The 129,303-nt window shown below is 43.6% G+C and overlaps 5 protein-coding genes across 10 annotated transcripts; 3 read left to right on the top strand and 2 right to left on the bottom strand.

Annotated features, from left to right (window-relative positions):
* The first annotated feature begins 15,440 nt into the window (after nucleotides 1-15,440).
* Nucleotides 15,441-17,480, top strand: LOC139565064 (uncharacterized). 2 transcript variants are annotated; one of them, XM_071385091.1, is made up of 3 exons: nucleotides 15,441-15,843; nucleotides 16,175-16,288; nucleotides 16,805-17,480. In XM_071385091.1, the coding sequence occupies exons 2-3, from the start codon at nucleotides 16,185-16,187 to the stop codon at nucleotides 17,235-17,237; spliced, it is 537 nt and encodes a 178-aa protein (XP_071241192.1). In that variant the 5' UTR covers nucleotides 15,441-15,843; nucleotides 16,175-16,184; the 3' UTR covers nucleotides 17,238-17,480. The 2 variants fall into 2 exon arrangements, with proteins under 2 accessions (XP_071241192.1, XP_071241193.1); XM_071385092.1 differs by having other exon boundaries at nucleotides 15,723-15,843; nucleotides 16,150-16,288.
* Nucleotides 17,481-18,181: 701 nt separating this feature from the next.
* LOC139565028 (DELTA-stichotoxin-Hcr4a-like) lies at nucleotides 18,182-20,247 on the top strand. Its single transcript, XM_071385034.1, has 3 exons — nucleotides 18,182-18,304; nucleotides 19,133-19,269; nucleotides 19,362-20,247. The coding sequence occupies exons 2-3, from the start codon at nucleotides 19,166-19,168 to the stop codon at nucleotides 19,807-19,809; spliced, it is 552 nt and encodes a 183-aa protein (XP_071241135.1). The 5' UTR covers nucleotides 18,182-18,304; nucleotides 19,133-19,165; the 3' UTR covers nucleotides 19,810-20,247.
* Nucleotides 20,248-39,387: 19,140 nt separating this feature from the next.
* LOC139564932 (receptor activity-modifying protein 1-like) lies at nucleotides 39,388-45,717 on the bottom strand. 2 transcript variants are annotated; one of them, XM_071384860.1, is made up of 6 exons: nucleotides 45,570-45,717; nucleotides 44,674-44,736; nucleotides 44,266-44,316; nucleotides 42,105-42,143; nucleotides 41,673-41,844; nucleotides 39,388-41,410 (listed from the first exon to the last, which is right to left on the bottom strand). In XM_071384860.1, exons 1-6 carry the CDS (start codon nucleotides 45,634-45,636, stop codon nucleotides 41,161-41,163), a joined length of 642 nt encoding a protein of 213 aa, XP_071240961.1. In that variant the 5' UTR covers nucleotides 45,637-45,717; the 3' UTR covers nucleotides 39,388-41,160. The 2 variants fall into 2 exon arrangements, with proteins under 2 accessions (XP_071240961.1, XP_071240962.1); XM_071384861.1 differs by lacking the exons at nucleotides 44,266-44,316; nucleotides 44,674-44,736; nucleotides 45,570-45,717 and adding an exon at nucleotides 42,462-42,637.
* A 9,950-nt stretch (nucleotides 45,718-55,667) lies between these two features.
* Nucleotides 55,668-82,060, top strand: LOC139565092 (histone-lysine N-methyltransferase EZH1-like). 3 transcript variants are annotated; one of them, XM_071385157.1, is made up of 20 exons: nucleotides 55,668-55,910; nucleotides 56,962-57,151; nucleotides 57,243-57,368; nucleotides 58,681-58,803; nucleotides 60,901-61,018; nucleotides 61,279-61,497; nucleotides 62,146-62,248; nucleotides 62,989-63,152; nucleotides 65,097-65,188; nucleotides 65,340-65,499; nucleotides 72,867-73,048; nucleotides 74,088-74,179; nucleotides 74,390-74,418; nucleotides 74,541-74,666; nucleotides 75,948-76,126; nucleotides 76,354-76,449; nucleotides 76,616-76,697; nucleotides 76,811-76,891; nucleotides 76,988-77,072; nucleotides 77,229-82,060. In XM_071385157.1, the coding sequence occupies exons 2-20, from the start codon at nucleotides 56,966-56,968 to the stop codon at nucleotides 77,287-77,289; spliced, it is 2,304 nt and encodes a 767-aa protein (XP_071241258.1). In that variant the 5' UTR covers nucleotides 55,668-55,910; nucleotides 56,962-56,965; the 3' UTR covers nucleotides 77,290-82,060. The 3 variants fall into 3 exon arrangements, with proteins under 3 accessions (XP_071241258.1, XP_071241259.1, XP_071241257.1); XM_071385158.1 differs by having other exon boundaries at nucleotides 55,694-55,761; nucleotides 76,988-77,118; XM_071385156.1 differs by having other exon boundaries at nucleotides 55,694-55,761.
* Nucleotides 82,061-84,887: 2,827 nt separating this feature from the next.
* On the bottom strand, nucleotides 84,888-112,916 carry LOC139565090 (contactin-associated protein 1-like). Of its 2 annotated transcripts, none has more exons than XM_071385155.1 (24): nucleotides 112,230-112,916; nucleotides 104,125-104,226; nucleotides 103,628-103,821; nucleotides 102,912-103,065; nucleotides 102,404-102,607; nucleotides 101,569-101,753; nucleotides 101,104-101,253; nucleotides 100,686-100,944; nucleotides 100,326-100,475; nucleotides 99,622-99,796; nucleotides 95,205-95,311; nucleotides 94,897-95,019; nucleotides 94,480-94,683; nucleotides 94,179-94,335; nucleotides 93,951-94,078; nucleotides 93,681-93,854; nucleotides 93,097-93,315; nucleotides 92,634-92,873; nucleotides 92,211-92,450; nucleotides 91,242-91,369; nucleotides 90,923-91,016; nucleotides 90,302-90,532; nucleotides 90,121-90,165; nucleotides 84,888-89,159 (listed from the first exon to the last, which is right to left on the bottom strand). In XM_071385155.1, the coding sequence occupies exons 1-24, from the start codon at nucleotides 112,288-112,290 to the stop codon at nucleotides 88,957-88,959; spliced, it is 3,927 nt and encodes a 1,308-aa protein (XP_071241256.1). In that variant the 5' UTR covers nucleotides 112,291-112,916; the 3' UTR covers nucleotides 84,888-88,956. The 2 variants fall into 2 exon arrangements, with proteins under 2 accessions (XP_071241256.1, XP_071241255.1); XM_071385154.1 differs by having other exon boundaries at nucleotides 100,686-100,947.
* Nucleotides 112,917-129,303: the final 16,387 nt, after the last annotated feature.

Consider the following 129,303-nt stretch of genomic DNA (forward strand, 5'->3'; position numbering starts at 1 on the left):
CAAAATGGCTTAAGGACAGCAAAGTCAAGGTATTGGAGTGGCCATCACAAAGCCCTGACCTCAATCCTATAGAAAATTTGTGGGTAGAACTGAAAAAGCGTGTGCGAGCAAGGAGGCCTTCAAACCTGACTCAGTTACACCAGCTCTGTCGGGAGGAATGGGCCAAAATTCCCCCAACTTATTGTGGGAAGCTTGTGGAAGACTACCCGAAACGTTTGACCCAAGTTAAACAATTTAAAGGCAATGCTACCAAATACTAATTGAGTGTATGTAAACTTCTGACCCACTGGGAATGTGATGAAAGAAATAAAATCCGAAATAAATAATTCTCTCTACTATTATTCTGACATATCACATTCTTAAAATAAAGTTCCTAACTGACCTCAGACAGGGAATTGTTATTGGGATTAAATGTCAGGAATTGTGAAAAACGGAGTTTAAATGTAAGGTGTATGTAAACTTCCGACTTCAACTGTACATTAAGGTCACATTAAGTCTCTATTTACTGTGTGTCTATAAGGCAAAGTACCATTCATACTCGTGTTCAGACGTGTTTATAATCCTGTAGAGTTTCTCGGGATAGGTGTTTGTTCTCCTCTTGGTCCTTTGTTACTTTCCAGAGGCATCTCTATTGATCTCAGCCCCACAAGGGAAGGAGCATTGTGTTTTTACCCGGTGAGTCAGACACTTTCCCTGGGCAAGGAGGCTTTGAGTTACCCCTTCTATGAACCTAAGTCCCTTCTTCATCTACCATTCCTATCCATTCTATATTGTTTCTCTATATCTTCTGAGAGAACTCTAGTTTCACACTGTGCTATGGCTTCTGACACATTAGACTATGGCCGGCTCATAATAGAGGACCTCTGACAAGTTAAGTATATATGTACTAGAAGTCCTCACAACAATAGTAAACTAACTAAAATTCAGAGAAGTAAAGACATTTTGCTGGTCCTCACTTGTTAAAAGGCTATTTTAGGGTTTGGTTTAGGGTTAGGGTTAGGGTTAAGGGTTAGGGTTAAGGTTAGGGGTTAGGATTTTGAATGGGAATCAATTATTGGTCCCAAAAAGTCCTCACAAGTATATTAAGACATAGATGTGTGTGTGTGTGTGTGTGTGTGTGTGTGTGTGTGTGTGTGTGTGTGTGTGTGTGTGTGTGTGTGTGTGTGTGTGTGTGTGTGTGTGTGTGTGTGTGTGTGTGTGTGTGTGTGTGTGTGTGTGTGTGTGTGTGTGTGTGTGTGTGTGTGTGTGTGTGTGTGTGTGTGTGTGTGTGTGTGTGTGTGTGTGTGCTCTGTATATATGTGACACCACAGAGACCTGAGGAGTGACAGACTGCAGGGAGTACGTCACTCCTCAGGTGATGCCCATGCGGCCCAGAGACAGATCATGGCATTGTATGAATTATACACACTCTGGAAGCCGTCTCCACTCAGGGTCGTGTGAGAGAGGAGAGGAGAGCAGCAGCCAAGGGGGACTGAGAAGCAGCTCTGACTGCATTGATCCTGCCAGAGCAGCAGCATCGGGCTCCAGAGCGAGGCGGAGAAGAAGCACTTTTCCATTTAGCGCCTGACAATATCCAAGCTTTCTATTCATTTCCTGTCTTTCAGGCCAAAGGAAATGAATCAAAGGGCTGTCAAGGATAGGCTCAGGAGTGCTCCTGCAATATGAGGTGTTGAGGAAGAGAAAGTACCTTTGATATTTAAGGTTTATTAATTCTTTATGGACTCTAGGGCTATGATATGGGACCACGTTGCTACACTGTGGATACTAAAGCTAACAGAGCTGGAGGTGTAATTCCTTCTGCCCATCTCTTCCTTTCACTCTCTTCTCTCACTCTCTCCTCTCTTTCTCTCTCTCTCTCTCTCTCTCCCTTTGTGTCACTCCCATTTAATCACAAACGTCAGGCTATTGATTCTTGGTTCAGGCTTCTTCAGAAAATATCACTTGACTGACATGGCTCCAATGACCAAAACATAATTATCTCTGTGGATGTGCAAACACACACACACACACACACACACACACACACACACACACACACACACACACACACACACACACACACACACACACACACACACACACACACACACACACACACACACACACACACACACACACACACACACACACACACACACACACACACACACATACATGCTTAGTTATACCAAAACGATGTGGACATGTGCAACATACAGTATACAGGTATACAGTGTACATGCAAGTGCTGTCATGACATTGTATGTGTATGTTTACATAGGATGTATTTGGGTACGGTGCAATATGTACGCTTGTGAGGGATCTGTGTACAGATGGATTTATTAACCACAAAAACACATGTTTTTGTTTTAATTCTGGTGCCACTCTGCACACACAAGCTTGTAAGCTGGTCCAACATTTTGCCAATTCTCTGAAGTTCTAAGACATTCAATGTCCCCCTTTCATCGAAGCCGCTCCTCCTGTGGGCCTGATGCATGTCATAACAACAAGATGCCTACACCCTCTCTCGCTCTCTCCCCACCATCAAAATGTCAGTTGCACCTCGCGCCTTACACTGTCCATTTCATTAAAATGGCTTGCTCGCTCCATAGCAAGCTGCTGTATCTGCCCTGTTTGGTGATGTCGAGCTAATTGTAAAAATAAATACTAATCTGAGGTTTAAAAAGGAACAGAAAGGAACAATATAAACCGTTACTGTTTGGGGTTGGAACTTTATTTTGCTGGTTGGAACAAAAAAAAGAATGGTTCTGTTCAGAACGAAACGATTGGAAAATAATTTTGGTTCCAACCCCTGCTTGTTAGGGTATATAGAGGAAAGGAGACAACATTGTTCAGAGGGAGAAGGGGGTTACAAGACCGAGAGAGACCAAAAAAATAAAAACTCACACAATTGTGATTAATTAGCTGCCCATCACCAAGAGCTGGAGATAGTGGGGATGGATGGATTGCCTATTAGGCCTGAATAGAGGAGATGGGGTTGCAGCCAGGTAGCTCGTCTGGAGTTGACACCTGAAGACAATTCACAGAGAGTGCATCCTTCCCCAGTCAGCCACGGGAGAGCAGAGGAGAGGCCCCACTCCTATCTGTATCCTCCATCCGTCTTATCTTCGCAACTCTCACCTGGCAGCCCATTAATTGAAGGAGAGTGAATGGACTGGGCCATGCAGCTCTGACTCCCTATCTCCCAGTCAGACTCACTGGAAGACTTAAAGGGGCATTCTGCGATTTCTACATCCATTTTTTGACTTATAAATTAATGGTTAAACATTATACCCACTGATTCTTGAAAAAAATCTTTAAAATGCCTTATGAGCTTAGTTCAACTGTCGTACCCCATCAGAACCCAAAATATGAGCTTGTTTGTGAACAATGTAAATGTAAACACATAATGTATAGCCTCAAAACATGGTTCAAACTATAATGGTGATACCAATGATGGTCAGTCCTTGCATCCAGAGCTCTGTCTTTGAATTTGACAGTGGTTGCATTTCTTCAGCCCCATCCCTCAGCTGGTTTAAGAGCATGGGCTTTCTCTATACTGGTCATGGTGTTGGCAGTGATGATGATTGAATATTTGAGAAGTGCATTCTCATCTTTTATTGCTTTGGCATTGGGTCATTACTGCCTAAGGTGCAATTCACATTACTGGACTATTAATGACAAAGTCATGTTTTGTTTTGACTAGTTTGACTATTTTGTATGGAGACAATAACACAGTCAAAACCGAAGGTCTCCATCAATGTCAAGCTGTCAGAATCTAGGCGTTGTCGGGCCCTCTTCACGGCTGCGTTAGTGTGTGTGGACCATGATAGATCCTTAGTGATGTGGACACAGAGGAACCTGAATCTCTAGCATGTATATGAATGTTAGATTACATGAACACTCAATGTTGGTCAACATCGGTTTCCCTTCTTTATTGGCTTGATTGCCCAATAGCGGGGGGACAAAGCATCCATCAGACAACGACAGGACCAATCAGGAGCATTGATCCACTAAGGCTCCCAATCAGCAATAATCAGCCCGCTCTTTAGCCCAGAGGATACCAGACTATTGATCTTAACATAGTCTCTTAACTCGACAAGCATTCTTTTTCATTAGTACTGTGACCTAACAGCACACAGAAACAGTGAGAGAATTGCTCTGGAGAGGGAGCGAGAAAGAGTGAGAGAGAGAGAGAGAGAGAGAGAGAGAGAGAGAGAGAGAGAGAGAGAGAGAGAGAGAGAGAGAGAGAGAGAGAGAGAGAGAGAGAGAGAGAGAGAGAGAGCTGTATTATGGTCAAAACACGGTAGAGCAGAATTATTTTTCATTTATCGCTGTCTCCCTTTGTTGTATAAAACCCACCTTAATGAATCAGGTACTCAAGGGTCCTCTCCAAGTAGCTCGGTCGCCATGGATGGCAATCATGGCAGGCAGCTCTGTAAACGTTTTAGCACCCACACTACAATGTTCACAGGCTGCCTCAAAATGAGCTTGTTCCTGTTGGAGTGGGATCATACTCATCAAGTTTTCTTGAGTGGAGAGATTTTCTTTATCTTTAGAAACATGCACCTGGTGCACCTGGCATTGTTTTTGTTTTTTGGCGGCGAGCAGGCTTCATTGAAGCTGAGCAGCTGTGTCAATAGTGATGATGGATTTCTCAAGTTTAAGGGGTCGTTGGCGAGAAGGAGAAGGCAGGAACTTTGACCTTCAGCCTCTGTGGATGCCAGGTCATCAGCAATCAATAAACAATAGATGGTGTTAGTGGTTGTGGTAGAGAATGATTCAATGTCCCTGTCTTCAGATATACTCTGGTACATTTCTCTTACCGTCTCAATCGTGTCTACAATTTCACGCAACTGATACGTTTGCAATTACTATAAGTGATAAACAAGAATAGACATGCAGTGGCAACTACAGAGAGCAGTGTCTTGAAACAAATTTTAATTTCACTTGATAAATGATAATTAGGCAAGTGAATTAGTTATTATACTGTATTAGAAAAGTGGGATTATTTTCCCCTTACTGACGGGTAACCAAGAACTGAAGAAGACAAAAATCACATTGACGGAATGATCACCACTCGCCAGTCCCAATTACATGAAAATCACATTTATATCAAATGATAGCAGTTTGCATAGCCCATGAAGGTTACTGTGCTCTATTAAATTAGATTTGACAGATTTATTACTGAATGGGCCTAGAATTTCAACATGCCTTAAAGGTTTTCCATTTGAATGTGCATAGGCCCATACTGCATGTATCTTCTGTGCTCATATTCCAAAGTATGACATATAAATATCATTGAAATGTTTGTTAGAATAATTGTGCCATTAACCTCTCCTTCTGGTGATTCAAAAGCAGGTCTTGAGAGTTGAGGACCCTTTCTACATCAGTGTGAAGCAAAGTTTAAAGGAGAAGTTTACCCAAAATCAAGAAACTCCCAAGTGATTCCATAAATGGAAACTAGTTCAGGGGAGTTTGCCCTCTCCCCTTCTCGCTCTCTGGATTGCAGAACTGAGACAGCTGCAAAAACGGGTCATATGATACGTGACATTGTTGAATGCAGGCCTCGCTCTTCTCCGTTGTTAGTGAATGCATGATCCACAAATCGACAAACTTGACAAATTCATTATATTATTGAAAGCGGCCAAATTAGCTATTTTTGTCAAAAGTAAAATGTGTACTTCCCACCTAAAACATTTGTGATTGTTTTATATACTTATTTTATGTAGCAGATTGCCACAGCAGTGGAGATGGGTGACAACTGTGTGCGACCTATGCACAACTATGAGCGGCGTCCTGGGGGACACCCTGCTCACGATATGTCCTTATATGGAGCTTGATGTCACAATTTTACTTTTGGGAGAAGGAGCTGGTGTGAATGTTCATAGAGTTAGCCCTATGACAAGTAAAGTTAGTTATGCAAAGTGGGAAAAGAGGTGGTAGCAAGAGCAGGCTGGTGTTTGCTCCCTGGCTGCACTTTAAACAGGAAATAAAGGGAAGAAGACACAAAATGTCCTCAGTTTTCCGGTAAAAGATACATAGAGACGCAGAAGATGGTTAGCAGCAATTAGAAGTAGTAAATACGATGTACAAACTCCTGCAGCCAACTTTACATCGCTGTGTGTGTGTGTGTGTGTGTGTGTGTGTGTGTGTGTGTGTGTGTGTGTGTGTGTGTGTGTGTGTGTGTGTGTGTGTGTGTGTGTGTGTGTGTGTGTGTGTGTGTGTGTGTGTGTGTGTGTGTGTGTGTAGTAAAAGATACAGCTGTTTCTACTGTATTTCCATGGACTGGATCTGGCACAGGGTCAACATGCAAAGATGTATTTGAGAAGAGAAAGCAAGCGTTTGGGTGCATGTAGCCTGATCCTTGACGTTTGAGGTGTTCTTATTGTGTTATTACCATCACACCATATCATGTAGACGTACCATACCATGTTCAAAGGCACTTCAATCTCTTGTCTTGTGCATTCAACCACCAGACTGTGTTGATCCTGGGGAAGTGTTTCTAAAACGGTGGCTGCCATCTGAAGTTCAATTTGCCAATTTTTGGGGGGTCAGAATAGGCTACTCTGGCTCAACTAAATAAGGTTTGACAACGCCAACGTCCCTCTAGTAGGCTACTCTTCCTCCTCACGTCGTCAGACATGTTCTTGGTTGTTTTTCTTAAGAGAACTATAATGCCACTGTACTGTCTTCCAGGTGAAACAGAAAGCGTAGAAATAGTGCACGATCTACCGGTTCTTAGACTTGCTTTCAATGAGAATGACAGATCTATAACCCTCTTTTTTAAATCTTTTTTTTCGGGACACCCCAACATTTACATACTGCATCTTTCAATATCCTCACTAGTTCTACCCCCCCAAAAAACATGTGACACCAACCTCCATATAAGGGCAAGTAGCAGTGTGTCCCCCACGAGGGTGCTCATGTGCAGTTGTTACCCATCTCCACTGCTGTGGCAATTTGCTACATAAAATAATGATATAAAATAATCGCTAATATTTTAGGTGGAAACGTATACATTTCCTGACTCAATACTGATAGTACTTTTAACAAAAATAGCTGATTCAGCTGTACACTTTCAATAAAACAACGTAGGCTAATGTGATTAGCATGAGGTTGTAAGTAACACAACAAATTCCCAGGACATAGACATATCTGATATGGGCAGAAAGCATAAATTCTTGTTAATCTAACTGCACCATCCAATTTACAGTAGCTATTACAGTGAAATAATACCCTGCTATTGTTTGAGGAGACTGCACAGTTATTGTCACGCCCTGGCCTTAGTTATCTTTGTTTTCCTTATTATTTTAGTTAGGTCAGGGTGTGACATGGGGAATTTATGTGTTTTGGATTGTCTAGGGGTTTTGTATGTTTAATGGGTCAGTGTCTTGTCTAGGTGTTTGTATGTCTATGGCTGCCTAGATTGGTTCTCAATTAGAGGCAGCTGTGGTTCATTGTCTCTGATTAAGAGCCATATTTAAGGCAGCCATAGGCATTTGGGTTTTGTGGGTAATTGTCTATATCTATGTTGCATGTTTTGCACTTAGTCGTTTATAGCTTCACGTTCGTCTATTTGTTGTTTTGTTTCGTTTGTTCTTCTTCTAAATAAAGAGAAGATGTATTTTTCACACGCTGCGCCTTGGTCCTCTCTCTCACCGCAAGACGATCGTGACAGTTATACACTTGAAAATGTATTAATAAAAGCAATTAGGCACATTTGGGCAGTCTAGATACAACATTTTGAACTGAAATGCAATGGTTCATTGAATCAGTCTAACACTTTGCACAATCACTGCTGCCTTCTAGTGGCCAAAATCTAAATTGCGCCTGGGCTGGATTAATACATTATGGCCTTTCTCTTGCATTTCAATGATAGTCCAAAAAAAATTGTTCTTTGTATTATCTTTTACCAGATCTAATGTGTTATATTCTCCTACATTAATTTAACATTTCCACAAACGTCAAAGTGTTTCCTTTGAAATGGTATCAAGAATATGCATATCCTTGCTTCAAGTCCTGAGCTACAGGCAGTTAGATTTGGGTATGTCATTTTAGGCAAAAATGTAAAAAAAAGGGGAAGGATCCTTAAGATTAAGGGGACCTAAGGAGAGGGTTGAGACTGAGTGTGAGCAAACATGAATTATTAGATGATTAAAGTGTTTGTTAGTGTTTGGGTGACACAATTGGACTTGGGTTGGGTAGACTCTTTTCAGGGCCCACAGCCTTCATGCTGCCCTGCTCCATCTCATCCACTGGCATCCGTCCATCAGTACAGCTATCACACGCGCTCTATGACTGACACTATAAAGACAGAAGGAACCGTAACTAGGGGTAATTCAAGGAGGCGAGAGATACTCAACAACAAAAAACACACCCTTTTGAGAAAAAGTAACACATACTCTCTCCACCAAATACACGCACAGGTGCAAAAGACATAGCCCAGCTCATCCAGTGGGAAAAATAACCATGGAGACAGAAAAAAAAACATCCATTGCATTGTGCCCTTTTAAACTGTCAACTAATGATTTAGGATGAGTCTGAGGCACATGTCGCCCTTTCTTCAAGCCAGGTCCCATCACTTCAGAGAGCGGGAGTGAGGAAAGTGGAGCAGTGTGGGAACGCAGTGAAAAGAAATCCATATTTACGCCTGGAAACATCCGTCCGTTCCGTCGCTCCGAATTCATCTGCAGTCAAAAGCAAAATGTCACACCTTTCATCTACCCGCCCTCTACCGCCGCTTAATTGCACAGGAGGAACCTGGAGTGATCGAAGGGAATGTGGCGTAGGAACAGGGGTTACGGGTGTAGGAAGGGCAGCGGGGGTTGGCCAGGGATGGTGGCAGATAGCAACAAGACAGTAAAGCAATAAAACTGATAAATGATGCCAAACTTCTCAGATGCTAGATGTCCCCCCACCCACACTTCCACCCCCCTCCACTACCTCCATCAGAAACACAACTATCCACTACAGCAGTCGTTGCCTCCCTGGGGTGCTCAGCGCCTCCTATTGAGCACCAGTCTGTTTACAGAGCAACACTTCCCATCGGCTTTTGGGTCAATGGGATTATATTTCTTATAAAGCAGGATGGAGGACTCAGCGAAGTGGAGGAGGTGGGGCTGGAAGGAGGGGAGGGGACGGCTTGTGTTTGTAGAGGGGACTTGAGTGGCAGGGCATGGGTTGGGTTGGGTTGGGGGATTTAAGAGAAGGAAAAGCCAATGCACAGAACAAAGATGGGATGGGCAGTGGTTTGTATTGATCTCCTGTCTGTCTTGCTGTCAGAGGATCAGTCCCAGACAGAGAGCTGGCGTTCGTCATTTAGCCAACGTGAGGATGAGAGAGCACAGTCTGAGGATATGGAAATACACATCAACTATTCAATAGAACCTTTTCGCCTACATGCAGATTGTGTGTCAATGTTTAAAGGTAATTCAGTAAATGGCTTACGCAAGCCACTAATTACTACGTGTATAATGTTGTGTATTGGTCTTGCAACAAGGAAGAGGAGAGGAGAGGAGAGGAGAGGAGAGGAGAGGAGAGGAGAGGAGAGGAGAGGAGAGGAGAGGAGAGGAGAGGAGAGGAGAGGAGAGGAGAGGAGAGGAGAGGAGAGGAGAGGAGAGGAGAGGAGAGAGAAGAGAAGAGAGAAAGATAAGAGAGAGAGAGAGAGAGAGAGAGAGAGAGAGAGAGAGAGAGAGAGAGAGAGATATGTTGAGTCCTTTTACATGGACTATGGAAAAACAAAGACACTCCCAGCAGAGCCAGAGTGTACAATATATTTGAGAGAGAGAGAGAAAGAGAGTGTTTGTGTGTGTGTGTGCATTTTTGTTTTTGTTTTTTTGTTTTGGCATAGTTAATAATTAAGCAGAAAAGATCTGTGCCCATTTGAAAAAGATTAGCCATTACTCAAATGAGGTTGAAAACACATATGGGAGGAGGGTGAGAAAAAAGGGGATGCTTGCCAAACATTAGATGGAATATGCTTACTTCAACAATGCTTGTTGAATATATTTGCATATTTAGACAAATCAAATGCAGGAGCTTCAAAAGTTACTGATTACTAAACTGCCAATTTGAATTTTCTCTTACTGAGTTCTAACAGATTCAAATCACATTGGGAGGGATGTGTACGTGAAATAGAGCTGTTAGTATTCAATTGGGATTACGTTGTCTTGTTATGCCTGTCACTAAATGGACTGAAGACAGTTGGGCCTATGATTTTAAATACCATATTGAACTGGTTTTGCTCCCAATGCCTTCTTACTTGACCAGGCTTTCCTCCCTGGATCAACACTGATCGTTTGGAAGTTGTGGGTTTTAGTCATTTTGATGTGTTTTGTCTAAACGCATTTCCTGAGCAAGGTTTCCTCTCCTTGTCCCCTTGGCAGGCAGTGACACAAATTAATTCATACAGCACAGCGCTATTGATTTCTCTTTGGAGGGGGAATTATTCCATGCTGAGCACAAATAATCTTTAAACCAGGCGTTTATTCACACTCTCACTCCAAGTGCACCACCGTGGATGCTTTTAATCGCTCCGTAATTTGAGAAGGGCGATGCACTGGCATGCTCTGTCAAGTTAAAGCCTCCCTATCTTTAGTCCTCCTCTTCTCGCCCTCTTGAAAACACGCGCAGGTCTGCAAACACACACACACACACACACACACACACACACAGAATAAATTAGATTAACGTCAAGGACTTTTCCCCTCTGCTGAGAATTCTAACATTTGTTAGAGGAGAATTACAAACACACAGGCAGCCATGCACCTGGACTGTTCAGAGTTCTCCCCCAACCCCTTCTTCCCCCTCATCCTTTTATTATCCCTTTTTCAAAGTGGCACCAAGTGTAATCCCCCTTAATGGACGTTTAATATTTATACTTATAGCATAATCGCTTAAACATTAATTTACGGGGCCATATTTGGTTGTTCTCGGGCCCTGACAGCCTATTCATCAAAAAGGTAACGTGCAGAACCTTGCGCCCCCTGCGGCAATCAATCAGCACGCTCCTCTCTCTCCTCTCCCCGCTTTACCGCCATCCCCAGAGATAGGTCTCAGGCCAAAATGAATCACACGCTGAAGTTTACATAATCCCCCTCTCCTCCCGCCTCCTCCTCCACCCATTAGCCCATGTTTGAGAACCTTTACCTTTTACAGACTATTCCGATGGCTTGAAAGGATTCATCAAAATAGTTCATTCACAGAGACCTATGCATTTATACGACTTCTGCACAGCCATAATATGATATGTAAAATGGCGAATTTGCATACAATCATTGGATCACAATCCTTGTTGATTAGACAGTTTAGCATTTCTTCTATACTGGAATGAAGCATTCAATGTGTAACTGGCGGACCATTAAACACGTAGGCCCACTGACTGACTGGAAAGTTACATTAAAGGGTAGTATAGATAGATAGGGTTTAGACACAGGAAAGACTGAATGTTTCCTGAAAATTGAATGCTTAGTCATTGGTAAGTGCCAGGTAATGGCAGGTGACTGAAACTGTTCGCACTAAGTTGAAGTTCACAGACAAAACAATGTTGTTTTTAAACTCTTGTTTCACATGAACTACATGTTCACTCATTACATGGTTCATATAGATGAGCCGGTTAAGAAGCTAAGATTTAAAGTTGGCTTTTTCTATAGAAACAGATTGTGCCTTTCTCTAAGCAGTAGGAAGCAGATTATTCAGTCAACCTTTTTATCTGTTCTTGATTATGGTGATGTGTCACGCTCGTCTCTTTGTGGAAGAGAGGAGGACCAAGGCGCAGCGTGATATGAATACATCTTTTTAATAGAAGAAGAAACAAACACTAATACAAACTAGACAAAACAACAAACGTCCGTGAAGCTATCAAACGAAAGTGCAGACACACGCAACTAACGTCAAGACATAGACAATTACCCACAACCTACCTAATGACTATGGCTGCCTAAAATATGGCTCCCAATCAGAGACAACGATAGACAGCTGTCTCTAATTGAGAACCAATCCAGGCAACCATAGACTTACCTAAACACCTACACTGAACACAACCCCACGAACTCTAGAAAAAAAACCTAGACAATACAAACACCCTAGATGAGACAAACACACACAAACATCCCCCATGTCACACCCTGACCTAACTAAAATAATACAGAAAACAAAGATAACTAAGGCCAGGGCGTGACATGATGTTATTCTCACCACCAAAGTGCCCTTCGTTTTGTTACAGGTGACAGTTTTGATACTCATCACTGCATCCTGTATCAAAAGGTTGTCTGGACTTCGCTAAAGACCCATAGAACTCTACATTACTCCCTTTTTGTGGGCCCTACATCATAAACTTCCGTCTTATCTAACTTTGTTGTTGAAGTATAGACACTTGAGTTGCCTAATTCACAGGATTGGTTAACTCTTGAGGTTCCTATGGTATTTTAGTTTTAATGCACCGTATTATTGAACAAAATTACAAATACATTTAATCTTGATGTTCTGGTGCCTTTCGAGCAATTTAAAGAATTGACCGGAGACTTATTGGTCGAGGAATGTAACTGTTCTTCTGGGTGATGTTTTATTTGTGCTTCCCATGACTGTGTTTTTGTATTGTAATGTATGGATGCATATACAGTACCAGTCAAGAGTTTGGACACACCTACTCATTCAAGGGTTTTTCTTTATTTTTACTATTTTCTACATTGTAGACTTCAAAACTATGAAATAACAGATATGGAATCCTGTAGTAACCAAAAAAGTGTTAAACAAATCTAAATATATTTTATATTTGAGATACTTCATAGTAGCCACCCTTTGCCTTGATGACACCTTTGCACACTCTTGGCATTCTCTCAACCAGCTTCACCTGTAATGCGTTTCCAACAGTCTTGAAGGAGTTCCCACATATGCTGAGCACATGTTGGCTGCTTTCCTTCATTCTGCGGTCCAACTCATCCCAAACCATTTCAATTGGGTTGAGGTTGGGTGATTGTGGAGGCCAGGTCATCTGCAGCACTTTGTCACTCTCCTTCTTGGTCAGATAGCCCTTCCACAGCCGGGAGGTGTGTTGGATCATTGCCCTGTTGAAAAACAAATGATAGTCCCCACTAAGCGCAAACCAGGTGGGATGGCGTATCGCTGCAGAATGCTGTGGTAGCCATGCTGGTTAAGTGTGCCTTGAATTCTAAATAAATCACTGACAGTGTCACCAGCAAAGCACCCCCACACCATCACACATCCTCCTCCATGCTTCACGGTGGGAACCACACATGCGGAGATCATCCGTTCACCTACTCTGCGTCTCACAAAGACACAGTGGTTGGAACCAAAATTTTCACATTTGGACTCAGACAAATGGACAGATTATTGAAAAAGGAAATGCCTGACAAACTAGTCTGACATTGATGTGACTGCTAGTATCAGTCTTGGATATGGTGCATCAGGGATGGGGCAAGATACAAGTTTGGCATAGACAGCAAACGATGTCTGGAAGCCAGTAGACAGTGAGTCAGGAGTCTGAGTGCCTCAGTCACCCTCTTTGTCTCCCTCTCTCTCTGTCTGCCTCTTTCTCTCTCTTTGTTCTTTATTTCACTCTTATTATTATCTATCCTGATGCCTAGTTACTTTACCCTGCCTTCTAGGATATATCTACCTCAAATACCTCGTACCCGTGCATATTGATCGGGTGCTGGTACTCCCTGCATATAGCGCCATTCTTGTGTACTTTATTTAATTCCTTTTCTGTTACTATTTTCTTTTTCAACTCTGCATTGTTGGGAAAGGCTCATAAGCAAGCATTTATCAGTAAAGTCTACACCAGTTGTATTCAGCGCATGTGACAAATAAAATGTGAATTGATCTCTCTCTCCCTCTCTCTCTCCTTCTCTCTCATTACCTTTCTCTCTCTCTCAATCTCAATCTATATTTTATTCCCAACATGTGCACTGTGCATTGTGTAGAACATTCCATAGCAATTTGCCATCAACCAAGCAGAGCACGTGATTGTCTTTCATCAAAGATTGATATACAGTATGTGTGTTAGGTCAATAAGAAATGGTTCCGTATACAGAACAATGATATTTCAGAAACTTTTAGCTTCTATGCGTGAGTAATAATAGTGCAATATGCAGTTCTTCAGTCACGGATGAACTCCAGCGACAAAGATAAAAGACAATCTAGGCATAAACTATAACAGTTACTGTGACCGACTATTGGATTTTCACTGCATCTTGTCGAATGTTTATTGTGTGTTCAGCTCTTATCCGGTTGTGGTTTTTAGTTTTGGGTGTGTAAGTTTAAAGAGGACTTTGAATGTAAATAGTATGACTAATATGATTAGGTTGAGATTTTTGATTAACATATCCCACTTACACAAACACAATTACCAAGATGCATTTAACATTGTGACTCTAGTCCTTATGGCCGAAGGTTGCTGTGTGTCCTATGTTCACAGCAGTGGAGGCTGCTGAGGGGAGGATGGATAGTAATAATGGCTGGAATGGAGCAGATGGAATGGCATTAAACACATGGAAACCATGTGTTTGATGTATTTGATACCATTCCACCAATTCCGCTTCAGCCTTTACCACAAGCCCGTTCTACCCAATTAAGGTGCCACCAACCTCCTGTCATTCACAGTTATTGTTATTGACCATAACATGAAATTCAGAGGAAATTCACAGTACTGTATAAAATCTGTGCAAGAATAAATGTTCATTTCTGATATTGAAAGGTCAAAGGGGTAGGTGTGGTTTATTGTCAAATTACAACACAGAAGCAGCGGTGCATTTCTGAAAGCATTGCGACCTTGGTAAAGCAAGTTCTGTTTGTCCATAAGGCTGACCATTCAAACTGTAAGTGCATGTTTGGCGCCATCTGGTGAAGTCTGAAATCTGGCAGCACTATTACAGCAGTCAGCAGCGGTCCAATTACACCAGCACATCTCACAGCATTTAGTGTGTCCCAAACGGCACCTTATTCCATTTATAGTGCCCTACTTTTGACCAGGGCCCATAGGGATCTGTTCAAAAGTAGTTCACTATATAGGGAATAGGCTGCCAATTGGGATGCACCCTTAGATAATTACATGGGTTTCCAAAGCACACATTTGTAGCTCTTGTTCATTCAGTTGTCATTCCCAGCCACCAATAACCAGCAGACGTTTTGGACGTCCAGTATCCACTGAGTTTCTCAATTGAGTCTGAGTAATTATTGCCCCGCTCAGTTTTTACATTAAAAGAAGGGTGTGTTTCTTTTTCCATTGACAAATGTGAGTGAGGGAGAGGTTTGTGAAGCCGGGGTGTGTCAAAGGATGTGTCACGATGTATTGTTGTGATAGGGTGGTACCTGGCTGTGAGGAATTTGTTACGGGTCAGTACATGCACATGTACAGATGCAGAACCCACATCTTTCCCAGACCTGCAGTGATACCAGCAACAATGTTTTCAATTTGTTCTCCCTCATCATGTCAGAGCACAAAACACATTACTCCGGAATGTGCTATGAGTATTGTAGCGCTGGCTGTATGGATAGCATTTGTTACAACAGTCTCATTGGGACAAATCCCTTACACTTTATTTTGCATCTAAAATATCTCCCATAGTATTTGATGTAATAGAACCAGCAGTAGCCAGTAGAACACCAGCAAATACAGGAAAAGTGAACTATTACATTGGTATGCAGTATTCCCTGTTCTGCGTTCAAAAGAATGCCTCATTTTCTGTGTTCCGTGCCACACCTGTGTTTGTGCACGAACACGCAAAAGTGTAATTAGAGTAGGTGTGACTTCAGCCAATTCCTCCTCTCCTCCACCAGTCTGGGGAAACACGAATCTACTCTACTCTGCCTGACACAACTGGAGTTTTCTGAACTTAGAAGGTGAATATCTTTACATTGTCTTCATCATAATTCACATCTTCTGCCTGCTACAATATTTAGCAAGCGATGCATTGGGATCAGAACGGTTTGTTTGCTACCTTGCCTAGACTTTTAGAAACATGCATCTGTCTGCAAACCGTTCTGATGTTCGAGTTTGAAAGGGAAGATTAAAGAGATTTTTAATGAATGTTATTTTGATTGTGTTGGCAAAGCTACTCTCGTGAGAGAAATATTATGTATTCAGCTGTCATTATCTTTACACTCCAGACGTACTCTGTTTCCACACATCTAAATATCACTATACAGCTTTTTTCCTCTCTAACTCACTCAGACCAGCCAAGATGCCAGAGAACGCAGAGGCCGTTTCAGCCACTCTAACCACCAACAGGAACTGTACTATAGAGCTCACCAATGTCACCACCGGTTACTGTCTCATCAACCCCAAGTATGTTGGCATTCAATACTCTAATCTCCTTACATTACATACAGTATACCACTATGGAAATGAAATGAATTAGCCAAATAACAAACCAGCTGTCCATCCCCAGATTGTTATTTGTCTGTTACTTTTCGGTGGAATTTCTCAGAGTAAATATATTTTATGACAGGCTTCTCTTGGATGGGTGGTTTTCATGTGTAACGTGGCTTTGAGTACATCCACCTATCCATCATGAAGTGACACAATGTGGCTCATTGCACACTGCACGCTGGCTCACTCTGTGTTGCTTACGAATCCATAGCAGCTCTCACACTCCATCCATCAGCACAGAGTGGCTGGACAGAAAGAAAGGAACAGTGAAACGACTAAAAGTAGAGGGACAGTGATCGTAGAAGTAAAAAAGTGTATTTTCACACAACTTTAAGTCCAGTAGTAAGGTTTAGCATTTTATCAGCAACATGAATGTTCAGCTAATTCATTTGAACTTTAATGACACCTCATTCCCGTTACTAACCCCCCCAGGGTGTATATGTCCAGTGGTTACTGCTACCACCCACCCCAGCCCACCGTCCGCACCGCCAAGACAGAGGTGTGCTCCTTCACCAAGGATGACGACACAGCCACGGGCGCCGTGGGGGTCCTGACCTACGACCTTTTCCACATGCAGAGCCGCGTGTGCTCAGAACGCATGGCCATCATGTTCTCCGTGCCCTACGACTACAACTTCTACAAGAACTGGCTGGGGGTGGGCGTCTTCGACGTGGCACGCGCCTGCGACAAGCAACTGTACAACCACATGTACAATGAGAAGGACTTCAGCAAGTTTGTCCGATCAGAGGCCAATGGGTCAGGGGTGGTGTACAAGGCCCAACACGTAGACCTGAGGGCCACCATGTCCAATGTTGGGAAGTCATGTATTAAGGTGGAGCTCTATGATCAAATGGGGCACAAATAAGGGTAGACAAACTGGTAGCTGAGCCCTTTTACCAACTCACAGCAGGGAAAGAGTTTATATTTACACATAATCATGTACTAAATATAATAATGAACGAATCAACCAACTTAGCTGGTTAATGTTATCCAATTAATAAATCTTTATCAACTGGAAGATATTACTGTCTAATTGTTCACAATACTTGATTCTGTGTCTTTTTCTGCACCTGTACATGTTTGTTTCAATAAAACATTCAACAATGAATTGGTGTATGTTTTAGTGATAACCTTTAACATGTACTTACACACCTGATCTACTGAACGGTTTCATGTATCATTAATATTTGCCATTAAGAATAAATGATTGTACATTGAATTCAGTTTCCTAGAACTGTCAGTGTTTAATGAATCATAAAAGGACTTTATACTAGCCATAATACAATAATCCCATGTGATTCAGTGACTATTGGCTCAGAAATTATCATTATCCTGTCAGGATTTATATGGTTATTGGTCTCTTGCCTTGTCCATCGTCCTGTAGAACTGCACCATATAAGAGATGACCATAGCTTCAGGGGTGCATGTATTTACTTGTTCATCTTATTCAGTGCCTCTTTTGTACAATTCCATTGCAACAAATTACCCAATTCCTCCAAGTCAGTCAAGCATCCAGTCACACATGTTTGTACATGTTTGTACATCATGAGAAATGGAGTATACTGCTGAGTGACTGCTCCCTGCTTACATAATGGGCCTTTATCCACCAGGAACCGTCTATTGTTCTGGTCTGCCAGCTCCGACCCAGATTAGGGTGTGGTACTGACTCGCTCCCACAGAGCTAGACAACATAATGTTGGCTATAGACATTATACTGTACTTTAGTATGAGCCCCAAGATGTAATGGTGGCAGTGTGTGTGGGAGGAGGGTGTTTTTTTGTTGGGGGGGGGGGGGGGGGCTGGTTCTGAGGGTGTTTGACAGCGTAGTGAAACTGTTTCCTGGTTTGAAAAAAAAGGTCCCTCCTTTCAGGTGCATTTTTACTAAACTAAACTCTAGAGCTGAGAGAACACGCTGAGAGAAGTCTTTTACAGGTAAGATATTACTCCTATTACTTTTACAGGTAAGATATTACTCATTTTCATGACCCCTATGAGTATTACTGGAATGAGTAGAACTAGAGGTTGTATAGAAATTGTAAGGGTGACAGTATTCCACCTACATTTGATCACTTTACATGATCTATTTTTAACACAAATCTTATTTCCATTTGGTTCTCCCCCGGTAACCATTGGTATGATGACAATTTAGAGATTCATTACTGGGCATATGTGAATCTATTAGTGCAGTTTACATGTGGGACATCCGTTTGATTTGTAACCGTTCCCCTGCAAATGAAAGTGGAGATGATTTTCTCCAGGTTTCCCCTCTCTAAACTGGTTATTGCACGGTTACTTAGGAGTGTAATTAAAGAGCCAGGCTTCCTAATGAGCCGAGCAGAGTGAGCAGCCGTTCTGTTATTGTTGAGAACTGCCTTGAAATCTTCCTTATTACACACAGGCTCTCAGGCTTTTCTTACATCTCCCATTCTAAACTGGCTATTTAATACCTGTGCGTGTCGTGTGTCATCAGGCAAACGGCCAACAGAGGAGAAGAAATTGCTGTTGAAATTTGAAAAAAACTGTTCTCTACTGTATTTGATTCGGAGAAAAACCTCTTGACACTGAGCAGGGCATGTCGTAATAAGAGTGAAGCTTTTCAGAGGGACACTTACAGTAACTGTATTCTAGAGTACATTTTTGGACGGAATTGGATCAGATACGAATACAGATCCTCTTGGCATTCCAGGGGGTCAACCACACATGTATTTCTGCACAGCAGTCTAACTGAAAGGCTTAACCCTGCTAGTCTCTGTATTATAGAACTAAAGAGGTACATATCAGAACCACTCCAAAATGGCAGAGTCAGCCGAGGCCGTGGTAGCTAACCTGAGCAGCAGGAGGAATGTCACCATTGAGATCACCAATCTCACAAACAACTACTGTCTCATCAACCCAAAGTGAGTACACACCTCACCAAGCTACTGTTATTGTCACACTGTACATTCAAGGAAATGTTGAAAGCGTAACGTTGTGCGTGTGTCCTCACTAGGGTATTCCTGGAGAGTGGGGATACCTACCACCCTCCCCAGCCCACAGTGCGCCCCCTAAAGACCGAAGTCTGCACGTTCAGCAAATCAAGCGCCAAGGCAACGGGCAGCTATGGCGTTCTGACCTATGACCTCTTTGAGAAGTCCCGGAACGACTACATCGAGACGGTGGCCCTCATGTTCGGTGTGCCCTGGGACTACAACATCTACAAGAACTGGTTCGCCGTGGGCATCTCCAACAAGGGCCGAGCCTGTGATGCGTCACTGTATAAAGAGATGTACAACGAAAAGACCCAGAAAGGTTTCATAAGAGAAGAAGCCAATGGCTCAGGGATCACCTATGAAGGGAACTACCTGGACATCAAGGCCACCATGTCCCCCATGGGCAGGGCCATCATGAAGGTGGAGGTATGGGACAAGCTGTTCACTCCCAGCCAGCAGACCCACTAAGGGGAACCTCCAGCCTCCACCCTCTCCATCAGCACTACAGTATACCTCTGCTGTGTTGTACCTCTGTAACCAATCCATCCACCAATAGATATTACTATTCTGCCGTACGGCTACTGTTTGTATGTTTTGTTGCTGACATGTCTGAATTTCAAGACAACACCTTTCAGTAAATCTGCTTAAGATCACAGTTTAGTTTGCTTATGAATCCAGGCAGAAGCGATATCTGCTCTTTTCTGTAGAAGTCACTGTTCTGTTCATCTCTCGGTAGCATCCTCTTTCAACTGGCATCTTCTCTAGAAATGTAAATCAAACAATGACTCACCAGAGGACGAGGGTGCATAGCTTACTTAACAACACATGGCCAGGAGCTGTCTCTGTCTGTATCTTCTTATGGCATTACTAGTCTATGAAATAAATGTTGTTGTTTTGCTAAAGCTATTTGTGTATGATGAGTTTCTCTCTATTGATTGAGCCTGGAAATATTATGCAACAGTGCCCCTGAAGGAAAATTATACTGGCCTTTAATGGATAGTTAATACTGATATGAAGTCTTCAACCTCTGAATAACATTATTACATTTACATTTACGTCATTTAGCAGACGCTCTTATCCAGAGCGACTTACAGTAGAGTGCATACATTTTATTACATTTTTACATACTGAGACAAGGATATCCCTACCGGCCAAGAGCAGACGCTCTTATCCAGAGCGACTTACAGTAGAGTGCATACATTTTATTACATTTTTACATACTGAGACAAGGATATCCCTACCGGCCAAACCCTCCCTAACCCGGACGACGCTATGCCAATTGTGCATCGCCCCACGGATCTCCCGGTTGCGGCCGGCTGCGACAGAGCCTGGGCGCGAACCCAGCCCAGCCTGGGCGCGAACCCAGAGACTCTGGTGGCGCAGCTAGCACTGCGATGCAGTGCCCTAGACCACTGCGCCACCCGGGAGACCAACCCGGGTGGCATACCATGCAGGTTATGTGCAGTGGTGGAAAAAGTACTCAATTGTCATACTTGAGTAAAAGTAAAGATACCTTAATAGAAAATGACTCAAGTAAAAGTGAGTCAACCAGTAAAATACTACTTGAGTAAAAATCTAAAAGTAATTGGTTTTAAATATACTTAAGTATCAAAAGTAAATGGAATTGCTAAAATGTACTTAAGTATCGAAAGTAAAAGTATAAATCATTTCAAATTCCTTATTTTAAGCAAACCAGATGGGGCAATTTTCTTGTTTATTTATTGACGGACAGCCAGGGACACACTCCAACACTCAGACATAATTTACAAACAAAGCATTTGTGGTTAGTGAGTCCGCCAGATCAGAGGCAGTAGAGATGACCTGGGATGTTCTCTTGATAAGTGTGTGAATTGTACCATTTGTGACCCGATTCATGAGATTCAGGAAACTAGGCGAGTCACAAGTCACGACTTCACAGGAGAGCCGTTTGAACTTTAAAAAAATGTTTTACCAAAATGCGTTTTTTGGCAGAAATGCCTTCTCGAACATGTGAACTTTTATGTGCCTTAATAACAAACTTGTATGCCATCTGTAAATACGAATAAAAGAGTTAGGAACCTTGTTGGTTAAGCCACAGAAATGTTTCCCTGTCTAAATGTAACGAGTACTTTTTGGTGTCAGGTAAAATGTATGGAGTAAAAAGTACATTATTTTCTTTAGGAATGTAGTGAAGTAAAAGTAAAAGTTGCCAAAAAATATAAATAGTAAAGTAAAGTACAGATACCCCAAAAAACGACTTAAGTAGTGCTTTTAAGCATTTTTTACTTCACGCCACTGGTTATGTGCAGTATGTAAGACATGTAATTTCATGTCTTTAAAAAAAATGGTATCAAATAGGAAATTATCCTTGGTGTGACCTTCTTATAACAATTCCATATGCTGTAGCTTAGTAGAACACCCCCCGGCTTAGACAGGGCTTAGTCTGTAGAGTGTACCTGTAATCAGCTAAATTATAGTGTATCTGTAGCAAGATGAGTGACTCACAGAGTTGTAGTGAATGGCCATGCCTGGCACACCCGAATTCCACCACAATATCTTTTCCTAAAATGTTTCAAGGCGTAATGCACAGTTTGCAATATAGTAACCCTTGAGAAGCACAACCATGTCAATATTAAACCTCTATTGAAAACAAATGTAGCATTTGAAAGGCTCTTCAGAGGAACAGTAGGCCTGCCGACTGCTTCGAGGGCCTGACGGAGGAGATGACAGCCAGTGAATAGGAAGTCTCTTCAACCTAACAGCTATCATTCACTAAATACCAACACAGAGAAGAAACCATTATCACTTCTACTTACAGTCTAATTCTAATTCCCTAGCCCTATAGGCAGAGGCATGGGTATTTATTGAAAAGCTATCAGACCATCAACAATACTGCACCAGCCCCACAATGGGAGTGACTTACACACATAGAGTACACACTTATTATGCTAATAGTACTGCTACGATTGGAGGGATGCAATCATTAACCTTGTGAAAATGAGGGTACTGCTAGGAGAGAACGCTGCAGAAGCTCTTCAATCACATCCCAGCCAGATGTTATTGTGTTTCTAACAGCAAATCCACTTACAATTCCAACTCTGCATTTCTAACTCTGTTTCCCCCCGCGCGGTAGATTCATTCTGCTTTAGCTGCGTTAACTGGTTACCGCCACAAAGAGGCCCTGATCAAAGGTTCCTCTTCCCGCTGTAGCATTTACATAAGATAGAAGCATAAACTAGCTCTATTTAGGCTCAATCTCAGAAGCGTTGTGGAGTGGTGCATTGAAACAGCGACAGGCACTGCCGCCTATAACAGATGGGGCCACTCGGCAGCGCTAAGCAGGGCTTTTTGTCTGTTACATCTTTGAAAGAGGATAAACTCCCTCACTCCTTTCACATTCTCCCTCTTTCAATCTCCCACATGTATTCACTCATACACCTGCATATACTTAAGCATGCTTTCATGTATTGTGTTGTATGTGATTGTGTTTTGTGTGGGTGCGGGCGTGCGTGCGTGACTACATTCGTGAGTCTGTTCGTGTGTGTGTGTGTGTGTGTGTGTGTGTGTGTGTGTGTGTGTGTGTGTGTGTGTGTGTGTGTGTGTGTGTGTGTGTGTGTGTGTGTGTGTGTGTGTGTGTGTGTGTGTGTGTGTGTGTGTGTGTGTGTGTGTGCATGGACTCAGACAATAGTATGCTTGGCATTTAGTACATTTCCTTAAAAACAGCCAAAGCACATAAGCCAGTATCACAGCAGTCGTTTGGTAGTCAGCTTAAGTCCCTGCTGATTTCCTGTACTTTTACTCTTTGATTTGAGGAGAATCAGTTGATTAGAGCTGAACATTCTCCTGTCTCTGGTGTTACACATAACACTACTGGCAAGATAATAATGCACCTTCACCTGCTAAAACATTCCATGGTCTGAACTAATGTTACCAATTTATTGTGTTATCCCAGTGCTCTGTATTACTGTGAAGTGCTGAGAGCCATCTTTATCTGCTTTCAAAGACTGCCACCTAGAGGCTGTCCCAGGTAATGACTCACACTGCATTACAACAGAACATTAGGGAGCATTTATCTAACTAATACTGGGCACAATATATAGAGGTACATCTAACTTGATGGTTAGCTGCCATTGAACAAAAACGAGGAGAAAAGAGGAGGAGAAAGTTCTGAAAAATCCCAAATGTCAGCACAATGAACCAAAATCTCATGATAACAGATTTGAAAGGACACAATATCCTCAAGACAGCCTTCATCAGAGAGGAGGAGAACTGATGTCATACTGAGATTCAAGGGGTTAGAGTTGAGAGGTCAGCTCACCCAATGTCTCCTCCCTTCAGCAGCCTGCGGCCTTGATGTCCAGCCGGGCCTGGTACTCCTGGGAGCTGCGCTCTGTGTCTGCCCTGATCTGGGTCAGCTGTTTCTCCAGACCTGTCCACTGACGCCTGTAGGCTCATCCTCATAGCTCCGTAGCAAGCTTCCATCTCCGCAAGGTTCCCCTCCATAGAACCTTATACAAGGGCAGGGCCACAGACACACAGTGAGAACTGAGCTGAACTCTGATTCTTCATTCCTTTTTGGTTAGGTCTGACTTGGACACTTTTTTTCTGGAGGTCATTTTGCATTTTATTTTCCAAATAGATGTATTTTCAATCCCTACAGCAGACAAGTAAGGGGCAAGAGTTGTGATATCTTTAGCTGAAGTGATCCTTGGCACTGTAAAAATCATTTGTGGCTTGTTTTGAAACTCTTTAGGCCTCTTTGTTATGAGTAACATGATGCATGATGTAATAGCAAATCATACGGTCCAAACTGAGAGTCTTATAATGTCATAGGTAAATGAGAAACTAAAGTGCTTCTATCCAAGAAGTTCTAAGTCTTCCGTGCTGGGTGTGCCACCTTACCATGGAACTCTACATCGGTTGTGTTGGGAATGTGACTTTACCATGGAGTGTGGACACTGCAGCTCCAGTTCCAGGTCTCTGGCGGTGGACTGGCCGCTCTTCAGCTTTACACTGGTGGTCTGCAGGACCTCGGTACTGGAGCTCTTCAGCTCTACACTGGTAGTCTGCAGGACCTCGGTACTGGAGCTCTTCAGCTCTACACTGGTGGTCTGCAGGACCTCGGTACTGGAGCTCTTCAGCTCTACACTGGTGGTCTGCAGGACCTCGGTACTGGAGCTCTTCAGCTCTACACTGGTGGTCTGCAGGACCTCGGTACTGGAGCTCTTCAGCTCTACACTAGTGGTCTGCAGGACCTCGGTACTGGAGCTCTTCAGCTCTACACTGGTGGTCTGCAGGACCTCGGTACTGGAGCTCTTCAGCTCTACACTGGTGGTCTGCAGGACCTCGGTACTGGAGCTCTTCAGCTCTACACTGGTGGTCTGCAGGACCGCGGTACTGGAGCTCTTCAGCTCTACACTGGTGGTCTGCAGGACCTCGGTACTGGAGCTCTTCAGCTCTACACTGGTGGTCTGCAGGACCTCAGTACTGGAGCTCTTCAGCTCTACACTGGTGGTCTGCAGGACCTCAGTACTGGAGCTCACCTCCTGCTGCAACACTTCAGCCTGAGGGAACCAACACACACAGGTCAAAATCATTAACTCATGAATAAACGTATAAGACATATGTAAAATATATGATATGAAAACATAATAATAAAAAAGCATACTGTTATTTCTTGAATAGAAATAATAATCTTGAAATGTTATGTATTCAGATCCCTGTAGTCATACACTATGTATGCGTTCCAAATGCACACTATTCCCTACATAGTGCACTACTTTTTACCAGAGCTCTATGGGCCCTGGTCAAAAGTAGTGCACCCTACAGGAATAGCGTGCAATTTGGGACGTAATATATGTCTGTGTGTTTGTCCCCTTGCCTTGTTCTTGAACCAGGCCTCGGTGTCTCTGGTACTGCTCTCTGATCTCAGTGATGACAGTGTTCAAGCCCTGGGCCCGGGGCCACGTCCACCTCCACCTGCACCTGACCACTCATCGTGGCACAGAACGACATGGTCTTCTAGGAAACAACAACAACATCAACAACAACAACATTACAGTAGTATCAGCATAGGAATTGGCAAGACAGCACAGGCAGATCTGGGACCAGGCTACCCTACAGTACTAAGAGATCTACCTTCTTATGGTTCTTCTTGAGGTAAACCACCTCCTCCTTCAGGTCCTCCAGCTGCATCTCCAGGTCGCTCCTGGCCAGGGACATCTCCCCCAGCATCCTCTTCAGCCCCCGATGTCAGCCTCCACAGACTGGCGCAGGCCAAACTCACTCTCAAACCTTGTGGTTGACACTTAGTTTGGACTCCAGTTGATCAAATTATACTATAAATATATCTATGATATCTGACATTTCAGCAATTGTAATGCTATGGAATAATGTTGTTTTATTCATTCCTGAAATATTCATATCAACCTTGAGTAAAAAGGGTAACTAATTGCTAATAGCTTATATGTTAGACTCACTGGATTCTGAAGCCAGTTTGGTGTTATTCACCGGTAGGGCCAATTCAGCCACCACAGTGCTGGTTGCCAAGAACTTCACACAGAGAAAAGTATCAGGTTTCAGGTTAGATTATCTCCCGCCACTGGAGACACCTTTCAATTTCATCATGAAGTAGTTTGGCATGACGCCAATGTTATTTTGCGTGTCACAATATGGATTGAATGCATCAGCGCTCAGTAAATGCAGAAACGAATTGCAGATACTCTAGTTAATCTTGTGCATTGTAAAAGTCTTGGCTGGCGGCCAGGTTACAGGGAGTTTAATGAATAAAGGCAACCAGCACTCACAAATTATATTCATGTTACAGTGGGGAGAACAAGTATTTGATACACTGCCGATTTTGCAGGTTTTCCTACTTACAAAGCATGTAGAGGTCTGTAATTTTTATCATAGGTACACTTCAACTATGAGAGACGGAATCTAAAACAAAAATCCAGAAAATCACATTGTATGATTTTTAAGTAATTAATTTGCATTTTATTGCATGACATAAGTATTTGATACATCAGAAAAGCAGAACTTAATATTTGGTACAGAAACCTTTGTTTGCAATTACAGAGATCATACGTTTCCTGTAGTTCTTGACTAGGTTTGCACACACTGCAGCAGGGATTTTGGCCCACTCCTCCCTACAGATCTTCTCCAGATCCTTCAGGTTTCGGGGCTGTCGCTGGGCAATACGGACTTTCAGCTCCCTCCAAAGATTTTCTATTGGGTTCAGGTCTGGAGACTGGCTAGGCCACTCCAGGACCTTGAGATGCTTCTTACGGAGCCACTCCTTAGTTGCCATGGCTGTGTGCTTCGTGTCGTTGTCATGCTGGAAGACCCAGCCACGACCCATCTTCAATGCTCTTACTGAGGGAAGGAGGTTGTTGGCCAAGATCTCGCGCTACATGGCCCCATCCATCCTCCCCTCAATACGGTGCAGTCGTCCTGTCCCCTTTGCAGAAAAGCATCCCCAAAGAATGATGTTTCCACCTCCATGCTTCACGGTTGGGATGGTGTTCTTGGGGTTGTACTCATCCTTCTATTTCTCCAAACACGGCGAGTGGAGTTTAGAGCAAAAAGCTCTATTTTTGTCTCATCAGACCACATGACCTTCTCCCATTCCTCCTCTGGATCATCCAGATGGTCATTGGCAAACTTCAGACGGGCCTGGACATGCGCTGGCTTGAGCAGGGGGACCTTGCGTGCGCTGCAGGATTTTAATCCATGACGGCGTAGTGTGTTACTAATGGTTTTCTTTGAGACTGTGGTCCCAGCTCTCTTCAGGTCATTGACCAGGTCCTGCCGTGTAGTTCTGGGCTGATCCCTCACATTCCTCATGATCATTGATGCCCCACGAGGTGAGATCTTGCATGGAGCCCCAGACCGAGGGTGATTGACCGTCATCTTGAACTTCTTCCATTTTCTAATAATTGTGCCAACAGTTGTTGCCTTCTCACCAAGCTGCTTGCCTATTGTCCTGTAGCCCATCCCAGCCTTGTACAGGTCTACAATTTATCCCTGATGTCCTTACACAGCTCTCTGGTCTTGGCCATTGTGGAGAGGTTGGAGTCTGTTTGATTGAGTGTGTGGACAGGTGTCTTTTATACAGGTAACGAGTTCAAACAGGTGCAGTTAATACAGGTAATGAGTGGAGAACAGGAGGGCTTCTTAAAGAAAAACTAACAGGTCTGTGAGAGCCGGAATTCTTACTGGTTGGTAGGTGATCAAATACTTATGTCATGCAATAAAATGCAAATAATTTCCTTAAAAATCATACAATGTGATTTTCTGGATTTTTGTTTTAGATTCCGTCTCTCACAGTTGAAGTGTACCTATGATAAAAATTACAGACCTCTACATGCTTTGTAAGTAGGAAAACCTGCAAAATCGGCAGTGTATCAAATACTTGTTCTCCCCACTGTATGTACAGTAACACAACAAAATCTATCAGTATTTGTGAGGTTTCTCCATCTTAATTCATGCATGTTTTGACCATGATAGTAAACCTACAAGGAACATACCTTGTAGCGGAGCTCGTCGATGGGTGCTGATGTCCCAGGTGTCGACCTTGACGTGGCTGAGCCCCCGCTCCCTGAACTGCAGCTCCGGCTTGGTGTTGGCCTCGTCCAGGGTGGCAACCCTCTCCAGGTACGTACCCAGGCGCTCCTCTGCGTCCTCCAGCCCCACCATCCATGGAGAAGCCACAGAAGATCATCCCTCCACCACCTCAAGAGCCAAAGCCCCCACCCATGGAGCTGAATCGGCCCCCACCAGCAGCCCCCACCAGCAGAGGAGGAGGCTGTAGTGGAGGAGATGCCAATCCCCTTACCCCCAGTCCCTGTGTACACACTTCCAGACCTCCCGGAAATCATGGACATGCCCGTATCAGAGCATGAGGAGTTGAAGCTCCCCATGGAGGCTGCTGAGCATAGCCCGACTCCAATGCTAGAGAAGCTGCTGCCGCGATTGGAGAATGTGGCCATGATGACTTCAAAGAGCGCAAGAAGCATGGTCTCTGGTGCGAAATGCACTGCAGGCGGGGTGCAGTTGTGGTCTCTCTGTAAAACACTGTTATTAATGGGCATTTGGAATGTGCTGACTTGGGTCTGCCTTGAGCGATCTCTGTATTTTCATTTTCACGATCACAGGGTCTCTCTCTCTCTCTCTCTTTTTCTCTATCAGACATAGACTCTGACCCTGCTGGGAGTATCTTTGTTTTCCAGAGTCCATGTAAAAGGGCTATGAAATAAAACAAATCTGTTTCCCTTTGGTTGCTATGTGTTCTGCCAACTTGGGGGATGAGTAACATCTCTCTTTCTCTCTGCCTTTCCTCTGCCCTCCCTTATTGCAAGGCCAATACACTACATTTCACAATTACTAATTAGTGGCTTGTGTAGGCCATTTACTGAATTACATTTAAACATAGACACACAATCTGCATGTAACTAAGCAAAAAGGTTATATTTGTCACGTTCCTGACCTGTTTTCTGTTAGTTTTGTATGTGTTAGTTGGTCAGGACGTGAGTTTGGGTGGGCAGTCTATGTTTTCTGTTTCTATGTTGGTTTAAAGGGTGACCTGATATGGCTCTCAATTAGAGGCAGGTGGTTGTCATTTCCTCTGATTGAGAGTCATATTAAGGTAGGTGTTTTCACACTGTTTGTTGTGGGTGGTTGTCTCCTGTGTCTGTTTCTATGGTGCACCATATGGGACTGTTTTCGGTTTGTTTGTTCGTTTCGTTTTATGTAGTCATTTTTCCTGTTCGTGCGTTCTTCGAGTTACATGTAAGTTCTTACGTTCAGGTTTGTCTACATCGTTTTGTTATTTGTTAGTTTATTCAAGTATAGTTTGTTTTCGTCTTGTTTAAATAAATATCATGTCATATCACAACGCTGCGCCTTGGTCGAATCACTACTCCTCCTCTTCGTATGAAGAGGAGGAGGAACACGTTTCAATATTTCGCTATGTATTTCCATAGCTCTCTCATCTAAATGATGAACGCCAGCTCTCTGTCTGGGCCTGATCCTCTAACAGCAAGACAGACAGGAGATCAATACAAACCACTGCCCATCCCATCTCTGTTCTCTGCATTGGCTTTTTCTCCTCTTAATCCCCAACCTAACCCCCCCACTGCGCACACACTGGTTGAATCAATGTTGTTTCCAGGTCATTTCAATGAAATTACGTTGAACCAACATGGAATAGACGTTGAATTGATGTCTGTGCCCAGTGGACATGCTCTGCCACTCAGTCCTCTCTGTCAGCTCGTCAGCCCATCTGCAGGATGTCCTCTAGCTCTTTCACTCACAAACATGCCACTTCCTCCCCTCCTACCCCCTCCTCCAAATCGTGTATGTCCAGACGTGCAAACAAGAATGATAGGGTCATAGGTCTACACTGGAAGCTGCTTAGGGGAGGATGGCTTATAATAATGGCTGGAATGGAGTCAATGGAATGGTATCCACCACATGGAAACCACGTTGTTGATGTGTTTGGTACCATTCCATTGGCACCATTCCAGCCATTATTATGAGCCGTCCTCCCCTCAGCAGCCTCCACCGACACTACTGTACAACTGTAAACCGCAGTAACTGCACATTTGGGCAACATTTAGTTAAGACCGAAATCCGGTTTTGTAGTATCTGTTTTATCTTGTGCCCTGGTTCAATTATCTTCAGTTTCAGAGAAAATACTGTAGAGTGTCAAATTTCCAGTAACTATAAAACCCAAGGCAAACAGCAGTAACTTAAGTTACTAAGACAAGTTACTGCACTCTGGGTTTGTTCCACTGTGTTTTGACTGCAGTTACTGCAGTTTGCCCATTCTATCGAGCTCAGGCCATCCCGATCATGACCCACACACACCATGAGACAGCCGGTGATCCAGTTCTTACCAGAATAAACAGGGCACAATCCCACAGACCAATTATGGCTGAACTCGCATTGAAATGCAAATACCCAGATTATGTATACATCGTTTGTGATCTTGTACCTACCTATTTAGTCACAGATTTAGTTCCCTAATGCAATTGGTAACCTTAATGTCATCATTTGCATATTGCATCCAAACACATCGTTGGATCTGTTTGGATGTGTTTACAGACTAAGCTTCTTCTGCCTTTAGGTTATCCCACCAATGTGAAATGAAAGGACTTGAAAAGCATAAATGAATCCAAGTATATGTCAGATATGACTGGTGTTACGTAAGTGAACGGGTCCATAGAGGGGTGTGTACACCATATGGATGAGATGATTAATGAGCTGAGCCAGCTAGCTTGACAAAACATTCAGAAGCAACTTCATATTTTTCAGAAAGACGCCCTTTCGAACGGGCATGGTCTAATTGAATCAACAATCAAATATACATGTCTGAGTTGAGCTTTCTTAATGAAACGTCAAATCTATTGTTGTTTTGGGTTGTTTATCAAAGTCAGCGGGCTAACTTATTGATCCTGCTTTGTCGCATAACGCTCTGGTCCTTTCCCAGGGAGGGAAGCAGGGAGAAGAGAGGGGAACAGCCGCCAGCGACATGTCAGCCTATGTCAGCAGTAGATCTAGGAAACGATGAGGCCCTGGAGAAGTCTCTTCTATATCACTTGACTTGAATCCCTTCCCTTTAATCTGCACGTTGAGACATCTCACAGCATTATTTTAACAATGTCGTCGATCTTCAAAAGAGTGTACACAAGGCACGGAACTCAGGGGTGTTTTTGCATAACACTAAATGCATTTTCAAAATGTAGTTGCTTTCTCAGAACAGCAAATACATTCATCATAAATATAATGATAACACATTATCAAAAGAACACGACTGCCTGCACAAATAATAACACAACCATACCTCTTGAGTCAAGTTGAAAAAAAAGTCAAGTTAGTCTACATCCGATGTAATAAAATAGATCTTCATTGCGGACACCATCATGATGATCAAAATACATCATGATGATCAAAATACATCATGATGATCAAAATACATCATGATGATCAAAATAGGAAAAACAAATATTAAAAGCTGCAACTACTCTCCTTTGTGCATATGCAACATTCCGTTCTGCACACCTCTGTTCTGTTGTACTGCCCCGTTATTTGTCTGTTTGTGGCCTGTTAGCTTGCATGATTATTGCCTTTCTCCTTCAACCTCTCTCATCCACGAGTTGTTTTGAGCCACAGGACTGCCGCTGACTAGATGTTTTTTGTTTGTTGCACCATTCTCGGTAAACCCTTGACGCTGTCGTGCGTGGAAAGCCCAGGAGGGCGGCTGTTTCTGAGATACTGGATCCGGCGCGCATGACACTACCACGCTCAAAGTCGCTTAGGTCACTCGTTTTGCCCATTCCAATGTTCAATCAAACTGAATGCCTAGAAGCCTGTCTGCCTGCTTTATATAGCAAGCCATGGCCAATTGACTCACTGGCTGTAGGAGCGATCCATTTTCGTGAACTCAAAAAGCCAGCGAAAAGTTTGTTGAATTCCCTAATGTGTTATCACGAAGCATAACCAAATTCCAATAAAAAAACAATGTCTGGTTTTTGGTTTAGTTGTCAGCTGTAGTGTATATTTTCAGTTGATGACCTCGCAAATGCGATATAGGCCTAAATAGCATCATTGATGTTATGAGTGATAAAGTATGGTCAAATTTCATTTGCTATGTTAAACCTACCCTTTGGAATGACTTCAATAGTAACAGCGAATTGAGTGGACAATTGAGTGGAGAATTGAGTGGCATTAAGTGGAGATCTCTCAAGAATCATTCTCAAGATACCACAATGGTAATAGTCAGTGGCAACTATCAAAGCTTAGAAGGATTGGGCTTGGTTAAAAACCTGGATGGGAAACCAAAGGTATAGATGTATATCATGGCAGAGCAAACTGGGGACCGTGGGGCAGCCCGTAACAATGCTTTGTTTGGCCCATCAGGACCACTAGGGGCCCCCTACCAAAAAAAGTATATATATATACTTCAACCGTGGGTTGACCGGTCAAAGTACTGGTCAAAAGTTTGGACACACCTACTCATTCAAGGATTTTTCTTTATTTTTACCAGTTTCTACATTGTAGAATAATAGTGAAGACATCAAAACTATGAAATAACAGATATGAATAATGTAGTAACCAAAAAAGTAAATATATTTTATTTAGGTTCTTCAAAATAGCCACCTTTTGCTTTGATGACAGATTTGCACACTCTTGGCATTCTCTCAACCAGCTTCACCTGGAAGTATTTTCCAACGGTTTTGAAGGAGTTCCCACATATGCTTAGCACTTGTTGCCTGCTTTTCCTTCACTCTGTGGTCCAACTCATCACAAATCATTTCAATTGGGTTGAGGTCGGGTGATTGTGGAGGTCAGGTCATCTGATGCAGCACTCCATCACTCTCCTTCTTGGTCAAATAGCCCTTACACAGCCTGGAGGTGTGTTGGGTCATTGTCCTGTTGAAAAACAAATGATAGTCCCAAGTGTAAACCAGATGGGATGGCGTATCGCTGCACAATGCTGTGGTAACCATGCTGGTTAAGTGTGCCTTGAATTCTAAATAAATCACATACAGTGTCACCAGCAAACCACCCCCACACCATCACACCTCCTCCTCCATGCTTCACGGTGGGAACCACACATGCGGAGATCATCCGCTCACCTACTCTGCATCTCACAAAGACACGGCGGTTGGAACCAAATATCTCAAATTTGGAATCACCTGACCAATGGACAGATTTCCACCGGTCTAATGTCGATTGCTTGTGTTTCATGGCCCAAGCAAGTCTCTTCTTCTTATTGGTGTCCTTTAGTAGTGGTTTCTTTGCAGTAATTCGACCATGAAGGCCTGATTCACACAGTCTCCTTTGAACAGTTCATGTTGTGATGTGTCTGTTACTTGAACTCCATGAAGCATTTATTTGGGCTGCAATCAACTCTAATGAACGTATCCTCTACAGCAGTGGTAACTCTGGGTCTTCCTTTTCTGTGGCGGTCCTCATGAGAGCCAGTTTCATCATAACGCTCAATGGTTTTTGAGACTGCACTTGAAGAAACTTTCAAAGTTGTTGAAATTTTCCGGATTGACTGACCTTCATGTCTTAAAGTAATGATGGACTGTCGTTTCTCTATGTTTATTTGAGCTGTTCTTGCCATAATATGGACTTGGTGTTTAGCCAAATAGGGCTATCTTCTCTATATCACTCCTACCTTGTCACAACACAACTGATTGGCTCAAACGCATTAAGAAGGAAAGAAATTCCACATATTAACTTTTAACAAGGCACACCTGTTAATTGAAATGTATTCCAGGTAACTACTTCATGAAGCTTCCTATGGCTTACCTCAAAGTGGTAGGCCACATTGGGACAGCCAAGTGCTGCCTGTCCTCTGTTGCAACACTCACTACCGAGTTCCAAACTGCCTCTGGAAGCAACATCAGCACATAAAATGGGTTTCCATGGCCAAGCAGCCACACACAAGCCTAAGATCACCATTCGCAATGCAAAGCGTCGGCTGGAGTGGTGTAAACCACTGGAGCAGTGGAAACGAGTCCTCTGGAGTGATGAATGACGCTTCACCATCTGGCAGTCTGACGGACAAATCTGGGTTTCGCGGATATCAGGAGAACTCTACCTGCCTGAATGCATAGCATCAACTGTAAAGTTTGGTGGATGAGGAATAATGGTCTGGGGCTGTTTTTCATGGTTCGGGCTAGGCTTCTTAGTTCCTGTGAAGCATACAATGAAATTCTAGACGATTCTGTGCTTCCAACTTTGTGACAGTTTGGGGAAGGCCCTTTCCTTTTTCAGCATGACAATGTCTCCGTGCATAAAGCGAGGTCCAGAAATGGTTTGTAGAGATCGGTGTGGAAGAACTTGACTGGCCTGCACAGAGCCCTGACCTCAACCCCATCGAACACCTTTGGGATGAATTGGAACGCCGACTGCGAGCCAGGCCTAATCACCAAACATCAGTGCCCGACCTCACTAATGCTCTTGTGGCTGAATGGAAGCAAGTCCTCGCAGCAATGTTTCAACATCTAGTGGAAAGCCTTCCTCCCTTTGAGATGTTCGACATTTGGTCATGTAGTGTATGTAGACACTGGTTCAGTGCTGGAGATGATGAAAATGATGTTGAAAAGAGGAGGAATTGCCCTTTAACATCATGCTGTTATTGTTTATGCGTGTAGATTAATCTCATATCAAGTGTTTGTTTTTGCTGTTATATGATCAAAGAATACACAATAAGATCTCTGTATGAAGAGCACTGTGTTAAGGGTACAGTTGGTTTGATTATGTGGTTTTGAAGAACAAAGAAACAAAAAGGTTTTTAGAAAATGTTGTTCTCACTCCCTCTATCTAGCAGATGAGTTGCTCCTAGAGACACTAGAATCCACAAACGCAAGCTATGTTTCGATTTAAGGCATCTTCACTGGAGTGTTGACAACTCAGCTGTTTGGATTGGTTATTTTGGAGTGTTGTTATTGATTGATCTGTGACGCTATGATGGAGCAGGTAAAATGTATTTGGGTGCCTGGGCTGCTGGAAGTGCAACGATAGCGGCCATTCAGAAGATCTCACCTATGCTTGAGGCAGAATCCACATTAGGGGCTCTGATGGGGGCAGTTTGGGCAGCTGGGGTGTCTCGTGTTGCAGCAGGAATGGCAGGAAGAAGGTTTGGAGTAGGAGCAGCAGGAGCAACTGGGACAGCAGTATGTACTTTTCTGTCTGTTGGAGGACAGGTGAGAATGTACCAGGATGTTACTAAAGTTGGTCTGCCGCTGAGATTCCACTCATGACGGCCTATTATGTCCGAGTGAACTGAGTACTTTGTGAAAGACAGATGTGCTCAGAGAACTATCTCAAATTGCTTACATTATTGGCATTGAATTAGTTTGGGATTCAGATTAATCATGTATGTTTAATGACATAATAGTTAACAATAGTAACCAGGAATTTAGATATACCTGGTATATGTATCAAAATGTATCTAATATTTTGTAATAATCTTGAATCGAATGAATGAGGGACTGAACACAGACCCAAAGTGTCTTTGCGATTCAAAGGGTTTCAGTCTTTGTTAAATGCCTTTTTTTTTTTTTTTTGCAACTTTAAACTAAATCAGATTAATTTAAGTGTCAATAAGTCTCAATCATTTTGAACGTCTGGATGGAATAGCTTTGAAATGTTATTTGAGAGACTAACCTCTAGAGGGCAATGTCTTGCAAGAAGAAAGAAATCACTTTTTTTCAAGTAGTCTAGCCAAGCAAGCCTCTTAAATGACTCCTTACTTACTTTGCTTAAGGTAGTCCATCGCATTTGATGATGACATCCACTACTGCTTGTGGGTTTGCTGAAGACTGTATAATCTGATGTGGTATGCACTGTCTGCCACAGTCAGAGCACACAATGGCCTGTTCAGTCCTTTTTTCCTCAGCCAACTGCACACCTTGATGGAAGAACCTACGCCATGTGGAATGGTCTGTGGCAACAGTCTTTAGGAAGGCAGAGTTTACCCCACACTGCTTTAGTGAGTGTCTTCAAGGGATCCTTTAGAGTGCTTTTTCTGCCCAGTGCGACGGCCCAGTTGTAGCTGTCTGTACTGCATCTTTCCAGGAAGGCGGTCCTCTAGCATCCGGATGGCATGGCCGAGTTATCTAAGCTGCTGGTGTGTGATGGACGCCTCAATGCTCCTGCTTTTGTTTCCTTTGCAGGATCTCTAAGTGTGAAACACGGTCCTGCCAGGTCACTTTCAAAACGCGTTGGAGGCGTTTTATGTGAAAGGATTCCAGTTGTTTTAAGTGTCGACTGAAGACTGTCCGTGTTTCACATCCATAAAGGACTGTAGATACACACACTGCCTGGTAGACTGCAACATTGGTGTCTAGGTGCAGGTTGCTCTTGTTAAAAACAGCTTCCAAGGTATTTAAAGTGTGGTACAATGGCAAGTGAGGAGTCTGAGAAGGAGAATGCGGGTGGTGCAGGTGGAGGATCAGATGACCTGACATAGGACCTCTGTTTTTGGGATGTTAACAGACAGCCCCATTCTGCTGTATTCTCTCACAGCTGCTGTGAGGGTGGCTTGTTGAGCTTCTAGGCTATGAGCGCAATCGTTATCCAATCATCCACCTACTGAAGCTCATGTCTCTTTAATGACCCCTACAACCGCTGACACAAACACACACCTCACAATGGTTGGGTGTTGGAGCAAAAACCTGAGCAAAGGCAAAAGGAGGAGAGGTGGGAAGCCAGCCGCTGATGTAGATATCTGCATGTATTATGAGATCTCTGCATATAGGGTCCTTGCAGAAATGGCCAGCTCTAACTGGCTGGTCCTGCATGGTAAGGTGTGCTATGACCATACACATATAGTTCACAGAATGGACACACAGTATGCCCTCTGACCATGGGAATGTCCATTCTAGAAATTCTAATTCTATGATTCTGACCCACTGGGACCAGAAGAGTGACACTGGAAGTGGGTGAGGTCACTAGGAGGGCGGGGGTGAGGATGACCTGACTTTTAGAGAGGAAGAGGGTCATCAAACACACTTTCCCACCCCACCCAGCCAGACAGACACAGAGATCCACCCAACAGTCGTGTCTATGCCAGATAAGGGTGTAGATTACACAGCTGCTGCCACTTCTTCCTTCGAGAGGAGACCTGCCTTTGATACCATCGATCACCACATTCTTTTGGAGAGATTGGAAACCCAAATTGGTCTACACGGACAAGTTCTGGCCTGGTTTAGATCTTATCTGTCGGAAAGATATCAGTTTGTCTCTGTGAATGGTTTGTTCTCTGACAAATCAACTGTACATTTCGGTGTTCCTCAAGGTTCCGTTTTGGGACCACTATTGTTTTCACTATATATTTTACCTCTTGGGGATGTCATTCGAAAACATAATGTTAACTTTCACTGCTATGCGGATGAAACACAGCTGTACATTTAAATGAAACAAGGTGAAGCCCCAAAATTGCCCTCGCTAGAAGCCTGTGTTTCAGACATAAGGAAGTGGATGGCTGCAAACTATCTACTTTTAAACTCGGACAAAACAGAGATGTTTGTTCTAGGTCCCAAGAAACAAAGAGATCTTCTGTTGAATCTGACAATTAATCTTGATGGTTGTACAGTCGTCTCAAATAAAACTGTGAAGGACCTCGGCGTTACTCTGGACCCTGATCTCTCTTTTGACGAACATATCAAGACTGTTTCAAGGACAGCTTTTTTCCATCTACATAACATTGCAAAAATCAGAAACTTTCTGTCCAAAATGATGCAGAAAAATGAATCCATGCTTTTGTTACTTCTAGGTTAGACTACTGCAATGCTCTACTTTCCGGCTACCCGGATAAAGCACTAAATAAACTTCAGTTAGTGCTAAATACGGCTGCTAGAATCCTGACAAAAAAATTGGATCATATTACTCCAGTGCTAGCCTCCCTACACTGGCTTCCTGTTAAGGCAAGGGCTGATTTCAAGGTTTTACTGTTAACCTACAAAGCATTACATGGGCTTGCTCCTACCTATCTTTCCGATTTGGTCCTGCCGTACATACCTACACGTACGCTACGGTCACAAGACGCAGGCCTCCTAATTGTCCCTAGAATTTCTAAGCAAACAGCTGGAGGCAGGGCTTTCTCCTATAGAGCTCCATTTTTATGGAATGGTCTGCCTACCCATGTGAGAGACGCAGACTTGGTCTCAACCTTTAAGTCTTTACTGAAGACTCATCTCTTCAGTGGGTCATATGATTGAGTGTAGTCTGGCCCAGGAGTGTGAAGGTGAACAGAAAGGCTCTGGAGCAACGAACCGCTCTTGCTGTCTCTGCCTGGCCGGTTCCCCTCTCGCCACTGGGATTCTCTGCCTCTAACCCTATTACAGGGGCTGAGTCACTGGCTTACTGGTGCTCTTTCATAACGTCCCTGGGAGGGGTGCGTCACTTGAGTGGGTTGAGTCACTGACGTGATCTTCCTGTCTGGGTTGGTGCCCCCCCCCCCTTGGTTTGTGCCGTGGCGGAGATCTTTGGGTGCTATACTCGGCCTTGTCTCAGGATGGTAAGTTGGTGGCTGTGCTTTGGCAAAGTGGGTGGGGTTATATCCTTCCTGTTTGGCCCTGTCCGGGGGTATCATTGGATGGGGCCACAGTGTCTCCTGACCCCTCCTGTCTCAGCCTCCAGTATTTATGCTGCAGTAGTTTATGTGTCGGGGGGCTAGGGTCAGTTTGTTATATCTGGAGTACTTCTCCTGTCTTATCCGGTGTCCTGTGTGAATTTAAGTATGCTCTCTCTAATTCTCTCTTTCTCTCTCTCAGAGGACCTGAGCCCTAGGACCATGCCTCAGGACTACCTGGCAAGATGACTCCTTGCTGTCCCCAGTCCACCTGGCCGTGCTGCTGCTCCAGTTTCAACTGTTCTGCCTGCGGCTATGGAACCCTGACCTGTTCACCGGATGTGCTACCTGTCCCAGACCTGCTGTTTTCAACTCTCTAGAGACTGCAGGAGCGGTAGAGATACTCTTAATGATCGGTTATGAAAAGCCAACTGACATTTACTCCTGAGGTGCTGACTTCCTGCACCCTCGACAACTACTGTGATTATTATTATTCTGTACAGCACTTTGAGATATCAGCTGATGTAAGAAGGGTTATATAAATACATTTGATTTGATTTGATTTGACCTCACACAGAAACACACAAGCTAAGTTCTGTGAGTAAAACAGCTTCAATGGACTCTTGCAGGACTGCAATAAAGAATGGTGGAAATGCCACCCATGCAGTCACAAGACAGGGCAAATACTTTTTTATTTATTATTTTTGTATCTACAAGAGTGCCCTATAGGGTGAAGGGGCAAAGGGTCTATTTGGAATTCACAATAACACCCATCTCCGCACTGGGTCTGAATGAGTAAAAACCTGATGAATCATCCATATGGTATTATCAGCTGTGCATTCCATTAAGGCAGGGGGTTTAACCCAATTAGATCCAGTTAGGAGACTTCACTTTGGACCTTCTGCGAACTTTACAACAATACAATATCTATTTCTGCAATCCCTTTCCGTAGCGTACAAAACAAAGTCAAGCGATTTGGCTTTAACATATTTAATTGCAAAATATAATTATATACAGTACATTGTGTAAGGAAAGAGGCTATGCTTTGACTAAGACCCACACCCCTCTCACAGACAGTACAAAGTCCTGTAAGTCTTATGACCAGAGTAAGAGCAGAAATACAATACATAAGCATACATATTTCTTTGTTTCTGAAACTGAACGCAATTCAATGCTTTCAGTGTCATTCACGACAGCATAATAAAAGGGGAAAGATAGACATTTGTTTTTCCTTCTGTCTTCAGTCAGTGCTCATTGCTACACTGAGCCGGGGGGAAGACCAAACGTTTGTAGTCTTTTGATCTAGTGCTTGATTCATCTCTCAGGCAAGCGTCGACTGGCTCATCATGGGCGACAGTGGGGACCGTCGTTGTCAAGAGGGAGAGAGAGAGAGAGGTTGAGGCGCTGGGCCCTTAATGCTGGGAAATAGACAATTCCTGGAAACTGATCTCATAGACTACATGTTGGGCGTAGGCTACTCACACATTGTGTCTAGTTCCTGACTCCAACCTTCCTCACAGACTAATGCTTGGCCAAACCCCTTCATCTTGGCCCCATACTGCATACATTCTAAACCTTACACTCGGGGGTAAAGAGGGCTCTCCAGAAGCATCATACAATTCTAATATACACAAAACCCATTCAAGGACAGGAAAGCTACCAGGTGAGAGGGTACATCACATTTTGTTCTGTAGTTACAAACAGAAATAAACATAATGGAGATCCTATACGGAGAACTACACTCTTAGAAAAAAGGGTTCCAAAAGGGTTCTTCGGCTGTCCCCGTAGGAGAACCCTTTTTGGGTTCCATGTAGAGCCCTCTGTGGAAAGGGTTCTACTTTGAACTCAAAGGGGTTCTATTAAAAGGTTTCTACCTGGAACCAAAAAGGGTTCTTCAATGGGTTCTACGAGGACAGCCAAAGAACCCTTTTAGGTTCTAGTTAGCACCTTTTTTTCTGAGTGTACGGTAAATGGAGAGTGGGAATTCCTCAAACAGAATGCCTTTGTCATTGGTTATCAACTCAATTGGAATGTCCAGCAAGGCGAGACTCACGTTTTCCCAGCCAGAGGGTAGGATTTCCACTAACAAAATCGCTTTTCCGTCTTCTTAACAAGCTTTACAGCTTCTGTCATCCTCCCCTAACCACAATAATTCCACAAATGCTGAAGAATATCCTGACTTTTGCCATTCTTTAATCACATATATATATATATATATAAACAATTAAAATATTGTATTAAAAAAAAAACTTTTGGGAGTTGGAGATGGGCATGGAATGTAATGGATTGTCAAGAATGACATAAGTCCATAAAACCCTACTATCTTAAATACTTTCCTAAGGCGTGTAGGGAGTCGAAACGTTTACATGGCTGTCGCCACTTTTCGTTAGAGGAGCATCGAGGAATGTGGAGAAGATGAGTTTTCAAGAAGCAACCCAGAGGATGTTGACCTGACACGCTACACAACACTGACGGACCCTTTCTTGAACCCCTGTATCCTTGGACGATGCTCATGTGGTACAACTCATTCTGTATCAGTGCATCCATAAAGGTCATGTGTCAGGTGTTTGGGCTGTGAGATTATTTTGATAGGACTCCACAGAGCTAAGCCAATCATCAGTGGCTGGAAGATGATAAGCAGTGCTCTGTAAAATAGTTGAGTCAATGGCCCCAGTCAGGGGATGGAGAGAGTGAGTCTGAACATGGAGGTGAGCCGGGGTGGATGAGGACTGATCCAGGACGTCCTATCAGGAGCTGCCATCTCCGTTCTTGGTCTTGAGCACCACCAGGACCACCATGATGGGGATGAGGCAGATGGGGGTCATCACCAGGGCGAACACGATGCTTGGCGGGGGGTCACTCAGCGCCTCGTTGGGACAGTCCCGGAAGAACCTGGAGTGGATGTTTACAAACTCATTCTCCACCATCCTGTTGGGCCAGGGGATCAGCAGACACTCTGCTATCTCCTCCGTGCACATGGTGAAGGTGTTATACATCCTACAGAGAGGGATAGGAGGGGTACTATTAGTACAAGAGAGGGCAACATTATGTGCTCTGAAAGACATTATTAAGAGTTTCATGGTATGGATGTGCCATTAATGAGTGAGTTAACTCTGATTTCACTTGACTATGTGTTGGGTTTCTCAAAACTACTGTTTGAACTAAGCATGTGATAATGCAAGACCGACGGCATGATAAGTTGGATCAGAAATAAATTAAACAGAATAATACATGGATTAAAATAAGCATTTAGGCCTACCTCTTCACATTGTTCCAGTTGCACCAGTCTGTGTTGTTTAATGACTCCATGGCAACTACAAAATTAATGTAGCAGGTTTCCTTAAATAAGGTCGCGTAGCACTCCGTCCTTGGGGGATAATACTCACAAACGTCACAGTAGTGTTCACAGTTAACATACGTATTCCCACAACCTGTACAATAAGAGAAAGAGAGAGGGAGAATACTGTAACGTTAGGAAATCAGTTCTGTGAAATGATCCAATCATCCAAAATGAATCCATAAAATGAAGGATTAGAAGGATGTCTCGAAGATTCATGGTTACACATTATTACTAACGAGGCCCAGTCTAATCTTATGTTGATTTAACAGCAAGCAGAAACAGCAGTGTCACCTCTGATTCAACACTATTAAATAGCCTACATGTAGAGTCAGAAAGGTAATAATGGCCCACCTAATCCACTGGAAACTCTTCTCTCTTCGAGGATAACGTCTAAGAAGAGAAAATGACAATACATTTGGTTACATTTGACTGACCAATGGTTGTAATCACAACAGAAATGTCTGTTAAAAACAGCCTCTCAAACAGACAGACTGAACAGCTGTGTCATTCAACATCTTTTTTAAAGAAGGAACAAATCTTCTGAAATTGTTTTTCAAATGATCAATGTAACATTTAAGATACCAATCGAAACGAAGCATGCAATGAACGTTATCTTTACTGCCGCACATCGTGTCAGCAACTCAATCTGACTGTCCAGCAACGCGAGACGTGCGTTCGCTGCCGCCCGGGCCGAGCCCACACACTCACCAGAAAGAACAGAGAGGAGCATCCCAAAGAAAACAAGCGCTCCCTTCATGTCAGAGAAAGTGAACATAGGAGAGTTTCCCCCACTGACTGACGACCATCTAGACTGAGCCTGAACTACTAACACCGAGCCCTGCAAGGCATAACAGGAAACTAGACATGGGTGGAAGCAGCTAGACTCGGCATTACCCTCGGTTACCAGATGTCAGATCGGTGTATCCCGCGGTTAGGTTACCAGATGTTGCTCGAGGATCTGTCTGTCTGCCCTGCGCCTTGGCATCAAGCTCTTCCCCTCTCTAGTGCATTTCTTTAGGATTGTCTTGCCTTTTAAAGGGGTGGAGGCTCAAAAGATTGTCCTCTCTCTCTCTCTCTCTCTCTCAAATAAAAGGGAGCACACCCAAGTTGGGCTGGACTCACATCTGAAAACCTTTTACTCTTTAAGTCTCACAAACTTTTTGTCTCCATTTCTCACAGTCAAAGGTCTGGCTGACTTGCAGCTTGTGATTTATTTGCCTTGAGGGCTGCCTCTGCCAAATCGGAAACATAAGTAAACATTTAGGACCAGGGCGTTTAGGGTGGATGTAATCATGACTCCGCACGGTGTGCTGTGGAGACAGCTGTGGATTCATATCTGGGTTAATGTGATCATATCTGGAAGATGTTATTAGAGTCAGCCAGCTGTTTGCAAAGACCAACTCTCTATCTACCCCACAGCCACAGGCAGGTAATGCAAATCTCCAACTCACTAGGACTTTCAGCGTTCACACAATAGGATAAGCCTGGGAATATGGGTGGACTCCTTCTGGATCTTTATGTAGTACCTTGAGCCATGTGGAGCTGCATGACTGTTACCTCAGCAGACTACTGTCTCCGTTTCATACTGCTTTTCAAAGACAACGCATTAGACCACTTCTTCATCCTCACTAAAACGATTATTCATATCTCAAGCTCCTTATCAAAAAGGACGTTTTTCAAAATAACAAGTCTTTGTCGATTACTGGGATGAAATAAAAACATTTAAAGTGACTTTAAAAAGATTTAGAAGATCTATTCTCAGGACAATCTATGCTACACAATGTGGTTGGGCCCCTGAACACATCTGTTTGCTGAGCAACGGTTTTGATTTAGTAATGACATCAGGAAATGTGTCTTTTCAGCAGAGGAGGAGCTCAGAGTTGGAGGGGAGCGGAGAGAGAGAAAAAGGAAATCGTAGGGTGAGGATCAGTGAAGGGGAGCTAACTGCTCCAAAGTTCCAGTTGTTTCACAACTCTAGAGTTCATGTGTTGAACACAGCCGTCACATGGGGCGAATGGTGAACAAATACAGGAAGTGCAGCCCAGTTGGGGGGCTGCCTGTAACGAGGTTTCAGTTAACCTTTGACCCCAGACAATTATGGGCCTTGTGTCAGCTGCTGCTGACCCACCACTGGTGGGGACCTCCCCACAGGTTTGTCTTGGCTTCACGTTATGCTAGAAGCCTAGGACTCTTGGCAGAGAGCTGCATCTCGGTTTACTTTTTTTTTTTTAAGAGGTTGGCCAGTTTTGTTCTGAACCCATGTGTTTACAGTGCCTGTCCAACAGAGTCCCCCATGGATTCAAATATAATTTCACATCAAAGCGTTGCGCGATAGCGATGACGAAGGACAAACCTCGACGGTAATGTTTGTTTAGAACATTAATGGGGTGTTACACCATTACAAACATTTACAACATAATCCATCTGTGATCATTATGTTGTGTAATACCAATATTGTGAAATAGGTGTTAAATTGTTGCCTAAAAAGTTTTCAATTAATCTGGTAACTTACCGTTGTATTGGTAGTTTGCATATGTTGTTGAGTCATGCCGTGAAGTGAAACCTAATTGATGAGAATAACATACTGTTTAATCAAAGTATTGTTATAAATGTAGTTATCATTGCATTTACATTTACATCTTATCCAGAGCGACTTGCAGTAGTGAGTGCATACATTTTTGTACTTTTTTGTACAGGTCCCCTGTTGGAATCAAACCCACAACCCTGTCGTTGTAAACGCCATGCTTTACAAACTGAGCCACACGGGACCCCAACGGGACCCCAACGGGACCCCCGTCAAAGTGAAGACAGTCTAACAAAAAACATGTGTGGTTGTTCCCTTGGTCTTTAACACTAGTTGACATTGATGAGTTGTGTTAGTTGATGTAGAGACCATGAGAAGAGGACAACAGTCAGTTACCTGGTGTGGTAGCTTGTGGCGCCTCGTAATGTCCTATCAGACCAGCTGCTGTAGAGCTCAGTGCTACAGGGACAGACACGAAACAGGGACAATGTCAATGGAGAGTTCTTTACAGAAAAGTGTGCACTCACATTCTCACACGTGCACAGTCAGAGAAATAGACAAAGACAAACACAAGCAAGTAGAAATACAGAAATGAGTTGACAGATTTTTTTACATATAGAAGAATGATGAACATATAGGACAGACAGAGAGAGGAGTGTGGGAAAGAGAAACAAATTAAGAGAGAGAGCTGGTCAGTGGCAGGGAGTGTCTCCTCCTTTTGTTCTCTGAATAAAGTCTGAAACAGTTTAGCCATTTCCTCAAACACAAACTATTTAATGTAGTCTTTGAATAACTTGGTTTGTTTTGTTTTTTTGAAGGAGAGTGATCTGGTCTGGGAAATTGAGTCTAAAGTTGAGGTGTTCCTTATTAAACGGTTATTGTAACATTGTGTTCTGTGAAGACCGTGATTATCTCAACTACATTATCTTATGTATTTGTTGGTAGAAACAGATCCTCTAAATTAGAACAACAATCTGCTTAAAATCTTCAAGAAAGACACCAGATCCATAACATCGTCATATCTATATTTAACCTCTGTTTCTTCACCATTGGAGCAAGAAAATGTTTTTAACAAATCAAAATCACTAAGTTTAGGCTACTATAAAAAAGAATCTAATATTAGATCTGCCAAGCTCTTACTGCAATCCCTTACTTCTAAGCATTCCACTTTCTGTAAGAGGTGAAATCTAGGGCAATATTTGACATACTTTTTCTCTTAGTAATTCAACATACTTCTCCATACCCCTGGCCCTTTTTATATACATATAGTACTCTGTAAATCATCTACTTACCCCAGAGAAGAAGAGGCAGAAAGCAGCAAGAAGAAGAAGACACGGGAGACGGATTAGGGGCTTTCATTTCTGCCTGACACTGCTCTGTCTCTCTTCCCTGGTGGACCCAGATTACATATCTCAACCTTTCTGCAGGAAAGCTCTATAAAACAACAGGAAGCTCTCGTTTCCTAGGATGGGTGGCTTGGGCGGGTTCCCACAATAGTGCAGACAGCCCCAGATAAGGGGAGAGCTACTGTAGCCCACTACCATTTACAATACAATTCATCTCTCTCCTACAATCTCTCTCTCTCCTTCTCACTCGACTGCTCTCTCTCTTTCTTTCTCTCCCTCTCTCCCTCACACTCTTTTTCCTAGTTTCTCTCTCAATTCAATTCAATTCAAGGGGCTTTATTGGCATGGGAAACATATGTTAACATTGCCAAAGCAAGTGAGGTAGACAATATACAAAAGTGAAATAAACAATAAAAATTAAACGTTAACATTACACATACAGAAGTTTCAAAACAATAAAGACATTACAAATGTCATATTATGTATATATACAGTGTTGTAACAAAATTGAGTTTGTTTTTGAATTCTTTGTGGATCTGTGTAATCTGAGGGAGGAGGTTAGGGAGGTTAGGAAGTGCAGCTCAGTTTCCACCTCATTTTGTGGGCAGTGTGCACATAGCCTGTCTTCTCTTGAGAGCCATGTCTGCCTACGGCGGCCTTTCTCAATAGCAAGGCTATACTCACTGAGTCTGTACATAGTCAAAGCTATCCTTAAGTTTGGGTCAGTCACAGTGGTCAGGTATTCTGCCACTGTGTACTCTCTGTTTAGGGCCAAATAGCATTCTAGTTTGCTCAGTTTTTTTGTTAATTCTTTCCAATGTGTCAAGTAATTATCTTTTTGTTTTCTCATGATTTGCTTGGGTCTAATTGTGCTGCAGTCCTGGGACCAGCTTGCTTAGGGGACTCTTCTCCAGGTTCATCTCTCTGTATGTGATGGCTTTGTTATGGAAGGTTTGGGAATTGCTTCCTTTAAGGTGGTTGTAGAATTTAACGGCTCTTTTCTGGATTTTGATAATTAGTGGGTATCTGCCTAATTCTGCTCTGCATGCATTATTTGGTGTTCTACGTTGTACACGGAGGATATTTTTGCAGAATTCTGCATGCAGAGTCTCAATTTGGTGTTTGTCTCATTTTGTGAAATCTTGGTTGGTGAGCGGACCCCAGACCTCACAACCATAAAGGGCAATGGGCTCTATGACTGATTCAAGTATTTTTAGCCAGATCCTTATTGGTATGTTGAATTTTATGTTCCTTTTGATGGCATAGAATGCCCTTCTTGCCTTGTCTCTCAGATCGTTCACAGCTTTGTGGAATTTACCTGCGGCTCTAGGGCAATGGTGTCTAGATGGAATTTGTATTTGTGGTCCTGGCGACTGGACTTTTTTTGGAACACCATTATTTTGGTCTTACTGAGATTTACTGTCAGGGCCCAGGTCTGGCAGAATCTGTGCAGAATATCTAGGTACTGCTTTAGGCCCTTCTTGGTTAGGGACAGAAGCACCAGATCATCAGCAAACAGTAGACATTTGACTTCAGATTCTAGTAGGGTGAGGCCGGGTGCTCCAGACTTTTCTAGTGCCTTCGCCAATTCGTTGATATATATGTTGAAGAGGGTGGGGCTTAAGCTGCATCCCTGTCTCACCCCACGGCCCTGTGGGAAGAAATGTGTGTGTTTTTTGCCAATTTTAACCGCACACTTGTTGTTTGTGTACATGGATTTTATAATGTCGTATGTTTTACCCCCAACACCACTTTCCATCAATTTGTATAGCAGACCCTCATGCCAAATTGAGTCGAAGGCTTTTTTGAAATCAACAAAGCATGAGAAGACTTTGCCTTTGTTTTAGTTTGTTTGGTTGTCAATTAGGGTGTGCAGGGTGAATACATGGTCTGTTGTACGGTAATTTGGTAAAAAGCCCATTTGAGTCCCTGGCGGCGTAGTGTGTTACTGATGGTAGGCTTATGGTAGGCTGATGGTAGGCATTTGACATTTGCTCAGTACATTGTTTTCATTGAGGAAATGTACGAGTCTGCTGTTAATGATAATGCAGAGGATTTCCCCAAGGTTGCTGTTGACGCATATCCCACGGTAGTTATTGGGGTCAAATTTGTCTCCACTTTTGTGGATTGGGGTGATCAGTCCTTGGTTCCAAATATTGGGGAAGATGCCAGAGCTAAGGATGATGTTAAAGAGTTTTAGTATAGCCAATTGGAATTTGTTGTCTGTATATTTGATCATTTCATTAAGGATACCAGCAACACCACATGCCTTTTTGGGTTGGAGGGTTTTTATTTTGTCCTGTAGCTCATTCAAGGTAATTGGAGAATCCAGTGGGTTCTGGTAGTCTTTAATAGTTGATTCTAAGATCTGTATTTGATACTGTATATGTTTTTGCTCTTTATTCTTTGTTATAGAGCCAAAAAGATTGGAGAAGTGGTTTACCCATACATCTCCATTTTGGATAGATAATTCTTTGTGTTGTTGTTTGTTTAGTGTTTTCCAATTTTCCCAGAAGTGGTTAGAGTCTATGGATTCTTCAATTACATTGAGCTGATTTCTGACGTGCTGTTCCTTCTTTTTCCGTAGTGTATTTCTGTATTGTTTTAGTGATTCACCATAGTGAAGGTGTAGACTCAGGTTTTCCGGATCTCTATGTTTTTGGTTGGACAGGTTTCTCAATTTCTTTCTTCGATTTTTGCATTCTTCATCAAACCATGTGTCATTGTTGTTCATTTTCTTCGGTTTTCTATTTGAGATTTTTAGATTTTATAGGGAAGCTGAGAGGTCAAATATACTGTTAAGATTTTCTACTGCCAAGTTTACACCTTCACTATTACAGTGGAACATTTTACCTGGGAAATTGTCTAAAAGGGATTGAATTTGTTGTTGCCTAATTGTTTTTTGGTAGGTTTCCAAACTGCATTCCTTCCATCTATAGCATTTCTTAATGTTACTCAGTTCCTTTGGCTTTGATGCCTCATGATTGAGTATTGCTCTGTTCAAGTAGACTGTGATTTTGCTGTGGTCTGATAGGGGTGTCAGTGGGCTGACTGTGAGCGCTCTGAGAGACTTTGGGTTGAGGTCAGTGATAAAGTAGTCTACAGTACTACTGCCAAGAGATGAGCTATAGGTGTACCTACCATAGGAGTCCCCTCGAAGCCTACCATTGACTATGTACATACCCAGCGTGCGACAGAGCTGCAGGAGTTGTGACCCGTTTTTGTTGGTTATGTTGTCATAGTTGTGCCTAGGGGGGCATATGGGGGAGGGAATGCTGTCACCTGCAGGCAGGTGTTTGTCCCCCTGTGTGCTGAGGGTGTCAGGTTCTTGTCCGGTTCTGGCATTTAGGTCGCCACAGACTAGTACATGTTCCTGGGCCTGGAAATGATTGATTTCCCCCTCCAGGATGGAGAAGCTGTCTTCATTAAAGTATGGGGATTCTAGTGGGGGGATATACAGTGGGGCAAAAAAGTATTTAGTCAGCCACCAATTGTGCAAGTTCTCCCACTTAAAAAGATGAGAGAGGCCTGTAATTTTCATCATAGGTACACTTCAACTATGACAGACAAAATGAGAAAAAAAATCCAGAAAATCACATTGTAGGATTTTTAATGAATTTATTTGCAAATTATGGTGGAAAATAAGTATTTGGTCACCTACAAACAAGCAAGATTTCTGGCTCTCACAGACCTGTAACTTCTTCTTTAAGAGGCTCCTCTGTCCTCCACTCGTTACCTGTATTAATGGCACCTGTTTGAACTTGTTATCAGTATAAAAGACACCTGTCCACAACCTCAAACAGTCACACTCCAAACTCCACTATGGCCAAGACCAAGGAGCTGTCAAAGGACACCAGAAACAAAATTGTAGACCTGCACCAGGCTGGGAAGACTGAATCTGCAATAGGTAAGCAGCTTGGTTTGAAGAAATCAACTGTGGGAGCAATTATTAGGAAATGGAAGACATACAAGACCACTGATAATCTCCCTCGATCTGGGGCTCCACGCAAGATCTCACCCCATGGGGTCAAAATGATCACAAGAACGGTGAGCAAAAATCCCAGAACCACACGGGGGGACCAAAGTAACAAAGCCTACCATCAGTAACACACTACGCCGCCAGGGACTCAAATCCTGCAGTGCCAGACGTGTCCCCCTGCTTAAGCCAGTACATGTCCAGGCCCGTCTGAAGTTTGCTAGAGAGCATTTGGATGATCCAGAAGAAGATCGGGAAAATGTCATATGGTCAGATGAAACCAAAATATAACTTTTTGGTAAAAACTCAACTCGTCGTGTTTGGAGGACAAAGAATGCTGAGTTGCATCCAAAGAACACCATACCTACTGTGAAGCATGGGGGTGGAAACATCATGCTTTGGGGCTGTTTTTCTGCAAAGGGACCAGGACGACTGATCCGTGTAAAGGAAAGAATGAATGGGGCCATGTATCGTGAGATTTTGAGTGAAAACCTCCTTCCATCAGCAAGGGCATTGAAGATGAAACGTGGCTGGGTCTTTCAGCATGACAATGATCCCAAACACACCGCCCGGGCAACAAAGGAGTGGCTTCGCAAGAAGCATTTCAAGGTCCTGGAGTGGCCTAGCCAGTCTCCAGATCTCAACCCCATAGAAAATCTTTGGAGGGAGTTGAAAGTCTGTGTTGCCCAGCAACAGCCCCAAAACATCACTGCTCTAGAGGAGATCTGCATGGAGGAATGGGCCAAAATACCAGCAACAGTGTGTGAAAACCTTGTGAAGACTTACAGAAAACGTTTGACCTCTGTCATTGCCAACAAAGGGTATATAACAAAGTATTGAGATAAACTTTTGTTATTGACCAAATACTTATTTTCCACCATAATTTGCAAATAATTTCATTAAAAATCCTACAATGTGATTTTCAGTATTTTTTTTTCTCATTTTGTCTGTCATAGTTGAAGTGTACCTATGATGAAAATTACAGGCCTCTCTCATCTTTTTAAGTGGGAGAACTTGCACAATTGGTGGCTGACTAAATACTTTTTTGCCCCACTGTAGGTAACACACAGGAGGACATTTTTCTCTGTTAAGATAATTTCCTTTGAATTTCTAGCCAAATGTAAAATGTTCCTGTTTTGATTAATTTAATGGAGTGAGTTAGGTCTGCTCTTTACCAAACTATTATACCCCCTGAGTCCCTTCCCTGTTTCACACCTGGTAGTTTGGTGGATGGGACTACCAGCTCTCTGTAACCTAGAGGGCAACCAGTGGGTCCGTCTCCTCTATACCAGGTTTCTTGCAAGATGACAATGTTTGTATTACCGACTTCTTTGGTGAAGTCCGGGTTCCTGCTCTTTAGGCCAAATGCAGATGACCTCAGGCCTTGGATATTCCAGGATGATATAGTGAAGGCTTTGTTCCATAAAGTGTCCAATGTTGTTGGTCGTGTGGTTTGGCCTCAGGCCAGTAAGTGTGAGCAGAGCCTGCTGAGCATCTGGTACATGCCATTGACTTGGGCGAGTGTAAGAGTGGGGGTTGGGCCTGTTTGCCCGCTCACTGCCTGGGCGTATGTGTGACTTCCATGTTGAGGCCCTCTTTGCGGGGGTGGGGTGCATGGGGTGGGCAGGAGGGGCATAGGTCTGATCTGTCTCTGTCTCTCTCTCTTCTATTCTTCCTCACACTCTATCAGACGTTCAGTTTGTCTATCTGTACAGTAGTCACTAAAGGTCTTCGTTTTGAAAATAGACTGCTGACAAGCTGATGACTCTGTAGCCTTTCTCACTTGCTCAAATCCTGTGAGTAAACTGATTTGCAGACTAATATGTGCTCCAATACACTGTAAAACCATTTTTTTCTAAATGTGTTGATTCAACTTAAAATACTCACAGCAACCAGCTGCAATGCGATTTCCAATTTGCAAAAAAATTGGGCATATTATCGACGACGTCAAAATGTCAGTTGGAGCATAACTAGAGTGTGCAACTTTCTTTATGTTTACATATTAGCTAAACCAACATAAATTCTCAAGTTGAATTGTATGTTCACTCAACTTTACATTTTAGGTTGAGGGAACATACAATTCAACTTGAGAATTCATTTTGGTTCAGCTACATATGTCCAAATGTTGAGCAAACTAGAAATCACATTGCAGCTGAACTATTTAAGCTGAACCAGTGTAGCGAATTCAGGCAGTATGTTAATGACATAGAATCCCCTTTGACGCCTTTCCAGTTTCAGTCATGTTTCAATTAATGGACCAGACAGTGGATTATTTTAAATCACCACAGACCAGATAAACAAGTAAAACATTCTCGATAATGGTTTGAGCAAATAGACAAACTTTTTTGCAATATATGGTTTAATGCATTGTATTTCAGCCTCTGAAGTAAATGGTTTAGTTGTAAACTGGTCCCTCAAATTCATCTGACATTGACCTAAAATCATTGGGTTAGAGTAGTATCATGTCAGCTCAACAATTTACCAATTCCAAGTCCAGTCGGAATGGATATGTACGCCCCGGGGACATTTTTCTGAGTTGCATTCTTTACACAAATATCTTTCTCTGAAACACAAAAATACAGCCTGCTAGACTTCAGCTGTCAAAAAGGTGTGGGTGTCTATTCATATAGACTGGATATACACTGAGTGTACAAAACATTAAGAACACCTACTCTTTCCATGACATAGACTGACCAGCTGAATCCAGGTGAAAGCTATGATCTCTTATTGATGTCACTTGTTAAATCCACTTCAATCAGTGTAGATGAACGGGGTATGAGCGGGGTATGGTAGTAGGTGCCAGGTGCACCGGTTTGAGTGTGTCAAGAACTGCAACGCTGTTGGGTTTTTCACACTCAACAGTTTCCTGTGTGCATCAACAACGGTCCACCAGAAGAAGAACATCCAGCCAACTTGACACAACTGTAGGAAGCATTGGAGTCAACATGGGCCAGCATCCCTGTGGAACACTTTCAACAACTTGCAGAGTCCATGCCTCAACAAATTGAGGCTGTTCTGAGGGCAAAAGGGGGTGCAACTCATTATTAGGAAGGTGTTCCTAATGTTTTGTACACTCAGTGTAGCTTGCTTGAAGTGGAAAACTATTTTAAAGATGTATCCTCAGTGTTGATTCACAGTAATTGAGATCACAAAGGCTGAAATGAATAGCTTCAACATGAATAGCTTCAACATTGACAACACAAACTGTCAATAAAAAAATGTGTTGCTATTTGATATGTCTCAAGGCTAGAGCTCCTTGTGAGAAACAGACAGAGCTGAATCAAGTTTGTAAGGAAACTTATATCAACTTCACTTTGTTTGTAGGGAAACGTTTATTAACTTAACACTAACAGTGAAGTGTACATAGGTCAAATAGGATTTGGGTTTTCTGTCACTGTCAGCACAAGGAGTGTGGGGGAAGTCCCAGCTGGTGATGAGGGGAGATATGTTTTTGTGTTTCTGTATTTATTGTGTGAGGTAATGGCTGATGACAAATCTATCCCCCCAGCAGTAGTTCAGTGGAATGTCTCACCCCCTGCAAGGCAGTCATTGGCGTATCCACAGAGCTGCTGTAGTACATTGAGACACTGCTGGGCCCTCCAGTACACACAAAGAATGACGCATTCATGATGCGTTCATCCACGTCACTGATGTACTGTCTGCCTCAGCTGGGACTGAGCTTGCTAGGACTCTGGGCCGAAATGACTTCCACATTTCAACACAGATCAAGGATTTGTTTTTCTTTATACAACTGATTGAATAAACCTCCAACGTTTAAGGACTTGAGTACATTAGCTAATCTGAATCTGCGCAGAGCCATCAAGGGATAAGGCAACACATGTCATCTGTACTATTGGTGCCATCGTAGAATTTTCACCATAAACTCAGCTACACTTCTTCTCTCTCTAGCGCATCAGCTTCTACCAAACGATTCCATTGGGAGGCTCAAATAAATGTCCAAGGGCTACAAGACACAAGCATATTTTGAGGAATGTCGAAAAACGCTTAGATCAGCACCTCAATTCGAGAATGATTTGAGATGATTAATAACTGTGTAGTGTATTTCACCAGCTGCAGCGATAGGCCTCTGAACTGATCCATCTCCACTCTCACATCTGACGATATCAAACCCCCTTTCCAGGTGCCAAGAGTTACACACACCGTTTACATAGAGCACAATTAAGAACTTTCCGCTGATAAGGGCCTCCCTCTCAGGCATGTCTTCCTGCTTTCTCATGTTTGCTATTGTTTCACAGTCTAGTATAAACTCGCCACGGCCCAGATCGAGCACCAATGTGGATGTGCCAGGAGAGAGAGAGAGAGCGGGCAAAGAAAAACGCACCGTAGAAGAGCACTCTAGGTGACACACTGAAACAGCCTTACTGTCTGCAGTGTCAGAATTACGGATCAGGGGCTGTATTTAGCAAGCATCTCAGAGTAGGAGTGCTGATCTAGGATCTAAAAGGCAAGTCAGCGCTCCTACTCTGAGATGCTTAATGGCCTCAGGAATACACAGCCAGTAACTATGAGTGAGAATCAGAACTAATTGTACACAAAAATGATTCCATTGTAGCCATACTGTGCTAAATGTGAATCAATGATCAATACATTATCAATAAGGCCCGATGACACAGAGTAAAGACTGAGCATATGGTTTACGTCAAAAGACAGCAACTAGACACATTTTGAAGATTATTTCTTACTTAATCACTCTTTTATTCTGGTTGGCCTGGCGTTTTGAAGATGATTTCATTACTTAATCACTATTTTATTCTGGTTGGGCCTGGTGTTTTGAAGTGGATTATGTTGTCCTTTTCCATCCTGTTGCTTGTCATTCGGCCCACCCCTGTTCTATCACTTACACTATCACCCAATGGCCCGATCATAAACCAGCCGTAGACTTGTCATTCTACACCCCGGAAGAATTGTAGGCCTAATATAGTGATATTGGTACAACTGTAATATAATGGAGAACTTTAATAAAAGTACCCCTACAGTGCCATCTTGTGTATGGAAAAAAAGACAGCAGGCTTCACTTTCACCAGCAGTTTTGTTAGTTTTCACTCCTACCTGCACAGTACTTCATTTATAAAGCATTTACATTGCCATCATGATGTAATATGTATCTATTAGCTGTTTCTATGGTATTTATGAACACTCTATAATAGATTATGCTTTGCATAGAGTATTTTCTTTCTATCCTCCAGACAGTTATTTGCCATTTAATTTAAACAGACATAGTGTATCATAAAAAGCAGTACGTCTCTAATGGTAGGCCAGGCTACTGTTTAATGAGCACTGACTGTTGAACACAGCTAACATTGGCCTGGCTGGGCCGCTGGGTTGTCTGTGTTTCTGGACCAGTCGAGTTCTCCTTCCTCTGAGAATCACGTGACTATGAGTAGCGTACCACAGCCCCAGCTCGCGCTGCGCACCCGCCCCCCGAGAGAAGGAAAACGACATGCGCTAGACTGGAGGCTGGAGGCTTCCTCTTCCATGATTGATTGAGGAACAATACTCATTGATAATATATGTTTATTTTTACCCCAGTATAAATGTGAATTACATTACATTCAAATACAACAGGGCACCTTACCAATATACAGTATGAGAGCAAAGGTTGTTGGTGATGAACGAATGATGTTACTATAACCTTCCCAAATATCATCACCTGACCCTCATATTAAAATGCATTACATCCATATAGTATAGGCATTTGTTCTATTTTACTTTTTTTAAATTTCATTATATGAACAAATAATAAACATATTAAACATCATTATTATGACTACCTATCAACTGTAGCATTTTGATAAATTAGTATTATCCACTAGTTATTAGAAGCCTATAGTAGCTTGGTCGCCTATATAATAGTTGACTAATAGTAATAGTATTCTGTTTGTAGTAATAACGTTAGTAGTAGCCTTATACTAGGCGTGTAGCCCTTGTGAGTAGAATCATTCATAAGCTACATGTGGGCTATCCAAATGTCCATATACTTTCAAGTCGCACGCTTTTTTACCCCGGTCCAGCTACCAAGCACAGTGTGATCACAATAAAGACGTCACTCTCTAACTGAGCCAGTTAAGTGCGCAGCTTTTAACTGTACAACTTCAATTTCAGCATGCTTGCGGACGACATAGGAATCTTCGGATCCCATCGGTGTGTGAACACAAATACACTGACCCTATTATTTACTTCGCGTCCGTAGCGAAGAAACCGTATTTTATGGTGGATTTCATACGGGGAGTTCAACGCTTTAGTGGCGAGCTGAAGTCGCTACAAATAAGAGGACACGAGGATCCTTAAAGGTATTTCTAACTGCGACACTGTATCAAAACTGAACATGTGTGCGCGCATCCCAGAGAAGCGCATTAGAAATATCACATTATAATGTTATTGGTTGGGCGTGAAAGCTGTCCATTGCGTAAAACGAACACAATTGAAATGGATAGGCGATGCATCAACGTATGTGACTTCTGTTATCGACTGTTGGTGTAGGATTCTAAGGGTGTAGGATTCTAAGGAAGGCTAATGCCTGGTACGGTTAATACGACTCATTTGCCCTGAAAACGAAAAGCCTTTACGCAGCGCGACATTTATTTTGCTTCTCACCAATCCCACAACATTTTGTGGGATAGGGTTATAGAATTCTGCAGAAGAGGTTATGAAATCCTGGAAAAGTGTACTACGCACTTAGCTGCTCTGTTTTCATATTGGCTTTCAGAAGAGAAACGCCCACTTTTACTAATGTTGTATGTGCATGGGGAGAACGTGTTTTTCAGACTGCCATTTGGTCCAGGTATATGACAAGTTTGACGTGCTTGCGGTTTCACTTTATTATAGGCCCGTTATTTTCTGATTCCGTTGTTCTAGTCCCACATGATACGATTACGAATGGCACAATATAGCGCTGACCAGGATGCACTGGAAGGTGTTTTTTTTAAAGCCTTTTTAATGCAGTCCTTGGTGCTTTTGCTAACAGAAGGGGGCGGTGGTTCGCTCAGGCACACGCATGCAGAACTTTGAGTCATGCGTTTCGTTTGGCTATGTGAGTGTGTGTGTGTGTGTGGGGGGCTGAATCACTTCTCTTACGGGAAGCTCTTGGAAAATTACTTTTCCCAATTGCCATTGATGTTATCACATCCCAGATCCAAGTAAAACGTGTTTTTGGAGTTGGGCACACCACATTCACATGGACAGTGACATCCTCCTTTAATACTACTTCTAACAACACACAAATTGACCCTTAAGAATCAGTGAAATAGAAAAGTGTTCTTTAGCATGATTGACCAGGCCACTTCCATGTGTTTCGTCTTTGTGTCAGTGCCAGTAACTCCAGTCATTTCTATCATTGTGCAGGACCATGGAGGAGGCCCCAGAGGTCCCTGTCTCAGACCCAGTCCCGGACCCGGCCCTAATCCTGACCCCAACACCTTGTTCTGCCTCCAACATACCCTCCCAAAGCCTGTTGGAGTGGAGGAAGAGGGTGAAGTCTGAGTACATGCGCCTCCGTCAGCTGAAACGCTTTAAAAACGCAGAGGAGGTCAAGGTAAGGAGAGGGAGAAGAGAGAGAGAGAGAAGAGAGAGAGATTGTGTGTATAGGTATTACAAACTCTTCTTACATTTCCTGTCTTTTCCAGGCCTTGTTCATGTCCAACCGGCAGAAGATAGAGGAACGTACCAACCTTCTGAACGAGGAGTGGTCCAAGCTGAGGATCCAGTCAGTTCCCCTGTCTACCCCAGGTGGAGCGCTACCCGGTAAAAAGGTGAGAGAGAGAGAGAGAGAGAGAGACAAAAGGATAGAGAGACATACAGTAGTAGGCGACGCATCACATTTTCTGGCCTATCCAGACAAAGCAACGATTTCCTGTGCCAGTGAACCTCGTAGCTGCGCTTGCAATAGCTCGTATGAAACGGGAGAGTCTAGCAGATGCAGCAATAGAGGTTTCATCTCCCAATGATGTTCTCAGGTGGATTTATAGCTCTCAACAGGACAAAATCCAAAATAATTTTGTAGAATTGAAACAAGACGCCTTTCTCTTGGTCACAGATGGACAAAAGCCCTTAGTGCTTAAATATTAGGTTGTAACGAGTCTGCACCATATACTTAAATACGTGTCATTTTGTCTTTGAAACATTTCATTTAAATACTTTAGAATTCCATTCATTCCTATGGAGGACTGCTCCTACTGCGGAGTGCCAATATGTCCGACCGGTTGCTTTAAAGCCTCTCAATGGCCAATACATAGCATCAGCAATCCAGGGTTTGTAGACATTGTTGGTCTGCACACATTTGAATGGTGTCTCTGGATTGCCCAGAGAATGTTTGTATGATCACATTTATTTTACAGTTATAAGAAAGGTGAAATCTTACAGTAAAGTCGTTTATAATTTGATTGTTCCTATATTTAGAACGCATTTCAGTCATTTCAAGCCCTGTTGTGCCACTTTTGTTGAACAGGAAAAAAAATAATATCAGATTTTTCTTAATATTTGTACTATGTACTTGAGTTTGTGTCCTCAAAGGGAGTACACCTCAGCAATTTATAAGAAAGATCAGTTCTAGACCTTTCAAACATGTTGCAGCACTACCAGTTATTGTTTATGGCCATCTCATGAAGAATATTTACTTTTGTGTATGTGTATTTAAGGGGAAATCTACATTTTGGCCATTAACTAGCCCATTCTGGCTCCTGCCTCCTCATTAACCAGGCCAGGGTCTGCTCTCCCATCAGGCTGACAGAGGACTGTGATGTTTCATCCCTTTTCAGGGAGATGCTAAGCTGCCAAAAAGGGGTCATGAGGCTGCCTTACTGAGGTCAATAACTAAACTCTCTCAGAACCTATGATGAAAACAGCCTGGAGGCAGACAGAGCAGCATCTTGTGTTCCTGAAATTCTCGCTATGCTCTTCTCTAGTGTCTTGGTATTTGTTTCCTAGTTCATTTCAGAGTAGTGTCAGTGGATATAGCGTTGTCTTTATCCATTTGGGTAATAGTAGCCTACCTGTTGGTTATAATCCAGTGCTGGTCTGTCCTCCTTTGTCATACTCACCCATCTGTCTCTGGTCCAATCACAGTTGTGCATGGTGGAGTTTGGCTTCCCAGCGATTAAACCTCAGGCGGTTGCCATGCGGCCCCTGACGACCGTGGCAGGAATCCCCTTCATGTACTCCTGGTCCCCTCTGCAGCAGAACTTCATGGTATGGGGCTTTCCCGACAACACACACACAGTGAAACACACACACACATTCAGTATAAACTACCGGTCAAAAGTTTTAGAACACCTACTCATTCCAGGGTTTTTCTTTATTTTTACTATTTTCTACATTGTAGAATAATAGTGAAGACATCAAAACTATGAAATAACACATATGGAATCATATATTACCCAAAAAAAGTGTTAAACAAATCAAAATATATTTTAGATGTAGAAATGTAGAAAATAGTCCAAATAAAGAAAAACCTGTGAATGTGTAGGTGTTTTAATACTTTTGAACGGTAGTGTACATACACACCAGGAAAAACACGTCCTTATTCCACTTGTGTAATAACAATAAACACTCAACCCCATCTCTATGCAATAACAGTCATTTCTCAATTACTGTGCCACAACATGATAGGTCACTTCTAACGTTACTACGTTGTTATTACACAGGTATAAAAGCCCTAATATGAACATATGCACACAGAGTTATTCATGTACCACATTAACACACACACAGCCAGATGTGACTATGTGTTTGTTGATTGGGAGTCACATAGGGCGGGTCACAATTGGCCCAGCGTCGTCCGGGTTTGGCCGGGGTAAATAAGAATTTGTTCTTAACCTGTCTAGGACTCGCCAACAGCCAATGAAATTGCAGGGCGCCAAATACAAATCAACAGAAATCTCATAAATCAAATTTCTCAAACATACAAGTATTAGGCACCATTTTAAAGATAAAATTCTCGTTAATCCAGCCACAGTGTCTGATTTCAAAAATGCTTTACAGCGAAAGCTCCACAAACGATTATGTTAGGTCACCAGCAAGTCACAGAAAAACCCTGCCATTTTTCCCGCCAAAGAGAGGAGTCACAAAAAGCACAAATAGAGATAAAATGAATCACTAACCTTTGATGATCTTCATCAGATGACACTCATAGGGCTTCATGTTACACAATACATGTATGTTTTGTTCGATAAAGTGCATATTTATATCCAAAAATCTAATTTTACATTGGTGTGTTATGTTCAGTAGTTCAAAAACATGCTATGATTTTGCAGAGAGCCACATGAATTCACAGAAATACTCATTATAAATGTTGATGGAAATCCAAGTGTTATGCATGGAACTTTAGATACACTTCTCCTTAATGCAACCGCTGTGTCAGATTTCAAAAAAACTTTACGGAAAAAGCATAATCTGAGAACGGTGCTCAGAGCCCAAACCAGCCAAAATAAATATCCGCCATGTTGCGCAGTCAACATTAGTCATAATAACATTATAAATATACACTTACCTTTGGTGATCTTCATCAGAATGCACTCCCAGGAATCGCAGTTCCACAATAAATGTTTGTTCTGTTTGATAATGTCCATCATTTATGTCCATTTATGTCAAAATAGCTTCTTTTGTTAGGGCGTTTGGTAAAAAAATCCAAAAGCGCGTTCAGGTCCAGTCAGACGAAAAGTTCGAAAAGTTATATTACAGGTCGAAGAAACTTGTCAAACTAAGTATAGAATCAATCTTTAGGATGTTTTTATCATAAATGTTCAATAACGTTCCAACCGGAGAATTACATTGTCTGTAGAAAAGCAATGGAACAAGAGCTACCTCTCATGTGAAATGCGCATGACTGAGAACGAGGCTGCAGGCAGACCCCTTAGTCAAACAGCTCCCATCCGGCCCCCCTTCACTGTAGAAGCCTGAAACAACGTTCTAAAGACGGTTGACATCTAGTGGAAGCCTTAGGAAGTGCAACATAACCCATATCCCACTGTGAATTCGATAGGGGCTGAGTTCAAAAACTACAAACCTCAGATTTCCCACTTCCTGTTTGGATTTTTTCTCTGGTTTTTGCCTGCCATATGAGTTCTGTTATACTCACAGACATCATTCAAACAGTTTTAGAAACTTCAGAGTGTTTTCTATCCAATACTAATAATAATGTGCATATATTAGCATCTGGGACTGAGTAGGAGGCAGTTCACTCTGGGCACGCTATTCATCCAAAAGTGAAAATGCTGCCGCCTATCCCAAAGAAGTTAACTGACTTGCCTAGTTAAATAAGAAAATATAATAAAAATTGTTTCCTAGGTGGAGGATGAGACGTTCCTCCATAACATCCCCTACATGGGAGACGAGGTGTTGGAGCAGGACGAGGCCTTCCTGGAGGAGCTCATCGACAACTATGACGGTGTCCATGGAGACAGAGGTGACCTGCCTACCTACGTAGACGAGGGATATCATCCTTTCTGTCCTGTTTCGATTACGCACACTGTCAGTCTGATCTATCACGGAGTTATATTATTGGAGACGTGGGTGTTAGGCGTGCTCCAGGATGTCACCGGTACAGTACGTGCGTTGCTGTGTGCTGATGGGGCAATCTTAATTGTTTAGGGGATATGTACTGACGTATATTGCATGATGTCATCAGTAGGTGCTGACATGTTGACTGTGTGGTTTGTCTCCCAGAGGGAGGGTTCATCAACGACGAGATCTTTAAAGAGTTGGTGGAGGCCTTGAGCCAGTACTCCGACCAGGAGGAGGAAGAGGAGGAGGCGGCGGAGGAGAAAGGGGGGAAAGAGGAGGAGGAGGAGAAGGGGGTGAGGAAGAGCGCTGGGGAAGGGACTGAAGAGGCCAAGGTGGGCCCCACAGCCTTCTTCAGGAGGAAGAGGAGGAGTGTCATAGAGGGTAAGTGTCCTCCAGAGTCTTGTGACTGAAAGATGGAACCACAACTAACACAGTTGCTCATGTCTCCTAGATGTGATTGGATGCTTATCTAGCAAAAGGCAATACGTGCTGTTTTCTATATGAGAGTCAATGGTTTTACTATGCTGGACTATCTGAAGGGAAATGTGCTCGCTTATTTGTATTTGCTATAGACTTGTCCTCCTACTCTTATCAGTGGCATGAGAGAACAGCGGGTACAGGTCAGGTAGATCACTGTGACTGTACTGTACCCCATGTTGTACAGGAACCAGCAGGCCGCTCTGTCCCAGCACGGTGGCACTGCCTGGCATTGTCTACATAGAGACTGTCCCAGTCCCAGGGACAGACAGGGTGGATGGGGGGACATGTTTGGTCATAACACCAACACTGGTTACAAGGCCTTTTGACCTCTGGCACATAGAGAGCACCAGGGATTATGGGAACTGGGGGGGCACATGGACAAACAGTCCTTCTCAATAGGCTCATGACTTTGCTATCGTTCCGATATGATTGCTTACATGACAAAAAGTGCAAATACAATTACATCTCAATGGGAATTTGGAACTAGAAAATGGGTGGTTGAGTTGCTAATTATCTGCTCTTTGCTTTTCTTCTCACTACCTTCCTTAGTGAGGGATTTGCCTGCCAATAAGAAGATCCCGCATGATAAGATATTCACGGCCATCGCCTCGATGTTCCCCTACAAGGGTACGACGGAGGAGCTGAAGGAAAAGTAAGAAAAGTGCCCAACAACTGTGCTGTGCTTAGCCGAGCGTTGCTTAGTGTTCACCATGGAGATGGGAGCTCGCAGGGAGATGCTAATAATGCTCTCGGCCCTCTCTTCTCACGCTCAATAGAAAAGTTGTTGCATCCCCACCTGAAAGGCCTTTTCCTTAGAAAATACCGCAAACTAAACACTCTCATCCAAATCCACCTGCAAATGAGCATAGGCCAGGGGTCGGCAACAGGGCCCCCCAAAGTTTTTAGTAAAACAAAGAATAATGATGTTTTGTTTTTCGTAAAAAAGAAAAGGACTGTAAAATCACCAGGACCTCAGCAAAATATTTGTTTCATTTAGGAAATCTGTTCCCAAGTATTCCCACAAATATTTTTTTTTTGACTTGATCGTGTCTCAACATAATCAAGGTATGAAATTATTGTTATTTCCAAATGCAGTTTCTTTTTGGCCTTAGTTGTGGTCTATTTGCAATGTACAAATTATTATAATTATCTTCCGGCCCCCCAACCATCCGCTCCGACAAAAATCGCCCCGCGGCCTGATCTAGTTGCCTACCCCTGGCATAGACCTACTTGAGTCAGAATACAGCTACTTACTGTAGTTTCCCACTTCTACTGTATATCATGCCATATACCATGCTCATACAAAATACAATCCTAATACAAAGTTATATTATGCATGGTAAGGCTATGTTTTGTTTTTATCCCCTTCTTCCCCAAATGACACCTCCCTAGGTACAAGGACCTCCTGGAGCCCCCCAGCCCGGTAAAGCTGCCCCCCCTCTGCACCCCTAACATAGACGGGCCGTTCGCCAAGTCTGTCCAGCGGGAGCAGTCCTTACACTCCTTCCATACGTTGTTCTGCAGGCGCTGCTTCAAATACGACTGCTTCCTCCACCGTAATGTGTCCTATGGGTTTACTCTTTTCTCTAACTCTCTCTCTCTCTCTCTCTCTAACTCTCTCTGTGTTTTTAACCTATTGACATCTGTCAACATGTGGCTTTTCCTCTAGATTTATGTTTTTTCTCTCTGTCTCACTCGGACTCTCTTGGAATCAACACGTCTCTAGTGTTATAATAAATAAATTATTACTGGCCAGGACAAACATATTTTCACGATTTCACTAATATCATCAAAATCAATGAATCGTAGCAAGTAGAATTCAGTTTAAAAATCATTTTTAAAGTACCGTTTGTATTCCTTAAAAAACATTGAAAATGATACTGTTGCTGCTTCTTGTTGTCATGTCTTTTTGATTTATGTCCGAGTGTTAATGTCCAAATTCATAATCAATATGCTGAAATACTTGTGATATTTTGAAGACCAATACATAAAAGTTACACCCTACACACACGTGTCACACATGTTCAGAATACTTGTATTTTGCTAAATGGTTAGTGCGTTGGGCCAGTAACCGAAAGGTTGCTGGATCGAATCCCGAGCTGGCGAGGTAAAAATCTGTCGTTCTGCCCCTGAGCAAGGCAGTTAACCCCCTGTTCCCCCTGGCACTGAAGACGTGGATGTTGATTAAGGCAGCCCCCCGCACCTCTGTGATTCAGAGGGGTTGGGTTAAATGCGGAAGACATATTTCAGTTGAATACATTCAGTTGGACAACTGACTAGGTATCCCCCTTTCCCTAAATTAGCACCTTTCAAACTGCACACGTTTAAATATTTACCGAGCGGTCACTCAAGAATGGAATTGATTAGCTTGCTCTACTGTAATCAATAGCATATTAATCACTCACATCGATATTGTATTGAAATCAATAGAACTGGGACAATAACCGTGGCGATATGTACCATTAGCACTCTTCTACCAGACAAACCTCAATGAACTTGGCTATACTACATATATATGTCGAATGATGACAACCTGTCGTAGCCATTTATCAACTTATTTATCTGTGAGAAAATGATTTTGCTAGATGGCCAATACGGAAAAGGAAACACTTTTTTGACTGGATAATTTCAACCAATCACCACCTCATCATCGGTTTCTAAGAGCAATAGGGGTTTGCTTTCATTTGAATGATAGCTTAATAACCCTCAAATCCATTAATTCATGTCATGCCAGAGCGCCCAATTTTTTTCTAGCCACCGTGGTCTAAAAATGACAGCTGCATTCTAAGTCCCACTAAGGACTGGCGTGTATGACAAAAACAGTGGCAGTGTCCAAAATATCTGATTATCAGCTGTTGTCAAACACACGTCGGTCTCAAAATTATTCTCTTCCTCAATAGTGTGCAGCGAATTCTACTAGATGAAAACCCAAAGTTAGTATGACATCCTGACATTTAAAATACTATAAAACGTTCTATTTTTGCATACCCAAAGTGCCTACTATTTAGAACGCAAGTACGGCCACTGGTACTAAACCAAAGATATTGATCTGTTTTAAGCAATCAATTTTGTGAGATCATGCTGACTATAAACTGTAATACTAACATCACCAATCTGAGGTAAAAAGGATGTGTATTTCCTGCAATTCTTGTGTGGCAAAAACGTTAGTATGTGTAATGTAGTAACACGTTCTGTCCACCATTGGGAAATTAGCATAATGTAACCTAATTAAATATGTCAAAGTAATTCAATATTTTAATATATGATAATAGTAAATGTAGCAGACTCACACATTTTTACAACAATGACATATATTTCTTCCTACTTTAACCATGGAGAGAATTTATATGCTCCTAAGCACAATTTAACCAGGCGCTCTAGACTAGAGTGTCCATAGGGTCTGTGCAGCAGGCGAAATGTTTTACGTCCCTACTATTACTGTTCTACTAACATACAGTATATTGTTACTATCAGTATACTAATAGTATGTGTCTTTCCAGCTTTTCATGCTACGCCCAATGTTTACAAGAGGAAGAGCAAGGAGATTCGCATGGGGACAGAGCCCTGTGGTCCAGACTGCTTTCTGCTACAGGTGTGCTCAGATCCTCTACGTGTCCTCTGTGTTTAACTGCCCGACAACAGACACACAAGCCAATGATGACGCTCTGATCCATTCATCCCTCCTTTAACACTCTTCTACCTCTTCATTTCCGTCCCTCTCTTCCTCTCTCCCTCCTCTAAAGAAAGGGGCCAAAGAGTTTGCGGATCAGGAGATGCTGCGCTCCCAGAGGCCCCGGCGGCGGCGGCAGCCACGCCCTCCCAGCTCCAGCTGCCCTGGCCCGTCAGGCACCACTGAGGAGGCCAAGCAGGTGGATAGTGACCACGAGACCACCAGCTCCTCAGGTAGCTTGGGGAAACACTAGCATTATAAGGGACAAGACAGACCAACACGAACGTCAGCGGTGCGCAGTAGAGCACCTGCTGGGTGTCGACAAACGGTGGCGATTCAACATGTAGAATCGTTGGGAAATGAACAGAAAATGACGACCGATGTTCTGTGGTCAGAGGCAATAGGACGGCCACCCACTCCGCACGGCCGATGTTCATTTTAGTCTGTCTGGTACGTACAGTGGGGAGAACAAGTATTTGATACACTGCCGATTTTGCAGGTTTTCCTACTTCCAAAGCATGTAGAGGTCTGTAATTTTTATCATTGGTACACTTACACTGTGAGAGACGGAATCTAAAACAAAATTCCAGAAAATCACATTGTATGATTTTTAAGTAATTCATTTGCATTTTATTGCATGACATAAGTATTTGATCACCTACCAACCAGTAAGAATTCCAGCTCTCACAGACCTGTTAGTTTTTCTTTAAGAAGCCCTCCTCATCTCCACTCATTACCTGTATTAACTGCACCTGTTTGAACTCGTTACCTGTATAAAAGACACCTCTCCACACACTCAATCAAACAGACTCCAACCTCTCCACAATGGCCAAGACCAGATAGCTGTGTAAGGACATCAGGGATACAATTGTAGACCTGCACAAGGCTGGGATGGGCTGCAGGACAATAGGCAAGCAGCTTGGTGAGAAGGCAACAACTGTTGGTGCAATTATTAGAAAATGGAAGAAGTTCAAGATGACGGTCAATCACCCTCGGTCTGGGGCTCCATTAAAGATCTCACCTCGTGGGGCATCAATGATCATGAGGAAGGTGAGGGATCAGCCCAGAACTACACGGCAGGACCTGGTCAATAACCTGAAGAGAGCTGGGACCACAGTCTCAAAGAAAACCCTTAGTAATACACTACGCCGTCATGGATTAAAATCCTGCAGCGCACGCAAGGTCTCCTTGCTCAAGCCAGCACATGTCCAGGCCCGTCTGAAGTTTGCCAATGACCATCTGGATGATCCAGAGGAGGAATGGGAGAAGGTCATGTGGTCTGATGAGACAAAAATAGAGCTTTTTGGTCTAAACTCCACTCGCCGTGTTTGGAGGAAGAAGAAGGATGAGTACAACCCCAAGACACCATCCCAACCGTGAAGCATGGAGGTGGAAACATCATTCTTTGGGGATGCTTTTCTGCAAAGGGGACAGGACGACTGCACCGTATTGAGGGGAGGATGGATAGGGCCATGTATCGCGAGATCTTGGCCAACAACCTCCTTCCCTCAATAAGAGCATTGAAGATGGGTCGTGGCTGGGTCTTCCAGCATGACAACGACCCGAAACACACAGCCAGGGCAACTAAGGAGTGGCTCCGTAAGAAGCATCTCAAGGTCCTGGAGTGGCCTAGCCATTCTCCAGACCTGAACCCAATAGAGAATCTTTGGAGGGAGCTGAAAGTCTGTATTGCCCAGCGACAGCCCCGAAACCTGAAGGATCTGGAGAAGGTCTGCATGGAGGAGTGGGCCAAAATCCCTGCTGCAGTGTGTGCAAACCTGGTCAAGAACTACAGGAAACGTATGATCTCTGTAATCGCAAACAAAGGTTTCTGTAGCAAATATTAAGTTCTGCTTTTCTGATGTATCAAATACTTATGTCATGCAATAAAATGCAAATTAATTACTTAAAAATCATACAATGTGATTTTCTGGATTTTTGTTTTAGATTCCGTCTCTCACGGTTGAAGCATACCTATGATAAAAATTACAGACCTCTAAATGCTTTGTAAGTAGGAAAACCTGCAAAATCGGCAGTGTATCAAATACTTGTTCTCCCCACTGTAAGTACTTTAAGAGACAACTATGGGAAAGACAAGATTCTAAGGTACTATTCATAGGTTGCACCTCCGTCACTCGGTCGTGTCATGCCATTGTTATGAACGTTCTCAAGGCGCTCTCTATCGCGCGGCGCCATAGTGGTGCCCTAAAGTGGTGATAAGCCCAGTCATTCTGGACAGAGGCTAACGACTGTTCAGTCTAAATTACACTATTGTGCCTGGAAATACAACAAATGTACTTTAGACAGATGGCAATGTTGTCATTAGCTAGCAAAGTTTTTTAAACATAGCTATCAATGCTAACAGTATCTAGCTAAAATCCGGTGTCCTCCCCTCAATCTTAGCTAAATAGCTAACGTTATACTGCATCTAAAGTCAATCTGGCGACATCAAAAGGTTTTTATTTATTTGCCTTCTTTTTTAATTGCATCGTCTTTCTAAGCCACTGTAATTCCCCAGCTAGCAACGAGGAATCGGCCCAGAAGCGGTCCTCTTCCGGGCGGCCAGAACTGATTGAATTGGCCCGGAATCGGGTGTCAGACTCGGCCCGGAATCAAAATGAATGACTGCCCAGAATCGGCCCAAGTACATCGGGCCATTTCCGTCTACCAGAATTTAGCCGACCCCTGCCGGCATCTTACTAGAATCCACCCAGAAGCAGCCCGATGTAAATGTAAATAAATGTATCCAAAATTACCTGATTTAGTCATTTTAAATATTATTATTAAACATTTTGTACATACAAATTATACCCATCCTCAGAGGAAACACCATATACATCGCTACAGAGCGATGGGACAAGGACATTCCGGCCGGCCAAACCCTCCCCTAACTCGGACGACGCTGGGCCAATTGCGCGTCACCTCATGGGTCTCCCGGTCGCGGCCGGCACGGGTCTCGAACCAGTATCTGTAGCAACGCAGTTTCCCCTGCGATGCAGTGTCTTAGACCGCTGCGCCACTCGGGAAGCTCCATACACACAAAGTATCACACAAAGTATGACAATACTAAAATACTACACAGGACTCTTAAAGAATTTCATTTAAATGTTCATTGTATTTTTGATCACAGAAACAATGAGAAAATATGGAAAAATAAATAATGAAATGTTCATTATATAAAGCGGCCCGTGTAATCATCTGTCAGAGAGTAGCCCCAATTGGCCCGAGGCCCCAAGTAATACATTTGGGCCAGATAACTCACACAGGAATCGGCCCAGATCCACTGTGCTAGCTGGGGTACTTTTGATTACATTTTCATCAGCGCTCATTGACAATACATCGAGTAGGATGCTCAGTTGGGCATCAGTCCAAAACGAACGTTCAAAACAATATTGTGACGAAAGATGCAACCCATGAATAGAAGACTACCAGCTTCCTGTCTTCTCAGGTAGGAGAACACTAATGCCTCAGCTGCTACGGTACTACAGTATATCTGTCATACCTCAGTGTATTAATGACAGAATGGATCGACTAAGTTCCCCATAACGCTCATCTGCCAGAATGGTTCATGTGTGCTGAATGCAGTACATCAGAAAAGAGAACCTTGGCTGAAGATGATTATATAAATATATTTTTTAACCTGGCCCACATTCCACTGAAAAGGCAGCGCGCGAAATTCAAAAATATTTTGTAGAAATATTAAACTTTCACACATTAACAAGTCCAATACAGCAAATGAAAGATAAACATCTTGTGAATCCAGCCAACATGTCCGATTTTTAAAATGTTTTACAGCGAAAACACCACGTATATTTATGTTAGCTCACCACCAAATACAAAAAAGCACAGACATTTCTTTCACAGCACAGGTAGCTTGCACAAAACCAACCAAACTAACCAAGAACCAACCAAACTAACCAAGAAACAACTTCATCAGATGACAGTCTTATAACATGTTATACAATAAATCTATGTTTTGTTCGAAAAATGTGCATATTTGAGGTATAAATCATAGTTTTACATTGCAGCTACCATCACAAATAGCACCGAAGCAGCCAGAGTAATTACAGAGACCAACGTGAAATACCTAAATACTAATCAAAAAACATTTATGAAAAATACATGGTGTACAGCAAATGAAAGACAAACATCTTGTGAATCCAGTCAATATTTCAGATTTTTTAAGTGTTTTATAGCGAAAACACAATATAGCATTATATTAGCTTACCACAATAGCCAAAAACACAACCCATTTATCAGCAGCAAAAGTTAGCGATCGTAAAAAAACAGCAAAAGATATAGAATTTTTCACTAACCTTGATAAGCTTCATCAGATGACAGTCCTATAACATCAGGTTATACAATACACTTATGTTTTGTTCGAAAATGTGCATATTTAGAGCTGAAATCCGTGGTTATACATTGTGAAAACGTAGCAACCTTTTTCCAGAATCTCCGGATATACAGTGGGGAGAACAAGTATTTGATACACTGCCGATTTTGCAGGTTTTCCTACTTACAAAGCATGTAGAGGTCTGTAATTTTTTATCATAGGTACACTTCAACTGTGAGAGACGGAATTTAAAACAAAAATCCAGAAAATCACATTGTATGATTTTTAAGTAATTAATTCGCATTTTATTGCATGACATAAGTATTTGATCACCTACCAACCAGTAAGAATTCCGGCTCTCACAGACCTGTTAGTTTTTCTTTAAGAAGCCCTCCTGTTCTCCACTCATTACCTGTATTAACTGCACCTGTTTGAACTCGTTACCTGTATAAAAGATACCTGTCCACCCACTCAATCAAACAGACTCCAACCTCTCCACAATGGCCAAGACCAGAGAGCTGTGTAAGGACATCAGGGATAAAATTGTAGACCTGCACAAGGCTGGGATGGGCTACAGGACAATAGGTAAGCAGCTTGGTGAGAAGGCAACAACTGTTGGCGCAATTATTAGAAAATGGAAGAAGTTCAAGATGACGGTCAATCACCCTCGGTCTGGGGCTCCATGCAAGATCTCACCTCGTGGGGCATCAATGATCATGAGGAAGGTGAGGGATCAGCCCAGAACTACACGGCAGGACCTGGTTAATGACCTGAAGAGAGCTGGGACCACAGTCTCAAAGAAAACCATTAGTAACACACTACGCCGTCATGGATTAAAATCCTGCAGCGCACGCAAGGTCCCCCTGCTCAAGCCAGCGCATGTCCAGGCCCGTCTGAAGTTTGCCAATGACCATCTGGATGATCCAGAGGAGGAATTGGAGAAGGTCATGTGGTCTGATGAGACAAAAATAGAGCTTTTTGGTCTAAACTCCACTCGCCGTGTTTGGAGGAAGAAGAAGGATTAGTACAAACCCAAGAACACCATCCTAACCGTGAAGCTTGGAGGTGGAAACATCATTCTTTGGGGATGCTTTTCTGCAAAGGGGACAGGATGACTGCACCGTATTGAGGGGAGGATGGATGGGGCCATGCATCGTGAGATCTTGGCCAACAACCTCCTTCCCTCAGTAAGAGCATTGAAGATAGGTCGTGGCTGTGTCTTCCAGCATGACAACGACCCGAAACACACAGCCAGGGCAACTAAGGAGTGGCTCCGTAAGAAGCATCTCAAGGTCCTGGAGTGGCCTAGCCAGTCTCCAGACCTGAACCCAATAGAAAATCTTTGGAGGGAGCTGAAAGTCCGTATTGCCCAGCGACAGCCCCGAAACCTGAAGGATCTGGAGAAGGTCTGTATGGAGGAGTGGGCCAAAATCCCTGCTGCAGTGTGTGCAAACCTGGTCAAGAACTACAGGAAACGTATGATCTCTGTAATTGCAAACAAAGGTTTCTGTACCAAATATTAAGTTCTGCTTTTCTGATGTATCAAATACTTATGTCATGCAATAAAATGCAAATTAATTACTTAAAAATCATACAATGTGATTTTCTGGATTTTTGTTTTAGATTCCGTCTCTCACAGTTGAAGTGTACCTGTGATAAAAAATTACAGACCTCTACATGCTTTGTAAGTAGGAAAACCTGCAAAATCGGCAGTGTATCAAATACTTGTTCTCCCCACTGTACTTTCTGACACTCACCTATTCTGACCAAATAACTCATAATAAACTTTACTAAAAAATACATGTTGTACAGCAAATGATTGATACACTAGTTCTTAATGCAATCGCCGTGTTAGAATTCTAAAAATAACTTTAGTACGACATACAGCTTACGTTATAGCGAGACAGCGCCCAAAATCTGGGCAGAAAATAATAGTAAACATTTTCGACAGAAATACGAAATAACATCATAAATGGGTCCTACTTTTGGTGAGCTTCCATCAGAATCTTGTACAAGGGGTCCTTTGTCCAGAATAATCGTTGTTTGGATTTAGAATGTCCTCTTCGTCTGTTGAATTAGCAACCAAAACTAGCCAAGTGGCGCGAAGCTGTCCATCGTCACCAAACGCAGAGAACGGAACACGCCAAAACTCCCGAAAAAAAATTCAATAATCTGATAAAACTATATTGAAAAAAACATACTTTACGATGATATTATCACATTTATCAAATAAAATCAAAGCCGGAGATATTAGCCGTCTATAACGAAAGCTTTTCAGAAGGCAATCCAGAGTTCCTTCCCGCGCCTTCCTGAACAAAGGAAATTGGGGTCATGTCATTCCATGACCTCTCTTTTGACCTCAGATAAAGCTAGACACCCCATTTCACCGCTCACTGCCTATTGACATCTAGTGGAAGGCGTATGAAGTGCATGTATAGTCATACATTTCAAGCAAATTAATAGGGAGGCCCTGGAACAGAGCCTCGATTTCAGATTTTTCACTTTCTGACAGGAAGTTTGCTGCAAAATGAGTTCTGTTTTACTCACAGATATAATTCAAACGGTTTTAGAAACTTGAGCGTGTTTTCTATCCAATAGTAATAATAATATGCATATTGTACGAGCAAGAATAGAGTACGAGGCCGTTTAAATTGGGCACGATTTTTCCCCAAAGTGAAAATAGCGCCCTCTATCCTCAACAGGTTTTAACTATTCACTCTCACTCGCTCTCCAAACACAAGAATCCAACCATGCGTTTCAGCCCCAAAACCAATAGATTCTTCACTCAGCCTCTCCCCCTGGTTTCCTCTTTCTGTTGACAGACTCATGTGGAGAACAGTGGGAGGGGAGAAAGCACTCTCTTCAGGCTCTCGTTTTCTCTGTCTTAATCATTCACTCACTCACTCTCTCTACTGTCGCTCTCTTGCATTCCATTTGGAAGGAACTAATGGAAGGAAGGAACTAACTAATCTGTACTGTGATGTCACTGCAGCTCTTCATTTTGAAGACAGACTACTGACTTAAGCTGGTGGCCCAGCGGCCTTCCCCACTAGCTCAAATCATGTGTAAAAACAGATTGGTGAGCGGACTAATAAGCATTCCCCAGTCATAGCATGTGGCCACAGTAACACAGCCTTGAACCTGTTGCCAAGCAACATGTCACTCTCTGCCTTTTGCAGTGGGTGTATGTGCGTGAGTCTCAAATGCCCCCCACCCCCTCTCTCTGTGTGTGTGCGTGCGCATGTGTGTGTTTTTGCGTACGGTCAGAGAGCAACTCTCGCTGTCAGACCCCCACCAAGGTGTGCCCGGCGGAGGAGCACGGAGAGCAGGTGGAACCTCCTGTCCAGTGGAGTGGGGCTGAGGAGTCTCTGTTCAGAGTGCTGCACGGAACCTACTACAACAACTTCTGCTCCATCGCTCGCCTCATCAGCACCAAGACCTGCAAACAGGTGAACCACCAAGAGCCTACACACACCAGATGTTCATATACTCTATTGAAACGCCAGATAAAGCAAGTCTCCTGGCCAACACGCTAATGACTAAAACACATTACAGACTAGTACAGACCGACAAGACAACGAAGTGGTGCGGTGACTGTGTTGTAGTGTGTTGGCATTGATACAAGTGTCGTAACATATAATACTGTGTGGGAAATTGGGATGATTACAAATGGAATGTAAACAACACGCGGAGTCATAAATTAGGACTTTTACGATATGACATATTTGTTATTCTCCGAGACTCCGTCACAGTCTCCGGGCTCAGACGGCTTATAGCAAATGGATCCCTTCCTAGCTGAGGTATTGTGGGGATGTTATGTGTCTCTACTGTGGGGGGGTTATGGGAGTATTGTATGGGGAACATATTAGGCCTTCTGATCAGATTTACAAAGCTATTGAGAGACACGTTCCAATCCTCCAAAGCAAAACGGAGAGACAAAGACCTGAGAAACAAAGAGGGCGGAGCGCGATGACAGAGATCCGCCACAGACATTGCAAAGTAGCTTTGCCCCCTGCAGCAGCATCCCGGCCCCCAGCACAACGCCAGTGTGACTCTATAGCATGGCCTTGTTATCCTTCAGAGAGCCTGTGGTTTGGCTGGATGGAAACACCGTTGCTACGAGCTTCCCAGTCCCTCCCTCTGCGTAATGTGTGTCTGTCTGTTTTAGGGAGGGAGCCAAATCTGTTTTTTTTTGGCAGGCAGAAGTGGTTTGGGGCTTTGTGTGTGTGTGTGTGTGTGTGTGCATTACGCTGAGATGGTGGTGGGTTCAAATAGGGGAGGAGAGGGCCGGGTGTTTTATGGAGTAATCACATGCAGCGATGCGCTTCCCAGCTTAATTTGAGAGACACTCAACTACACAATGGGACCAAGTCCAGAACCACACAACATTCTGCATAGTTGTGTATAGTTGCGTCATATCTGTGTGTATGCGTGGACAAATATGCCTGTATGTGTGTGTTTAATGTGTGTGTTCCCTCTCTTCTTCAGGTGTATGAGTTTGCTGTGAAAGAAGTCCTGATCCATCGTGTTCCGTTGGAGGATGGTGGCAACGCCCCTCAGAAGAAGAAGAGGAAGCACAGGCAAGATGGCCGCCGACTTTTACACTTGCTCACTCCCAGTCCCTGTTGCAGCATGACCTCATAGGAATGTAGTGAGAATGGACCCTGATACACAAATGAGTGGGAGAAATAGATGAAACCTTACAGAAAATGAAAGTAACTGCTCTTTTTCAAATACCTTTGTACAGAAATAGACATGATTATTGAAAGTGTTTTTCATTTTTTCTGTAGGTTATGGGCAAAGATACAGCTCAAGAAAGGTGAGTTCTTCACTTGACTGAAGTATTGAAATAGTCAAATTAACATTGTCAAATGCATTTCTTACACACATTCAGAATTATGTATCTGCTCATTGTATAATTAAAGCCTTTGTCCTCTCTAGATAACTTGTCCAATCAGGTGTACAACTACCAGCCATGTGACCACCCGGACCACCCATGTGACAGCTCCTGTCCCTGTGTGATGACCCAGAATTTCTGTGAGAAGTTCTGCCAGTGTGAGCACGAGTGTGAGTATCACCTTACCCAAACACACATCCACTGCTACCACCACGTCCTAACACACAGACACACCACTTCCCAACTCGTACAGACCCTTTGCAGAAGTCCAAGGCATATCAGTATAAAAAAAAAGTCATATTTCAACACATACTGAACATTTCTTCCACTAAACTGGCTGTGGTAAATGTTTACTACAATTACCTGCACTGACAGCGAGAGGTTTCACAGCTCAACTCTGTAATGGGAATAGGAATGTGTTCACAGGACAATTCTGCTGAAGCCAAGCTCTCTTTTACTCGGTGGATAAAAAGGCCCTTTTGACAGGCCATAATAGACAGTGGAACAGTGTGTAAGGCGATCCTCCTCCTCGCTGTGTGTTCGCAGGATAAGCTGTCCTCTGGCAGGCAGGGTTTGGTTAGCTGCATGGGCATCTGTTCAGCATGGGGCTGTGTTCACAATGCTCTGACACATTCATCCCAGGAGAAATGAGCCTGAACCGCTGGGCCCACGCACTTCCACAAATGGCCACAGGGCGGAAGGAAGGAATTTTGAGAGAGAGAGAGAGCTTGGCTCTGAATTCACAGCTTTGGCTCATTTTGTGTTCTAATAGAAATACAGTCCTCCCTCCCCCTCCCTGGTTCTGACAGGAAGCAGCGTAGGGAGGGTTTTATGTGTGAGCTCCACAGCCCTGGAGAGGAATCAAAGAGATGTGACAGGCACAGTGCCTGAGCTACAACATCCATCCCTACATTTATACGAGACAGACCGCTACGACTGAACACTGCTCGGTGATGCACACACACAGCCACACAAACTGTAGGGAAGAAGACTAAGGAAGGAGGAGAGACAAGACTAATGTTACTGCTCTGGTTATGGAGTATTGTCCTCCAGCTAAACCTGTTGGAGAGGAGAGGGACATTTTAAGTTGTCTGCTGCTCGTTTTCCTTCTTCCTCTGCCCGGAAGGCTTTCCATTAGTCTCAGCACAGCTGTATTTCAGCATAGCTGCCAGCAGAGGTCAGTGATTGATGAGTTACATTACAGAGCAGCAGCTTTTTTTTACCGTTGAGGCAGCGTTCATTAATGGAAATGCGGTTGCCGTTCGCCACACAGCGACAGAGAATTCTGTTACAAAATAGTTTTCTGGTCCACTGAGGCATATAACTCATACAGCCTCTCTGTTACCGCAGTATGTTTCTATGCTGTTTCTAAAAGCGACTATAAACCTCTCCACTGAACGTTCCCCTGTCTGACTCTGAACACTACCCTGGGGTGTTACGTTGTTCTCCAGGCCAGAACCGTTTCCCGGGCTGCCGCTGTAAGACCCAGTGCAACACCAAGCAGTGTCCCTGCTACCTGGCGGTGAGGGAATGTGACCCAGATCTGTGTATGACCTGTGGAGCCGCAGACCACTGGGACAGCAAGGTAGTCTCCTGCAAGAACTGCAGCATCCAAAGGGGGCTCAAGAAGGTAGGCCAGTGGGTCATGTTCCAGTCCAAAGGAATAGAAAATAGAAGCTGGTTTCACAGGTTGCTTGATAGCTGATGATGTGCTGTATCTGAATTCAGGTCGGAGTCAGAACCCATATTAACATGCTTATGAATTGCTGAGGAATGAAAGGCACAGTTGTATTATTCCAGTGTTGTCTTGTCATTTTGTGTGAATGTCAGTCAACTTTAACCTCTGACCTCTCCCAGCACCTCCTGCTGGCCCCCTCAAACGTGGCAGGGTGGGGCACCTTCATCAAAGAGTCAGTTCAGAAGAATGAGTTCATCTCGGAGTACTGTGGAGAGGTGAGGCTACATAAAGCTGTTGAACGTAGTTTTCTTTATCCTGTAGTGGGGTATAGTTGGATGTGGGGTTCATACCGTATCAGTATGCGTTTGTATGAATGTCTTTGTTTTAATGTATAAAACATTTAGTCTGACCATCACACTCTGAAACTGTCTGTGTCCGCAGCTAATCTCGCAGGATGAGGCGGACCGGCGGGGGAGGATCTACGACAAATACATGTCCAGCTTCCTCTTCAACCTGAACAATGGTAATAATGACTCCTCAACGCTCTGATGATGCACAGTTAGCCCTTTGAAGGACATCACAGTCGCTGTGTCCTGTGATCGCTGAGCTGACACTGTTCCTGTTATGTCTCAACAGACTTTGTCGTGGACGCCACAAGGAAAGGGAATAAAATCCGATTTGCGAATCACTCGGTGAACCCAAACTGCTACGCTAAGGGTAGGATCACATAGAAAATTACAAAGCCTGTTTTGTGGGATGATTTGGTTTGGTGACGTGTACAAATCAGTGATGTGATGGCTGTTGTTGTTGCAGTGGTCATGGTGAATGGAGACCACCGCATCGGGATCTTTGCCAAACGGGCTATCCTACAGGGGGAGGAGCTCTTCTTCGACTATAGGTAGAGCTCTGTGGCCATGGGAACACTGGAGCCTCGATACAATACGGTATCGCAGTCCTTCTTTGGTTGTCTCTGATATTTGTGGGATGACTTGCATTTTTTTTTTTTTACTCTGACGCTTCATACTGTCCTGACTCTCTCTCCTGCCTCTTACAGGTACAGCCAGGATGATGCCCTGAAGTATGTGGGCATAGAGAGAGAGGTCGACGTGACCTAGCATTAACCTGCTGCATTTCAACCACCCGCACTGACCCCTTGCTGACTGACCCCCCCCCCCCCCCTCCACCACCTGGTAACGCTTCTGCTCCTCCCCACAATGCCACAACAAACAGAAGCTCTATTGGCCTCACCGTAATTCACCGTAATGGAGAATTAAAATGGCTGATCTATGTTGCTGACAATGGGGGCATTGACAACATTGCTGTGACCAAATGGTTTTCTTCTCCCTTGGTGACAATTTCCTCCTGCTACCACATCAGTGAAATCACTTCTTCTCTATATGACGCACTTCCCCACTGCTTTATCACTCACCTATCGAAACTGTGTACGTGAAGCTTCTGGAACGAAACAAGCAATTAGAATGGCAACAAAACCTACTATCTACAGTATATATTCAATGTATCGCTTATACTGTACCATCAGCCTCACAGCATTGTTGTTATTTTTAACATGAAAACATGCTGTGTGTTATTCTCTCTGTATTTTTGTTACTGTACTCACATCTATTAACTATTGCTTGTCCTCTCAATGAGCAACGCTAGCTTTTAGCCTACAGTGTATCTATTAACAGTGCAAGACAGCGCACGTGTTGTCTTTTGGTTTAAAATGAACTGTAAGCACATTAGCAAGATAATTAGCTTTTATTTTCAAATGCAGCTCGATGGAGGAACTCAATATCCTGTCATGTTACCTTTCCTGTTACTCAGAAAAAGCCTCTTCCTGGTAGCTTTTTGGAGGCAATGCTAAACTCATGATAATGCTTAAGCTCTGTATCTGACCTGTCTCTGTGGCTATAGCATCAACACCACCCCTTCATACATAATGAAATAACTTACTGTGCATTTATATCAATGTTCTTCAAAAAACATGCCGTACCGTACGAGAAACCGACTAACTGAATGTGAACTCTGAAGTGGTGGTTGATGGGAGATCTCATTCCTCCTTTAGTCTGACAACTCTAGTCACCTGTGCCATTGGTACTCAGTGATATGTATACTTTATGAAGCATTTGCCATTCAGTTTACATGAGCGTCAGCTCTTCTAACTCCAAAAAGACTATATTCGTATATAAGAACCATGAACACTATAGTCTTCCCTCAACTAGCTGCGAGTGCCAAATGAATCTAAACTGAAAGAGAAGGGTTGTCATTATGGTGTTTGTATTGTATATAATGGACAGGACTGTGTTACAGGTAACCATTTTACGGTTATACTCGCCACGGGAAAATGAAATGGGGAAAAATAATGTGTTTTTGACAATTTCAATTTTCAAGTGTCCCACCTGGATGTTGTGTACGTACAACCATCCATCTGATCATGTTGTCACACTACATAGAAGTGAATTGTGGAACTGACATCCAGGTCTGATATTCACCCAGGATTTTATCCTTAAGTCCAAAACATTTACACCCACGACAAGATGAGATCTTTCTGCACGGAGGTGACTGAAACTATATGGAATTTATCGTTATGTACAACTTATGCCTATGAAAATAAAACTTTTAACTTTATACATTATTACCATATGCATCTTGTCGTTGAGTACCATTGTCAGTCAAAGCGGGGGAGCGCTATTCTGGGGGGGCGGGGGGCTAGGATGAGTCAGGGTTGAACATACCCTAGCGTCAACCACAACCCTAAATGTAGCCTCAACCCTAGTTTCATGTCCACATCCTGGTTCAACACTAACCTTCAACCTTAGCTTCTTGTCCACATCCTGGTTCAACCCTAACCCACAACCCTAGCCCTAACCCTAGTTTCATGTCCACATCCTGGTTCAACACTAACCTTCAACCTTAGCTTCTTGTCCACATCCTGGTTCAACACTAACCCTCAACCACAACCCTAGCCCTAACCCTAGTTTCATGTCCACATCCTGGTTCAACACTAACCTTCAACCTTAGCTTCTTGTCCACATCCTGGTTCAACCCTAACCCACAACCCTAGCCCTAACCCTAGTTTCATGTCCACATCCTGGTTCAACACTAACCTTCAACCTTAGCTTCTTGTCCACATCCTGGTTCAACCCTAACCCACAACCCTAGCCCTAACCCTAGTTTCATGTCCACATCCCGGTTCAACAGTAACCCTCAACCACAACCCTAGCCCTAACCCTAGCTTCTTGTCCACATCCTGGTTCAACACTACATTCGTGGCCCAAAAATTTGAGAATTACACAAATATAAATTTTCACAAAGTCTGCTGCCTCAGTTTGTATGATGGCAATTTGCATATACTCCAGAATATTATGAAGAGTGATCAGATGAATTGCAATTGATTGCAAAGTCCCTCTTTGCCACGCAAATTAACTGAATCCCCAAAAAACATTTTGTTAGTGGAATTAAATAATTCCTCTAATGTACTCATTAATTAAATTCAATCTGTCTATTTATAAGAATTTGTAAGATACTTATTAACATAAAATAGACAGGATACAGTCTTATTAAAATTAGATAATAGTGTTTATTCTCGGAGCACGCTACCATTTGATCATAAACAACAGGTTTATATACAAGATATGACGTCATAGGTTACAGAATAAGTCTCCTTGTCCTGACAAATAGAAAACAGGTTCAAAAGTTCATTCCAACTTCACAGTGCACACACATGACACACAATATAATTTATTATCCTGAAGGCTCACTATAATTTATTACCACTTTAGCAGACAACTCCAGATAATGGAAGACCTAAAAAGTTACCCACAGCCTTATCTAAACATCTCAGGGCTATGTTGGGTCAGTTCAACCATAGTTTAATAATGACCCTTTCTGCTTATTTTATAACCCACAATACAAATCTCTTTTCACCAGGCATGCAGAGTTCAATTAGTTATAGTTTTATCTAAAGCTAGAAATTGTTTGAATTATTTATTAACAAAATTCCTAACGCATTTCAGCCCTGCCACAAAAGGACCAGCTGACATCATGTCAGTGATTCTCTCGTTAACACAGGTGTGAGTGTTGAAGAGGATAAGGCTGGAGATCACTCTGTCATGCTGATTGAGTTCGAATAACAGACTGGAAGCTTCAAAAGGAGGGTGGTGCTTGGAATCATTGTTCTTCCTCTGTCAACCATGGTTACCTGCAAGGAAACACGTGCCGTCATCATTGCTTTGCACAAAAAGGGCTTCACAGGTAAGGATATTGCTGCCAGTAAGATTGCACCTAAATCAACCATTTATCGGATCATGAAGAACTTCAAGGAGAGCGGTTCAATTGTTGTGAATAAGGCTTCAGGGCGCCCAAGAAAGTCCAGCAAGTGCCAGGACCGTCTCCTAATGTCGATTCAGCTGCGGGATCATGGCAGCAGGCAGGTGTGAGTGCATCTGCATGCACAGTGAGGCGAAGACTTTTGGAGGATGGCCTGGTGTCAAGAAGGGCAGCAAAGAAGCCACTTCTCTCCAGGAAAAACATCAGAGACATACTGACAATGGGGGCATTGACAACATTGCTGTGACCAAATGGTTTTCTTCTCCCTTGGTGACAATTTCCTCCTGCTACCACATCAGTGAAATCACTTCTTCTCTATATGACGCACTTCCCCACTGCTTTATCACTCACCTATCGAAACTGTGTACGTGAAGCTTCTGGAACGAAACAAGCAATTAGAATGGCAACAAAACCTACTATCTACAGTATATATTCAATGTATCGCTTATACTGTACCATCAGCCTCACAGCATTGTTGTTATTTTTAACATGAAAACATGCTGTGTGTTATTCTCTCTGTATTTTTGTTACTGTACTCACATCTATTAACTATTGCTTGTCCTCTCAATGAGCAACGCTAGCTTTTAGCCTACAGTGTATCTATTAACAGTGCAAGACAGCGCACGTGTTGTCTTTTGGTTTAAAATGAACTGTAAGCACATTAGCAAGATAATTAGCTTTTATTTTCAAATGCAGCTCGATGGAGGAACTCAATATCCTGTCATGTTACCTTTCCTGTTACTCAGAAAAAGCCTCTTCCTGGTAGCTTTTTGGAGGCAATGCTAAACTCATGATAATGCTTAAGCTCTGTATCTGACCTGTCTCTGTGGCTATAGCATCAACACCACCCCTTCATACATAATGAAATAACTTACTGTGCATTTATATCAATGTTCTTCAAAAAACATGCCGTACCGTACGAGAAACCGACTAACTGAATGTGAACTCTGAAGTGGTGGTTGATGGGAGATCTCATTCCTCCTTTAGTCTGACAACTCTAGTCACCTGTGCCATTGGTACTCAGTGATATGTATACTTTATGAAGCATTTGCCATTCAGTTTACATGAGCGTCAGCTCTTCTAACTCCAAAAAGACTATATTCGTATATAAGAACCATGAACACTATAGTCTTCCCTGAACTAGCTGCGAGTGCCAAATGAATCTAAACTGAAAGAGAAGGGTTGTCATTATGGTGTTTGTATTGTATATAATGGACAGGACTGTGTTACAGGTAACCATTTTACGGTTATACTCGCCACGGGAAAATGAAATGGGGAAAAATAATGTGTTTTTGACAATTTCAATTTTCAAGTGTCCCACCTGGATGTTGTGTACGTACAACCATCCATCTGATCATGTTGTCACACTACATAGAAGTGAATTGTGGAACTGACATCCAGGTCTGATATTCACCCAGGATTTTATCCTTAAGTCCAAAACATTTACACCCACGACAAGATGAGATCTTTCTGCACGGAGGTGACTGAAACTATATGGAATTTATCGTTATGTACAACTTATGCCTATGAAAATAAAACTTTTAACTTTATACATTATTACCATATGCATCTTGTCGTTGAGTACCATTGTCAGTCAAAGCGGGGGAGCGCTATTCTGGGGGGGCGGGGGGCTAGGATGAGTCAGGGTTGAACATACCCTAGCGTCAACCACAACCCTAAATGTAGCCTCAACCCTAGTTTCATGTCCACATCCTGGTTCAACACTAACCTTCAACCTTAGCTTCTTGTCCACATCCTGGTTCAACCCTAACCCACAACCCTAGCCCTAACCCTAGTTTCATGTCCACATCCTGGTTCAACACTAACCTTCAACCTTAGCTTCTTGTCCACATCCTGGTTCAACACTAACCCTCAACCACAACCCTAGCCCTAACCCTAGTTTCATGTCCACATCCTGGTTCAACACTAACCTTCAACCTTAGCTTCTTGTCCACATCCTGGTTCAACCCTAACCCACAACCCTAGCCCTAACCCTAGTTTCATGTCCACATCCTGGTATAATATAAATTTTCACAAAGTCTGCTGCCTCAGTTTGTATGATGGCAATTTGCATATACTCCAGAATATTATGAAGAGTGATCAGATGAATTGCAATTGATTGCAAAGTCCCTCTTTGCCACGCAAATTAACTGAATCCCCAAAAAACATTTTGTTAGTGGAATTAAATAATTCCTCTAATGTACTCATTAATTAAATTCAATCTGTCTATTTATAAGAATTTGTAAGATACTTATTAACATAAAATAGACAGGATACAGTCTTATTAAAATTAGATAATAGTGTTTATTCTCGGAGCACGCTACCATTTGATCATAAACAACAGGTTTATATACAAGATATGACGTCATAGGTTACAGAATAAGTCTCCTTGTCCTGACAAATAGAAATCAGGTTCAAAAGTTCATTCCAACTTCACAGTGCACACACATGACACACAATATAATTTATTATCCTGAAGGCTCACTATAATTTATTACCACTTTAGCAGACAACTCCAGATAATGGAAGACCTAAAAAGTTACCCACAGCCTTATCTAAACATCTCAGGGCTATGTTGGGTCAGTTCAACCATAGTTTAATAATGACCCTTTCTGCTTATTTTATAACCCACAACACAAATCTCTTTTCACCAGGCATGCAGAGTTCAATTAGTTATAGTTTTATCTAAAGCTAGAAATTGTTTGAATTATTTATTAACAAAATTCCTAACGCATTTCAGCCCTGCCACAAAAGGACCAGCTGACATCATGTCAGTGATTCTCTCGTTAACACAGGTGTGAGTGTTGAAGAGGATAAGGCTGGAGATCACTCTGTCATGCTGATTGAGTTCGAATAACAGACTGGAAGCTTCAAAAGGAGGGTGGTGCTTGGAATCATTGTTCTTCCTCTGTCAACCATGGTTACCTGCAAGGAAACACGTGCCGTCATCATTGCTTTGCACAAAAAGGGCTTCACAGGTAAGGATATTGCTGCCAGTAAGATTGCACCTAAATCAACCATTTATCGGATCATGAAGAACTTCAAGGAGAGCGGTTCAATTGTTGTGAATAAGGCTTCAGGGCGCCCAAGAAAGTCCAGCAAGTGCCAGGACCGTCTCCTAATGTCGATTCAGCTGCGGGATCATGGCAGCAGGCAGGTGTGAGTGCATCTGCATGCACAGTGAGGCGAAGACTTTTGGAGGATGGCCTGGTGTCAAGAAGGGCAGCAAAGAAGCCACTTCTCTCCAGGAAAAACATCAGAGACATACTGATATTCTGCAAAGGTACAGGGATTGGACTGCTGAGGACTAAAGGACTGCTGAGGGGTAAAGTAATTTTCTCTGATGAATCCCCTTTCTGATTGTTGGGGGCATCCGGAAAAAAGCTTGTCCAGAGAAGACAAGGTGAGCGCTACCATCAGTCCTGTGTAATGCCAACAGTAAAGCATCCTGAGACCATTCATGTGTAGGGTTGCTTCTCAGCCAAGGGAGTGGGCTCACACAATTTTGCCTAAGAACACAGCCATGAATAAGGAATGGTACCAACACATCCTCCGAGAGCAACTTCTCCCAACCATCCAGGAACAGTTTGGTGAGGAACAATGTATTTTCCAGCATGATGGAGCCCCTTGCCATAAGGCAAAAGTGATAACTAAGTGGCTCGGGGAACAAAACATCGATATTTTGGGTCCATGGCCAGGAAACTCCCCAGACCTTAATCCCATTGAAAACTTGTGGTCAATCCTCAAGAGGCGGGTGAACAAACAAAAACCCACAAATTCTGACAAACTCCAAGCATTGATTATGCAACAATGGGCTGCCATCAGTCAGGATGTGGCCCAGTAGTTAATTGACAGCATGCCAGGGCGGATTGCAGAGGTCTTGAAAAATAAGGGTTAACACTGCAAATATTGACTCATTGCATCAACTTCATGTAATTGTCAAAAAAAGCCCTTGACACTTATGAAATGCTTGTAATTATACTTCAGTATTCCATAGTAACATCTGACAAAAATATCTAAAGACACTGAAGCAGCAAACTTTGTGGAAATTAATATTTGTGTCATTCTCAAAATTTTGGGCCACGACTGTACCCCTAGCCTCAGCCACAACCCTAACACTAACCCTAACTTCTTGTCCACTTCCTGGTTCAGCACTACCCCTAGCCTCAACTACAACCCTAACACTAACCATGGAGTATTGTACTATATCCTACTTTGAATACCATGAGGTGCTGGAGCTTGGCTTCAGGTAACACCAACTTAATTTACCCACTGGTTTCATCTGAGGTGTTCCAATTTTCCCTATACCAACGTGGATTTAATATGACTGTACACCAGACAGACACATTGTGCCTTTGTTAACAGGTAAAGGGAAAATACACCATTTGAATTTCCTTCAAGATTCTTTATTGAAGTGTCAGTTTGGTTTTGCTTTGATTAACATAGTTATGGTCATTTACCGTGAAATTATTACAAAACAAAACCAACATAACAGAAAGGGAGAGAAAAAAAAAATCCACGATTTCAGTGTGGTCACAAACACAAAGTCCTGCAGTCGGTCACCACCTTCAGCAGGGTTTTAAGAAACCTGAAACATCCGGTTTTCAGGGATACAGCATCTTCAACCCAGCTTCTTTTCCCCCTGAAAACCAGATGTGGGGACCCCGCTCAGGCATTTACTTTACACCTGCTACATTAGGTCATACAGTCACTAACTGTCTGGTGCCTCCTCTTGCAAGATTCTATAGGGTAGCGATCCACAGAGGGGTCTGGCCCTCTTAGACTCCCCTGCCTGCTCCTCCCTCTAGCCTGGCCCTAGCTCTGTCTGTAGGCCACTCCTCCGCTGTAGGGAACAACACTAGTCTGTCATATGATGACACCCTGCTTGTAGGACGGACAGAATCCTCGTCTTTTTCAACCTTGTGCTCACTCCCTCAACCCCTTATTACATTTGAGTCTCCTTTACACAGAGAACCTTAGCTGCTCACCCTGGCGGTCACCCTATAGGGATGGCCAAGTTGATATTCCACTCTTAGAAAAAAAAAAGTGCTATGTAGAACCATAAATGTTTATTTGGCTGTCCCGATAGGAGAACACTTTGAAGAACCCTTTTTGGTTGCAGGTTAAACCCTTTTGGGTTCCAGGTAGAACCCTTTTTGGGTTCTACATGGAACCAAAAAAGGTTCTCATATGGAGACAGCTGAAGAACTCTTTTTTTCTAAGAGTGTAAGGTAGGGAACTTGCTATAGACTGCCAATCAGCACAGATCTACGAGCTGATGGTGTCATACAGTGTAGTAAAGTTTGTGGTCATATGCACATCCTTAAAAATGCTGATATTTTGACCTGATGAATATCCGGTTCGGATCGAAACGATGTTCTGGTCTTCCTGTTCTTTTCAGTGTAGTCCCTGATTACCAAAAACTGTAGAGCAACATCCGAGTAGGGAGGAGCCTGTCTGGACAGCACCCATTCACTATCTGCTCACTGTTCTATTGGTGGACGACAACAAGTGAGTTGGATCATTCACATCATCAGTGCAGAGACTGTCCTCATCATCAGTAGGGAGGGTTAGGTGACAAACAGAACTGTGAACACACAAACCAACACGTCTACTGTACATTCAAGCACACACACTCCAGGGACCACGCATGGATGGACTAGCTAAGGTGTGGCATCGAAGTGATGCTAGGCAGGATGCACATGTACTGTAGTCCATTTCAAATAAACACATCGCAGCATAGACATTTACATAATATATCAATAAGTCGACTATTTCCCTAAAAGGCTTCAAAGCACATTTGACCCAGGTTGTTGACTGGTTTAATATGAACTCTGTAACAGGTGATTGTCCATCTCTGTACAAAAACAAAAAATTCCTATTTCTCCAGAGGTGGAACATGTTACTACTCTAATTGCCCAATGCTAACATTTATACTATTGAAAATGGTACATTCTTACAAATATGGCTTGGGAAAAAGCTAGGCATTTCCAATTCTATCTTATAATTGATTGTAATTGTAATGCTTTTTACCATCTAGTCTTAACGGGTTGTCCTCTTTAACAGGCTAAACCAAAGATGTTGAAATATGTTCTATGATGTTTCTACTGAAACATCGGGAGGGTACTGTATTGTCCACATCCTGAACATGTGAGAAAGCTATGCTGAATAGTTTTCTGTTTAATGAGTGTTCATACCATACAGAGCACACACAGAGAGGAGCAGAGCAGGTCTTGGTGCAGAGCCTGTCCATATTACAGGGTCATGATTAGGATTTACATTCAAACCTCTCAGCCTCATTTTCAACCGTTTCATACAAACCATAGGAATGGAAAAAGTCGATAAACACCTTATTCATATATTCACGTATACATATTATGTCTAGGATCATAACTGCTGCAAGTTGCTGCGAACGGAACAGACAGAAAAAATATCTTTAGGTGATCTGCGCTGGAAGCGGCTGATTTTATTGCATTTCATTGCAAGGTGCGTTCATCATGCTCTATATATGCATAGCTTATGATTTTCAAAATGCTCTTATGTTTTCTCTCTTTTTTTCTATGATGTATTACTGCTTTAGCTTCAAAGGGCGCTGGGTGATGATGTCAGAGACATAAGCTTTGGTTACCACGCCACACATTACATGGGTCCAATGGCGTTTCACCTACTGGAAAAATCTTCCCTGACCGTAACCTCATCCCACCGTCTAACCTGAAATCGTGACTTTCCAGACAGGGAAATATCATTGGACCTAAAGGAAGAGATGCACCATAAGAAGCACCTACTCACTGGGCACAGACGTCAATTCAACGTCTATTCCACGTTGGTTCAACGTGATTTCATTGGAATAATGTGGAAACAACGTTGATTCAACCAGCGCCCAGTAGGTAAGAAGCAACAGCAGCGGGGGCGGCACAGCACAGTACTGTCCTACAGAGCAGTCAGATGCAAAAATAATCTAGTGTGGTGAGAAGAAGTACAAGACTGGCATTGACATTGTTGTGGTCCTCTATACAATATGCCAGTGTGTGTGTGAGTGTGTGTTTGCATGTCCGGATGTTCATGCGGAGCAGCTCTTTTCCTGAAAGACATTTGTAATGATTCCTGACCAGGCTGGTCGACAGGGCTGCTGTTGGTAGGGGCCCCTCCACGCCGGGGCCTCTGAATCTGAAATAGCCCCCAGATTTTGGCTGCATGCAAAAAAAAAAAAAAATTAATTAAGATTTTGGCTGCATGTTCACTAGCTACTGGAAGTCAAACCGAAAATGAAGCGTGGAATCAGGATTAATAGCAATAAGGAGTCCTGTCCCTGGTTCAACATCTCCATTCCCTTTTCTGCAGTGCACCAACGGTCAGTCTCACAATAACATGATAGCACTACAGTTGGGAAACGTCAAACTACCATGGCTTCTTAGCGCTACCCACCCATTTCATATGTTACTCTGAGGATTCTGAAGAAGAATAGGGCGATCGTCTTATATTCCAAGCCAAATGTCACATGTATTCCGTATGTTTTGTTGATCGTACATGACTGCTCAATTGATTGGTTGGGAATCGTTTTGGAATCGCAGAGCATACTGTAATTGGCCAAGCTGCTATCTAATGAAACTAACCATTAATACATGTTCCTCTTTTGTATAGCTATGCAATTTCATAGGCCGCAATACAACAAATATATGTTTATATACCTTCCATTACTCTTTAGATATGTCATGTCAAAGCTTAGAGCTCCATGCTTTTTATAGCTTCTTCAATTGGTGTTAAGCAGGAAAGACTGTTTGCAGATGCCAGATTGTGCTTGTTGTTGTTGTTGCTGCGGTTGTTGATGCTGCACAGTTGCAGCATCTCTCTGTGGTGGATCCTGGCTCACTAGTCAAAGGATGGGACGAGTGGGATAGTTTGGATGTCTTTATCAAAATGGCTGCAAGAGTGGATTGTCGGAAAGAGTTGCACAGTATATGGCACTGATCTATCAAGTGATCTCAATAACAGACCTACAAACCAGAAGAGGCTGCTGAATACGTGTTACTGCATGTGAGGATATTAGTAAGATGTAAAAATGTCACAATTCAACGTGACCTGAAATCTAATTCCCTCAGTTTATGTCTCACATCCTGAATGAACTCATGGGGTTACTTCTGATCTCGTTTTGCTCTGTCGAGGCACTTCAGTTGGTCAACCCTTCAATACAGTGTGAGCTTGGTCGGTCGTCACTCACGCAATACGGGCTTGATTTGATCTCCGAAGCCTGCAAAACGATGAACCCATCAGAAAAACAACACTATGTCGAGGACCAGGCTTAAGATAACACATACCTGGGGAAAGGAAAACAAAACCGAAAAGTAAATCAAAAAGTTAAAGGAATTATAAAACATAAACAGGTATTGTGGTTGTTGTAAGCCCCAAAACCTCCCCACTTCAATCCCTCCCTCCCACCGTTCCCCAGCCTGAGGCTAGTCACTCCGAAAGTCTTCCTCTATCCCTGGAAATCGCTTCTTCTCCAGGGTCCCTGTCAGGGGCCTGGAGCTGCTGCCTCCAGGGGACTCCAGGAAGTTCTTGGGCTCGTTGGTGTGGTAGCTGCCCTTGTACCGGTACAGATAGATGTAGATGCTGTACAGACCTATGAACAGCAATATCACGGCCGCGATGACAACAACTAGAGGGAGAAACACACACAGTCAAGGTGTGGTTAAAAAAGCAAACAGCTGAAAATCCATTGTTCTATCTCGATGGATGACACAAATATCCCTTTCAATCAATATCATTATGACTCAGTTGGTTCTCTGCCAAACTCACTTAACTTCCCTTTAGAGACAAGCGGTATCATTTCTTATACAGCCACATATTGTTATGAGGGAGCCATCCATCTCAAATGATGTCCAATAACTGGAGGAGGTCGGCAAGGGGACGGCAGGACCGGCCCAGACATCAGAAATCAAACTCAGATGTTCTGTGTTACCATAACACCCCAGTACAGATTTATCCAGTACATTAAGCTGAAGCATATATCTGTGATGAATAGTGGAGGGAGGGGCAGCTCTAAATATAGTTGATCCGGTGAGGATCTCAGACAGGGATAGAGTACAGACTACAGACTCTCTGAGCTGCTGTCTAGTCCTGGGCTTCCTTCGCCTCTCATATTCAGCAGACACAAGAAAATATCCTTCTACATTCCAGCATTTGTTCTGGTACATGTCACATTTTTTGCTTTTAGCGTGAGGACATAAAGCCTATTCTGGAATCTGATAGTCTCAGATTTTAGGATTAGGGGATTTTAGGAAAATAAAAATGAGAATTTCAACTACTGCCGATCTGTGTCAGTAGGGGAGAGAGAGAGTGAGCAAGAGGAAGAGAGAGAGCGGGAGAGAGACAGAGAGAGGTAGCAAGAGGAAGAGAGAGAGCGGGAGAGAGTGAGAGGTAGCAAGAGGAAGAGAGAGAGGGAGAGGGAGAGAGTGAGAGGAGGCTTAATCTGAATCTTGAGGTAAACTAAGGTCAGGACTCACAGATGGCAGACAACAGATGAACACTTACATTAATAGATTTCACAAAAATCATCAAAGTATAGTTTAATGAGAAATGATTCACATTATTGTGAATCGTAAGCAGTAAAGACTTACCTGTCAACCAAAACAGGCCTAGGTCATCGTGGATATAGATGTATTCTGAAATGAAAAAAATACATTAAATGATGTTATTATGGGGAACTTATACTATCATCACTAGGTCATGATTGCTGATGGGATATGTAGTCCCGTGTAAAGTAGATCTACTGAAGGCTTCTGGGATATGTCGTCTCACCTATAGAAGTGAACCAGTGGTCCGCCTCCCAGGGGACATATCCATGGACAGGAGGGAAGGCCCCACAGTTAGACTCGGAGACGAAGCCCTGCACGGTGACCGGCGGTTCCGTCTCGTTCGGCCGGAAGAGGGTCTTAAGAGGGGCGTAGATGTTGTACCTCACCCCAGATATACAGCCCACCAGACCAGGACTGTTATGCCTCTGGATCTCATAGTCAATGTCACCCACCTCTGAGTGGGTTAGAGAGAGGGACAGATGAGTTACAATGTGCACATCCACCTCAACTAATTCCCAAACTTACAGTGGGACAACTGATACCTCCATGGGTAACAGTTTATTTGGATAGTCCATCTGTAGATGCTCTAAAGACTATCAGTAACATTTCAACTATCTACAAACCCTAGTTCTAACCCTAACCCTTATGCTAACCCTAAACTTAACTCTTACCCTAACCATTATTCTAACCCTAACTGTAACCATAACCTTAGCAAGCAGTTGTTTATCAACAGATAGTTTGTCGATAGTATGACTATACGGACTATCCAAATAAAGTGTGACCAAATCAATTCTCAAGAGGAAAGCAGAAATGTTTCAGCTGGGGGGGGTGAAATGTAAATTACCCATCACTCTCCCCAGGAAGATGTTCTTGGGTGAGTCAAACCTGCCGTCCTCCACTAGGGTGATCTTCTCCACTATCGGCTCCATGTAGTCCACCTAGGAGTTACACACATCAACACAAACACATTGATGTTCACACACAACCATAAACATGTCAACATGAACAAATAAGTCAAAGACTGAAAATACACAAATGCACACAAGTTACAAACCAAGCAATGTGGTACCAGACAATCCTGATTTGTGATTGACTTTTAAACTGTGGTGAAGGAGGTAGGTAGTGTTAACAGGTGTAGACATTGGGGTGGAGCATCAGCGCACCTGTGTCCTGATGGTCCTGTTGTGTCTGGTTATGTTGACGTAGTGGGGGTATCCATCTGCCAGGTTCCTGAAGGACAACTGGTACTTGTGGGTAATCAACCCCAACCTATACCTCATGTCTAAGGTTCCTGTGGATGGATGTTGCAACAATACACTCCACAGTTCATAACGTAATGCATTAAAACATTATATTTCCATGAACTATTGTGAGGAGTATGGCTTGTGGCTGCTTTGCGTGAGGTATCGTTGTCTCTACCTTCTTGCCCTTTGTGCTGTTGTCTGTGCCCAATAATGTTTGTACCATGTTTTGTTCTGCTACCATGTTGTGCTGCTGCCATGTTGCGTTGCTACCATGTTGTTGTCATGTTGTGTTGCTACCATGCTGTGTTGTCATGTGTTGCTGCCTTGCTATGTTGTTGTATTATAGGTCTCTCTTTATGTAGTGTTGTGGTGTCTCTTGTTATGATGTGTGTTTTGTCCCCCCAATTAAAAAAAAAAAATCCCAGCCCCTGTCCCCGCAGGAGGACTTTTGCCTTTTGGTAGGCCGTCATTGTAAATAAGAATTTGTTCTTAACTGACTTGCCTAGTTAAAGAAAAAATCAAAAAGATTGTAAAGTACAGTGATATATTTTTGTCCAAGGCCTATCTTGTTTTGTGTTTCCACTCAAATAAATGGGATGACTAAAGAACATACCACAGGAGGTTGGTGGCACCTTAATCGGGGAGGACACGCTCGTGGTAATGGCTGGAGCGGAATCAGTGGAATGCCATTCCATTTGCAACCTTCCAGCCATTATTATGAGCCATCCTCCCCTCAGCAGCCTCCCGTGGAACATACAGTAATCCAACTTCAATCAGGGACAGTAAAATCTTCATTCAAAAGCCAGTTCAAACGAACACTCTCTGCCTTGAATCTTAACCACGATAACCCATAATGTTAAAGCGCTCCTCCCTGCCGAGCGTTCCTACCATCTTTCTTCAGGATGACAGCCATGTAGTCCTGGACGAAAGAGCTGATGTAAAGCAGTACAGCCGGCGTCTGGAAGGTACTGAAGCTGAACTCGATCTCATCACTGGTGTCGTTGTAGCCCAGGCTGAAGTTGTGGTAGTGGGGGTCCAGCCAGTTAGCCCACCACTCCTCATTGGTCGTAGGCTTCTTTCTGATGTTGTAGCGTAACCACGAGCCTATCTCAAAGTAGGCCCCAATGTCTAAGGGGGTACAAACAGGATCAAGTTGAGCTTAAATCCCTATTTCTATTATGAAACGTTGTGGTTATCGCCAACACTGTCAAAATAAATCAAGGTTTTTGTTACTGTAACCCAGTGTGCTTAAGGCAGTCTTAGTGATTCTGGGGCTCCATGAATACCCGAGGTAACCTGTGTAGAGCTCACCTTTGTGGCAGTAGAATCCGTCGAAGGCAGTGTTGCCGCAGTCACAGGTGTAGGCTGCGTAGCCCTCGATACACTGGGCGGCGTTTCGACACGGTATGGTCGCGTTCAGACACTGGCCCGTACAGTTCCGCCGTATACCCTGTTCTTCATTCGCTTTGCCTTCCAAGTTAAGGGTTACACCGTTCATTCGTAACCCTCGGAGGCAGCCCAGGAATGGCCACAGCGTGCGATTGGCTGCGCCTGGATATATTGGGACACCGTCAGTTAATCATCACATTGCAAAGTTTAGCATTTTGGATTAAGAAGAATAAATAAGTGTTCGTTATAAGAACAAAAAAACGTCTGTTTCCCGTGCTGTAGTGCTGTTTAAACTCATAGGAGTGGACTACATCAACGGGAGAAGTCCAAAATCCTTGTCGACCACCACCCCACCATCCCCAGCCCCAGCAGCCAGGTGACATACCCACGAGGAGAGGGTGGGTGAACTCCATGGTGACAAAGGTCTGGCCAGGGAAGCGTCTCACAGCCCATGGCTGGTAGTCCACTTTGATCCTGGCCAACTTCACGTTGAGCTCTGCCTGGACAAAATGCCACTCGTTGTCGTTTAGAGGCACCGGCGAGCGTAGCGTCACATTGAGGATGCCGTCTCCCACCATGAATATGAAGACCAGGTTCTGGGTGGCTGGGAGAAGGATGAAGAAGAGACAAAACAGAACGAGGGATGAAATATATTATAGAAATAAATACCGGAAAATATTGATAATATCATTTGTAAACCTTTTCATTCATGAAGTTTCATTGCACGGAAATTGTAATTCGGGAATTATGTTTCCTGCCTTTGTCCTATGTGGCTCAGTCAGTAGAGCATGGTACTTACCATGCCAAAGGTTGTGAGTTTGATTCCCGCTGGGGCCAACCATATGTAAATTGTATACACGCATGACTGTAAGTCGCTTTGGTGAAAAGCGTCTTTTAAATAGTGTATATTATATGACTATATATGAGTAATTTCCTATGATTCACACTAGGTAATCTGTGGTAATTTACTGTTGAGCTCAATGCGTATGAAGTTACGGAGCCAGTCGTCTGAGTTCTCCAGGAACACTCCGTGGGGGCGGTAGGTTTTAAAGTGGAAGGAGATGTCGACGGTGCTGCCTGGCCTGAAGGTGGGGAACTCGATGTAGGTTGGCTTGGTGAACGATATGGTATTCCAGATGCTCCCTGTGAGGACAAAGAGGCCATGAGATCCAAACCAGAACCACGATAAACAATCATTTGACAAATTATATACCGCAGAAGGGTTTTACTACAACTCACTGTCGCCGTGGCAACGTAGGGGCCCAAGGCTGATGTGGGCCTTCGACCCGGTCCTGTTGGTGTCCCCCACCACCACCTTCCTCACTGGGAGGTGGTCCTTCCACATCAGATAGCCCTTGTCTGAGTACCTGCACAACAGGTTCCATTTGTACAGTAATGTATATCAATCTATGAAAACACTTTTCTAAATGTTATAGAAAAGAGTCATTCAAATCCTGTCTCTCTCACCATTGGCGGTAGTCAGCGTCACAGTTACAGTGAAACCTGGCGTCAGTGCAGGTCTGGTTTATAGCACAGCCACACTTCCCACTCTCAGGGAAAGCCCCGCCCCAGTACTCGTGACTCTCGTTATTTCGACCAATCCAGAAACTGTACGGTCTCCCATCTGAATGACATGACAATAGAGCAAAGGAATGTGATTATTATGATTTAATCATTGAAATGTTCTATGATATATACACAAACAGGTACAGATTCAGGTGCTTTCAATAGCTACCATTGCCCATAGGCCCTAACCACTCCTACTCACTGGCCGTGTTGAGGATGCGTGACTTGTAGCAGGAGTAGTCGATCCACTGTTCACAGTACATGGAGGTGTTGGCCAGTGCTGTGACATCGTCCCAGGAGGCATTCCAGTAGTTGACGTCTCCTATGTAAGGACGGTCCACCGTGCTACCGGCCACCTTGATGCCGTCGAAACGGTCATGCATCACTATCGTCCATGCCTTGTCGGCTTTGTCAACAGACAAGGAGGGGGTTGACATTAACCTCAACCTGAACACAGTTTCATATCAGGGTCTCTGCCTCAACATGTTCAATAACAGTCCATTTCTGAAAGGTACTGTAAGCACTGACTACCGCTATGTTCGATATGCACCATGGAGTCATGTTGGTCAGATGGTAAAATATAACTAGTATGCTAGTACAGAAAAAGCCAGTCACTCACATTTCATCGTGCAGTACACCTCGAATGGTTTCAAGGGTCCGCTCAGGTCCGGGTCTATGGTATAATTCCCTGACCAGGATTTGCCAGTAAGTCTGTAGGCCTCACACGACTCTTTGTAGACCGCTGTTGGGGAAGAGAGAAGTCGTATTTTAACTTACACCAGCAAGGTTTTAATGATGACATGGGTCTGTCTCACACTACCACAGTATATAGGCCTCAACAAACTGGTTGTTACACTGGCGAGGCTACGACAACACGCCGTCATTAGTACTCGTAAACAACATTAGGCTCTCGCAGGAAATACTCACACATATGGCACACCTCCCCTTTGTAGCCTGTGTTCTCACACAGACATATGAAGTCATCCCAGGACTGGATGCATCTGCCCTCGTGTTCACAGGGGTTTGGAGTACATCTAGAGAGCATACCATGCAGGAGTGTGGGTAAAAGTGAAAAGTGAAATGGGGCATGTACAGTGCATTCGGAAAGTATTCAGACCCCTTGACTTTGGCCACATTTTGTTACGTTACAGCCTTATTCTAAAATGGATTAAATGATTGTTTTCCCTCAACAATCTACACACAATACCCCCTAATGCCAAAACAGTCGGGCAGTATTATTGGTTGTTTGACTGCGAGCATTTGATGAAAAGCACACAGCATCTTAATTTGAGATATTTAAAACATTCTGTGAATACCAGCGCATTTATGAGCGCATTCGATGCAGATTAGGGGAGACGGGGGCTAATAACGGGGATATACAGTAGGATACTGAATATAGGCTATTCACGTTGTAGCTAGAGTGGCTATTGCGTTGTTTCCTCCCGCATGTTGTTGGAAGACCAAAGCCAAAATAATATGAAGATTGGGGCACACAAGTGATGCTTGATGATAATCATAGATGGATTTAACGTGAGCATTTTTGTCCAATAAATAAATGGCTTACATGGACACGTGGTTTTGGTTAGGAATTTTTGTTTGATGTTTGATATTTGGCAATGTGAAACCAACCGAACCAAATGAAAAAAAATACAATGTAACAAATAATAGAACTCTGAATCGAACTATAGCTCAAAAACTATGTGTGAAAATACTCTGAACCACCCAGGTTGACTGCTCAACATACATAGTCATGTGAAACAGAGCAGGCACCAGAAAGTATCATAAACATAAAGCAGATGAATATGTAACATACTGATGAAAGCATGTTTTATAAGAATACATACTAGTACACAATGGTTTTGAACACAATGGTCTTTGCACATGATTTTGGAGAGGAAATGGCGCTCCTCCTGAATCTTTTTCATATAAAATGAGGGGAGAAGTGGAAGAGGAGAAATGATTGATTGTAGAAAACTGTGGACTGAAGTTCACGTGACATTACATTGACATTTTTCTAAAATGTTGATCTCGCAAACGTTTTTCAGTGAGAGAGGTTACATGTGGCGTGGCCGTCAAAAAAACGTTATATCATATACCTAGGATACCATAACAAGGAACCTACTCTGGTGTAAAAAATCCTCCCTGTCCAGGCAGGTGTATTCAACTGAGCATAGCCCCTGTCATCTCCTGGAGGTGTCTGAGTGTTATAAGTACCACGTCTGCCATAGGGGCTGAGATGAGAGGCCAACTCAGAATGATTCATCCCTATAGCAATGAGCCTTGACTCTGTCTGTCACATTGGTCCATCAGGAATCAGGATGGAACATTCCAACACTATCTCTGCACTCCACTGATATTACAAGGCTGAGTATAGCGTTTAGAATGCATCCAATCAGTTTACCCATGGATTCATCATGGATACTGTATGTAACCTTTGCCCTTGTGCTACTACTGTCTAACCCAGGACTGGGCAAAGGCCAGCCCGGGGGCCGTATGCAGCCCACGACCTGATTCAATACGGCCCGCGGAAACATGCTCAGATAACGTAAAGAATTTGCGATAGTAAAGTTTTGAAAAACGTATTTGTTATTCAAATTAAAAGCCTAATGAATACTCACCTTTGTGTAATGATTTAACTCCCACCGCTTGTGCGACATTTATTTTGAAGGCACGTATAAATAACAACTGCACGAGGACAGACTGACTGACACACACGTCACAGTTACAAATAGTAGCTAGCTAGAAATTGCGCCAAAAAATGAGTTTTTCAAAGATTTCAAAGAAAAGGAAAGTAGACAATGAATGTACGGGGTTCCATCAAGAGTTGACATCGAAATATTTCTGTATTGAGGTATCAGGGAAAGCTGTGTGCTTAGCGTGCAAAGAGAGCATTGCTGTCTTGAAAGACTACAACTTGTACCGAGACTTCCAGACGAAGCATGCAGAGAAATATAGGAATGTCTTCTGAGCAGAGGGCAAGTGCATCGAAAGAGTTGCTTTCTCAGTTGAAAAAGCAGCAAGGACTTTTCACAAAACTGCATTCAACAACAGAATTGCGAGAGCTAGCTATGTACTGTCCCATAAAATAGCTAAACATAGCAAGCCATTCACTGAGGTTGAATTCATTAAAGAATGTTTAATTGACACTGCAGCAATACTTTGCCCCAACAAGAAAGAGCTGTTTGAAAAAATTTCCCTGTCAAGCCGAACAGCGTGTTGAAGACATCAGAGAGAATATGAAAAACAGTTGAAAGACAAGGTAAAGGATTTCACCTATATCTCCTTGGCCCAGGATAAGAGCAGTGATGCATGTGACACAGCGCAGTTCCTGATATTCTTACAGGGCACAAGCCCAGACTTTGAAATTACAGAGGAGCTTGCTTCAGTGCAGTCAATTAAGAGCACAACCACAAGGAAAGATTTATTTGAGGAAGTTAATAAGTGTGTGGAAAAGCTGGGACTGAGTTTTGAAAAGTTATCCAGTGTGACCACTGATGGGTGCCCAAACTTGACAGGAAAAAACCATTGGCCTTTTGAAAAGGATACAAAATCAAGTAGCTGAGCTGAACCCAGATCAGAAAAGGATTGCATTTTTCATCGGAAGGTGCTCTGTAAATGTGTTCTGTAAATAAGCCATGTTGTGGATACAGTCACTAAAGTGGTAAACTTCATAAGAACAAAATCTTTAAACCACAGGCAGTTTTTTGCACTGTTGGAAGAGACAGAGTCAGGTCATGCAGATCTCCCCTACCACACAAACGTGAGATGGCTGAGTTTGGGGAAGGTGTTTAAAAGGGTGTGGAACCTGAAGTCAGAGATTGCTGAGTTGTTGCAAATGAAAGGATAATACGTGGATTTCCCTCAACTGCAAGATAAAGGATGATTGGCTGATTTTGCCTTCACCGTGGACATCATGGCCCTCGTGAATGAAATGAATTCCAAACTACAAGGGAAGGGCCTTTTTTCACATCAGATGTACAGCCTATAAGGGCACAAGGCGAGACCCAGATGCAGACACGGGAGGCAGATGGTTTGAGTCTTTGATATTTATTACATCCAAAAGGGGTAGGCAAGAGAATGGTTGTGAACAGGAAAAAGGTCAAAACCAGTTCAGAGTCCAGGAGGTACAGTGTGGCAGGCACGCTCAAGGTCAGGGCAGGCGGGTACAGAGTCCAGAAAACAGGCAAGGGTCAAAACCGGGAGGACTCGTAAAAGAGAATAGAAAAAGGAAGGCACACGGGAAAAACACACTGCTTGACTTGATCATACAAGATGAACTGGCACTGAGAGACAGGAAACACAGGGATATATACACCAGGGATAACAAGCGACACCTGGAGGGGGTGGAGACAATAACAAGGACAGGTGAAACTGATCAGGGTGTGACACAGCCTTGTCAAAGCCTTCAAGGGAAAATTACTCCTCCTGACCCGCCAAGTAGAAGCCAACAATCTCACCCACCTTCCGACACTATTAGTCTGTTCCCAATCAGATGACCAGTGGGAGGAGTATACATCCCTGCTACATGCTTTAAACGGTGAGTTTTCTTGTCGTTTTGAGGATTTCAAAGTGTTGGAAAATGACGTTGTTGTTTTCCTCTCCTTTCACCTTCAATGTGGATAACGCTCCTACTGACAATGTCACTGACAAGGTTCTATGCATCTCTTGATGAACAAAACTTTCCAAAGATTAGGAGTCATGCTCAGAAGATGTTTGTACTGTTTGGGTCAACCTACGTATGTGAACAGACATTTTCAGTGATGAAATGTAACAAGTCAAGGCACAGATCATCTCTTACTGACTCACCTCTCAGCAATCCTGCACATAGCGACGTCAGAAACTATACCTGACTTCACTGCTCTAGTTAATGCCCATCAGAGACTTCACTCCTCACACTGATTGAGTAGTTTAAATGTAATGTTGAGCGCTCTCTCTGTCTTGAGTTTTTGTGCATAACCGTTAAAGAGTTCCGTGGTGCTGAATGCACAGTGTACTTTTCCCTCCGTTAAGTTCATTGCCTGTTTTAATAAAGAAAATACCTACCAAAAGGAGAACATGGATGTGATTTATTTCTGTGCATTTTAAAATAAGTAGCATATTTGGATGTGATTTAGAGTAGATATATCTGTCAATAAAGTCATACACATGAAGTATGATTCTGGCCCGCGATGGCAAAAATATATTCTGTTGCCCTCCATGGAAAATAATTGCCCAGGCCTGGTCTAGCCTGTTGCAAACAAACCATAGTATCTTAGTCTGTGCCCCTGCCCCTCTGCCAACCTCCTCCTCCTCATATATGTCTCTGATGCCCCCCTCCCTCTGCTCTGTCACTGATGCCTCCTACCTGTCGGTGATACCACAGGTGCCCAGCAACAGTTCAGCGTAGCGGCCCCAGCGTCGCTGCAGGATGATGTCGATGTCCACCGGCTCGTTGTCGATAAAGATCTGCTGCATGCAGCCGTGGAAGTGGTTCAGCTTGGTCTCACACTTCCTGATCGTGTTGTTCGTCTTCGGACACCCTGAGGATCAAAGCACAGAGGGAGGTGTGAAGATATGTTCCTATTGGGTTGTCATTTTGATAGTGAGAACATCAAAACGGTGGCTAGCGGTTAAAAGCGTTGGGCCAGTAACGGAATGGTCACTGGTTCAAATCCCCAAGCTGACTAGGTGATAAATCTGCTGATGTGACCTTGAGCAAGGCACTTAACCCTAATTGCTCCTGTAAGTCGCTCTGGAGAAGAGCGTCTGCTAAATGACAAACAAATCAAATATTAAACAAATTATGTAGATGAACAGTGTTCTGGTATATAAGAGCAAAAGTAGTGCACTATAAAGGGAATTGGGTGCCATTTGGGACGTACCCCAGGTCTGGTCAACAGCTCACTTCCAGTGGTTGCTATGGTAATGTATGTTGATGTTGGGAACAGTAAAGTGAAGAGCCAGAACAGGTGTGGTCAACAGCTCACTTCCAGTGGTTGCTATGGTAATGTATGTTGATGTTGGGAACAGTAAAGTGAAGAGCCAGAACAGGTGTGGTGAACAGCTCACCTCCAAAGAAGTAGCGGTCCCCTGTGCGGACAGTGAAGGGGTTGGTGATTTTCAGCGGAGAGCCCTCCTCCTCATCTATGGTGATGGACAGTAGGTTGTCCCTGGCTGCTACGTCTACCGTGTGCCAGAAACCATCATTCAAACGGTAACCTGAAGAGGAGAACAAACGGAAACAATATTAGAACATCTTTAGATGTAATGAATGAGCAATCGGTATGAATGCAACATAATACAGTATTCATTTGTCAAAGCTGCCTCTTCTACCCTCTCAACAAATGTTCTGCACATTACTTATAATTTGTAGAAGGGTAAGAATTTATTAACGAGGCAGGGTGAGTTCAGTTCCACATTTTGGCTCACCTGCTGCGAACTGTAGTTTCTTCTTGCCTGGCTGAAAGAGTGTGACATTGACCTGTCCTTCACTTAGGCCCAGCTCCAAGGCTCCCAGGTCGTCAGCGAAGCGTGTAAACATCAGCAGGCCTGTGTAGTCCCAGGAACGGAACTTAAACTTGACAAACATCCGAGGCTTCCTGAAGAACCCAGGCACCTGCAGGTAGTTGTTGGGCCCGGCGAAGGTCACGGGTTTCCACAGGATGTCACGGCACGCGTAGTGCATCTTCTTCTGAGAGAAAAGAACACGAGGTACGAGGAAGGAATAATTGCATTTACAACTAACTACGGAAGAAAGATTAGCAACATCACTGTAGGTCACAGGTAAATCGTGTGTGTAGGTAAACGAGTACGTGATGCAGAGGTGAAGTCTGATGAGAAGCTACACCTGCCGAGGGATGCGTATCTCAGGCTCCTGGTCCTGGGCCATGTTGATGACGTTGATCCCGTTGATGAAGACGTTCTCCAGGCAGCCACGGAAGTTAGGAACCTCTGGGAGGTGGGGCACATTGGGCTCAATCACTCCACCCACAAACATCTAGGAGAGTACCAGCAGAGGAATGACTTAGATACATGTACCCTTATGATCAATGGAATATTATACTCAAAGGCACACATTTATTTGTAGGTTTAGATCATGTGTATATCAACAAAGTACACCCTGAATGACTAGCAGGCGCCAGGTAAATAGTAGGCTGATCCCTGTCTACGACCATTGACCCCTTCAATGACCGCTTCATTCCTGTCCTTATGGACCACTGTCACAAGCCTGACTCCAAACTCTCCAGGCCCACTACCTTCTAATGTTCAGCAACAAAAAACATGTCCAAACATGTCTAGTTCTACGACCAACCTGAGTGTCCAGGTCTATATAGGTGAAATCTCCTTTGCTAATGGCCGTCTCAGTGTGGGCGTCCACTGTGAAGTTGACCTGTCGACCGTAGCGCTTGATGGTGACGTAATGCCAGTGCTGGTCATCTAGTATGTTGCCAACGGTCATTGTGGTCCGACCGTCCACCTGGTTGACCATACTGCTTCCTTTGATAGGAGAACGGAAATGAATGACGTAAGAATTTGATAGGATGATGGGAGTACTCCTGGGTAAAACTCACTCAATAATCTAGTTCGCTATAGTTCGCTACAGTTCGCTACAGTTCGCTATATTTCAAGCTATAGCTATACTGTATGCCGTTTACCAGATGCTTTCATCCAAAGCGCCTTACAGTTACGTGTGTATACATTTTTCTATAAATGTTTCCTTTAGAGAAGGTGGAGCTGAAGTAATGGGTATACCAACCTGTTCTGCTCACAGATACAGAAGCCTAATGTCTGCTTCAGCAGTAATGGAGGATTGACAGCGATATTCACAACCTGTTTTTCATCCAGTACAGAGAATTAAATCTCATCTAGGAAACTGAACCCCTAAGCCATATCCCAGCCTATCAGATTGTATAATCACCCCACAACACTAATATTTATGTTCCATTAACCATTTCATTGTATCCTGTATCTTGTGTTTATGGCAATAAACAGATTACATTTCCTTTGACTTCCATTTATTCGATTTGATCCTTCACAGACCAACTGGTCAGAGTGCTTCTTATCTGTCCTCCATCCATGGCATACAGCACTCTGACCAGTTTAGAGTCTCTGCCCAGCCGTCCCCCACGCATTCCAGCTGATCCTACCTAGGCCGATGGTGAGGACGAGGCGTCCTTTCCTCAGCTCCAGGGTCAAGATGTCTCCCTGGACTCCCTCACTGTGTAGCAGCAGCCCGTCCTGCTCCAGGGTCTTAAAGTTCACGGCAAAATGGTCCTGCAGGGTCCGGAACCTCTTCCCTGGGAACATATAGGCCACCGAGTCGTCCCCGTTCATCTGCATCACGTAGGAGTCTGGCCGAGAGAGAAGGGGAAAGTGGTTAGATGTTAGAGGTTGAATGGCACGTGTGATCCTATGAAGATTCGAATGGTTGAGAGGCTCAAAAGTGTTCCTGTGATATGGTGTAGATAGATGTTTGATAGATACTGTTTGACGTTGGTGTCATTGAGTTGTGAGGGTTGACTCAATTGACTGTTGAGGTTTGTTACTGACTGTCAACTGTGTTAGTTGCACGACTGTTGAGTGTGCTATCTTGAGATTTCGAAGAAGACTCCGACAGCAAATGATAGTTACACTGATTCTGAAAGATGTCCTCACCGTAAGCACAGCCAAACACCTCCAGCCTGACGCCAATCTTGCCTCCATTCTCTGTGTTCCACCCCAGGGGCAGGAGGCGGATGTGTTTGGCGGTGAAGGCATAGTGGAACACATTCCTCTTCACCTGGTGGTAGTTCCAGTTCCCAGGCATCGTCTGTGCACAGCAGAGGGAGAGAGAGAGAGAGGGAGAGAGAGAGAGAGAGAGAGAGAGGAATATATATATAGAGAGAGAGAGAAATAGAGAGAGAGAGAAGAAGAGTTATTCATTCACTAATAAACAGATGAAAACAGATTAGTGTTGTCAGACTCTCTCACTGAGGGATAATGTGGTAATGTTGTCTCTAACTGTTACTCTGTGGTGAACATTTCTAAAATGAACATGAAATCAACCCACCGGGAACACACTCGTTGAATCAACGTTGTTTCCACGTTATTTCAATGAATTTCAATGACATTACGTTGAAACAACGTGGAATAGACATTGATTTGAAGTCTGTGCCTAGTGTGAACAGACTGCCAAGGATTACATTTGAATGACTGTTTTTTTTGACCTGACGAACCCCAACCTAAATGGATAGTTCACTCAAATGTCATCATTTAATCATCTTCCTACCAGTCACTCCTAGCCTGTAGACAACTTTCAAGCTGAGAGCAAATAATAAATCATTTGAGTAAATTATCCCTTTAAACCCCCCCTCCCCCTCTCCCCTCCCTACCGAGTTCCCTCCTTTCATAACGTAAGGCGTCCAGGAGTCGGGGCGGTCACCATAGAGAAGGGTGTACTTGGTGACCCAGTCATAGGAATTGAAGGTGCCCTGGGTGGCGATGGCCTGGATGCGGTACTTCCTCTTCAGATCAATCTGCAGCCAGGGCTGTCTGTCCCGGGGGGACGGGGACCAGCCACTGCTTCCTGGAGGAGGAACGCAACGCACGTCATCAACCAGAACTCACACTCTGACTTCATTACACACAAAACACACATATAGATATAGGAAATATTCACACACACACACACACACACACACACACACACACACACACACACACACACACACACACACACACACACACACACACACACACACACACACACACACATACTGTAGATAATAGGCAATATACACAACATAAATCATCCAATCACATACACAACACCAACTAGTCTACATAGAGACATAAAACAACAAATGAATCAATGAAGTAGAAAACTAACCATACAATTTGGCAAAGTTGGCCGAGTACAAAAAGTTATATCTGGAAGAGGCCAAGAAGGAGTTGGCATAGAGCGAAGATACCAGGGGATCAACACATTCATCTAGGACAAAAGATGAGCGAGAAGAGGTGGTTAAACACAGAGATTACAGTAATACTCAAACTACACAATACATCATTCTCCAAAACCGTTCAAATCACATGATAACATCAGGGATTTCAGCTGAACAGAACCCAACACGTCTAGTGGTGCCTCTCCTCACACAGATAATGGACAGACGTTGGATTGCAACTAATTAGGCATTGCATAATCTGTCCTGTAGCTGGGCACAAGCTATGGACATTCAAAAAGTCTGATTTACATTCAGTGGCAGGAAAATAAAAGCACAGACTAATTTGGCCTCTCTGTGGTGTGCGGTAATAACCCTTCCCCAATATGACCTCCCATCTGCACAGTGCATGGTGCAGTCATCTGTAATGCTACAGTATAAAATGGCTCCTTAAGAACAGGTGGAGCTGTACTGATGAATCTAACCATCCATCCTCCCAGATAAAGATGCAGAGACCTAACTAATGTCTTTATTTCAGCAGTAATGGATGGTGGATTGAGTCAGGCATGAAACCAGAAGCCAGTAAGTATTTTTCCACTGTGCCTGTGAGATGAATGATCGTTATCAAGAAGAGAACCTCCACCCGTCCCCTTTTTATTGAGCTAAAGAAATAAATGGAATATGCAGAGGGCTTTCAGCTTTGCAAACACATTTGGAAATGAACGGTGCGAGTGTGTGTGTCTGTTTGTGAGTGAGTGTGTGTGTGTGTGTGTGTGTGTGTGTGTGTGTGTGTGTGTGTGTGTGTGTGTGTGTGTGTGTGTGTGTGTGTGTGTGTGTGTGTGTGTGTGTGATCTGTTTTGCATGAAATAGTATGCAGTTAATGATACTGACTGTCTCTCAGGGAGATAGCTGGTGTTATTCTATGGGTGCCTAGTGGACAGATAGCAGCAAAATAAATCAGAGGCGTTCCCTCATCGTCTCATCAACCGTATGTCTCATCCGCCGTCCCCCCTACTCGATAAATACCCTCAGCAATTAGGAATCACTATAATTCTGCCTAATCTTGTCATTGGCACAGATAAACCCACTATGTCCTCGCCACGGTCACTAGAAAATACTGCCATATTTTCTGCAATGTCATAACATGTCTGTTACTCCTCCGCCCAGCTCAGAGTCATGTCGATAGGTAGAAAAGGAATAGATAGAGGGATAGATGGACAAACAGGCTGAGAAGATGGAGAGAGAGAAAAAGACAAGGGGGGAAAGAAAGAGAGCCCCAAATCTCACAGTATAAAACCTGGGGAGGCTAAAACAATGCCCCCCACCCGTATGTCTTGGGAGTAATCCTCTCTGTGACACGGTTGTTGTTTAAAACTAGTTTCACCATTGTAGCTTCTATTAATACAGCCTTCTCTGAGGTCAAACCGATGAGGGAGGGAGACAGGGAGCGACAAAGAGAGGTCGAAAAAAAGGGAGACGTTCGCAGAATTAGTATTCAGGCTGCAGAGGGAGGGAGGGAGGGAGGGAGGGAGGGAGGGTGTAGACTCATCTTTAGAACACCTCTTGAAGAGGGAGAAAATAAATGGAGACAGGAGCGTCGGAGCGGAAGAGCTCAAACAGGAACAACTATCAGGGGATAACCTCAGCTGAAGAATTAAACCTTATCTCTGGACCCTCCATACTACCCCACAGTATGATTGAACTGGTCAGGCAGAGAGGTCCATGTCACAACAGTCAGTAGTACACTATGCCACTCACTCTGAGCCTAAACACCTTCCATTTCATTCCCCACCGTCAAAACAGCTCAATCTGTCACGGGACCGTGAACGCTGTCATCCAACGACAAGTCCATTCAGGTGGTTATAAATCAGCTGAGCCAGAGACATGTGCTGCCTTTGACCTTGAGTGTTATAGTATACTGTCTCTGTCTGGGTATCTGAGTCTGGACTGGGTGACCTTTCTGGCCATGTCCCCTGATCCTCTCCTGCAGACATTACAGAATGAGAACTCACTGTTAATGAAGTACAATTGCTGCCTATAGTTTGTTAGTCAAGTCAATGATTCTTCAGCTAACTCCAACAACAAAGCCTATAACTAACCCTACACTCATAGAAGTTAAAGTTTACTTCCAGTTTAAGGAACATAGATTTGTGTTAATTTCCGTGGTGAGCAGTGTAGAGGGTTGTAATGGGTGGAGAAGAACTACAGGTATTAAAGGCATAGAGAAAGCAGAGAGCCAATAGGACTGCTGGAGGTTAACCCAGGCCTTGCCACTCAACGCCCACCCCCTACTGAAAGGATGCTCTTCTCTCTTCCTCTACCCCCTCCATCCGACTCCAAACTTCCCTCCACCCTCTTCTCTCTCCTCACATCACCTATCCCTACATCTCACTCAGCACGCCTCTCTCTCTCTCTCTCTCTCTCTCTCTCTCCTGAGCCAAAATCATGAGGGAGCGCCTTACCTAACACCTTCTCTCTCTCTTCCTCTCATTTGATCTCTTATCTCAAATACCTCTCGAGTGGGTGTCGCTGTGTCGCAGTTACTAAAAGATGTACCCAGAGCTTATCCAGAACATTCCACCCTCCGCTCTCTCTTCCTTTTCTTCTCTCTCCCTCTCACTTTTTTCTCTCTCTCTCCATCTCTTTCTCTCTCACCCCCTCTCTCAATCATGCTACTTCTCTCAACCTCTCTCTCCCTCTCTCTCTCTTTCTCTCCTCCCTCTATCGCTCTCATAAATTCTATTTAAGGGCTTTATTGGCATGGGAAACATATGTTAAAATTGACAAAGCAAGTGAAGTAGATAATAACAAAAGTGAAATAAACCATACAAATTAACAGTAAACATTACACTCACAGAAGTTCCAAAAGAATAAAGACATTTCAAATGTCATAATATGTGCAAATAGTTCAAGTACAAAAGGGAAAATAAATCAACTTAAAAATGGGTTGTATTTACAATTGTTACGGCTCTCGTTTGTAGAATGACCGGACCAAGGTGCAGCATGGAAAGTGTTCATGATTATTTTATTTCAAAAAACACTCAAACAAAATAACAAACGTGAAAACGAAAGCGCACAGTTCTGTCAGGCAGAAACACTAAACAGAAAACAAGATCCCACAAAACCCAAAAGGAAAATGACAACTTATATGTGATCCCCAATCAGAGACAACGATAGACAGCTGCCTCTGATTGGGAACCACACTCGACCAAAAACAAAGAAATAGAAAACATAGACTTTCCCACCCGAGTCACACCCTGACCTAACCAAACATAGAGAAAAATAAGGATCTCTAAGGTCAGGGCGTGACAGTAACCCCCCCAAAGGTGCGGACTCCGGCCGCAAACCTGAACCTATAGGGGAGTGTCCGGGTGGGCATCTACTCTCGGTGGAGGCCCCGGAGCGGGACGCAGACCCCGCTCCGCTTGAGGCTCCCCCCACTTCGGTGGCGCCTCTGGTGCAGAGATCGTCGCCGGGACCTCTGGACCGTAGATCGTCGTCGGGGACTCCAGGCTAGGAACCCCCCCTGTAAGCTCCGGACTGCAGACCCTCGCTGGAGGCTCTGGACTGGGAACCGTCGCTGCAGGCTCCGGACCGGAGACCGTCGCTGGAGGCTCCGGACCGGGGACCGTCGCTGCAGGCTCCGGACCGGGGACCGTCGCTGCAGGCTCCGGACCGGGGACCGTCGCTGCAGGCTCCGGACCGGGGACCGTGGCTGCAGGCTCCGGACCGGGGACCGTGGCTGCAGGCTCCGGACCGGGGACCGTCGCTCCTGGCTCCGTGCCATGGACCGTCGCTGCAGGCTCCGGGCCATGGATCGTCCCTGGAGGCTTCGGGCCATGGATCGTCACTGGAGGCCTCGTGCATGGAGCCGGAACAGGTCTCACCGGACTGAGGAGAAGTACTGGAAGCCTGGTACGTGGAGCTGCCACAACGTGTCCTGGCTGGATACCCACTTTAGCTCGGTGAGTGTGGAGAGCTGGCACAGGACGCACTGGGCTAAGAAGGCGCACTGGAGGCATAGTGCGTAGATCCGGCGCAGGATACACTGGGCCGTGAAGGCGCACTGGAGGTCTGGAGCGTAGAGCTGGCACAACGTGTCCTGGCTGAATACCCCCTGTAGCACGGCAAGTGCGGGGAGCTGGCACAGGCAGCACAGGGTTGTGCTGGCGAACTGGGGATACCGTGCGTAGAGCTGGCGCAGGATATCCTGGGCCGAAGAGACGCACCGGAGACCAGGAGCGCTGAGCCGGCACAATCTGTCCTGGCTGAATGCCCACTCTAGCACGGCAAATGCGGGGAGCTTGCACAGAGCGCACCGGGCTGTGAATGCGCACTGGAGACACAGTGCGCATCACCGCATAACACGGTGCCTGACCGGTCACTCGCTCCCCACGGTAAGCACGGGGAGTTGGCTCAGGTCTAAACCCTGACTCCGACAATCTCCCCGTGTGCCCCCCCCAAAATAAATTGGGGGCTGCCTCTCGTGCATTCGTCGTTGAGCTAACTCTTCGTATAGTCGCCGTTCCTCTCTTGCTGCCTCCATCTGCTCCCTTGGACGGCGATACTCCCCAGCCCGCGTCCAGGGTCCTTCTCCATCCAGGATTTCCTCCCATGTCCACTCATCCTGGCCACGCAGCGTGGTCCGTTTTTGTTGGGATCTTCTGTTACGGCTCTCGTTTGTAGAATGACCGGACCAAGGTGCAGCGTGGAAAGTGTTCATGATTCTTTTATTTCAAAAAATAACAAACGTGAAAACGAAAGCGCACAGTTCTGTCAGGCAGAAACACTAAACCGAAAACAAGATCCCACAAAACCCAAAAGGAAAATGACAACTTATATATGATCCCCAATCAGAGACAACCATAGACAGCTGCCAAAAACAAAGAAATAGAAAACATACACTTTCCCACCCGAGTCACACCCTGACCTAACCAAACATAGAGAAAAATAAGGATCTCTAAGGACAGGGCGTGACAGCAATGGTGTTTGTTCTTCACTGGTTGCCCTTTTCTTGTGGCAACAGGTCACACATCTTGCTGCTGTGATGGCACACTGTGGTATTTCACCCAATAGATATAGGAGTTTATCAAAATTGCGTTTGTTTTTTCGAATTCTTTGAGGGTCTGTGTAATCTCAGTACGTGTCACTAATATGGTCATACATTTGGCAGGAGGATAGGAAGTGCATCTCAGTTTCCACTTCATTTTGTGGGCAATGTGCACACCCTGTCTTTTCTTGAGAGCCAGGTCTGCCTACAGCGGCCTTTCTCAATACCAAGGCTATGCTCACTGAGTCTGTACATCTCTCAGTTGGCCATAAGTGTGAAGAGCTGCTGCCGGCATATCAGAGATGCTGACGCATCAGTCTAGTGTTACTGTGGGATGGAGAGGCTGCAAGGGGCTGGGGCTGTCTGGGCTGACACATCACAATTGCTGTGCATATTGAAACAGCCTCCTCCGGACACATCATGCAGTGGCCCATGATAAATGATGTACAGTGTGATGAATATCTCTGCTTTTTCATGTATGGTTAGGAGCCAATAATCCTAATGTTAAATGCCAGATTTTTTTTGTAATGGGGTTGTGTGGCACACAGAGTGGAAGGCAGGTTGGTGCGTGTTAGAGTGCAGATTTTGAATTATTCATAGCCAAAGTCAGGCCTCACAGTGGGGAGAGTCTGCCTGGCGACACGGAGGAAAGAGGAAAAGTTTTTTTTAAATCGAAATATGAAAGACATCAAAGCCCCGAAACATCTCATATACAGGATCATCATCCCACAGCATCGTATATCTGTCTAAGAATAGAACCGAACAACGTTTCCTCACTGGTGCACCTCTATCCTCCATATCAATTCCCCACACGCACGCACACACGCACGCACGCACGCACGCACACACACACACACACACACACACACACACACCTAGTCTCTGTGAGGACTGGAGATTCATGGGCAGCACACCAAGACGGAACAACACACATCAGTGCACACACATACAAACAGATACATACACATTTTCACAGTAATAAACACATACATGCACACACACTACAGGATTCTGCTGAGGGGAGGACGGCTCATAATAATGTCAGGAACGGAGCAAATGGAATGGAATCAAACACATGGAAATCATGTGGTATTGCAAAGCAATGCTGTGTGTTAGCCCCACCCCAGATGACCATGTCCCAGGAATGGAGTCTCCGTTTTAATCTGGCTCAGTTCCACTGTGTACCTCACATCCCATCCACAGCAGATGTAGAGTATATGCCTGGCTGCCTGCCTGCCTGCCTGACTCGCAGCCTAAGTCGTGGGCACTGCCTCATATGCCTGCCAGCACCCAGATACACAGGCCGCCAGGCCAAACTACAGGGGGTAAATCACCACAACACCATCACAGTAAACCAGTCAGCTTCCAAACACTGTAGTGTGATACTACACCCATAATAGCCAGTACTTACAACCAACTTCCCTGAATACTGAAGGCATACAGTAGAAACGCAATAGACCACAGAACAAAATGCCAAATAATCTACTGGTGTAAACACATCTAGAAAAACTGTGTGGTTACCCCAACACACACATGGATTCCATAACACCACCTAGTTACCCAAAATGGAATCCATGTGAGACCACAACAAAGAATACATGTCGCACCACATGACCATAACAAGTGTTCACAACGTATTTATACAACCAAATGTACCATACATGGACATACAGTACAACACACCACAATATCACACCCAAATGCCCCAGATATTTAATTCCCACCTTAATCACTCTATCTGATAGTCCAGCAGTGCAGGGTAGCCTGCCTGTGTGATCCTCTTACAGTAGTCTAACACCGCCACAGCACCAAGAGGGCACTGGGGCAAGTATTCACTAGTAATCCCTAATATAGCCTAGAGAGAGAAAGACAAACGACCTGCTCTGTTTACTGTACTATATGCAGTGATATGAAGTGAAGTAACAATGTTTTTCAGAAGTTTAGACCTTTACATGGTACATCCAAATATCATGGTGTCAGGTGGTCCTAACCCACCATCCCCCCTCTCTCCCTTTCCCTTTCCCTCCCCCTCCACCCCACCCCATCTCTTTTTTTTAACTGCTTGGTGAATCACGCTGCAGCCTTTAATTCATTCATGATCAATGCAGTTCAGATCTTCTGAGGTAATTGTTTCGACATTGATGTATGGAAAAAGACACCACCAAGTTTTCCCCCACATGCATCTCAAATCTATCTCTCTATGACCTTGCATGTTATACCCTGCTGTATAACCACGTCAAAAGCGACTATTAAAAAACGATATACGTCATTGATCACGGAATTCCTATTAGGAATTTTTGCCGCGTCATGCGTGTTCATACATGAAGGGGACGTTTTGCTCGCGGACAGGTGATGAGCACACACTCTGCGAAAGTACTGCAGTGGGGTGGTCCCGCACGCGGCAGGCAGGTTAGTACACGGCTCTAATCATTCCTTTTGCTTTTACAGATAATAAACCACATTTTCAGAGCCATCATTATCACACAGTTTGGGATATTCTCTATGTCACAGTGGTAATTTGGCATGACCGTTACAGAGTGCTAGAGAGGTGGGCGGGAAATGAACCATGCGATGCAGAAACTTGCACGCTGGCGCGAGAAAGCACTGCAATGCAGAAAGCCCAGTACGAGACTGTAACCGCCGCGCGCCCTCAGCCCGCAGGAAACATGCCACTTGACTTTCCTCAGAATTCAAAGCAAAAATATATAGAATATGCAACTGTGTAAAACATAACAGCCATCGTTAACCCTTATACAATGTTTTGATGATTATTGGTCATTTCAAATCAGATGTTCTGCCCTTCAAAGACTAGATGCACCTATTGCCCAGAGGTTTAAGCCACTTCTTTCTTGATTCACATTTTTTACAATGAATCCCTTTTTATGTCAATATTGTTATCGATATGCTGCATATACAGGCTTAGGCTATTTAATTCATCTGAAAGCAATAGGCTAACGAAGGACAAGACACTGACAGAAATGACCATTACTGTTTCACAAGACTTACGTGATGAGCATTCTTGAAAACCCCAAAATAAAAGGCTTATGCTCAATATTTTGCAAAACATCCTTTACAGAGGACACGCGTCTCCGCACATGCTATGTTAATTAGATCGTCGTTTGTGTTCTCCTATCCACAGGGCACGGTAGCATCCTTTCACCCCCCTTTTCCCAACTTTAACTCGCGCAGCTCCAACTCCTCTTCCCGGGATCTCGGGTAGCCTCTGCCGGGGCGGGGACGCGCATCAGTTACTGGTGCTGATGCTGCGCTTCACCGAGAGCGCGCACTGCTAGGCTATATTTTATGTAAATTGTTTTTAATAAAGGTCACATATAGGGGACACAATTAAAAGTGATCATTGTGATCGCTTTGTGGATGTGAAATACTAGCAACGCGTGCTTTGACACTGTGACTTCAGTGGATCCTCCAGAATTCCGCGTAGTTTTTGGTCCAGGGGAAGGAAGGTAGGAAGGAAAGGGTGGGAGAGAAAAAAAACTTTTTTTGTCCAGCAAGCTACTTCTGTTTCCCAGTAGATACTTTTAACGCTATACGTTTGACTTTGTTGTCAATAGTTCCGCAAATACACCTAGTCAGAAGCTTAGTAACCCAGGATTTATGCGATTCGTTTTACCGTCGTAGAATTAAGGTTGTTCCTTTCCCGCATCGTTACACTCGTATACTGCTTTGGTTTGGCATCTCCCATATGATATCAGTGGGCTTGGCATGCGGTACTTCTCACGGCCTCGCACTGGTCATAGGCGCACTGAGCCTATCAGAGAGCATCATCAATTTGGTCAAAAGCCTCTTACTCCCCTGAGACCAGAAGTCTGACGACAATTCTGACGTTTATAATGTCTGCCGTTGCTCCCTAGTTATGTGGTCGAGAATAATACTGTGCTGTACAAGAGAGAGTAGCCTACAGTAGGCAACACCACAACCAGTTATGTAGAGGACTGACCTTGACCTACAATAGGGCCCTGAATAGGTACCAACAAAATTACAAGAGACTGATAATGTGTGACCCGGGTTAGTGACTGCCAGTTTGTGGCTGATGCTGAGACAGGCAGAGGCAGAGAGGATAGGGTGAGGGCGGGTTGGTAAGATTGACTGGGGGATTTATCTATGACATGGGTGGCACACTGGCCATGAACTAAAAAGGCTTTGGGATTAAGAAGTGGGTTTATGGGACAGCGGGCAGCGGCAGTGTCAGTGCCGGGATGGGGTGAGATTGGACGTCGAGGCCAGTGTGGGATTTGCATTTTCAATCAAATCAGATTGGCATTTTGTAATCTCTCTGCCTCCACCTCCCCCAGCAATATCAAAACATACTATATACCTTTGGAAATGGAATATATGAAGCATATACTCTCTAAGAAGATGAGGAAGAGGAGGAGGAGTTATAGTCTAGAGTTGTTTTTCTTTCCACTAATTGCTTGTATTAAAGAATAATCATCTTGGTTTTAAAATGCATGTCACGTTGATTGGATTGTTTCTCTCATCAAAACACTGGTTGGTCAACAGCAGTGATAAAAATGGAGTTATGGGCTGTACGGCCAAGGCAGATTAGATCAAACCTAAAAGTCATCAATAAAAAAAATAGCAGACACACACACACACACACACACACACACACACACACACACACACACACACACACACACACACACACACACACACACACACACACACACACACACACACACACACACTAGAAAGTGTTCATCTCTCTCATTCACACACATGTGTATACATTCAGGTTGGGGTCAGGGGTCAAACTGAATGCAACATCTATCTTGATTACCATCTGTTTACAGGGTGACCTTGACCTGTCTCTTCTTACAGTTTGTGGTGAACTCTTAGTACAGAACTCCAAACTGTTAACGTTTGTAACAGAGCCAGTATTACGTTAACAAAAACTTTCATTGTGCATTAATTTTGTTTGGAGACATCTTTCACCACACAACCTTTGATCCAAAATAGAAGTTTACTGTGAAATATATTGAGTACATTAGTTTAATCACCAAAACACAACATAATGATATCTTCTCAATTTAGTTATTTTAACAACCCGTTAGCAATAGCAAAAATGTAAAAATTACACTGTTTTCACATTAGGCAATACACTTGCACTACCCATTAAATGTGACTGAACATCAAATTTCCAAAATGTTTATCCCATGTGTGATCAAAGTTGTGATCATTGAAGACATCTTTCACAATATACACTGTATATACAAAAGTATGTGGACACGCCTTCAAATTTGCAGGTGTATAAAATCGAGCACACAGCCATGCAATCTCCATAGACAAACATTGACAGCAGAATGGCCTTACTGAAGAGCTCAGTGATTTTTAACGTGACACCGTCATAGGATGCCACCTTTCCAACAAGTCAGCTCGTAAAATTTCTGCCCTGCTAGAGCTGCCCCGGTCAACTGTAAGTGCTGTTATTGTGAATTGGAAACCTCTAGGAGCAACAATGGCTCAGCCGCAAAGTGGTAGGCCACACAATCTCATAGAACGGGACCGCCAAGTGCTGAAGCGCGTATCGCGTAAAAATCGTCTGTCCTCCAAACGTCAGCACAATAGTCTGGAGCTTCATGAAATGGGTTTCCATGGCCGAGCAGCCGTATACAAGCCTAAGATCACCATGCGCAATGCCAAGCATTGGCTGGGGTGTGTAAAGCTCGCCACAATTGTGGAAATGCGTTCCCTTCACCATCTAGCAGTCGACGGACTAATCTGGGTTTGGCTGATGCCAGGAAAACGTTACCTGCCCGAATGCATAGTGCCAACTGTAAAGTTTGGTGGAGAAGGAATAATGCTCTGGGGCTGTGTTTCATGGTTCGGGCTAGGCCCCTTACTTCCAGTGAAGGGAAATCTTAACGCTACAGCATGCAATGACATTCTAGATGATTTTGTGCTTCCAACTTTATGGCAAAAGTTTGGGAAAGGCTCTTTCCTGTTTCAGCATGACAATGCCCCTGTGCACAATGCGAGGTCCATACAGAAATGGTTTGTCAAGATCGGTGTAGAAGAACTTGACTGGCCTGCACAGAGCCCTGACCTCAACCCTATCGAACACCTTTGGGATGAATTGGAACGCCAACTGCGAGCCAGGCCTAATCTCGCAACATCTGTGCCCGACCTCACAAATGTTCTTGTGGCTGAATGGAAGCAAGTCCCCGCAGCAATGTTCCAGCATCTAGTGGAAAGCCTTACCAAAAGAGTAGATGGCTGTTATAGCAGCAAAGGGGGGACCAACTCCATATTAATGACCATGATTTTGGAATGAGATGTTCAACATGCAGATGTCCACATACTTTTGATCATGAAGTGTCCCTTAAAAAAAAGGTAGGAGCGTGGATCAGACAACCAATCAGTATCTGGTGTGCCCACCATTTGCCTCATACAGCGCGACACATCTCCTTCACATAGAGTTGATCAGGCTGTTGATTGTGGCCTGTGGAATGTTGTCCCACTCCTCTTCAATGGCTGTGCGAAGTTGCTGGACATTGGCAGGAACTGGAACACGCTGTCATACACGTCGATCCAGAGCATCCCAAACTTGCTCAATGGGTGACATGTCTGGTGAGTATGCAGGTCATGGAAGAACTGGGACATTTTCAGCTTCCTGGAATTGTGTACAGATCCTTACGACATGGGGCCATGCATTATCATGCTAAAACATGAGGTGATGGTGGTAGATGAATGGTATGACAGTGGGCCTCAGGATCTCGTCACGGTATCTCTGTGCATTCAAATTGATAAAATGCAATTGTGTTCGTTGTCCGTAGCGTATGCCTGCCCATACCATAACCCCACCGCCACCATGGGGCACTCTGTTCACAGCGTTGATATCAGCAAACCGCTCGCCCAAACGACGCCATACACATTGTCTGTGGTTGTGAGGCCGGTTGGACGTACTACCAAATTCTCTAAAACGACGTTGGTGGCGGCTTATGGTAGAGAAATTAACATTACATTTTCTGTCAACAGCTCTGGTGGACATTCCTGCATTCAGCATGCCAATTGCACGCTCCCTCAAAACTTGAGACATCTGTGTCATTGTGTTGTGTGATAAAACTGCACATTTTAGAGTGGTATGTTATTGTCCCCAGCACAAGGTGCACCTGTGCAATGATCATGCTGTTTAATCAGCTTCTTGATATGCCACACCTGTCAGGTGGATGGATTATCTTGGCAAAGGAGAAATGCTCTGTAACAGGGATGTAAACAAATTTGTGCCCAAAATTTTAGACAAATAAGCTTTTTGAACATATGTATCTTTTATTGCAGCTCATGAAGCATGGGACCAACACTTTATATGTTGCGTTTATATTTTTGTTCAGTGTAGTATACTGGTCTATGACTGGCCCAGTGGATATTAATTAAACCATAGGGACTTTACACTCTAGTCTATGTTACATGACAGGCCTTAATAGTTATTGAAAGTAATGGATCAACTGCTTAACAAACCATTTCATAGAGTCTCATCACACCGAAATGTCCCGGACATCATACCCGAAATGTCCCACAGTCATCATACCTAAATGTCCCACAGACATCATAACTAAATGTCCCACAGACATCATAACTAAATGTCCCACAGACATCATACCTAAATGTCCCACAGACATCATACCTAAATGTCCCACAGACATCATACCTAAATGTCGCTCCAAGGACGTCATATGAAACAATCAACATTCCAAAATATGTTTTGAAGGCAATAATTCTACCTACTGAAATTGACTACTATTTACTTGATCAATGTATTCATTTGTATTCATTTGTATGTATAGCATTAATGAAAATAATGTCTATCTAGGATTCGTTGCATTCTTGTGTTATACATCAACTGACCACCAGATGTCCCCTGAGGCTCAATGTGACTGCTGCTGTCCACATCTCACCTTGTCTATTCATCACTAGACTTTATTCTCCCCCTCGAAAATGTGCCTTTTTACTGACACTAGGAAATGTATGAAAACTGAACACACTGGATGAATAATGTGCAAATAGCTACTGGGTCAATATGCTACTTCAAAATGATGACATATTCCTAAATGGTAATTTTTATAGTTTAGCACTTTTCTCACTCATTCTCTCTCTCTATCACTCTCTCTCTCTCTCTCACACACACACACACACACACACACACACACACACACACACACACACACACACACACACACACACACACACACACACACACACACACACACACACACACACACACACACACACACACACACACACACACACACTATGTCTCCTTTCTCACAGGGAATTTTTGATCAGATTGTACTTTGGCCAGTCCCCAATTGGAGAGTGTGTATTTTCCATAGGGGTGCCATTGTACAAGGCAAGGGACACAAGCTGTGTACACACACACACACACACACACACACACACACACACACACACACACACACATGGGCCGGTGATGCAAAGAAGGACCTAGAAAAACTGTAGCTGGCCCAATACTATGCATACCAGTCTCTCTCATAAGTATCACATCTTGATTTTATGGGAAAAAATGTGTTGACACACACACTTACCCCACCATACATTTATTTTCACAGACCCCAAATCAAGTGAACAGAAAACCTGGCTTTTAAAAACAGATAAAGCAACACCTCACATCACAGCGCCTCTTGCCTGTTTTACCTAAATATTTTGTGTGTATGTACTGATATGTATGTACCAGTGGAGGCTGTTGAGGGGAGGACGGCTCATAATAATGGCTGGAACGGAACAAATGGAATGGCATCCAGCACATGGAAACCATGTGTTTAATGTTGTTGATACCTTTCCACTGATTCCACTCCAGCCATTACTCCGTGCCCGTCCTCCCCAATTAAGGTGCCACCAACCTCCTGTGGTATGTACTGATATGTATTGTACTTGATAGGTACTGTACTGATATGTATTGTACTGATATGTACTGTACTGATATGTACTGTACTGATATGTACTGTACTGATATGTATTGTACTGATATGTACTGTACTGATATGTACTGTACTGATATGTATTGTACTGATATGTATTGTACTGATATGTAATGTACTGATATGTATGTGTAACTGATATGTATTGTACTGATATGTACTGTACTGATATGTATGTGTAACTGATATGTACTGTACTGATATGTGCTGTACTGATATGTAGTGTACTGATATGTATTGTACTGATATGTATTGTACTGATATGTACTGTACTGATATGTATTGTACTGATCACATACTGATATGTGCTGTACTGATATGTACTGTACTGATATGTATTGTACTGATATGTACTGTACTGATATGTACTGTACTGATATGTGCTGTACTGATATGTATTGTACTGATATGTATTGTACTGATATGTACTGTACTGATATGCATTGTACTGATCACATACTGATATGTGCTGTACTGATATGTACTGTACTGATATGTGTTGTACTGATATGTACTGTACTGATATGTGTTGTACTGATATGTACTGTACTGATATGTACTGTACTGATATGTATTGTACTGGTATGTATTGTACTGATATGTACTGTACTGATATGTACTGTACTGATATGTATTGTACTGATATGTACTGTACTGATATTTATTGTACTGGTATGTATTGTACTGGAATGTGCTGTACTGATATGTACTATACTGATATGTACTATACTGATATGTATTGTACTGATATGTACTGTACTGATATGTGCTGTACTGATATGTATGTGTAACTGATATGTATTGTACTGATATGTGCTGTACTGATATGTATGTGTAACTGATATGTATTGTACTGATATGTATTGTACTGGTATGTACTGTACTGATATGTACTGTACTGATATGTATTGTACTGATATGTGCTGTACTGATATGTATGTGTAACTGATATGTATTGTACTGATATGGGCTGTACTGATATGTATGTGTAACTGATATGTACTGTACTGATATGTGCTGTACTGCTATGTACTGTACTGATATGTATTGTACTGATATGTACTGTACTGATATGTATTGTACTGGTATGTATTGTACTGATATGTGCTGTACTGACATGTATGTGTAACTGATAGCCTACGGTAGATGCTACTGAATGCAAATGTCATATATCTAAATGTAAATCATAAATGTAGGCCTCGAATATTAATGTTCTGTATTATGTAAATCATAAATGTAGGCCTCGAATATTAATGTTCTGTATTATGTAAATCATAAATGTTGGCCTCGGGTGGACCCCAGGAATAGTAGCTGCTGCTATCGCAACAGCTAATGGGGATCCTAATAAAATACCAAAATACCAAATACACACACAAAAACATACACAATACACAACCGGGGATGCAGACAAGTCCTGACGCACACCCACATGTTCTCCAGTTTCATTGATCATGGATGAGTGCTAGATGTCATGAAGATGGATGGAAGGAAAAATGTGGTATGATGAGCACGTTCTTCGTTTATATGTGTATACTGTGTGACAAGCAAACAATGAAGTTACAGTAAATTGAAGAGGACCTCTGTGTGTGTGTGTGTGTGTGTGTGTGTGTGTGTGTGTGTGTGTGTGTGTGTGTGTGTGTGTGTGTGTGTGTGTGTGTGTGTGTGTGTGTGTGTGTGTGTGTGTGTGTGTGAGCAAGTGTGTTTCCATCAGAGAGAACTGGATGTCTCTCTTTATGATGTTGAAGTGTATTACTCATGATAGCTGGGTGCTTTTTGTAGACAGGCATTTCTCCAGCCCCCACCCATGGGAGCCACGAGGACCCCACACACTGGTGGTCTGTTGTCCATCCACCTGTGTGACCTCCACCAGGATGACTCAGTCCCAGCTGAGAGCATGCCCAGCAGGGGGCATCCAGACTGGGATCCCACCTGGTGTCAGCCCCCCTCCTGGTCCAGCCACACTGTTAGCTCAACTGGTGCCTCCTGGACAGCTGCTACAACGAGCAGAGCCCGCTCCAACACTCAGGACTTAGAGCGGACATAGACAAACAAAATAAGCAAGCAAACACGCTTAAAGGAGTGATTTCCCAGCCATCCTAAAAACAAATTTGGAATACTTTACTTTACAATTCATGAAGTGTGTACAGTGCAACAGATATCTCACAAGTGCATCTCCAGCAACTTCCTGAAAATGCTTTGTGAAGTTCCTCTTACGTGAAATAACTTCCCCCTAAGTAAAGTTTCCCCGATGGCACTGAGAGGAACTAATCCTTTTTTGTCTTTTCAGCCAGAGCAGTAGAGGTAGGGTTATAATAAGTCTTGGCCAGTATTCACTGCTCTATCATCACATTCCACTTTACTATGTTGAAGTGCCATGACAGCAGCATGGTGAGGTTCACTCAGGTCCCGTGACTGGGGAGTGTGAACACTGTCTGGGTGTCACTGGGCCTCCACCAACACGCTGCTAATGAAGGACCACTTCATCATCTTCTCTTACACACCAGCACGTGCGCACACGCACACACACACACACACACGCTCCGTTCATTTCCAAATGTTTTTGCAAAGCTGAAAGTCTTCTGCATATTCCATTTATTTCTTTAGCTCAATATTAACCGTTCACACACACATCTCCAACAAACACTCAAACACAAGGAGACGATGGAGACGCGCACTGGTAGCTTCCCAAAGACTACAGCACCTGCACTGAGTTTAAATACCAACAGCTGTGGCCTACTGGAGCAAGAGCTGAGGCTCTTTTGTTCCCACTGTTTGCTGCCAATCCCACACACAGACACACATGCACGTTTGCCCACACACACACACACACACACACACACACACACACACACACACACACACACACACACACACACACACACACACACACTCACACAGAGACTCATGCACACTTCCCCCTGCCTGGTCCTATATTTCCCCACACGCCAGACAAGCCATACGTGTTTAGTCTGTCTGCCAGTTTGTTTGCCCACTGTCTTCTCTTTTTGTTTGATGTTGATTGCTGACTGTAGCACTTGACAATTGCAGCTGGGACGAGAGGGTAAAGGAAAACAGATGGGATCAGGTGACCCGAATGTGAGAAAGGACTGGTTTGAGTGATGGGAATTCAACTTAGCACAACACAAACAGTGAGTCTGAGTATACAGTACGAGACTGTTTCCAGTGAAGTTTGTCCACAAAGGACACCTTGTGCCTGTGGAAGAAGATCTTAGATAATAGACACAATGAGGTGGGAAACCCTGTGATTCACTTGGTTTGGTCTCACTAACACTGTGTGTTCATCCTCAATGTAACTACATTTTTTTACAATCACTTTGGCACTAATTTCAGAACCTTGTAGTCATTTTTCAAAACTCTAGACACAAAACTCAAAACGGTCATCACATGTAACACAGGCTGTCCAATGTTCAAAATATTGCATTGTGCATTCATATCTTTAAAGAAACCTTGCACTTGCAGAATCATTGGTTCAAATAACTCATTTATCATGAAATACCATAGGAACATTCATTTAGATCACCCACACACAAGATACCGATAGTTTCACTGTGTAGTTGTTCGTACGGTCATTAAATATTGTAGTACAAAATATGTGATACATGTTTCATTATGGTACTACACGTAAATACATCACTGTAAAAGGACTAGTAGAGAGAGTACTACAGATGCAGTGGAATCATTGAACAAAATCTGAAATGTATTGATGAAATACAATAAAATCACAACATAGGTTCCTTTGAGTCAAGCAAAAAATAATTAGCTACAAAAAATTAAAAACTACAGTAAAATATGAACTGCAGTGTTCCTCACCTGACTTACTGTAAAAAGCAAAACAAAGAATTGATTACTGTACTTCTACATTTCCATCAACCCTGTCCTGTGGATTTGGCCACAGGTTCTCATCCACATCACAATGGATGTTTTCATTAGCCAAACATCTTGGGAAGAATCTTTCGGGTGAATCCAGGCCTGACACTGGTCTGCCGTCATGTCATTGCATGCGTCATTCATGGCCTGGAGAAGGGTGGCTTGTTCGTGAGGGCGCCTATCATATACCTTCCACCTCCATTTGGAGAAAGATTCAGGTTAAGGAAAGGAGAGTATGGGGGTAAGTACAGGGTGGTAAATTGTGGATGGGCCTGAATCCATGCTTGCACCATTTGAGCATGGTGGAACCTGACATTATCCCACACAATGACATAAGTCATGCCATCAGCTCTACAGACCTGATTTAGCTCATCAAGGAAGGTTACAAGGAGAGCTGCATTATATGATCCAATACGAGGTCTGCGTCCCACCACACCATCTTCCGAAATACACATGGTGATGTTGTCCCCACGTTGTCCAGGTACTTGGATGGTTGCCCGCTGGCCAATGAAATTCTAACCTCTCCTCCTTGACTTGGCCAGGTTGAAGCCTGCCTCATCCAAAAATAGGAATTTGTGATGGTTTTCGTCAGCATCCAGCTCCATCTCCCTCTAAAAATAAATTTTGGAAAGAGAATTACTGATTACAATGATGCAGAATTTTTGGGGAATTTTTCACAACAGGCATCTTGAAACTGAACATACCTGAACATACTCAGTCCTCAGTTGCTTCACTAGGTCTGCATTTCTTTCAAAAGGCACACGGTATAGCTGTTTTAGGGACACCTGGTGCCTTTTCAGCATGCGTGCATTAGTCGGCAAACTTATGGCTCCACATTGTTGAACATGTCGTCATTGTCCAAGATGTGCAGCCAAATTTTTGTATGGCGAATATCATTTCTGGCCCGAGCCAAATTGACCACAGCCCGCTCTTGTTGGTCAGTCAGAATTTTTACTCTGCCTCCCCTCTTTGGCCTAGTCTCGATTCTGCAGGGAAGAACACATTTAGTCACATCATCTACTCTGTGGTACACATTGGCATGCAGTATACGGTCATTTGACAATTGAGGGTAGCCTAATGTTTAGTGCATGCTGAAGACTTACCGGTTCTCATTGCGGAAAGTTCTGATGATTGAGGCCACGGTTGATCTTCTGGGGTTTGGTTGAATCATTGTAGCTGCCTCAGTCATTGTCGTGCCATGATGTACAACATGGTCTACAACTATTGCTCGGATTTCATTGGACACTCTTTGCTGTTGCTGCCGCTGTCTTGGTCCGTGGCCTTGTCCTCTACCACGTTCCCCCACACCTCTCAAATGAGGCCCACGACCACCTCTCAGAAGGGGTGCTTGTCCCCTGCCCTTCCTTTGACCACCACGTCTTCCTCCTCCCACTGCTTGACCTCTATTGTGACCTGGATCACATGCCGGCTCCATGTTATTGCTATGTTGTTGTACTTGGATACGACTCTATATACGTACCATAATGTGAAATCCATCATCACTAATGAGTTGACAGTGTTGGAAAAGCAATTACAAGGGCCTGCATACATACACTCACCGGCCACTTTATTAGGTACACCTACGTGTTAACGCAAATAGCCTGCTCCTTCGAACAGCGAATCATGTGGCTGCCTGCAACTCAATATATAGAGTATATAGAGTAGAGAGCTTTAGTTGTTGTTCGACCAAACATTAGAACGGGCAAGATGCGTAATCTAAGCAACTTTGACCGTGGTATGACTGTTGAAGCCACACATGGTGATTCCAGCATCTCAGAAACAGCTACACTCCTGGGATTTTTACACACTACAGTCTCTAGAGTTTACAGAGAATGGTGCGATAAACAAAACACATTCAGTGAGCGGCAGTTCTATGGGCAAAAACACCTTGTTAACGAGAGAGGTCAGAGGAGAATGTCCAGAGTCATTCAAGCTAACAGAAAGGCCACAAATACTCAAATAACAGTTGTTCAAAACAGTGGTGTACAGAAGGGCATCTCTTAATGTACAACACCGTGAATAATACCCAGTACTAGATAGGTGTACCTAATAAAGTGGCCGGTGAGTGTACAGTAATATCAAATCTGAAAACATGGTCTGGAAAGTGGTACATGGGACCATAGAAACAGTGTCTGATAAAGAATGATGATGAAATATTACATCCATAGATAATGTAGTCCAATTGGTTCATGTTCCACTGTAATTGGTGTAAATGGATCTCATTATCCTGAAACTTTCATGATCTAAACATGGAATATTGTTCGTCAGTTTCCATAAAACTATGCATTAAGAGTAATGCAACAGTGTGAATTGCATTTTGAAATGGTAATACTTTGATGTTAAGTTGTGTCATTTTGAACAGGTGATTTTAGGTCAATGATCAAATGATCTTAGCTTTATGTGTATTGTATCCAAGCAATTGGAAAGTGTTCGAGTTAATCGGTTGTGAGAAATAACATCAAAGTTCTGAAATAAGTGCCAACGTGATTGTAAAAACCTGTAATGAGACTCAAAGCAGAAAGGCTTGAGGTGATCCATGGGTTCACCGAACATATTTACTTGGAATGTGTGTGTGTGTGTGTGGGGGGGGGGGGGGGGGGGTGGGGGGGGTGGGGTGCTTCTCTGGATTGGCTGCTTTTCCTCTCTCAGGCCTAGCAGGGCAGGCAGACTAGTGGCAGAATAAGATTTTAAATGGAAAGTAATCATGTGATGTTTCTTTAATCCAAGCAGGCTTGTGTTGCACCAGTTGTTTGGAGGTCAAACCCACATTGAGCCTGTGTTAAATGTCTGACACTGCAGTCTGTGTTCCTGCATGATGAGAGAGAGAGAGACCTCACAGTGAACGGTGGCCATTCTGACTCTTCTGGTCAGCCAAAGAAAAATAAGGCCATCAGCATTGTTTGGTGGGGACTTTAAGAGATGGATGTTGCTCCTAGCATTTACAGAATTAACCCATGAGCGGTTCCTGAAGGAGACGGCAGTGGTGTGTGGTATGTGGTGTGTTTGGAGGAGGGTGCAGTAATGAAATACTGCCCCGCACATAGAAGGGTTCACCTTCCGCCCAGGAAACTGTTGCTTTTGGAGGTCACGGCGCCTAGCAACAGTCTGGATCTGGGCCTCAGAAGAACCTGAGACAACACACACACACACACACAGACACACACACACACACACACACACACAGTATATACATGGAAGACATGCTGACGTACTTTTCAACCTTACTGCCTTACATTGAGCTAAACACTCCCACAAGCAGAGCCAAATCAAAGGAGCAGGAGTTTGTAAAGGTCCTCTGTGAAGGTTTTTTGCTAAGTTCGAGGTACAGCAGTGGCCACTTGTTTTCCCATATTCAATAATTATACCGCTTGTATTGCTAAGAGCCTTTCTCAAGGCTGATATCTAAACACAAGAAACTAGGGCAAAAAAAACAACTACAGATACACAGGCATCGTATTAGTCGCACACAGCAAAGGGTTTCCACTGAATCTGCCAATGTTTCTGACATGACCATCTTTCAGCAACGCCCTGTTGTGACTCCCAGTCAACACATTCCCCCACCATGTATACATGCAGACACAGACACACACAGTCACGCACACACTTACAGTACACACACACACACACACACACACACACACACACACACACAGAGGTCGGTCCAGAGTTTTAGTTTGGCAAAGTACCACACATTCTGTATTCTGAGTACTGAGCACACAGTCGAAAGAGCTAAAAATAGCTCAAGGACCCAGGCCATCTGCCCAGTCCCTTAACTCTCAATAAGTTATCCTCTCTCCTCTCTCCCAAACACTGAGCCTTTTACCCTCCCTTGATTCTCAACGAACCTCAGTTTTACTGCCTACTACCTCTCCAATCTCCACCATGCACGGAAGAGTGGCAATGCACGCACACTAACTCCAAAAAACTATTTGAAATGCTGTTTTGGCTTTCGAGCAGTGAGCCTTGCCCGAGGACAGAATAGACGGAGTGTAACTGTATTGAACTGCGCAGTGTGCATTCCATCAAGCCTTATCTCTCCTGCCTTTTCCCTTTAATGTGAAAATACCAGGCAATATGAGGGCGTCTGGCCTCTGTCTCTCCTCACTGTTTGTTTGGCTTTTTCCTTGTTTTGTCTTCTACCTCTTCATCGCAAGCCCAGCATCTGTCCTATCCCGTCATCCCTCCTTCCCTATCTCCTATCTCCTATCTCCCTGTTTTTTTCTCCCTCATTTTTTCTCAAGGCTGTGAAGTTCTTTCCTGCCTGTTGTTTGGTTTAAAGATTAAAGTCGATGATAAGGGAGCTTAAGCTTTTGTTTCTTGTCTTGTTTTCATTTTTTGGTCTGTTGAGGAATTAGTGCCTATGCCTATTCATCTATCTATGAGTAACGGGGGGTAATGGTGTAAAGTCCTGTTATGTAATTCTACTGAGGGCACACACGTCTTCGGTGTCCTTGGTATAACCTTATACTTAATCCGAAATTACAGCACTGTATACGCCTACTGTAACTCAGCTCAGAGAAAGATAACATGTTTTGTAAACTCAGATTAGCTCTTTCATTTTTCAGGAGAATATCGTTTAAAAGGAGATAAATCAATGTCTCCAGACTCCTAAAAGAGTTCAACAGAACCCAGGGAAAATAATTAAATGTCCCCTACTCTGACTGAAGGGGCGGTGGGTGGGGCCAGAGATTTCTATTGTAAGTTCTAAACTGTCCCTTGTTTTATTGTCCAGAGGGTGAGGTAGCAAAATGCTTGGTTAGTTTGTGTATGCTCAGTCAATATGCACACAGCCAGTCAGCTCAACTCCTGTCCTCCTGTGGACATACACCACAGTGGCCTGCTTAAACAGAAGAGGCTCTTTACAACAAAACATTCCTCACGCAGTAAACTCCTATTCAACACAACACTAGCAGTGTACCAGTAACACAGTATAACACAAAGTATCTTCCAGCCCAGATTGAGGGGTGTACTAGTGTGACAGGCAGGTGTGCTCAGTGTAACAGGATGGTAGTGCTAGGGGTATTAATACTGTACTGGAGCCAGAGAAGGTTTGTGGGTTAACTTGGGCGAGTGGGTCAGAAGTTTAAACTGGGAATGTTTCCCCTTCTCGCCCTGGCCCTGACACCGGTCCCTCTGCTCCGCCACAGGCTCCCTCTCTCTCTGGGAACAGATGTGCCCGCGGCAACAGTTCAAAACCCCATGATCCTCCACTGCTAGTTAACATGACCCCTCAGGCTGGCCAGAGAGACCTGCTGTACACACACTCAAGCACACGCATGCGTTACACATGCACATACACACACAACATACACAAGACAAGAGCTGATTATACTCACAGTCCACATCGTCATTCCTTTAATTCTCTTTTTTTCCATTACATGGCCTTTCTGTCACATAGTATTGGGTGGCGCAGCGGTCTAAGGCACTGCATCTCAGTGCTTGAGGCGTCACTACAGACACCCTGGTTCAAATTCATGCTGTATCACAACCGGCCATGATTGGATGTCCCATAGGGCGGCGCACAATTGGCCCAGCATCTTCCAGGTTTGGCCGGTGTAGGCCGTCATTGTAAATAAGATTTTGTTCTTAACTGACTTGCCTAGTTAAAAAAAGTTTAAATAAATGTAAAAATATATATATATATACAATATATACAGCTGGATATTCCTCAGAGGGAACTTCCGGTCAGGTACTGTAGTTAAAGGTGTCACGTTCTGACCATAGTTCTTGTGTGTTGTGCTTGTTTTAGTGTTGGTCAGGACGTGAGCTGGGTGGGCATTCTATGTTGTGTGTCTAGTTTGTCTGTTTCTGTGTTTGGCCTAATATGGTTCTCAATCAGAGGCAGCTGTCAATCGTTGTCCCTGATTGAGAATCATATATAGGTGGCTTGTTTTGTGTTGGGGATTTGTGGGTGGTTGTTTCCTGTCTTTGTGTTTTCTCTGCACCAGATAGGGCTGTATCGGTTTACCACATTTGTTATTTTGTATTGTGTAAGTGTTCACAGTTTCGTTTAATTAAACATGTTGAACATGAGCTACGCTGCGTCTTGGTCTGATCCCTGTTACACCCCCTCTTCTAGTGAAGAGAGGGAAGGCTGCCGTTACAAAAGGGCTCCACAATCCTCTATCCAGTACATAATGGGCCAATAGTGCAACACCCCTCTATTCACCAACTAACTGTAGCCTCATAGCGTAAACCTCCACCATACCTAACAGCAGTAGGGTGAGGGGTGGAGAGACGAGATGGGGGGTTAAGTTCAACGCTTGACCCAGTGGGGACTCAGGAAATCCTGTAGTAGACTGGGTTGAGAGGTCAATAGGGTAAAGTAGATAGTCTAAATCCCTATTTCAGAGGAATGAGATGACCCCTGACCTTTGAACACTGGGACTGCATCTGCAAGATGCTGGTTGTAGCTAACTCTTCAAAGACAGATCTCCTCCCAAAGGAACCACCCTCCGTCCATTCACAGCGTCGACCAGTCGTAGCTTCATTTATTGTTTGCTGTTGAAAATCTAGATGGATCCAACTTTATTCAACTTCTGCACCTGTAAGTAAATACCACAATTGTGCACCAATAAATAATACCTGCTCCAATCCCTGACAAGACCGTAGGGTCCACTAACTTACACTGACTTTTAAAGCTTCATGGAAACGTTGATGTTAATAATCAGTCAAGTACACCCCCATAAGACGTGTGCAGTAATCCCACATGTAACTGGATGGTGCACAGAGAGACTGTGAACGACAGGGCCTGCTCTGCTCTGTCTCCCATCAGCCTGACATGTGTGACTTGGGTCTATTCTACAAAACGTCTCCCTTGGAAACACCAAACCACCAATGTCAACAAACGGGCTGGGGGCGGCCGTGGAGAGGAGACGAGAGGAGCGGAGAGGTAGGAAGACAGGAAGTGGGTGGGATCAGCCAACAGAAAGGCTTGGGGGAAATATTTGATGAATACCCCACCAGGAGAGAGAGAGAGTTAGTGAGTGGGTTGGGAGAACGAGTGGAAACAAGAGTAAGAGATATCTTTATGGTTTTACAAGACGACCCCTACCCTGTCTGTCTCCCTGTGTGGACCTCCTCCCCAAGAATGACTACAAATACTAGAGCAATCTCTCCTACACACCTATGGTCTTTTTCCAGGGATAGCAGAGTCTATCCCAATCTCATACACACCAACCAAGCAGCACCCCCACCCCATCATCACAGAGCCCCCCCCCCCCCCCTTCTGATCT

Source organism: Salvelinus alpinus, chromosome 36 (genome assembly GCF_045679555.1).
Source record: "Salvelinus alpinus chromosome 36, SLU_Salpinus.1, whole genome shotgun sequence".
NCBI lineage: Eukaryota > Metazoa > Chordata > Actinopteri > Salmoniformes > Salmonidae > Salvelinus > Salvelinus alpinus.

Excerpts from the sequence above, each read along its gene's own strand:
- LOC139565028 (XM_071385034.1), top strand. The coding sequence starts at position 19,166 with ATGGCAGAGTCAGCCGAGGCCGTGGTAGCTAACCTGAGCAGCAGGAGG. Across the intron at positions 19,270-19,361 it reads TACTGTCTCATCAACCCAAA|GGTATTCCTGGAGAGTGGGG; the intron begins GTGAGTACACAC and ends TGTCCTCACTAG.
- LOC139565092 (XM_071385156.1), top strand. The coding sequence starts at position 55,724 with ATGCTTGCGGACGACATAGGAATCTTCGGATCCCATCG. Across the intron at positions 63,153-65,096 it reads ATACGACTGCTTCCTCCACC|CTTTTCATGCTACGCCCAAT; the intron begins GTAATGTGTCCT and ends GTGTCTTTCCAG. Across the intron at positions 73,049-74,087 it reads GCACCAAGACCTGCAAACAG|GTGTATGAGTTTGCTGTGAA; the intron begins GTGAACCACCAA and ends TCTCTTCTTCAG.
- LOC139564932 (XM_071384860.1), bottom strand. The coding sequence starts at position 45,636 with ATGAAAGCCCCTAATCCGTCTCCCGTGTCTTCTTCTTCTTGCTGCTTT. Across the intron at positions 44,737-45,569 it reads TCTGCCTCTTCTTCTCTGGG|CACTGAGCTCTACAGCAGCT; the intron begins GTAAGTAGATGA and ends CTGTCCCTGTAG. Across the intron at positions 42,144-44,265 it reads TGCAAACTACCAATACAACG|ACGTTATCCTCGAAGAGAGA; the intron begins GTAAGTTACCAG and ends TTCTCTTCTTAG.
- LOC139565090 (XM_071385154.1), bottom strand. The coding sequence starts at position 112,290 with ATGTTTTGCAAAATATTGAGCATAAGCCTTTTATTTTGGGGTTTTCAA. Across the intron at positions 101,254-101,568 it reads ATATAGACCTGGACACTCAG|ATGTTTGTGGGTGGAGTGAT; the intron begins GTTGGTCGTAGA and ends GTACTCTCCTAG. Across the intron at positions 92,874-93,096 it reads CACCCACCCTCTCCTCGTGG|GCGCAGCCAATCGCACGCTG; the intron begins GTATGTCACCTG and ends CAATATATCCAG.
- LOC139565064 (XM_071385091.1), top strand. The coding sequence starts at position 16,185 with ATGCCAGAGAACGCAGAGGCCGTTTCAGCCACTCTAACCACCAACAGG. Across the intron at positions 16,289-16,804 it reads TACTGTCTCATCAACCCCAA|GGTGTATATGTCCAGTGGTT; the intron begins GTATGTTGGCAT and ends TAACCCCCCCAG.